This window comes from Asterias rubens, chromosome 6 (assembly GCF_902459465.1).
Source record: "Asterias rubens chromosome 6, eAstRub1.3, whole genome shotgun sequence".
Classification (NCBI taxonomy): domain Eukaryota; kingdom Metazoa; phylum Echinodermata; class Asteroidea; order Forcipulatida; family Asteriidae; genus Asterias; species Asterias rubens.
In genome coordinates this window covers 1,608,537-1,730,432 of record NC_047067.1, presented here as the reverse complement: position 1 = coordinate 1,730,432, position 121,896 = coordinate 1,608,537, and the positions used below count along the sequence as shown (strand labels likewise).

Genomic DNA, 121,896 nt, shown 5'->3' with positions numbered 1-121,896 from the left:
TATCGAAGATTCTTTGTGTATACTGTGGTCAACAAGAGGGTAAAATCTTCAACATTGATTAGCAGAAGTCATGATGATCAATGTTTAGTCACGCGCCATACCTGAGCTGTTGTTGCTAAGTGACGCCAGAGAGCAGACACACACCAGGAGGAGCAAACTTAAGGCTTTAATTTGAATATAGCGGGATTTACACCAAACTTAACGACCCCCTGCCTGTTTCTAAGTATAACCAGAATCCCAATCAATATCCACACACAAAACGAGAATTGAGTCTGCGGCTTAAGCTTCGGTCAATAACGCCCCCTAAAACCTAAAACCAATAACCGGCCAAATCTTCTTTTAGGATTATTAGCAATGTAGGCGTCGCGTGCCACTAGAGATTATGCATTCATTGGTATAAAGTCTAATCCCCTCCTTGGCACCAATATGAATTACCGAGACGATAATTATTGATCTGAGGGTCATTCTTGTAAGAGACGGTAAGAGTTTTGTTGTAGCTTTATGGTAAGAGGATGAGGGACTGGTGAGGACACCCCCCCCTCTATGAAATAATGGCCGACCATGAATACGCCCACTTGGCCTCGTGGCAGAAGTTCAGTGACCACTATTGCGTAATTTTACCGGTGTATGTTTCTGCAAGCCCACCCCCTCTGACCCGGTTGGATAGGCATGGAGCTTCAAATGTATCTGGTCATCAGTAAACAATACTTGACGTTTCGATCGGTGTGCTGTGAAGGTCTTCAAGTGACAGTGAAAGCAAACTGATCGCAGCATCATCCTTATCAATCCCAACCCCCTCCCTCTCCACCAAGCTTTTCCAATTTCCTTTCGAACCTCTTGACTTTATATGGCCCTTTTCGAAACGACGGCATCGGCTTTGGATTCGGCTCATAGGCTAGCTTGGCCCCGCAGGTTGTTTTGACAATTTTAACGTGCTCTGTATATTACGCGCTCGTGACTTCAGACTATAGAGAACGGAGACTCAAGCCTAATCCAAAGTCGAAGCCGTGGTTTAAAAAAGGGCCTATTATCGTGTCGAAAATGGCGGTCAGGCTACGGCTAGGGCAGTGTTGCCGCGTCATTATTCGTCGAAGCATGCCTACTTATATAAACGCCCTTAGCAACAGTCGTAGCCATAGCTGTATAGCTTCCAATTCGGATGCCGCCTCAGTTCTTTGTTATTTGTTTTCACTTATTGTATATTGCTATTTTATTGTCATAAGCCAAATACATAAATATAAAACTATTGATCATCATTGATCGACTACAATTTGAGCTTGCGTGCGACACAAAGACGGATGCGCCAAGTCCCCGTTCCGTCGTGGCTGCATGGTGTTAAGCAGCACTCACGGCGCCACTGTGATGTCCTCCATCGAAACGTCAAGTTTTTGTACTCCAACTGTTCTTTAGCAGAACAATCACATAATGTTAATCATCTGCAAACACTAGATTCGTTTTTGTTTTTCTTACTGTAGGCATGCAAAAGTTCCAATCCTAGTTTTAAAAGAGCGCATGCTGCAGTCATCCACAATAAAGGTATTTTCTAATAGTTTTGCTTTCAAGAATATAATTTGTGTTTACCCTAAATACTCAGTACTTTCCTGGGTTATATTCCTGCGATGGACACAGGATATAACTGACACAACATTACTATGAGTACGTTCGTTTAGCCCTGGGTCTGCCCCGCGGTGCTCACCCGGGTGAGCCACTGACAAGAGCTAATCGAACGATCACACTCGCCCTCTCGTGGTGACGGCATGCACCTCAGGTCACCCCCAAGTGACCCACTCCACAAGCAGGGCACTGGGGGCTGACCCAGGTGAGCCCCGTCAAAGCTTTTCGAACGTACCGAGGCAGACCGGGGTCGACCCAGGGAAGCTATAAGAACGCACCCTAAGTTGGTTTGATATCTGCAAAAGTGACCCGAACTGACCTGCGGCGGAAGTATCTACAAACGTGTGAATTTAACTCGATTTTTTTTTGTAAGGATGCATGCAGCAGTTTCTGGTCGATCAGCCTGTAGCTAAACTATCGCATCTACAAAATAACTTATTATATAACAAGGTAAAGAGTTTGAAATAAGATTATATCACTAGTTTTCTAGACGTTCATTGACACACCCTTTTGAATAATTTTCATATCAAGTGAACAATACAATTTCGTGAAAGATGACAGATTTTCAGGCCGAAACAAAAAAACAAATGCTTTTGGCATTTATTTTTCAAGTAATCAAGAAATACTTTTTGTCGTAAGATGGGGTATAATTTCGTAAAGCTGATTATACCGGACAACACGTGCATTTTGAAAAAAAAACAGGAAATTAGTGGCAAGTATTTTTCTGATGAGCATTGTTTGTGCTTTGCTATTGTGCTTGAGTAGCTGTGTGAAATTGGATATACAGCACACACGTCATCGGTAACGGGTGAGCCAACTCGACATTTTAGTCATGACAGTAGTATCAAAATAACGCGAGCTTTGAAAACTTGGAAAGCTTCTAAAAGTGTTACGCTTCCAGCAAGCATGGCAATGGAAAGATAAAAATAGAGTCTTGCAAACATGCCCATCCGGACCTAAAAACTCTTTTTATACGGATCTACCTCAAGAGGGCGCACTGCATCGAAAGCAATCTCTATTACGATTCCCTATTACACTAGCACTGCATCCACCACAAGGCAATTTAGTGCTGTGTCCTCATGCACAACTTTTTATGATAAAAAAAAGCATTCTCGGTCAAGTTATCAAGTTATGCAGGGGCAGAATGCACCACATAATGGGCAAACATTCATGCGCCAAAAATTGTGTAAACACACACACACAGTTACTTTTAACGTTTTGGGTCTTTGCAATTAATAATATTTATTGCGGATGACAATCTGTGGTCTCTGTGCTTTAACTGTTGAGGAGATTTGATAAATTGAAGCGTGAAAGTTGGTCTTAGTTGGCTTGGGAATTAGGGTGGAGTGGCGCCTCATCCATAAAAACTGGCAGCAAGTAGTAGGCCTACAAGTTGGCTTGGGGAAAAGCACATTGTTTTGGGGAGGTGTTTTTTCTTTGGCATAAAGCAACACTTCTGAGCGGATGACCTCGCAAAAGTTAAAAGGAAATCTAAAGTTCAGTTGTCTGAAAATATGTTTGATTGGTCTTCAAAGGCTGAAAGACTTTTAACTAGTTTTGTGACTATTTTTAAATAATTTGTTAAACATTGGTTCCTTTGGGAGTTTATTAAAAGTGGCACCCTCAGTCTGCAACCCAACAATTGGTGGCGCTGTTTAAATGTAGCAAAAAATCAGAGGTATTTAGCGCCTAACCGGGCGATAAATATTTGCTGCGTAGTTATTGACGTATTCTCCTTTTCTGCTAGCCCAATATTGTGTACAAAAACGCGCACAATAAGGGCTACGTCAGCACCATTGCAATATACGCGTGTACTTGGATTTGTATGGAAAAGTCATGTCATCAAATGAAAAAATGGCCGATGCTAGCAAAAACGACATTCATGCAATCTTTAAACGTCTTCGATCAATCCCAACAAATAAGGTAAGTAATACAATTATGATTTTTCTTTCTCTGTGATGCCATGAACTGATATTAACACGATTTGACCAATTGGTTGTCATTTAAAGACCGACAATATCCTATATGGACAATATGGCAACGTAAAATAGCATGCAAAATATTTGAAACTGGTCAGTCAGAAACTCGATCAATGATGATCATTGCAAAGCCTTATTAGATTAAAAAGGGAGATCAGAAAATTTTCTTAAATTTAAGTTACATACACAGTACAGACTTTGTAATATGTGAAAGTCAAAAATCGAGAAGAACATAATTTGTGGTTTTATATAGTTCATAAGTCTGACTGAAGACTACCGAAAGTTGGCAATTTAAGGTTTGTATTTGTAAAGCAAGATTGTTATTAAATTTATGGATAACTTTCCGTATGGCGCCACCACTATTTCACTCATTTTTACAAAAAGGGATGGAAAAGCTTCCGTATGGCGCCACCACTTTTTCATTCGATATGAAATAATATAGTATCTTATTTACCTCAATTAGATAACCTTTTTGTAAAAATTTGTGAAAAAGTGGTGGCGCCATACGGAAAGTTATCCAAAGGGATATCTCATTGAGGTAAATTAGATACTATATTATTTCATATCGAATGAAAAAGTGGTGGCGCCATACGGAAACGTTTCCAAATTTATTAACAAATGTTAACATGTAAAAAAGTGGAAGGCTACATACATAGGTTCAGTGAGAGAACATGACCATGGCCAGAAAGTCACTGAATCATGTGAAAGTATTTTTACAAACTGGGGGTTGGATAATACCTTCCTGTAACTTGTGTAAGTTACTCAGCGACTGTTTTAATAACAATTCTCCCACATTCTTGCTTTTCTTTCCAGAGTTGCTTTGATTGTAACAGCAAGAACTCAACATGGGCAAGCGTGACATACGGTGTATTTCTGTGCATTGACTGTTCAGCTGTTCACCGTTCTCTCGGTGTTCATGTAACTTTTATCCGGTGAGAATTTAAGGATTTGACCCAATTCTCTGCGTTGCCCCCTCCAAAACAATAAATAAATGACAATCTTTTTGAGTGTGAGAAAACAAGATTCATGTCTATCACTAAGTATCAGTGGTTTAGTGCTTGTTTATATGTGTGCTTATTTTTATACTTAAATATTTAAAAATAGTGAATGGCTAGACCTTTCGACTCTATAGAGTCTTTCTCAGCCTTCGAGAAAGACTCTGCTAGGGTCGAAATGGCTGGACCATTAACAATTTTGTTTGCATTTAATACCACAGGCCCTTTTGGTTGGTAAGCACTTTGCTATAGTTTATTCTATTTTCTTACTTTTATTTAGCAACTTTACAACTTGGAACATCAAAACATTCCAACAGTCTTTTAAAATTAAGAGCACTCCACTGTAATGGCGTAATTTTTGCCCAAAATACTTGCCCGTCTGACAAATATTTCATTACTTTTATGATCTTAGCATCATCTAGGCGCCAAACTGCACTAGCGGTACAGTCAATACATAAAAGTAAACATAAAACTTGGACAGTAGAGGCTTGCACATGTAGTCTCGGTACTTGGCTTCTTTATATTTGGAGCATTAAGTGCCGAGTGCTTATGGAAAAAAACTTCAGTACCATATGCTTTTTTACTCTTTTGTGTTTATGCCATACGATGTTGTTTTTCATTTCTAGGTCAACACAACTAGATTCATGGGCTTGGCCACAGCTGCGTGCTATGCAAGTGGGAGGCAATGCCAATGCAGTAAGTTTGAGAAAGAGGGGTTCAGTTTTGTGATCCACTCATCTTCCAAAGGATAGTTTATAGTTCATTCCTACATTCATAAAGGCCGGTTTATAGTCGGTCGGGGGATGGAAATCTTGTGCGCGATCTTAAGACTGAGGCCTAAAAACTCTGTCTTTTTATGATTGCGCGTCAAGATTTTCGCGCGACTGACTACAACTCGGCCTTAAGAGTTCTATCTTTTGGAAAAAGAGTGCTCAACAACACTGAATTTGACCTTGGAGACCCCTCACTAGGAGAACATTTCTTGCCCAGTATGTTTTTTGTTGTTGTCCTTGACAAAGTAAATCAACACTTTAAGAACCTAATTGGTTAGGTGGAACAGAAAAGGGTCAGAAACCTTTTGTATTATGCAAACAAAACTGATGTCATAACTCCTATGGTATACGGGGGACATGGCAAAAATGGTAGCAGCATGATTGACCAATCTGTCCAGAGTGAATTACTTACAAATCCAGCAACATTTGGTAACTGAACACCCAAGCTGTTGAGCTCTGATTATGGTGGTATGCCTGATCCAATATAACAAATAATCAGTCAAATAGAACAGTCCTCAGTTTAACAGAATCAAAAAGAACATGCAATTGGATGTTGATGGCTTGTTGGTGGTTGGGGTCGAATATCAAATTATCTGTTTTTGAACCTTTGATCTCTCGTTCATTATATTCAGACGGTGTTCTTCAGACAGCATGGCACTTCAACCGCAGATGCCAACAAGAAATATCACAGCAGGGCAGCTCAACTTTATAAAGAAAAAATCAAGACACTCGCTGCAGCGGCTATGAGGAAGTATGGCACGGACGTGAGTATTCTTGATTAACTTATTCATTCAAATATAGGATTGTTCTAAACAAATCATTCTCCAGGTTGTTCATTAAAAATTTGCAAAGCAGCATGGCAGAGTGATTACGGGCACCAGGCTCGACTCTGGTGTTTATTATCAGCAGAGTGTGGGTTTCGTGACACTTGTGTCTTTTAGCAAGATACTTCGCCATAGTTGATTTGTCCTTCGGATAAGACATTAAGCCATAGGTCCTGTGTTTCAGGATTGGCATTGCACTTAAAAGAAACCTGGGTGTGTTTCACAAAGAGTAAAGACTAATCTTATCTCAAGTTAGGACGATTTGCTCCTTTTAAAGGAACATGTTGCCTTGGATCGGACGAGTTGGTCTATGAAAAGCATTTGAAACCGTTTGTTATGAAATGCATATGGTTAGAAAGATGTTTTAAAAGTAGAATATAATGATCCACACAAGTATCACTCAAAATTGCACGGTTTTCATTTTACATCGCGAACTAACACGGTCGGCCATTTATGGGAGTCAAAGTTTTGACTCCCATAGATGGCCGACCGTGTTTGTCGACGAGGTAAAACGAAAACCACGCAATTTCGAGGCATATTTGTGTAGATCATTGTATTCTACTTTTACAACATCTTTCTAACCATATCGATTTTATAACAAACGGTTACAGGACGCTTTTCAAAGACCAACTCGACAGATCCAAGGTAACGTGTTCCTTTAACTTAGGACAAGCCGTAAGTTTTTATTAAAGCAGAAATAGTCCTAGGACTAGTCCTAAGTTAGGACTATCTTTGTGAAATCAACCCCAGGAAGAGCAGGGGTTCACCCCAGTACGGTTAACCCTGTTGTTCCTTTTTCACTTAGCAAGCACCTTAGCTTATAGGTTTCCTCAGGCTTGAGAGCTACAGATATAGAGTTCATTTATCAGGTAAGTATAATAATATAATATTATACTTGATCCAAGGTATCTTGTGACTTAACCTTGTGACTTGTCTGTTCACAGAGTGTTCACATTGGAGATCATGCAGTCAGCTCACCTGAGACGAAAGAAGTTGATTTCTTCAAGGAGCATCATGATGATCTTGCCTTCAGCACACCTGCTGCGAACTACCCATCAGAGCAGAACATGAATCTTAGTTTCACGCCTCAAGAAGAAGAAGTCAAGGTTCAAGCTGTACCGATTAAGAACGGGCAGGAAGCAGAAGGCGAAGGTGGTTTTTAAGAGTTTGTTTATTTGATAATAATAATAATAATAATAATATGCATTTATAAAGCGCTTAATACCAGGGGTCTAAGCGCTGAAACAAGAAGTGTACCATAACAAAAAAATGACGTATAAAGTAGAATGAAATGGCAGAAACTCAACAGCTTAGATGGATTTAAATCAGTGTGTTTTGAGAGCGTTTTAAATGAGTCCAGTGTAGTGGAGGCACGAATGTGGATGGGCCCTTTTCGAATCCACGGCTTCGGCTCTAAATTGGGCTCAGGTTAGCTTAGCCCCGCCGTTGTTTTTGACAATTTGCGGTTCTTTGGGCTAAATTTTTTCGCAAATTTTGACTCAATTGGTCATCGAAGTTGCATGAGAATAATGAAAGAAAAAACACCCTGGTTTCTCAAAAGCTATGTTACTTCTCACAATGTTTTATACTATCGACAGCTCTCCATTGCTTGTGAAAAATTAGTTTGAATAATTACCAATAGTGTCCACCAGTGCCTTTAGGTGTATCGGAAGTTCATGGTTCTTACTTGTGGATTTTTGTCTCTTTTTTTTCTGTTGTAGTGGATACAAGAGAGCCCAGTGTGGATCATGTCTTGGGGACCTCTCCTTCGCAATTAATGGCAAAGGTTGAGCCTAGAAAGTCAACCATTGGGCAACGTAAACCAATGCAAAAGAAAGGGGTAAGAGAATAGGAGACTTTCCAACGCTAGGTGGCAGCAGACATACTGGGTAAATTTCCATTGTTTACGTAGTTCTGAACATGCGCATAATTCTGAGAACAATGGATTTACCCGGTAAGTCTGCTGCCCTCTATCGTCCCAGAAAGTCTCCCATTGTGATTTAGAGATACCTCAGAGTGGGCTGTGTTTTGTTTACCCTAGCGGTGCCCTTTATCAAACTGTGGCCCAGCAGACTCAATCTGTGGTCTTTCTTTTCAGCACAGTGTGTAGTGGGTTTGAGTTCTGGGCCCAATTTGATAGAGCTGCTTAAGCAGAATTTATTGCTGAAAAATTTTCTGCTTAGCAGAAATGGGCAGGTTACTAGTCACAAACTGTAAATGTGACATGGTGTTTTGGCTAGTGTCCTTATTCTGGTAAGCATCATTTGTTTGTGCTTTGCTACTTTTTGTGCTTAAGCAGCTTTATGAAATTAGGCCCTGGTCTTGATACTTGTGCTCTTAAGCAAGACATTCAACCATTATTGCTGTGTCCTAAGAATGGGACGTAAAGCAGTTGGGCCCGTGTGTTGTGTAATGCATGTAAAAGAACCCATTGCACTTATCGAAAAAGAGAAGGGGTTCGCCCTGGTGTTCCTGGTTTGATTGGCTGCATATTGCGCCACAACACCTTGTAAACCACTACATGGTGCTATGTAAGAGTAGGTCTCATACTTCAAAATCGTAGCTCCACAATATCTTGCATGAAATCACTGAATGTTGAAGTGTCTTGAGCACCACTGAGTGACGGATATGATTGCTACATAAACAACTATGATTGTTATTGTTATTATGCAGGATTTAAACCTCATTATTTATATTTAATCTGAAAGCATACCGATTTTAGAGTTCATACTGGGACCAAACTAATTCTTTTCTTTCTACTTTTTCCTAATTCAACCAAAGCTTGGAGCTAAAAAGAAGCTGGGTGCCCAAAAGGTCACAACAAACTTTGCAGACATCGAGTCGGCGGCTCATCAGGCAGACTTAATGAAGAAGGAGACGGTGATAAAAACTAAGAAGACCAAGGAGGAGGAAGAGTCAAGCATGTATGTTGTCATCATTTATATTTAACCACTAATCATTTATATTATCACTCGCTAATCAGACATCTGATTTGTCTGGATTTTCCTGATTTCAGGATTTTTTTGGGGGGTGCTGTACACCTCCTAAATTGTAACATCTGGGATGTTCAGGGTCTAAAATAAGTAGGAACCCACTACACCTTTCGTTATTGAACAAAAGATATTGACAAAATAGGGAAACCGCCAACATAGGGCTAGAAAGCTCAGTTGGTAGAGCGCCTGCACGTTAATTCGTTAAATCATGAACTCATTCACCTGTTACTTTCTTGTTTATATAACATGTATTGCCTTGTCCCCTTCATTGCATGATTTGACAAAGTAGTTTTTGCTACGAAAGCTTAAGCAGTTCTTATGTAGGTTTTAAGTGCTACTACCACCTTCCTTGAAACCAATGTTGTGATTCCATTTCAGGGCATCGATGCGTCTAGCCTATCAAGACATGTCTGTTGAAAGGAAGAGACAAGAGGACAGAATGAAGACGGCAAATCCACAAAAAGCAGAACAGATGGAAAGACTTGGCATGGGATTTGGTGGTAGAAGGTGAGAATCAATGTATGCCGTAAAAATCACTCAGTAGGAAAACATGCCTGGAATTACACAGCAACAAACACACAACCGTGTACTAGAAAAGAAGTCAAGTTGTAATCATTCCCAAGGCATTTGTGTTACTTTCCTGAGTCCTGCGAATAAAAATCCACAGTCATATTACTTGTGTGAGATTCAAACCCACTATCTTTGACAATTTTAGAGCAGATGCTTTGCCAACTAGACCACTGCCTGGTAGCTACAGGCAGGTTAAATCCTGTAATTTTAGCAGTGGTTACAGCAACGATTTAATAGATGTTTGCATTGGAGATAAAGAATACTATTTTGTTTTACAGATGCCTTGCCAACTAGACCACTGCCTGGTAGCTAGAGGCAGGTCAAATCCTTTAATTTTAGCTGTTGGTACAGCAACAATTTAATTGATGTTTGCATCGGAGATAAAGAATACTGATATTTGTAAAGCCCTGTATACTTAGTACTCCTTTTCAAGGCTCCTGTGTACCTCTCTCTTTGCCCCAAACAGTGTCGTATCCCACTCAGCCATGAGTGACATGCAGACAATTAAGACATATCTCTTAATCGTTATACCTCTTCCTTTACCCCTAACAGTGCCGTATCACACTCTGCTTTAAGTGACATGCAGACAATTAAGACATGAGATATATCAACTTTTTTCAATATTCCATATCGTCCTACCCCTTGTCTTTGCCTCATACAGTGCGGTATCCCACTCTGCCATGAGCGACATGCAGACCATTAAGCAGGATACGCCCTCAAGCAGCACCAAGACACAACGCTCCTCCAGCAGAGACTTCTTTGATGATTTCGCTACGGGATCATCGGGATTCTCATCCAGGTAAGGCCAAAGAAAAAAAGGTTCTGTTTCTGGTTACTTGTTAAAAATTAAAAAATATTTGGTAGGTCAAAAAGTGCACTTTTTGACCTACCAAATATTTTTTAATTTTTAAAAGTGGTTTTTTAAAAATACTTTTTAAGTAATAATTCTGAAACATTTGGCGAGTGTGAAAAAAATGACCTACTTACCCAATAATATATATTTTTTTTTTAAAGTCGGTGTCAAAGACTTCTTCAATATACTTTATAATAATAATAAGACTTGTAATGCGCACATATCAACCCTGCTGGGTGTTAAAAGGCGCGGAACTTTAAACTCAAATGAGGTACACATGAGATTTTGCTGGTTAATATGGAAGTCTGATTGCGTCAGATGGGATCAGGGGATCAGTATATCAACTTTATTCAACGTGCTGAAAAATTGATGGTTTACTTTTGGTGTGGGTTGTCCAGGCTGGTTATGTGATTAGGAGTGTCACGTGCTTTTTATTTAGAGTGTTAATTTACAACGCTTTATTTTTTGACAGGAGTAAAGATACTTCGTACGGTAGCCGCAAAGACAGGGATGATGAGAATGAGAGAGATGATTGGGATACGGTGGATAAACCCAAGCAATCTGAAGGATATGATAGTATTAAACCTCTGGAAGACCGGTATGTACAAACTTTATTTTTAAGCATTTGATTATTCAAGATTTTTCCTGATTTCAGGATTTTTTCAAGATCTCCTGCAATTTTCATTTAAAGACAAAGTATTCCTATGGATTTTTTAACTGTTTGATTGTTTTTATCCTCAATAACTGGAAATGTACCAAATAAAACTAATAGCTGCAGAAATTGTTTGATAATATCTGTTTACTCTTTAATTTGTATATGTATAGAGACATTTTGTTTTATGCGCCAAGTGTAAGTGATATTTTTTTTAATATTAGTCAAAGTTACACATTTTTTAAGTATTTTATCTGAGAAGGACAAATTTATTTTTATTATAAGTTCTCATGATAAAACTTATGAATTGTGTTGCAAAGTACACATTATTTGCTTTTATTGAAAAGTGTGTTCATGCTAACCTCTCCATGTTTTGCTGTAAAATTGTAAGTTTTAAATTTTGTTATTGTTTATTATTTGAGTTTGTTCCCGTTTTTGGAATGAAATTAATACAATACTTACGATTATTCTTTTCTGACAGTATGTCAGCCAGTAAGAAGAAGCCGTATGAAACAACCTCCACATCCACTGAGGCCCAGAAACGCTTCTCCAACGCAAAGTCTATCTCGTCTGACGCCTACTTTGGGAAATCAGAAATGGATGTGAGTAGAACAAAACCAAGTCTTGAACCCTTAGAGACCATAACGGCCAGAAACTGCTTGTATTAACGACTTCAAGATTGAACCCAATTGGTCATCTAAGTTGCAAGAGAATGATGAAAGAAAAAACACTCTTGTTGCAGTACTGTGTTTGCTTTCAGATGCCCAAAAAAGGCTTCAGCTGAAGTCTTATAAAATTTGAGTGAGAAATTACCTCTTTCTCAAAAAACTACTTCAGAGGGAGCCGTTTCTCACAATGTTTTATACTATCAACGGCTCTCTATTGCTCATTACCAAGCCAATAGTGTCCAGTGCCTTCACAAAAACTGAACAATATTCACCATGTCTGGTCGTATGGTAATGATTAGATTGGTAGGAATGGTCTCTGAAGGGTTATTTACACTGTCCGTCTGTCCAGTAAAGCCCCTATTTAAGGGAAGATACAACATTGGTGAAGATGTTTGGTCCAACTCTTGTTTACTCTTTTGTTGTGTTTTGCTGTGTGGTTCATTCGAAGGGTCAAAGTAATGTTTGTAGTGAATATAAATGAGTCTTCTTTAAGAAACTTCAGCTAGATGTAGTGTTTTCTGATAGTTTGTGGGACCTGTCAAATTTTAAATTTATTATCCTTGTGATACCAATATTTGATTGTTTCTCTTTATTTTTTTAAATTGGGTTTGCTCGAAATGAATACGGTGATCAATGTTTCTTTGCTAGATGGATGATGAAACTTATCGTCATAGAAGGAACAAGTTCTTGAAAGAAACATCTGTTAACAAAAAACTCTGTTTCTATTTTCTTGAAACATAATTGCATGTGTACTGGTGAAAGTTTTAAACTAATTTGGCCGTATATGGAAAAAGCAAATAAGTTTTTCGCAAACTGCTTACCAACCTATACTATAAATGCAAAACTTGTTGATGGCTTGAAGTTTCGTAGTCTTAAAGGCCTAACACATCAAACACAATCAAGAGTATAAACAAAGCCCTCAGGTGGAGAGATATGTAGAAGTTAATAAACAAAAATACGTTCTTACATTAACTCTTTCAATGCCAAGGTCGTACGATATTTGTTACTCCAAAACTGTCATCAATTGTACGTTTATTACCGATTAAGGGCATAATCACTCAAGAAATACTTAATTTTGGAATGTACCAAGGCAACACAAATCAGGAAGATACATGGGTTTTTTTTGTATGCAGAATTCTTTTAGCTGGGTATTTAAAGTTCAAATGCAACCCCCCCCCCCCTTCTAAAAAAAAAAGGCACTGAAATAGTTGAAGAATGCTAGCTGAGAAAGAGAGACCAATGTTGTATCTTCTCCTTGATATTGGTTCAATTAGGACACGACACGAGCAAACCTGGACCGGATGTCAGGCAAGTCTAGTATATCCAGCTCTGAGCTGTATGGTGACCAAACGACTGCAGGGGCTTCGTATAATGCCGGTCCAGATATGTCGGCCATTAAAGATGGCATGAAGGATAGCGTGACGCAGGTTGCTGGTCGGCTATCACGAATGGCCAATGGCATCGTTAACACAATACAGGTACCTGGAGTTTTTAATCTTGTCTACCTGTTGCAATGTTCCTGTTTCCTAACCCTCCTACTGTCTGACCATTTAATATGCTTTGAGTGGTAGATTAACTATACTAGAGCTTTCAGTATGATATCATGTGGTGATTGCATGTAATTAGCAAAACCTCCTATTGTCTGACCATTCAACATGTTTTGAGTGGTAGAGACTGTTATGTGATAACATGTGGTGATTTCATCTACATAGTACGTAGTCAACCCTCCTACATGTACTCTCTGACCATTCCGTATCATACACTGTCGTTTTGAATGATTGGTACACTATGCAAGCCTGTAATATGATTACATGTGGTAAATGTACACAGTACACAGTCAACCCTCCTACTGTCTGACCATTCAATAACATCCACTGTGGTTTTGAATGATTGATAAGCTATGCCAGCCTGCAGTATGATTTTATTTGGTGACAAACACATAGTACGGAGTCAACCCTCATACTGTTTCAACACCATCCACTGTGGTTTTGATGATTGAATGCATACTACACATCATTAACACAAATCAGTTCTGTGTCACCTTGCACAACTTTTTTAACTGAGTAGTTCTTAATGGTTGATCAACTTCCTGACAGATAATTCTGAGAGTAGGGAGGTTATAAATAGAGCTTTATCGGCCATCTTGTCTTGTTCACATTCAAATCAATGCAACCTAACTGAGGCTGGTATGAATCTTTAGTCTGGTTCCTTTTCAGTATGTATCCATGGTTGTAGTTGAACATGCGGAACTTGACAGCAATGGTAGCAGCATGGATTAAGCTCTATTTGTTTATTGCATGTTGCCCTTACACTACTCTCATTTCCTATTAATTTTACCTACAAAACACACCAAAAGGCAACCCATGCATTGTTGTGGAGATCCTAAACTCTTGTGAATTCTATCTTTTTATATCCATCAGAATCCTTCACCATGTGATACTCTTTGGGACTTTTGACTTTGAACCTTAATCTATCCATCAAAATCTTTTGACCTGTTGTACTCTCTAGCTATTTTGACTTGAAACCTTACTGTTCTTCAGCTGAATACATTGTAGTACCCTCTAGGCATTTTGACTTGGAACATTATGCTAGGAGTCCACTGGACCAGCGCCAGTTGGTGCCAGTTCGTGCCAAAGATTATGTGATTGGCGCGTAGTGGCTCTCTGTGGCGCCGAAATAATGTCCGCTCGGCATGTGTCGTCAAGTGGAATAACTGGGTGCCATATGGCGTGCGCCAAATGCCACCCGGCTTGCTCCAAAATATTGTGCCAGTTCGCGCCATTACACGGCCATTTGATTCCAATATTACCCTGTTGGCGCCATATGCGCCAATAGACGGCTACTTTGCGCCACTTGGTGATTAGTTTGTGCCAAGGGTCGCCTAATTGGTTTGAACTTGCCGCCGCTTAGCGCTACTTGCCGACTATATAAATACCGGTTCAGACTCTCCTCAGCTGCATCTTCGTTGACAATTGTGTGAAATCTTGTAGAAATTGTGAAGGAAAAACTGCGTGGAGGTGTTGTCGAGTCGCATCTCGAAAGTTGTGTGAGAAAGTCCTGCGATGCCGCCCTGCTTTTATAGGCGGCAAGTGGCGTCGAATGGGGGGCACCCAGGTGGCATTTGGCGCGAAGTAGTCACCAATCGGGTGCCATTTTGGCGTGCTTTGGCGGGCTATCCGCCTCTGTTGGAATTATTTGGCGGTAGTGGCGCAAACAAGTTGCTACTTGGTGCTACTTGGCGCCAAGTGGCGCCATGTGGCGCGATATCTCATTGGCGCAACATTCCAGTGGATTCCAAAAGGCGGATTGTTTGCGCCAAAGGGCGATATGTTCACGCCATTTGGTGCCAATGGCGGACACTTGGCGCTGATTGCTCGATGCAAGTGGCGCGACGAAAATTTCAAACATTTTGAAATTTTCTTGCCGCCACATTCAAATTTGGTGCCGTTACGGGCCACCACCAGCCAGTTGGTAGGCAGTTTGAGCCACTACACGCCACTAGGCACCTTATTGGCGACATTAGGCGCCACAGTAAATTGCACTGGCACAAACTGGCGCTGGCCCAGTGGACTGTCCTTCGACTTATGGTATTCTTTGGGTATTTTGAACTTGGAACGTTCTGTAATCCATCGGAATCCTTCAGCTTACGGTACATTGTTCTTTCTGGGCATATTGTCTTGTACCCTACTATAACTTATAAAATCCTTTGGTACCTACAGTCATTTCATCATGAAGAATACATCAGCCTGTGCAAACTTAAAAACAACAAATTTGGACTCTGATTGATGCTTAATTTTGACAATGCAGAACTATCAAGGCTTTGGTCAATTTTTCAGGCAACTTGGAGGCAACCAACTGCACTGCATGTACAAGGAATATTTTATCTTCTAACTAGCTCACTATCACCATAAAAATAATGAGATCACTGAAATGAGAATGAATTCTCTTATCGTATGTTGCGTGGAGCTGATTGCCTGTAAATTGTGTGACATGACCTTTAGTAAGGTGGCTGTATGGTAACAAAGGTCAAATTGGAAAAGAGGATTACCCCCCACCCCAGGTCAATGTTATAATGAGTTGTGAACTCACTTGACCTTGCAGGGAACTCACTTGACCTTGCAGGGAACTCACTTGACCTTGCAGGGAACCCAACTAACAATCTAATTCTCTTTATTAAAGTCCAGTCAAGTTATTTAAATTTTCTTTCCTTCTGAAATTTACTTATCAGAACAATAACTATTACTTTGTTTTCTTTTTGTCATTGCAGGATCGCTATGGTTACTAAAACAGAGTGTGTCGTTTTCATTAATTGTGGCGATTAACTGGTAAGATTAAACAAAGAAATATATGATATAAACAAGGAACTGGATTCTCAAAATCATGAAAAATTCCACAAGATTAATAAATTTAAAAACAATATAAAGGATTTCCAAGGTGTGCCCAGCAAGCCTGTGCAGAGTTTTGTGACATGCTCGTTGTGTTTCATAAAGAGGGATTCCAAGGTCAAAATCAGTTTTGTGATGCACTCATTTTCCAATAGATAAACTCTTTGTGAAAATGGGATAAAATTACATGTTCCTAGCCTCACTCTAAAATGATGTAAAATGCCACTGTGTTTGTGAACATTTAAGTGAAATTTTTGTCAACATCTAAAGATATTCGATGACGTAACATTTCAAATAAATGGTCTATACATTTGGAATTCCAGCTAATTCCAGAGTTCTGATGATATTCAATCAAAGCGGCATTGAGTTTGACCTTATGACCGGCACAGAAATTCCTCTTCAGAATGAACAGACCCATTTATTTTGTTGTCCAATGACGTCACGCTTCAAATTGCGTTCCCAAAGAGTATGAAATAAAATTACATTTTACACCATCAACGCATAGTTGGCGAATTCTAGCCCCCCCCCACCCACTTTATTAGGACTCTATCTATTGAAAAATTAATGGATCATCAAAGACCTAATTTTGACATTGTAACACCTCTTTAAGTTGTTTTAGTTTTTTAAATCAACACTTATAACATTGAGCCTAAGATACTACTCTCTAGAGATTTCCAATGCAGTCTGTTTGTAAACTTATTATTAATATTAATAAATGTCTGTTTCGTTAATTTGGGGGATTAGTAAACACAATGCTTCGGCAGCAAAACATTGGCAACGTAATATGTAATGTAAACTAAGTAAGGAATATTATTTTATTTAAAATACAAATATTTTTCTTTATTCAAAGATACAGGTTTTAAGAAGAAACATGACATAGCAATTTATTTAGCTCAATTTTCCTTTGGTACTCATTTTTATCCAGCAGGAAACATTTATTGCTTTGTAAAATATCGCATAGATTCCAGAATATTTTTGATTTTGTAGAGGTAGACGTTTCAAATCGTTAATTGTTCTTTCCCCTAAGTGATTTATGAGGTTTTTTTTCTTTCTTTTTTTCTTTAACTTATGTTGAACCAACCACTTCCGGATTAACATACTGGTGCTCTACCAACTGAGCTATCTCTAGCTCTATGTTGGCGGTCTCCCTACTTTGTCAATATCTTTGTTCGGGGTGAACAATAAGCTTTAAGAGATTACATAAGACTGTCGGACTTGTCTGGTCATAAGTTTACTGGCCCTGACACTAAGACCACTGGCCTCGGGCCTGCATTCGAGTGTTAAATTTGAGCCCTGTAAAGATAAGGTGCACATCTAACTAATTGCACACGTTAAGCATAAAATATAAACTGCACAGTAACATACAGGAAATGGCACTATCAAGATTTATGATTTATACTGAGTGATGACATCGGGTGCATTGGGGCCAATATTGACATAATGTGTAGACATTATTACATGTTGCCAAAATTAAGCCTGGTTCATGCGAATGATTCAGGTAAAGTAAATTTGACATCAAAGATCATTTTTTCATGGTAAAGTTTCACAGGAGTAGAGCACAGGGTAACGGTTTTGAATTGTTTGTTGCGAATTTGTGATGTCAAAATTCGCATTCCCAGGAAGTATGAACTGGGATTTACACTGAAATTTTCTCTGCTTTTACTTTGGTTATGATGCTTTATGATTGGACTGTTGGTTATGACGCTTTATGATTGGACTGTTGGTTAAAACGAAGTCAGTATTATTATGTCATCATGCTTGACTAGACCAAGGTTAAGGGTTCTAAAGATTTCAAGGCAATTAACGGTGCTGGAAAAACAACCCTCTAAATAATATGAATTGAAATGAATAAATAAACTTGATTACCCTATCATGGTAATGTAGAGAAAATATTACATTGGTTAAGGTTAAAAAAACGAGTTATGGTTTTCATTTAATTGGTTAATATTATCTGTTTTAATTAGACCTTAAGAAACTGAATTCTCTTTTGTTCTTCTAATGACTTAATTATTATCTGAACATTATGCTCTATTTCACTTAACATTCTTGAATAAATGATACAAAATTCAAAGTGGTATGTCATCAGTGTCATAATCAGTGGTTTGTCATGTGTAGTGTGCACCTTATGATTTTTATTTAATTATGGACCCAAATTTGATGAAAATATTGGACTACCCCTTGCGAACTTTTCAATATTTGACTGAAATTAAATGAAAATGCTGTACTTACCCATTGTGATTTTTCCAATTTTTTAGTTTTTGACCGAAATTCGATTAAAATGCTGAACTTATCCTAGTGATTTTTTCAATTTTTGACTGAAATTTGATGAAAATACTGGACTTACCCCTTGTGATTTTTCCAATTTTGGACCCAAATTTTATGAAAATGCTGGACTTACCCTTGTGATTTTTTCAATTTTGAACCGAAAAGCAATGGAAATGCTGAACTTACCCCTGGTTCTTCTTTAATTTTGGACTGAAATTTGATGAAAATGCTGGACTTACCCCTTGTGATTTTTTCAAGTATGGACCCAAATTTGATGAAAATATTGGACTACCTCTTGTGAACTTTTCAATTTTGGACTGGAATTAAATGAAAATGCTGTACTAACCCCTTCGGAATTTTTCAATTTTAGACTCAAATTCGATTTAAGTGCTGAACTTGCCTCTTGTTTTTAAATTTTTATTTTGGACTGAAATTTGATGAAAATGCTGGACTTAATCCTTGTGATTTTTTTCAGTTTGGACAAAAAATGTGATGAAAATGCTGGACTTACCCCTAGTGATTTTTTTCAATTTTTAACTGAAATTCGATGAAAATGCTGGACTCACCCCTTGTGATTTTTCCAATTTTGGACCCAAATTTGATGAAAATGCTGGACTTACCCCTTGTGACTTTTTTAGTTTTTGACCCAAATTCGATTAAACTACTGGACTTACCCCTTGTGATTATCTAAATTTTTAACTGAAATTTGATGAAAATGTTGGACTTACCCCTTGTGATTTTTCCAATTTTGGACCCAAATTTTATGAAAATGCTGGACTTACCCTTGTGATTATTTCAATTTTGAACCGAAAATCAATGGAAATGCTGAACTTACCCCTGGTTCTTCTTTAATTTTGGACTGAAATTTGATGAAAATGCTGAACTTACCCCTTGTGTTTTTTTCAATTTTGAACCGAAAATCAATGAAAATGCTGTACTTACCCCTTGTGTTTTCTTCAATTTTGGACTGAAATTTGATGAAAATGCTGGACTACCTCTTGTGAACTTTTCAATTTTGGACTGGAATTAAATGAAAATGCTGTACTAACCCCTTGGGAATTTTTCAATTTTAGACTCAAATTCGATTTAAGTGCTGAACTTGCCTCTTGTTTTTAAATTTTTATTTTGGACTGAAATTTGATGAAAATGCTGGACTTAATCCTTGTGATTTTTTTCAGTTTGGACAAAAAATGTGATGAAAATGCTGGACTTACCCCTAGTGATTTTTTTCAATTTTGAACTGAAATTCGATGAAAATGCTGGACTCACCCCTTGTGATTTTTCCAATTTTGGACCCAAATTTGATGAAAATGCTGGACTTACCCCTTGTGACTTGTTTAGTTTTTGACCCAAATTCGATTAAACTACTGGACTTACCCCTTGTGATTATCTAAATTTTTAACTGAAATTTGATGAAAATGCTGGACTTACCCCTTGTGATTTTTCCAATTTTGGACCCAAATTTTATGAAAATGCTGGACTTACCCTTGTGATTATTTCAATTTTGAACCGAAAATCAATGGAAATGCTGAACTTACCCCTGGTTCTTCTTTAATTTTGGACTGAAATTTGATGAAAATGCTGAACTTACCCCTTGTGTTTTCTTCAATTTTGGACTGAAATTTGATAAAAATGCTGGACTTACCCCTTGTGATTTTTTCAAGTATGGACCCAAATTTGATGAAAATATTGGACTACCTCTTGTGAACTTTTCAATTTTGGACTGGAATTAAATGAAAATGCTGTACTAACCCCTTGGGAATTTTTCAATTTTAGACTCAAATTCGATTTAAGTGCTGAACTTGCCTCTTGTTTTTAAATTTTTATTTTGGACTGAAATTTGATGAAAATGCTAGACTTAATCCTTGTGATTTTTTTCAGTTTGGACAAAAAATGTGATGAAAATGCTGGACTTACCCCTAGTGATTTTTTTCAATTTTGAACTGAAATTCGATGAAAATGCTGGACTCACCCCTTGTGATTTTTCCAATTTTGGACCCAAATTTGATGAAAATGCTGGACTTACCCCTTGTGACTTGTTTAGTTTTTGACCCAAATTCGATTAAACTACTGGACTTACCCCTTGTGATTATCTAAATTTTTAACTGAAATTTGATGAAAATGCTGGACTTACCCCTTGTGATTTTTCCAATTTTGGACCCAAATTTTATGAAAATGCTGGACTTACCCTTGTGATTATTTCAATTTTGAACCGAAAATCAATGGAAATGCTGAACTTACCCCTGGTTCTTCTTTAATTTTGGACTGAAATTTGATGAAAATGCTGAACTTACCCCTTGTGTTTTCTTCAATTTTGGACTGAAATTTGATAAAAATGCTGGACTTACCCCCTTGTGATTTTTTCAAGTATGGACCCAAATTTGATGAAAATATTGGACTACCTCTTGTGAACTTTTCAAATTTGGACTGGAATTAAATGAAAATGCTGTACTAACCCCTAGTGATTTTTTTCAATTTTTAACTGAAATTTGATGAAAATGCTGGACATTACCCATTGTGATTTTTCCAATTTTGGACCCAAATTTGATGAAAATGCTGGAATTGCCCTTGTGATTATTTAAATTTTGGATCAAAATTTGATGAAAATGCTGGACTGTTTTTATATTTTTTTCAGTTTTGAACCTAATTATTTACCATGTTTGAAACAAGAAGTGTTTTTTTGTGTGTAGTGATCAGTAACTTTTCGGATGCAGAGACAATGAGTTGGACTCATATAATGCATAATGTTCTCAGATCATGATTTATTCTCATCCAAGATATATTTCAAGATATTAATAAACATCCTTCTTAGATGCATAGTCCAGAGATCTTACCCTCCTTTTCTAATAAGCATTTTTAAACGAATTGGATGTCCCCAAACAATTGGAGTTCCCTCCACAATTAAATTCCAGATTCAAGTCACCCACTAGAGACCTATCGATGCTATATGGGGTCAGACATATCAGGATCAGTTAGTGTCAATATCAATACAAAAATACATAGAATAAATACACTTTGATTCTGTAAAGGCATTCAGAGCACATGCAGGTACTGTTTTTAGACAATTACAAAAATGCATACATTGTTATCCAATCAAAATGTTGCATCGCTGCTTACTGGTTACTGTAAGCACCAGAAAAGGCACGCTAACCTTCTGGGCTGAATTTCATAAAGCTGCTTTAAGTACAAAAAGTAGCTAAGCACAAAAAAGCTTTCCAGAATAAGGTTACCAGCCAACCATTCCACATGTATCATCTGTGACTGGTATCCTGTTCACTTTCTAAGCAGAAAATTTGTATGCACAGATTGCTGCTTAAGCAGCTCTATGAAATTGGGATCAGGGCCCAACTTCAAAAAGCTGCTTAAAAGGAAGGTACACGTTTGGCAATTGTCAAATACCAGTGTTCTCACTTGGTGTACCCATCAGAACCATAAAATAACAAGCCTGTGAAAATCTGGGCTCAATCGGTCATCAAAGTTGCGAGAAAATGATGAAAGAAAAAACACCTTTGTTGGACGAATTTGTGTGCTTTCAGATAGGAATAAAAGACTTCTAGCTAGAAGTCTTTTATTATTTGAGTGAGAAATTACCTCTTTCTCAAAAACTACATTACTTCAGAGGGAGTCGTTTCCCACAATGTTTTATACTATCAACAGCTCTCCAGTGCTCGTTACCAAGTCAGTTTTTAAGTTAATATTTGTTTTGAGTAATTACCAAACATGTACCTTCCCTTTAAGCACAAATACAGCTAACCACAGCACAAGTATGCTTACCAGAACAGTGTTACCAGCCAAAACACGTCACATGTATAATTTGTGAATGGTATCCTGCTTGTTTCTGCTAAGCAGAAAACTGTTAAGCAATATTTTCTGCTTAAGCAGCTCTATGAAATTGGGCCCAGGTGCTTACTGTAGGCAATTATTTGGCGTATTTGTTTCTATCCTTACACCCACGGGTAAAAAGCACTGTATTCTCAATGTTTTCCTGAGTTCTGGGAAAAATATCCACAGTCAATGCAAATCCTGGCTGCCTACTTAGCTAACCTGTGAAATACACTTAGGCTTTGAAAAGCAAATTCATTTGCCAAATAGAAAACTCACCGAGACCAATGAGTTTACCTGGTTAGTCCACTTTCATCCAGAGGAACTCTTCTTCCCCAAAATACTAGTGTCTATATCAAATATACAAAAATATGTAGATTAAATACACTTTGATACAGTAAAGGTTTTAAGAGCACATGTAGATACTGTATTTAGACACATAACGCAGGGTGAAGAGGAAAGAGTACTGCCAATCAAACTTAGTTAATCCTTATCGTTGTCTTCACAAACGGCCACGATCTACTCAGTCTGTCATTTCAGAAATCAAACTGCATGTGAAAAAGATACAGTGCACTTGTAAACGCGCGCACTCCACCTAAAATACAGTGCACTTGTAAACGCGCGCACTCCACCTAAAATGCACACTACTTATTTGTACTACACAGGGAAACTGATTTCCAAAATCAAAATATTATTGTGGTGATGATATCAGGTGAATAGTTACATCTTGCCTATAGACCGTATTGAATAACCCCTTTGATGCTATGAAAGGCGCCATCTTGTAGGTCAAACCGTATGCGTACATCAAAGAAACACGCAGCACTCCTGGTTTGATTTCTACGGCACAAGCACGCACACGCAAACGCTCGCATACGCCATCTTGTAGGGCAGATATTTGAACGATGACGTCATATTCAATATGGTTTACTTCAAAGCAGAGTTCATGAGAACCCAAGATTCTCCCAAAACAGTTGAGTACATTGTGCTGTCTCTTGTAAAGATTTAAGGAATCATGGCACTTACAAATAAACCCTTGTTGTGTTGAAATAAACAGCAAGTAAATCAAACCAATGCCTGTCATAACTTTAACAATTAGATCTTGCTGGTCACTCATACCCGCAATATTTCTCAAACCTGGGCTTCGTCTTCGGCTCTGCACGCTGTGCTACACAGTGGAAATGTATATTTTAAGAGCGACGTGTATTATGCACACTTACATGGTTTGAACATCAGACAGCTCATGGAGCCGGAGCAGCGCCCAAGCCTAGGTTTGAGAAAGTCCCCAGATGAGTTTTACTGGGTCAGAGTTCATAATTACTGATCATGACATCATCACCCTTTACAGGGGCTGTGTCGTCGTGATCACTGTCTGCTTGTGCCTGCACATGGAAACATTTAACTCTCAACCAGTTAGTGCGTGCTGACCGTCACATCAGAATCTTTAAAGTGGCTGTCATTGTAGACTTGCTGTGATCGTGATGACATAGCCCCTTTAAGCATAGCTATACATTGTTATTTTATTTTGTATGCCAACTAGAATAATACAAATAATGTTTATTAATTACAATTCAAATACTATTATGTTCCGTTTGTTTTTTGCCCATTATACACCGATGTCTGTTAGCACTGTATACTCGGTACTTACCCGAGTTCTGTGAAAAAAATTACAGGCATATTACTCGGGTGGGATTCGAACCCACGACTTTTGCCTCTAGCCACTGGCTATAATTACTACACAACTTGCTACACAGACCTTTGTGCACTGAACAAAATTAGAATAAAACAAATCAGAGAAATAAATTTTACAACTGAATCTGGAAATCAAACTCAGAATGGAAGCTCAATGTATTCAAATACAATAAATATAACTCAACCAAAATATAAATCTACAAAGATAATTAAATAAAATACAATAATTATACTTTTGTTTTTTTTAGGTTTTTTTTACAACTACTTTACATCCAAAATGTGTTCATACAACAAGATCTGTTTATGTGGATAGATTGCAGAGCTAGCTAGCTGTGTAAGCAAAGTAGGCATAGTAGCTTTGAGTACCCACACGCACAAGCAAAATTCCCTGCTGACCTGTGTAATACGCTTGATGTAAGTGTGGAATTCCCTGCTTCTATAAGCGCTGATTCTTTGCTAACAGTACGCACAGCAATAAAATTGGGCCCAAACGGTTTCCTTTTTTTGTGGCCACTAGAAAAATTAAAAGCACTAGAAATCTTAATTTCTAGGTAGACTCTTTTGTTTCAATATCAAGATGCATGTATGAGGGGTGCAACGACACATAAACCAACCTGGCCAACTGATTTCAAGACCGTTGTGTACTCACAATAACTAGTGTTGAGCTTTTTACAGTGCTACATGTATGTACCGAGTGCAACACCAGTGAAGTGCGTTTAAGGCAGGCTCGTGTTTAGTGTATGCTGTCAAGTTTACTAATCTGTGAGAGTAACAGACTCTGCGCTTATATCGAGTCATAGCTCATGTTGAGGAACGTCATGGCCTAGGGATTAAGAACAACGGAATTAAGCTCTTGTGGTTCTAATCAGCACAGTGTTTCTGTACGCATACCCTTTGTACGTCCTAAACAACCACTCGTGGGGTCTATCTTACCAGTCATTCCCAACAACCGACATAATATGTACATATAATTCTGTAAATGGCATTAGTGCAGTACCCTGTGGGTTATTTCATAGTGACTTTTTACAACCTGTGAACCGTCGAACGGAGCTCACCCCATGTCTTTCAGAACGTGCCACTGGGCAACTGGAACTCTTGGTTTGTTCATCATTTCATTCCAATGATTAGCCTCCGAGGGACTCGCCTTGGGTCCGAGTATAATCCCGCCGATGGTGTCGTTTTTGGAGAGTCGGTCGTGGTCGATGACCGAGATGATGAAGCTGGTATCACGAATCTTAGCGAGACTGACGTGGAAGAGGAAGGACACATTGTAGACCGGGTTCAGGGTGTTGTATTTTACTATCGTCTTCCTCTTCTCAATTTTCTTTTCTTGGAAGACGTGCCAGATCTTGACATAAGGATCTTTAAAGAGGAAAACAAACAACACAAACCTCTTTGATAATGTGTATCCTGTCTTGATTCTAAATTTGATGGCATTTGTCATCGAGTTGAACAAACACAAACTTTCAAAACTGACTACATTGATTATAAATGTTATGCCCTTTGTCATCAAGTTCAGAGAACGCAAACACTTTCAAAACCAATTCCTTCCCTGTAAATTTCTACTGGAACATTTCAAAGGGTACCAAGACAATGACAAGGGGCAGGGAAGCAATTGCCACTGCTGCCTCCGTTTCAGGCCTGAAACTGAAACATTTCAAGGAGCACCAAGGCTTTTGCCTACATTGGTTGCATATAGTACCAGGCCAGTGACTCTCCACTTATTATTTTTCTCAAAGCTCTACTCCCAAATTAGTATTGCAACACTTGAGACCGATCTAAAGACCCAATTTGTTGAGGTCTTAGTTGTTTTCTGGTCTCAACTTTGACGACTTGGTCTCAGTCTTGGAGCAAAGGTCTCAAGGTCTCTTGTCTTGACCTTTTACAATCACAAATAAACATTTGAAAAAGGAATGGAAACGAATAAACACAATTTACAAACTTGCTCTTGGGAAGTGTTTTTTCTTGGAGGGCGTCGCATCACCGTCGAACCTAGTGCACTTATCGTGAAGAGAAGGGGTTTCTTCCTGGTTTGATCGGCTGCATATTGCGCCACAGCACCTTGTAAACCATTACATGGTGCTATGTAAAGGAATATTTCTCATACTTAAAAAATTACCTCCAAGGAAAATACTGAATGTTAAGCGTCGCGGATATGAGCGCTATTGTAAGATGCCACTGTTAACGTCAACATTGCTATTATTATTAATTATTGTTATTGAGACTCACCAGATTTTCCTGTGATATCCTTAGCAGCTAGGGTGTCACACTTCATGACAACTATGGTGATTCTACCAGCAGTTGGAGCAAAACACAACGACACTAAAATCTTACCTAGCTTCCCCTTCAAAGAAATCAAACAAATCATAAAAATTTTCATTTACAAGCTAGAGTATTATTAGGATGGGAAACTTTGTACGGCGGGAACACAATCACATGCCTTGAAATAACTCACTGCACCCACAGCAATTGCTATGGTGCTCTGTGCTTTTACTTTGGTACCCTCTGCAGGGTGGCAATACAAACTTACATTTTCCCCGTAGAAGTGCCCCTGTGTCCCTTAGGAGAGGTTTGCGATGACACCATGGGTATGAATCTCTTTTGAGAAGTGGTTCTGAGAAGTACCGGTGGTTTGACAACTCTGGTCTGAGATGTCAAACCACAGATTCTTCTCAAAAGCACCTCTTCTCAGATAAGATTTTACACAAAGTGTCGCTGCCAACCACACCTGACCCCACAGATAACTAAAACGAGGAAAAATGGGCGTATAGTAGTCATGGCTACATAAAACATTGTGTAGTCAAATTATGCATTTCCTTAACAGCACAGGATACCTTTTTTAATGAGTGGATTTTGCAAAATACCACCTTATTTTCAACTACAGTCACAGCATTTGTGCATGACACAACAGTACCCGCTGCTAACACATAGGATTCAAACTGCCTCTAATTACCGCCAGGCTAGTTCAGCAGGATAGTGGTAATACATCTGCTCCAGCAATGCCGAGTGATTTGGCTGTGGATTTTTTTCACAGAACTCGAGAAAATACCGAGTATACAGTGCTTTAAACATATTGGTGTAAAGGAAAAAACAATATTCTTTATATCTGTACAAAACTTACATCCAATAGATTCTTAAACAGCCAATAAAGGATGATCTCAATATTTCACTTATTACCTTTTTATGGCCAAATAGACATCGTACATGTAGATACCGGTTAATAACCATTTTACTCTCAAAATTTGCATTTAATAATAAATAACTCGAGTCAAAAATGCACCCGGCCGCGTGGCTTTTTCAGCTGAGAGTCAAAAACGGCTTATCTATAATAATGACCCCTTGACGCCAGTGACGATTTTCCCCTAATTGGATTTGAACACAGTTCTCCAGCTTTGGCAAACTAGGGGCACTATTTTCCACATCAAATAGTTGCCACTGACGTCACGATTCCTTTGTCGCGCGGGTTTGTTTGACCCCGCGTTTTTCAGAAATTTGGCTTTGAGTGTTCTGGAAGAAAACCCATTTTTACCATGTTTAAGCATGAGGTAAGAAACTTGTTATATTTTGTTAATGTTTGCTATGGACTCCAGCTATTAGAAACCAGTAATATCTATATATTTGAGATCATCCTTTATTGACTGTTTAACAACGTAACACAAAATGCCGCCAACACTTGACTGTTGAATTCTTTTCTGAAGACTGAAAGTATGTCAATATTCTTACTGCTGATTTGGTGCTTGGTGACAGTGCCTTGAAGAACTGTTGCTCTTGTGTTAGATCAATCTCAGACAGCGGAATGTTGAGTTCACCGATGGGATCATTTCTACTGAAGCGATCGTAGTCAAGAACCTCCAAGTGTAGAATTCTTTCTTGAAGCTTATTATATGGAAATCCTAAAAAAATTGCAAACAAATATAAAATAAATACAAAATCAAACAAACATTTAAAGGTAAAGTAATAATAATAATTAATAATTTAGGATGGTAATTATCTTAACTTGCAGCTGAGAAGCTGATTTGCAAAGATGCGGCTACAATGTCTTTAAAGACACTGGACACAATTGGTAGTTGTCAAAGACCAGTCTTCTCACTTGATGTATCTCAACATATGCATAAAATAACAAACCTGTGAAAATTTGAGCTCGTTTGGTCGTCAGAATTGCGAGATAACTATGAAAGAAAAAAACACCCTTGTCACACGAAGGTGTGTGCTTTCAGATGCTTGATTTTGAGACCTCACATTCTAAACTTGAGGTCTTGAAATCAAATTCGTGGAAAATATATTCTTTCTCGAAAACTACGTCACTTCAGAGGGAGCCATTTCTCACAATGTTTTGTGCATGCTTTTTAACCCCATTCATGTATTTCCACTTCACTGCTTATGTTTCACTTAGTTACCTGTTCATGTTTGTAGTGTTGTCATTTAGCCTTCGAGAAAGACTCTGCTAGGGTTGTAACGTCAGACCATTAACTATTTTTTGCAATGTCTTATACTATCAACTTCTCCCCATTACTCGTTACCAAGTGAGGTTTTATGCTGATAGTTATTTTGAGTAATTACCAATAGTGACCACTGCCTTTAAACTGCTGGCATGCAAGGGAGCCTTAGACAGCCAGCCACATCGACCCAAGTGAACATGGAGCACTGACAGAGATTCAAAGTGTTTAAGGTGGACAATCAGAGGGCCCGTCGAAAATCCATTGTGGCAAAAGAGAGATTGAATGCACAACTCTACTCACATAATGGCCTTAGCCGGGAATCAAACCAGGGCCACATCTGTGAGAAGCGAGCATTTTACTCCTTTGTTAAGGGCACCTCTGGGAGGAAATGCTACATTTCTGCTTGAATGTTAAAGAGGGCACCAGGGGAATGGATGCAATTGCCTCTATCAACTGTGTAAAGTATCAGACCCGTATATGTCATATTTTATCATATTTCAAAATATATTTCAGTATTACCAACAGTAAAAGAAAAACACACATAATACCCAAAAACTTAATTTACACCAAGATAAAGACAAACACCTGATGATCTTACCTTCAAAGAGAAATGTCTCATTCCAGACGGGGTTCAGCTTCTTACGTTTCACTTTGGTTTCCATTTTATGTTTCTTGTTGGGTAGCAGCAGAACCTTAACAAACGGATCACTTGTACCACTGGAGAAGAGAGAAAAACACATAATTATGGCTGTGAAATTAATAACTTCTTTGGAATTGAGCATGGTTCTCCCAACGCCGATCTAGCGTATTGGGCCGATACACAAGAATTTTTTAACTTTTTTTTTTACAAAAATGTCAGTTTTACAAAAATCATCAAGATAAAACTGTTTATAATGCTCCAGAATGCACATTGGGGCATTTAAAACCAAGATATTATTACACACAGAGTAGACAACATTCTTAAGACCTCATTCCAATTCAGTGTGCTTTGGCCCAAACTCCCAAAACTTGGGTCCAGAATGCCTCCCAGTTTTGAAAAATCCTGGGGAGAAACCTTGGTTAAAGACACTTGCTTCGAATTTTAAAGACAAATCAACAACAGGGTAATGGTGCAATCTTGAAAAGTGTTTATACAAATATTTACAAATATTCAATATCGCACCGTACCTAAAATCTTTGGCGAGTAGCTCAATTGCCTTAAATATTTTGACAATAAGCGTTTCATCTGTGAACTCGTACTTGATGCTGAACTGGAGTTTGCCGACATACTCCTCTTCTTCCATCTCTGCACTCTGGGGGAATAAAGATGGAGAAATAGTTCAAAATAAATAGTCCAAATGTAAGCCTGGCTCATACTACCAGCGAATGCGATGCAAATTTTGACATCACAAATTAAGAAGAGTTGAACTGTGCTCAACTCTTGCTCGAAACATTCGCAGCAAAAACAGAGCTGTGACCTCAAATGCGCTTTGTACAAAGCATGTGCAGGAAGTATGAACCATGCTTTACAAGGGGTAAACTATAATTTAAGGGGTCAACCAGGGCAAATTACATGGTCAATAAAATGAACAAAGTTAACAAATTTGAATAAGGCAACAAATGTACAAAACAAAAAAGGTTTATTAACCCAAATATCTATATATAGTTTTGGTTCCTTTTTAAGAAATATTTATTCACGTCTTTATTTAGTATCGATGAAAGACTTGAGAAACAAACCCTCGTAAGAAAGAACACCTATTCCAAAAAGATATTTTTGCAAGATAGGTGGTGTATACTTTTGAGGGGAAATCCACGAGAATTACAGGGCTTGCTGCCCATAATATTTTTCATAAGACCAGATTCAAAATGAGAAAAGACATGAAACGATCAAAATCAAAATGATAAAGCTCATGTTCATGTTTTTGTTTTATTGGTAAGTTGACTTCAATAGGCCTACTTAAAGGGAAGGTACACGTTTGGTAATTACTCAAAACAAATATTAACTTACAAACTGATTTGGTAACGAGCATTGGAGAGCTGTTGATAGTATAAAACATTGTGGGAAACGACTCCCTCTGAAGCAACGTAGTTTTTGAGAAAGAGGTAATTTTTCACTAAAATAATAAAAGACTTCTAGCTAGAAGTCTTTAACTCCTATCTGAAAGCATACAAATTCGTACAACAAGGGTGTTTTTTCTTTCATCATTTTCTCGCAACTTTGATGACCATTGAGCCCAAATTTTCACAGGCTTGTTATTTTATGCTTATGATGAGATACACCAAGTGAGAACACTGGTCTTTGACAATTACCAAACATGTACAGTGCCTTTAAAGAATTGATATTATCAGACTCAAAGTCAACGTTTTTACATCATCTTTTTTCTTCAAATAAAGGTATTGATTTGAAAAACACAGGACCGCTAGTCGTGCCAGTTGTGAATTTACCAGCCTGACCCTACAATTAATTACCTTGAGCCTGCAGTCAAGTGCAAAGTTTGCACCACAAAGAATGAACTAAAAGCTTGTAGTATCAATATTACAGTATAATAAATTATTTACAAAGAGATACATGGATGGAGGAAAGGTGGTAAAGTGACAATGACTTCCCAGTGAGGAGAAAAAGAAACCTAAACTTTCATGCAGGAAATCGTTAAAACCAAACAGAGCCCAATCTCATAGAACTGCTTAACAGCAAACATCTGTGCTAACTTTACAACTTCTATTTCCTAGTGCTGCAAACAATGAGCACCTAAAAGGGCATGATAAACTTTTAGCGCTTACTGCAAGCAACGGACTAACTTATCAATGACGCAAATCCATGGTGAATACGCAAGACTGATGGTCTAACTTTCTTGATAAGCTGTGAAACACATTTGCGCAAGTTGAAACAAGTTCCATTCCACTAAAAGTGAGCAGAAAGTTTGCTTGTAGCTCTATGAATCTGGGTTCAGAAGTAAGCTAAGCTAAATAACACCACCCTGGGATCAATCTACAGAGAAATGCTTAGCTTAGCAGATATACAAGTGTATTCCACAGGTTGTACATTTGTTTAAGGAATGAATTAAGGCCCAGTGACATGGGGTAATAATTTGGGAGTGCTTCGAGACGCCCTTCGGGTGTGAAAAGCGCTGCATCAAAACCAATTACTATTATTCAGTAGTCTACATTACTCACATGCATAACTTGAATGTCAACTAGGTTCAAGGTTCAAGGGTCGTGCAGTAATAAATGGATTTATGTACACTTATACAGGATTTATGATCTAAAGTAATCCTGGTGACCATGGTAACTATATGATCATAAGCCCTGCATTAAAGACTACATGAATACAATAAGTCATGCTTGGGTTATTGTTTAGTCCACAAACATGCTGGTACTGTGTTACTTCACTTTCCTTATTTGCATTTCATTTAATGAGATCCAATACAATGGTGACTATTTGAATACTGGTTTAGATTCCATTTGTGTACAGTCATCAGTAGCTGTTGTACAGTAGTTCTACAATTGAACAGAGCGCAGGGTAAACATGTCTAGTGCAACCTTTTAGGAGAGTCGATTCCTCGGAGCTGGTTATGACACCAGTCGAGAAAATTTTGGCTTTGTAGAAGCAGCATCTTTCTAATTGTATGTCTATTTAAATGATGACTGTCATCAAAGGCTCTTCATGGTGTAGACCCTAAAGGCAGAAGGGCAATGCATGCCAGACACACCAGGGTGAACCCCTTCCCTACTTGCGACAAGTGTACTGGGGTATTTTACGTGCATTGATAGTTTTGAAATACATCGCCCAACTTGCGGCCCAACATGTGCTTATTAATTAACATTAAAAAAAAGAAGGAACTTTCATATTTTCAGATTTGAAGGAAGATAACAAAACCAATAGTTCCTCAGGGTGTGGCCATTATTTCAACATTTTACCATAGTACAGGGAATACTACCAAGGGGAGGAGAGTTGTGGGATTGTTGTTAATTTTGAACATTCAGGCAAAAAGCTGGCATTGTTAAAAAGTATTAATTTAGGGGGGGGGGGGGGGGTCAGTGGTAGAATCTACTCTCTGGTACTATGTGTACAATGTTGAAAATGTTGGCAGACCCGTAAGGTTTTCACCAAGTGTCGTTGCTCCCTTTAAAGTTTATGCATGCAATGGTGCCACTATCCCATTGCCACAAAGTTCAAGTGGTTGATAATTACCGGTTCAGGTGGCAAGGATTGCCTTCTGTCAACTAATTCTGTACCCAGCTCTGGGGATTTGCTTAGTCTTCGAGAAAATCGCTAATGACAAAAAATTGGAAGTCAACTGTTAAAGAGTCCGAGCCGGGGTCCTCTAACTTGAAGTTGTTAGAACTGCAACCCCCATGCGGGAGGATTAGGTTGGTTCAGTGGTTTCTTTCCCTGCCTTTCACCTCTGTGGACCCTGGTTCTAATCCCACCTCACTCATACCATTTGGAGGTAGCAGGTTTTTCCCCACATCTAAAACTGAACATTTCTTCTTGGTACTATTAATCCTACATTACGTTTCATTTATTTCACGACTGCCGGTAGTTTGATGAGGAATTGCAAAAATCTTTCATTGGGAATTTTTCATTTGAACCTCAAAAACCAGAACTTAAGACTTTGGCAAAATGTGCATGCCTGCTAGCTATGAGCATAATTGGTCAGATGTTGCGAGATAACTAAAATAAGATCAGGCAAAACCAGGTGAAGGGTTGATGAGAGTTCTGGGTAGCGAGGAATTTTAGGGTTTTGGGGGGCTAGGAATTTGGAGGGTTCTAGGTGGTTAGGAATTGAGAGGATTATGGGCATTGAGAGGATTCTGGGTAGCTAGGGTTAAAGCAAACAAAAACAAAATTGTCATGTGAATATTTAAAAACAAAAAAACAATGCGTATTAAAGAAGGAAAGTGGGGAGGGAGGGGGTTGTCTAACATAACGAATGGGTGATCAGCCAAATATTGTAAACCTCTACTCACATCGCTGAGACCGAAAGCTCCTGATGCAAAAGAGAATGCAGAATTTGCAGATGTTACTGAGGTTTGTTTACCAAGCTTCTTAGCGTCTGGTTGCACTTGACCAACAACCATCTGACGATCTGGTTGCTCAAATCTAAAACCAAAAAAACAACAAAAATGTTTAAACTATCACTCTTGAAGATTTTCTAACCTTAAACATTTCTTCTTCATCTTAAATGTCATGTTCAACTATTTTGCAATAACTGATAATAAGTCGTAACTTAAAGGTATCGCTTTAAAAATCTTAACTTTTTAGCAATATCAGTTTTCCGCCACATGAGTGTATTTGTTAAGTTAAATTCCTTCAAATCACACCACTTACTACGGCTACAGGAGTAAACTAAGCGTGTTAAAAAAGCCACCATAATTCTCCCAATGTTACTTCTATCACTACATACCATTCCCTTAAAACCCAACAAGAATGTAATTGCTGTTCTTGTGATAACAGTTAATCCTGGTTCACCAAAACAAAATTTCATAGAGTTTGGGGGGGGGGGGCAGGGAGTGAAAAGACGGTGTCCTACAGGCCTATACATGCTATTTAACAGTTGAAACACTTGTTGGCCTTTGCATGAACAGTAATAGGCCTATCGTTAGTCCCAATTTATTCTTGACATAGCGTCTAACATTAAAAATCTCAAAATGCTGCACAAGTACAGTAGCATGTATTTGTGGACTTTTTTTAATTAATAGTCCATTGTATATTGGCAACAGCTTGATGCTAAATTTAAATTGAATCGACCTCAGTCATTTATTTAAAGGGGAATATACTATAAGTAAGCACTCTTAAAATTAATGGCAATAAAAACTTTTGGTAAGAAGCCCACAGCAGCTTTTGATGGTATAAAGCATTTTGAGAAAGATTTCACTTCAAAGTAACTTGGTCATATGAAAAGGTATTTGATCAGTTTATCCAAAATAATTTGAATATTAAGGATCATTTTTCCTGTAAATTTTTGCTCTGATTTTTCTGCGATATCTCAAAATTTGTTAATGTAATTTTCATATCAAACAGTCAAATACCTTTGAAAACCAATGGTTTATTTTGCCTTTAATGCATAGAGCTATATATATTGACTAGAGCGCTAACGTGCTCTGCGTTTTGAAGCCACCCTGGGCGCAGACATGTTTGATGTGTTGCGTGAATTCGGAATTTTAAGAGAACACACATTGCCGCGATTATTTTACATTCTGCGTGTGCGTATACGTACGCAACTGTCCACTCGCGTACGTCCGCGCTACGAAAACAGTAACTTTGACTTGGTTGCCGTACTAAAAAAAGGTAAACGCGCCTTTTAATCATGACGCACATGACGCTCGCAGTTTGTGCGCTTATCAGCAGATTGTGCGTTCACATTTACTGCATTTTTTGCTTCGATGGCACATAACAAAGAACAGACGCACGATCATGCAAATAGCCGTACAATTGCCGTACAAAATTTCAAGCTATTGTAATGGTTTGTACATAAACATGGATGCGCCCACACGGCTTCAAAACCTTAGTGCGTGTATAACGGGGTGTTAGCGCTCTAGTCAATATATATAGCTCTATGCTTTAATGTAATACCAGGATTTTGATGATGATATTCATTTTTTAAAGTACTGCTAAACTACCCAGCTTCCAAATACTAAGGGATCCAACATTTTATGAATAATCAGACTGGGCTGTCGGGTGAAACAGCATCCATAAACAACACCTGTGGTCCGCTCAATGATGTGACTTATATAACGTCTGTTTCTGAGGTAATGATTGTGGATTATTTACTGAGAAGAAGAATACATACTATAAATTATAAAATGTAATTCATTTTTACAATAAAGTATTCTGATAAAAATATTGTTCTTACATCAACTAAGGGTTTGTTTGACAATCTGTAATTTGATATAAAAACTGTACCATATTGTATGCTGCACATAATGTCTTTTAAATTTGGACACCCTGTTTCAGGCCTTGAATTAACGCACGGACCCCCACAACAGTTGCCATGGTGCCCGGTGCTTTTGCTATGGTGCTCTTTGCAAAGCTCCAACACAAATTTAAATCCTCCTCCTATATTGCCCCTTACTGGACGGAAATTTGCTGTGCCCCTCCAAGAGGGAAATTAAAAGCCTTCTGTTTTATCTGTCATATGTAAATGTTTTTTTAAGTGAACAATTTAGACATCCTGTTTGTAAATTGGCGACCAATTTTGACCCCTTTTTAACCAAATCCTGGCTAAAAACTTGTCACTGCATCAATATCACCACTTTTTGTTTTACAAGGCGAGCCCCCTGTGGCTTTATGCTTCAAATGGATGGTAATTATTCAACGCTGTTTCCATTTGTCTACAACAACGTTATTATAGCCTTGAATTAAAAATACTGGTATGGGGGCCATTTATTATGACGTTAATATGTTTCCAAATGGCAAGTCGGTTTCATTATAGATAGTTATATATGCATACCCCATGTTGACTTTATCCTAGATGACAATCATACATGATCCAATAGTAAACACATACAGGCAAAGTATATCTTCGATTTTTTGAACCGTTTAATTTTTTAAATTCTATAATGTAATTATGCAAAAAATCTAACATGTGAAAAATTTATTTCATAAGATTGTCCTATTTTTGAGATATATCGTCGAAAATCCAGAGCAAATATATGCATGTCCACAAATGATGAGTAATCCCTAATAGAAATACACGATTTGAGAGGCGTATCCGACAGTTACTCAGATTCCAATTCTAAAGTGGAATGTTTCTGAAAATGCTTTAAAAAATATTGAATGCTGCTAACTAATAAGTTTTGATTGCCATTAATTTTTAAAGTGGTTACCAAACAGATACCTTCCCTCAAAAGGATAAAACCAAGCTAAGGCTTGCCCTGAGATTCATTTTGTCTTAAATTGTGACTGTGGCTGGATTGCCGCCTTGTCATGCATTACAACGTACACGTGCATACTACTGTAGCAGCAATTATGAAGACAGTTTACCCAAACAATTTAAACAAAATTACAAGTCTATTTTGCTTGGAAATTAACTCGATGAAATAAATTGACTTAATTTTGATTAATGGACATCACTTGAAGTTTTTTGAGTAGTGATGATTATTATTGTTACCTTGAAGGAAAGTAATATAGGCCTTCGAGCTTTACTCACAAAATAAAGACCATAAACAAAATTCTTTGGTAAGAAGCACTGCAGAGCATTGGCAATGTATAACATTTTAAGAAACGATTCCCTTCCAAGGAAAGTATCTTTAGAGAAAGGGTTTCTAAACAATTTTTATCCGAGAAACTCTTTTGCATAAAACATTTCACAGATTGTGTATATTTCAACTACGGATTATTCTTCACCAGGAACATCACCACTACATACTTTCAGCATGGTGTAAAAAAACTTGTGTGGTCTAGGAGTAAGACATCAGCTCTAGCAATGCAAAGGTTGTGGGTTCGTATCCCACCAGAGTGATTTGCATGTGGATTTTGTTCACCACAGAGATTTGGAAAGTACTGAATAAACGGTGTTGAATACACATTAGTGTATGGAGAAAGAACCCAACTATCGTCATCCCCATAGACGCACTCATTACTCAAGCAATCTTAGCGTTCTCAGATGTTGTCTGACAATCCGTCACTGTGGAGAATGTTTTCCCCTTTAATAATTTACTTTAGTTTTAAATCTACGCCTCGTTGCAGAGTGGTCATTACACCAGAACTTTGCTTAATCATGCCTGCTATAATTTCCCATTATCAATCTCATGTGAAGTAAACCGTGCAGCTGTCTTAGAGGAGTAAATACATCAAGGTTCAACCGACAAGCATGAACTGCAGATTTCACAAGAATAGACCCATTGCATATGACGTCACACTCTCAAAGAGGCAGATCATTGGACAATAGCTATTCTCTGTGCGTAAAAACGTGCGCATGGCCTCAGCGTACCTGTAGCGCATCGAATTATGTAAGGGGGAGCTTTTGATTTCTTACACAATACAGAACGCCCCTCCTGATTTCTTACACAATACAGAACGCCCCTCTGAACAATGCGCGTAATTTTGGGTGTCAACTCTTTTTTGTGCATGTTTGCATAAGATTTTGACACCCAAAATGACACCCAGGCATTCCAGGATAGGCATTATGTCACATGTGTGTCACTGCGCGTTTCGCAAGGGGTCTATAGGGCCAAATTTCATTGCACTGCTTATCGCAGAACCCTGTACTTATAGCACCATCTAAACACATGATGCTATGGTGTGTTGTGGCCAAGCGCTCTAGACTCGAGCTCTGGTGTTTTTGACCAGTAGTGTGGGTTCAAGTTCTGATCCTGATACAAAGCAAAACACCCATCCCTTCGTCATTCAGATCATACGTTTTCCATGTGTTATGTAACGCACATAAAAAAACTGTACACTTATCGGAAAGAGAATAGTATGGTTGGCTGCATATATTGCACCACACCGTTACATGGTGGTTTGTAAATAAATGGGTCCTATTTTTTTAACATCCTTCTAGAAAAAATGCTGAGCGTTTGAGATGCACACAGGTGTGATAAAGCGCTATGTTGCCACTGCGTATTGCCATTATTGGGCAGTAAGTGCAGAAACACAAAATAAACCAGCTTTAATTACATTCAACTTTAAACTGACAAGGCTTTAAAACAAAATTTCCACAAATATTTTGCATGATTGGTTTTCTCCATGTATGTTATTCATAACAGGGAGGTGTACCACTGAGTGGGTTGGGAAATTGTGAACACTACTTCGTGAAAACTAAGTCCTGATTTCTGTAAAATTACAGACAGTATCACAAACATCCACACACGAAACTAAGAATTGTTTTACTGTTGAAAATATTATGGCACATTGAAGTCAGCCAGCCAGAGTGACAACAAAAAGCAATTCTTTTTATCCTTCGAGACAGACTCTACTAGAGTTGAAACGTCCGACCATTAACCATTTTTGAAAACAAAGATGAAGAAAACTTACAATGAATCACTTAAGTCCTGAATCCATCCTCCGAATGCCTCCATAGCGAAAGTTATTCCGTGACTGAACCCTACAAAATATCCTCTTCGTGTTTTATTGAAACAGGCATTCAGCTCCAAGGGTACATGTAAAGGTATCCATTTATTTCTTTTGTGTATTGTGTACTTGTCACTTGATGAATGAAAACAAACAATGCCAATGTTTGGAAAGACAAGAAAGGTCGTTCAGTGGTACGTGCCATACTCGGCCGTTAATTAATACCCCTCACGGACGCCTTGTACGTGAGGAACATGTGACCTATTTTTAATTAATTGGGGTCTCCGTTTATAAAAATTAAATAGGTATTGATTTTAACTTGAGACAAAGCCAAGTGGAAATCATACCATGTCAATACAGATGGTAACGCCTTTCGTATTTACGCTGAATATTTCCCTGGTAATTAAAGATTAGATTAGAATTATTTATTCAGCCAACGTTAAAAAGTTAAAAACCTAAAACATCGGAAATTGTAGTGTACCTCGAGCTCTCTAGATTAACAATCACAAAATACATTTAAAAACATTACGAAGAAAATACAACAATAGTATTACTTGTGAATTGATAAAGTGTAAACGTATCGTAGGAAACATTTTTGTGTGTGAAGTTGTGCAGCTGTGGTTTTTCATGTGACATAAATAAGAAGTCTAACAATGTCCAAATGTGACACCATCCAAAAGGCGTGCAAGAATGGGGTGGGGGGGGGGACTGTGTAAGGCGTAGTTCTGTGGATGCTGCAACAACCGAACGATTTGGTATGGGTGCTGGAATGTAGTAACAGCACCTTACTTTCAAGCAATGTTATACTTTTCCTAAAGAAAAAGTGGCTTAGATTGCACCATAGAGTATGACCAAATAGCTTCCAAGGCTCTGAAGCCAACCACAGACCCAACCCTGCATTGGCAAGCTTTTCACACTCGAAAACAGACTTTTAAAAAACACGTACCCCCAGACAAATAAATGTGTCCTTCCAGACCAGTGTATTTTGTTGTGATTTCCAGTATCCAGCGTTTTGACATTTTTATGTAAAACGCTATGAAGAATATTAAATTATTATTATTTAACTTCTATTAACAATATTCCTTTATGTAGCTTGTGATTTAAATGCGCATACTCTTCTGAGAGGAATAATAATGTTTCTACCATTTAATTTGTATGGTCATATGAACACTGTAAACAGCACAGACATCTGTCGTTTAAACAAACAAAAAACTGAGTCACAGCTACTGAAAAATACTCTCGTAGGCTTCAACCCGGTCAAAAACAAGTCGTTAACAATATTTTATGACCAGTGATCCACGACAAAATGGCGTGTTAATTTTGATGCTGCAGACAAAGATCCCGAGTGTCATTTCATTGGTGAAACAAGCATCACGTCATCATTTATTTTGGCGTCTACTGTAACACTCTAAAGCTGGATGTAGGAGTCCTATAATAATAATTATAGGAGGCTTCAAATACTTTGCAGCGTCATTTAGAAAACAATTATCCCCCGCCCTTTTATCCAAACGAGACAAGATCATGTTAGTGTCTACATGGAGTTGTTATAGAACTTTCAGCATATATGGAATGTATGAGATTCCATGTCTATCTTTGTTTTATTTGTTCAAATGACACGGATCTGTACGGAGCCAGTAAATGTCCCTTTAGGGGCTCCGTAGATCTGTCTGAGTTATAAAACAATTCTTTCCCATGGGATTGTCCCCATTTCACCCCGTGATTATGTTAAGCAACATTGCACTCAAGTAACCCTACCTACATGTACATCCAATATTTGTATTTTATGGTAACCTGTTTCCACTAAGCAAGATTTTAAATGCTAAGCAAATTTGTGTGCTTAACAGCTTTATGAAATGGGGCACTGGAATTGATTCTTGAACAGATTAGGAAGTTGTTTTCTTCAGAACATGATTCAAGTACGCCGGTGATAACTAACTTTCCTTAAATCATAGTCTACAAAATCGAAGGACAGGGTTCAATTTGCTAAGCCAAATTTTGTAAGTGCTAAGCAAATTTGTGTGTTTAATAGCTGTGTTGGAACATGCACCAAATAGTGTTGCAACAAATTTTCCTTTAACCATAGTCTATAAAATATCAGGAATAGATTAAATTTCATTGAGCAATTTGGAGCGGTTTCACGGTTACTCACATTACAGTGAACACAGGAATCTGAGAACTTTAGTTTCAGATTGATTATCATGGCTTGATACTAATTTTTTATTATCAGAGGTGAGAGACACTAATGGCAAATGCTCTGAAACGGGGACTCACATTTACAAAGATAAATTGAAATGATTTGTTCATCTTTTAGTATTTCCAGGTCTTGATTTCCTAAAGCACAAAGGTACATCTTTTTAAAGATGTATTGTCATCATTACCAGAGTGATTTGTAAATGTGACATCACACTTTGCTTAGCAATTATTAATAATAACAATATTTATAGTAGTGGCTCCGAAACAAGTCACAGTAATCATCAGTAACCATGGTAAAAACCATACTTCATAATCAGTTTAGCAGATTTGAGCAAGGAGCCAGTCAAAATACACTGGACAAAACTCTAGTTAGTATTCTGCATTTTCCAACCAACTGCTTTAATAGTGAACAGGTTGCTGTGCCAGTAGAGTTAACATAAAATGCCCTATGCAATAAAGAAATTATAATAAAACAAGCAAGATACCAGCTATAAATGCAGGAACACTGTACCATTAGCATGATTAATGTTAACTGGCACCCCGCTTCCCGCTTGAAACTTTTCCTGAGGTTAGCAAATCTATCTATAAACCCTTCCTATGAAATCATGTGAATTGCACATCGCCAGAGGTGGGCAAAACACCACTGGCGGGCAAAATGAGGGAACGTCACAACTTTTTGCATGGAACTGCCTGGCATGACCCATACGCGTTTGGGCATCTGCCTAGTGCAGAACTCGATTTGCCTACCAATATAATCTGTCCGCATGCGGAATAGTGCGATTACATTTTTTACGGTGAGAAATGATCATTAGTAGTTTTTTAAAACCACACCCTTTCCATGTAGGATTACCACGCCTGGATTTTCATCTTCGGGGAGAGGGTATGTCCATTTTGCACCCGTCCCGCATCAGAAAATTCTTAAGTCTATGGGAACATGTATAAGGGGCACCAAGGCAGAGGTAACCTTTAGAAAGTTAAGTGATCGTTATGAGTGAATTAGTAGTAGTTATATGTAATATTAGTCATCCAGTTGAAAATGCTTTGCATCGGCGATGCATCGCTTTAGTAAAACTGTGTTTTGAACAGGACTGCAATATTAAACCACACATATTAGTATTATTAGTATTAATAGTATTTTTTTAATTTTATTTTTTAAGATATCTTTAAGACTGTTCAAGCCATTGGACACTTTCGGTAAACATTATTGTCCAAGTCCCACACTTCGTGTATCACAACTTAAATATTAAATAACAAACCTGTGAAAATTTAGGCTCAATCGGTCATGGGAGTCGTGAGAAAATAATGGGAAAACCCACCCTTGTTTCCGCACGTTTCGCCGTGTCATGACATGTGTTTAAAATAAATCAGTAAATCTAGACATCGAGAATTGATATTGTTTTAATGTTTTCTCAAAAAGTAAAGCATTTCATGGAATAATATTTCAAGAGAAGTCTTTCACCACCTTATGTAAACCCTGTAAGTTATTTGTAAATCTGTGAAATTTAAAAAGAAATTCTGTTCCGAAAGTGTCCAATGGCTTTAAAAAAAAAAAACGGATTAAAAAACGATTTTTCAAAGTTAACAAAATGACATACACTGTTGAAAGTGACGCTGGCATCGTCAGAGGCGTCGACTGTGACCGCCGCATTGGGGGCTGGACACGTTGAATGTTGGTTTGACCCGGCACCAGTCTAGATGATAGAAGCCCAACACACACCACAGTAAATAATTGACAGTCCACGAGAGTAGAGGCAGTGATCAGGTGCAAGTAAAACAAACCATACATATTGTGAAGGGTGTGGGTGCTTGGGGTGGGTGGGTGGTGCCAAGGAAGGGATGCTATTGGTTGAAAGTTGAAAAAGGGGAGGTAACAAATTGGGAGTGAGATTTGAATAATGTTTTGTACAATGATTTGTTTTGTCACACATTACCACTTGAAATAATAGACCATGTGAACTTTGTTTACAATAGGTGTGACCTTGTACATTCTTTGAGTATTCTGGCAGGCTGAGTATGAGTATTAGGTTGAGTAAATACTGTACAGGTCAAATGGAAAAGTTTACATTTTGTGTCATAATTTCCACATAAGTCCAAGAATTATGAAAGTAAAAGCTGGACAAATTTTAAGATGTGCCTCCTTTCATCAAAACAAAAGTTTAGAGAGTGCAATCTCCATAACATATAAGATTTTATATTTTCTTCCATTAGTCAAGGCTCTGTGGCTCTTTTGAAAACATGTGATGTCACAGGTCACATCGTCTAAAATTAAGACTAAACAAATCATTTTGTACCACACATTATCCAAATCTCACTCACAAGCAGCTTATTCGAAGGAGGTAAAAACATGTTTTTAAAATAGTTTTTCCAATCAGGAAGAAAACTCAAAAGAGCAGAGATGACGTTAAAAAGAAAAAGGAGAAAGTAAACAAGTAAGAAAGAAAACATAATTTTTGAAACAACGCAAAATGGGTCAAGAGATGGATTGGCGGTTGAAATGTGCCTTTAAAATAATTTAAGCTGGTATTGGCCACTGCAAAAGTTTGAAAATGTGCTATGTGCAATCACACTATGGACATGTGCAATAAATGTAGGTTTGGCAAACAAAAAACAAGCACACTAGTTACTTTTTTTGAAAATGAAATCATTTAGAACAAAGGCGTCCAAAACTTTCCAGTATTTGAATTTGAATGGATAGCATAGTAAATGATAACTGCTGGAAATGTGAATAAAATTAGGGCTGGCTTTAATTTCAACAGCTTGTACATCAAAGCAAAATGCAAATTGAAAATTGTTCATGTTGCAGGTAGGTGTATAAACAATGAAAACTAATCAATGATTTGTTAAATGGATGTCAGCTTTTTGTCGGTGAATGAATGATAGACTAAACAGAGGATGTTTTTCTAGTGCACAATATGTACATATTTTGCCCAAAGTTGTTAACATATGTATTTGATGAAATAGAATTTCTTCCATATGGAAAATTTGCACAAGATAAAATAAACAACATATGTTTGGCAATGATGTTGTCAGCTTGAATGTTAGGGTGGGAAAGTGGTAGATCTTTTTCATTGAAATATTTGAATCTTCATTTAATTTTGTTTTCTTTTCTGGGTGGGGAGGGGTGGGAGAAAGATGAGGGAGGTTTTGGTTGTGGAAATGTAGATGCGCTTATGCGGGATGATGTAGATGCGCCTTATGCGGGATGATGTGAGGGATGGCGATAGGTACAGTAAGGTTGTGTGGATGAGATCTGACAATTACCAGCAAAATGTGCATACTGCATTATTTCAATCCGTAAGAAATTTTGTTATCCATTGACAGGGACAGCCAGTTTGGAAAACGTCAAAACGTTAACAGATATATGCCAAGGTTTTTAACGGAAATTGGTTTGCAAAACAGAAGTTGAAATGTTGAATAGTTTTTACATGTAGCATGGAACGTGAATAATATTGTGCGCTGATGATTCAATTTGAGCGATTGAATTTTTAAAAAGCCAAAATTTAACAAATTAAACACCTACGATGGACTCCCGTCGGGTGAGATTAAATATCTTTTGGTGAATGACCTAAGAGACTTCGCTCTTTGTGGCTCCCTCCTCTGGGGTGTGTCTTGGTGCATGTGACTAATAAAGTATAAGATTGGTTTAATAAGGGTGTGGTCAACAAGAGTGTGGCCATGCAAGGGCGTGGCAGGTCAAGAATGAAGATATGGTACAGCATTGGCAACAACTTTAGTAAAAGATTCAAGGTACAGTTTAGGACCTTCAAAGTTAGGTCTAGTTGCTTGCACTTTAATCCAAAGGTCCCAGGTGCAAGTCCAACTCAAGTCAATTTTTCTTTGATCAACCCCAATTTTTTAAATTGACCGAGTCAGTTTCTCTTTAAATTGTTTATTTTGAGAATACAAGTTGTGGTAAAAACCTTTAAATTATAAGAGCATTCATTTCTGTTGAATAAGAATAACATTTACAATGACTTTTTGAGGTACGTTTTATGAAACTGATTTAAGATGCTGTACCATTCCCCGAATCACATATTTATTTGATACTTTCTTTTCATAAAGGGCGAGGCAGCTAAGCTTTTCCTTATTACTTTGAAGAGGAAAGTGTACATTTCTGCTGGAATCTTTCAAGGGGCACCAAGGCAATGTCCAGGACCATGAGGGCAATTGCCCCAGTTGTCTCCATGAAGTATCGGGCCTTCATTTTGTCATTCTGTGAACAATGTTATTGTGCACTGTGTTTATCAGGAGAACAATACACAAAGAAAGAAACTGAACATATCAAAACCTGAGACTGGAACTGGAAGAAAAACAAAGAGAAGATGGAGTGACAAAACTAAGGGGGAAAAAAAGAAGAGTGACAACTAGGAAGCAAATGAAATTGGATATAATTCAAAATCAACTGGATTTGTAAAGGTGGGAAACCACAACTCTCTACAAAATAGACTCATGCTGGATTTCAAATAAGAAAAAAGAAAAAGATTTGTTAGTTCAGTGTTAAAATTTACATTTCATGCAATGTGTTCATGCAATGAATAATCACGTGTGATTGTAACATGCTAGGGCCCAAATCACCAGAGGTCAGTCTTATGGCTCTGCTCACCGCAGAATTCTGCGCTTACTTCCTGTATACTACCATGCTTTACAGGGAGCTGTATAAGCACATAATTTCGCGGTTAGCAGAAATTGAACATCTAGTTGTCACAGCCTGATACATGTACATCAAATGTTGGAAGGGCAAGGCAGTTTTTACTTCAAGTTAAAAGGAACCTCTAAAAAGGAAAAGTTAGATTTATACTGGAACATTGTTTGTTTGTACAGTGAACATTGTTTTCTCTGTTTTGATTGTTTTAAAACCTTTGCTCTGACCTAAGTTCTGTGAATTCTGTTTAAACCAGTAGGCCTATTCCATTGAATATTTTGAATACAATTACCTCAACAATTTCAATAACAATAATCTCAGAAATAACAAAATAATTTCTCTGGTTGTTTTGGTATTCGTACACATCAACAACTACCTACACCAGCTTGACACAAATGGACAGTGAGACTTCTATTTCTAATTATTTTTTAAAGAGTGTACTTTTTACCCAGCTGGCATTTCATGTTCTTTCCAGTTAAAGACACTGGACACCTTTGGTAATTGTCAAAGACCAGTTTTCTAATTTAGTGTATCTCAGCAAATGCACAAAATAACAAACCTGTGAAAATTTGAACTCAATTGGTCGTTGAAGTTGCAAGATAGTAATGGAAGAAAAAACACCCTTGTCACACGAAGTTGTGTGCTTTCAGATGCTTGATTTTGGGACCTCAAAATCCAATTCTAAGGTCTCAAAATCAAATTCAAATATTTTAGGGGAAAATTACTTCTTTCTTGGAAACTACGTTACTTTAGAGGGAGCCGTTTCTCACAATGTTTTATACTATCAACCTCTCCCCATTACTCGTTACGACGTATTATGCTAACAATTATTTTGAGTAATACACCGGTCCATTAGGCTCCGCCCACAGCCCAGGTGTGAGCAAGAACGCATAAGCATCTCCAAATTATAGTGTCAGGCTTTTGGTTGTGCAATGGGTTGTGACTGGTCAATACGCAATGGGGAGGAGCTTAATGGATCGGACTATTACCAATAGTGGCCAGTGCCTTTAAAGGGGCACAGTCGTCTTGATCACACAGGAGTCTGTGAACAGACATAATATTTTGAACACTTAACCAGTTACTGCCCACATGCGGGCGATAAAAAAGACGGTGGCCTTTTCGACTTTTGTTTGTGTCGTGAAGGTCAGTAACTGGGTGAGTGAGATCTCACGTATCCATGTCCAGCCAAAAGCAGACTATGATCACCATGACTGTTCCCCTTTAAAAGGGGCTCTAAGGACCTCTTTAAAAGCCACTCTTTAAATGCATTTATTTTTGAACTGGATACAAAATACACAAAGTTGTCTCTGTAACAATTTTGCAACGTGCACTTCAGTTACACTTGAAACCCACGCATGCTTGAATTTGGTATAACCAACTGTACCAACGTGTAAAATTAAACAAATCAGCCATCCCGCAACCATACAGGGAAAAGCCAATTCCACAGATGGTCTGTTGTCATTCTCTGATGATTCATGATTATAAACATTACCGCAGAGTTTAATTAGCATCTATTTTTTTTTCTCTCATTATAACACATATTTATCAGACTGCAACCTTTCCCCCACACTTGCTAAAACAGAGGCCATCCATACATCATTGACAGTATGGGGGTCGAGTGGATCTCTTATACTGGGATTTTATTAATATAAATATAAATCTAAGTAATAAATAAGGATCACTCACCCGGTATTTATAACAGGTGACGATTTCCTTGCATTGGAGTTGTAACTACCGCTCATTGTACCCTGTTTCTTAAAGCCCTGTCCATTCTCATCCATTCCAAGGATGGGTTGCTTCTGTTCCAAGTCACTAGACTTCTTGAAGAGGTTGCAGAAGCCACATAAGAAGACCGTCATTGCAGCCACCATTAGGAAGGCTGCAGACACCATGGCCAGGATGACCTGGTGCAACACTGTCAAACGAAAAAAACAAAACAATTGTAACCGAAAAGACAACAGATTTGGAGATGGATCCCTTTAGTGTGTACGTTTTAAACCAAACTTTCACGCAACATTCAAACTAGCTAAGTGTATATTTTCATTCCATTTCAGGCCTGAATTTTCACCTTTGAGAGGGCAAGGCAATTTTTATTTTGTATGGACATGGAGGTCCATGGCATAGGGTACTTCCATTTGAAAATCTTGAATAGAGTCTTTGGGAAAGTTCTAACAACAGACGCCATGGCCTCAATGGCCTAATGTGTAATTCGAGGCCTGTAATAATGACTGCTCCAGGTACCTTTTGACCCCAGCATACCCTCATTTTACAGATACTGCAATGTTCAAGTTTCCAACCTAATTAATGTTAACCCATGGAGGTACCTCCATGGTTAAAGAAAGGGTCTATAGGCCTACATGTAGATTCTAAAACCTCCTTGTTATAAGGCTGGTAATGAAAGCAAATAATACCCTGTGAAACTATTTCGTCTGAAGTGCCCCAGTTTATTAGAAATAAACAAACAAGGTCGAAAGTCTGAATATCCAAAGATTGACTTTAGGCGATTTTTGGAAATTTCTGCAGTGTTCGTTTGAATGCCCTCAATACAAACTCATACATGTAGTTGAGGTTGGTGCCCTCTGTCATTGTCAACTTGCTGAATGTGGATGGATTTGACATTTTTGGGAACAATACCAAACAATTTTTGCTGTTTTCTTAACAGGCATTGGACACTGAATTCAGCTGAAACTTTTTCTGGTGATTTTATTTTGTATGATTGATAATTCAGCCAATAAACCTCGAATATGCTGACAAAAACAATCTATGATCCTACATTTAAACCTGGATCAGCTACTATGCCTTTCCTCAAAGCAATTACTTTCCCAGTATTTTCCCAGGGCTAGCGACTCAAGTGTGGAAAGGTCAACCAAAATGTTAAAGGAACATCAAAAGAAATTTTCCTTGGGTTGTTTAGGGGTTTATCCATCGTGGTATGTGTTCCTGTCTGGAATATGGGTTATGTCTTTATGATAAATCTACTCTGTTTACACAACGTTTTACAGCAAGTTGTTAGAATACATTCAAGGACGTAACGTTCTGAATTATGGAACCATTGTACACTGTAGTACATAAACACTGTACAAAAATCTGTACAAAAATGACACTGTGCCTTGTTTATTCCTGTGGTTACACCCCTATAACACCCCTATGTTCCGACAGGACACCCATGTTCCGACAGGACACCCATGTTCCGACAGGACACCCATGTTCCGACAGGACACCCATGTTCCGACAGGGCACCCCTACATGTCTGTTTCGACACGACACCCCTATAGATGTTCCAACATGACACCATGTTCCGACAAGACACCAATTTGTTCCTACACGAGAACCATTTGTTCCGACACGACATGCTATGTTCGACAACCTTGGTGGTACAATGTATTGGTGGTACTACATATTATTTTGTTTTTTCTCTGTAGCAATTCCAGCTTTTAAACTTGGGTTTATTCTAAGTGTTTTTAACTATTGATTGGTGTGTGCAAATTCTGCATTTATTACATGTTTACTGTATTTTCTCTTGGGTACTGTATGGATTTTAATAGGTTTTCTTTTAATTGTTCAGCACCCAGGAGCATATTTACAATGGATAGGCACTATATAAATTTCCATTATTATTATAACTACTATTATTTCCAAGGCCAAACCCTAACCCTACCCTAAGGAATACATCACATGATGTTGTCCAAACAATAGGGATGTTGGAATACCTACATGTAAAGCAGTCACCCGTTCCTGCATGTAAACGACAGGAATACAGGAATGTACAGCAATGATCATCCCCCTACACCATTGTACACATTGGTTCTCCCCAGAATTGTTCACTAGCGTGGGTATTCTGGACCCAAGTTTTGAAAGTTTGGCCAAAAGCGTGTTGAATTGAAACAAGGTCCTACTGAATGTTTTTTTTTGTAGTTAATTGCTTTTACATGTGCAATCAACAATTGGTTGATGAGCTCTGTGAATTTGATCTATTACAAAAAGTATTTAAAAAAAAAATTATTTTTTAGTTTGTTCATTAAACTCTGGTACAGGTGGTTGAAAAACAGTAAAGCTGTATGATTTCAATTTGAGGGTGAATAGAAAAGAGATTATAACAAATTTAAGTAAATGAAAAACACCATCACCAGATAATCATTTTAATTCACATCATGCCAAAAACAATGTGCACACAGGCCTTTAACAAGAGGTTGTGTCTCTGGTTGACTTACAAACAAACGAAAGACTAGTGCCTGACCATTCCTTTTATTTTAATAGTGACCTCCATGTTAAAACTAACATGTCTAGTTAACACGAAGTAGACAACCTTTACACTTTTGTTTGAACTGAGGTGGCAAAGGAAGTGTCAAAACGAAAGCAGTGAGCTGGGTACATTACACAAAATGAAAGTTGACTTTAACAAGAAAGCCACAAACATTTAGTTTGTTTTAAAGTAATTTGAGTAGATGGATACTTTGTGTGTGGACCGTATTGTTGCTAAGTGTGACATTCGTGTGAAGTTTCAGTTTACAATAAAATATTTTTAAAATAAAACTCTTTTGAGGGGTTACCTCCCCCACCCCCCAAAAATAGTAATATTAACAAAATAAAATAAAACATAAATCATCTTTCTTTCCAAACTTCATTAAGACTTAGTTCCGATTGTCCCTGTGGCCCAACGAAACATGTATCACTTTCATACCCAAGGTAACATGTCTAGTTAACACGAAGTAGACAACCTTTACGCTTTTGTTTGAACTGAGGTGGCAAAGGAAGTGTCAAAACGAAAGCAGTGAGCTGGGTACATTACACAAAATGAAAGATGACTTTAACAAGAAAGCCACGAATATTTAGTTTGTGTTAAAGTAATTTGAGTAGATGGATACTTTGTGTGTGGACCGTATTGTTGCTATGTGTGACATTCGTGTGAAGTTTCAGTTTACAATAAAATATTTTTAAAATAAAACTCTTTTGAGGGGTTACCTCCCCCACCCCCAAAAAATAGTAATATTAATAAAATAAAATAAAACATAAATCATCTTTCTTTCCAAACTTCATTAAGACTTAGTTCCGATTGTCCCTGTGGCCCAACGAAACATGTATCTCTTTCATACCCAAGGTACGTGTACATGTATATAAGTATTACTGAATACAAAAGGTACGCCACAAATGTCTTCTCAAAGTTGACTTTTTACCCAATGTTGTTGTTTCTTTCTTACCACCAACAGCAATATCTATTTGTTTTCTTACTATTTTTAAGGCTTAAGAATGCTACTGGCACAACATTTTGACATTTTTAACAATTCTTTCTTCCCTTTCCAGCCGGCCTGGAGTAAGCCTCTAAACCTAAGCAAATTTCACAAGTTTACATACAATATTTTTCAAGCATTTTTTTTATTTTGCAATCCAAATCGTACGGACTGCTATGCAAAAGAATGATTTTCGTCCCCTGAGGCCTTTGTCTACGTGAACGCAATTTTTAAAGGTCACAGATGTAACATCATAAACAGATTGGGAATGTACAAGAAAATAGACTGCCACGAATTAGTTACTTTTGTCTCACTCAGTTTTAAGGCACTGGCAGATATGTTTAGTTATTGTCAAAGACCAGTATTCCCCCTTGGTATATCCCAACATCATAATATGATGCATAAAATGACAAACCTTTGAAAATTTGGGCTCAATTGGTCATCTAATTTGCAAGAGAATCGAAAGAAAAAACATCATTGTTGCATTTCTTTGTGTGCTTTCAAATGCATACATATAAGGCTTTGTTTGAAGCAAAGTTTGAGTGAGTCTTACTCAAAAACTATGTTACTTCAGAGGGAGCCGTTTCTGACAGTGTTTTATAATATCAACAGCTCTGCATTGCTTGTTACCAAGTAATTTTTTATGCTAACAATTATTTTGAGTAATTACCAATAGTGTCCAGTGCCTTTAAGTCCATCGTGCGATGCTTACCTTCATTTTCTGCTGGTAGTTCTTGCATCTTGTCGCTGTTCTAACCGCGTCAATCAAACCTCCATGATATAAAATCCACCCCCTTCCTCTACACAAAACAGCATGTGGTAAAAACAACAGAATTCAATTCCGTTCTCTTTCACTCCTGTGGTGTTGAAAAAATCCCTGGTGTAGGAAATCGAAGCACCGTACTGCAGTTGGTAAACTCACTGAGCGTATGTGACAATCATTGCCCACTGGGTAGCAAATCAACTCATGGTAGAGAACAAAAATACTGGCGGTGTTGATACCGTAAAAGTTAAGCCCTTACAACGAAAAGCATAAAAGACAGTACTGTATCTAAATTCTCCAGATCAGGAACACAAGAGAATTTATAAATACCCACACAATTTTTCTGTGCATGCCTGCAGGGTTTATTAGTTTAGGAATTCTAGTCCTCACTGCCTTTACATTAAGTAGTTACTCATGCAGAACTCCCTGGTGGGAAATGATGAGTGAGTGCGCCCAACTGTGACCATTGAACAGAGCGTTGAGGATTGCTTCATTCAAAGCTGCAATTGGGGAAACAAAAAGGAATTATATGAATATTTTCAGTTCGTCAAATCCATGATTACTGAAGGTCACAGAGATGAACAGATTCAATTGTGGGTCAAATCCCGAACAAAGCTACTTTAGATTGCTATATAAGCTGTAATGTTTTATACAATACAAATACCATGAAGGCTACAGCTACACAATGTGTAAAAAATGCACGCGTCTGAAGCCTAGCCTTTTAAAATCTTACCATTCATAAATAAATCAACAAGTTATATATTGACTCCTGAGCAAGTTTGCATTCAACTTTGGGTCCAAAGTACAAAACAAACTGCAAAGCAATGCTATAGTCTTGTTTTCATACTATACAAAGTAGACATCGTACAGAAAGGACCGAAAAATGAACATCGTGGTAGTTCAGAAGACCTTCGTTTTCTCACAGAGAAAGGGTGGTGGGCCTGTCCTTGCACACACACTTGATGCACAATACTCAGCGCAATCAGAGAATGGTTCAAGGCACAATAAATCTAGTCAATGTTGATTTAAGAATTAGACTTACAGAGCATTAAATGATCACTATAGCAGAGAGTAATTCCTTTACACTACGGCAAGGGGCATTAATGCTTTACCGTGAGATAATGCGAAAAGCAGTCCAGTCATGGGGGCATGTTATTGTTAGAGAGTCTACTTTTAAATTAATCTTCAAAATATTCAGAGATAAATAAAAAAAATCAGCCGAGAGGATTATGGGTCTGGTGAAGGCCTAAATGAATAACAGAAGGGTGTGTCCTGTTAATACTACAGTCAGGCTCGACCACTAAGAGGATGTTTGTTATCTGGAAGTACACGACAATCATACATATTAAATCCTAATTAATTTGGTAAAGTCGATGGTTGGGTTCCAAGTTGACCACTGGTCAGAGTCTATAGGCCAAAGTCTAACACTTTCAGAATTCGGTCACTCCTGAACAAGTATTGCAGACTATTGAGTGTACAATATACAAAGTGAAGTGGACCACTGACTAGAGTAAATAAATTTTAGTATATTGGGACATCACTCACAAAGTAAACCCCACAACTAAACAAGTCTTGCAGTCTGGTATTTTATCTACTAGTACCTATTGTCCTATGGCTAGAGTCTAGTAAATTTACTTTTAGAATTTTAGTACTGGACTGCAGCAAGTAACTCCCACCATGGAGGAAGATGCTCCCACCTAAACAAGTCTTGCAGTCTATGGGTTTTTTCCCCTCTAAATACCCACAGGGCCACTGGCCACGGAGTCTCGTAAATTTAGCATTGGACCAGTAACCCCTTTTTTAACAAAGTAGTTACTGCAGTCTAGTGGGATAACTGTATGTATGGCGCCACCACTTTTTCATTCATTTCAACAAAAAGGGATAGGCCAATCTCATTGAGGTAAATAAATAAGATACCGTTACTATATTATTTCATTTCGAAGGTCAAAGTGGTGGCGCCATACAGAAACTTTTCCGTCTAGTGTTTTTTTCACACTACTGTTAAAACAAGCTTCCTACAAGTTTACCACAAAAAAAACCAAAAAGAAATTTATCATAGTTGTTTTTATTATTATTACTATTTATTTTGCAATTTCACATAAATATAAAATTTAAAAAATGTAGTACCCAAAGTCAATTTATAATTTTTTAATCAAGTGATTAATTTTTATACAAAAACAAACATCAAATCAAAACGATCAACATTTTTTTTTTTATTTTTTTTTTTTAAAAAGCAATCGCACAACATCGGTAAACAGTATTGTTCAACAAAGGCCCACACTTCGTATATGGGCAGTTCCATGGGGTCGGACGTACATTTCGGACACTTTAACAGAGTGTATTATTACAGTGGTATAAATAAAAGGAATTTTTATTCTGGATAGAGGTATAAGGCAGTCACTAAAGTTATTTTATCAAAAAATTATTCATCCATGTCTTTGGATATAGACGCCATTCGCCCAAAACACCATGGTGTCGGACGTACTCAGAGAAACGCCTTTTTATGAAAACCAATATTTGTAGTTCAAACTCTGTGATGTGTTTGAACTTTAATGCAATTTTTTCTTATTTATGGTTTCATCAGACCTCTGTCATTACACTTTACCATAAGACATTTGGTTCTTAAATTTGAATTTTAAGGAACGGCATTTAATATATTGGTGTCGCACGTACTTGTCCGAAATTGCATTCAAAAATAGGTAACAATCAGTTCAACTTTTCACTTTTGTTATAAAATAATGATTTAATCTACCAATTTGGTGTTGTAATATCAGATTAAATCATTATTTGTTAAAAAAAGTGGTTTAATTGTCAAATTATACAACTTTTTGAGATCAATAGAAACAATGTGCATGTGTAATGCAACTTGTACATGATGTACATGCGTATCCTTATGCATTGCTGTGGCAACCCAAACTTGCAAAACACCCAAGTTTCAAAATGTTGCCTAACAATGAAAGATATGAGTCTGCAAAATAACATTTGGTCCAAATATATTGAAGATTGGACTTGTGTTTAAAAAAAATTAAAGTTTAAAGTTCTTGGTGGGTAACTGTTGCCAAGGTCAAAGGTCACCAAGAATTTTGGTGTTAAATGTTTTGATATTTTCTCTTAAGAACCAACTTTATAGCATTGTCAACAGTTTACTAAATGAATAAGCGCTCTATCCTTGGTTGGGGGTAACCACATGTACCTGAATTTAACAAATATACTGCAAAAACCAAGCTTTTCTTATATTAATTATAAGTACCAGTGGGTTTTAGAAATAGAAATTAAAATTTTCTGCGGATTAAAATTATTGTGTTTTTAGCAGCCAGTAGAAAAAAAGGGGAATGAAATACACTTGTTTTGAGGCAAGATTTGAGTGATTTGGGTGAGAGTTACCCTAGGTACCAATTTATAGCTTTGTATGATATTTTAAAGGCATTCAAAAAGGCTTTCACATAATTATTTTGGAGGTGTCGAACGTACTGGTGTCGGACGTACGAACAAAATGCACGTCCGACACCAGGATTTTGTACGATTAAGAAGATTTTTTAAAAAAAATAATTCCATGTTTAGATAGAGGGCATTAATTGTGCTTTGTAGTGTTAATTTGAAAATTTTCTGCCCACGGTTGAAAAAGGGAGATTAAAATATTCACTATTTTGGTGTCGGACGTACATCGGAAAAGTAAGTTTCCTAAAATATTGAATATCATAAAATTTTGAAAGATTTTATTTTTTTTTTCCATCATTGTGTTGTTACCATAGCAAACTTCAAACAGGTGCAAAACCAAAACAAACACTATTTAACCACAGTAAAAATTTTGATTAATTTGGCAAAACATTATTTTTTAGCAAATTTCACTATTTTTAAAGTATTTTTTCAGTCGAAAATAGCACTTAAGCCGCTGAATATTTTCAGTAACAAATTATATTTTATTAAAATTCATACAATGAGCTACAAAATGATGCCTCATTTGCCACATTAGTGCCATTTTGAAATTTTGGCACTGAGGTTTACATTTCTATGGAACTGCCCATATCACAACTTATATAAAATAACAAACCTGTGAAAATTTAGGCTCAATCGGTCATCGGGGTCGGGAGAAAATAACGGGAAAACCCACCCTTGTTTCTTCATGTTTCGCCGTGTCATGACATGTGTTCAAAATAAATCTCTGTTATTCTCGATTTCGAGAATTGATAACTGTTTTAATGTTTTCTCAAAAAGTAAAGCATTTCATGGAATAATATTTCAAGGGAAGTCTTTCACCATTACCTTCTGTAAACTCTGTAAGTTATTTGTAAATCTGTGAATTTTTATTTTTTGTTCTGTTCAGAAAGTGTCCAATTGCTTTAAAGGCAGTGGACACTTTTGGTAATTGTCAAAGACTTGCCTTCACAGTTGGTGTATCTCAACATATGCATATAATAACAAACCTGTGAAAATATGAGCTCAATCGGTCATCGAACATGCGAGATAACAATGAAAGAAAAAAACACCCTTGTCACACGAAGTTGTATGCGTTTAGGTGGTTGATTTTGAGACCTCAAGTTCTAAATCTGAGGTCTCAAACAAAATAATTGGTGGAAAATTACTTCTTTCTCAAAAACTTTGGCACTTCAGAGGGTGCCGGTTCTCACAATGTTTTATTAATTATACCATCAACCTCTCCCCATTATAACTCGTCACCAAGAAAGGTTTTATGCTAATTAATATAATCATTTTGAGTAATTACCAATAGTGTCCACTGCCTTTAATGTTAATGTTGAGAAGACAACAGCATTGTATGATTGTTTTGGCAGTGACACTCCCCCCTGTGTAAAGAAAATGTTGACTACAATAGAATTACCACACATAGCATGCAGTGTTGTTGCACACGGACAAAACACTGTGTATATCACCATTCACACAGTACACACAGACTTGTTGCATGCAAAGTTTACGCAGTGTGCGTCGGCGCGCGGAGCGAGTTCGGTTCAGATTTGAGATTGCAACCAAAAGTTTTCGTCCTTTTCTCCATCGTGTGCTGTTGTAGGTTTCAATATTGTCATTAATAATAATTAACAGCAAAGCAAAAGCAAGAAACCTATCCAAGCTTTTCAATACAGTAAATTATAAAAATGCATACATTTAATTACTTACTCTTTGGTGTGGGTTATGCAACTTTCATTGCCGACTTTGACCATGGGGAGCTATAATGAAAAGGACTCGACTCTGCTGATATATGAGCCCTGCAACTTTGTTTTCCAATAATTGATTGATTGATTTGGTGCTGGGTGCATGGCGCCCTCTCTCGGTGAGTGGGTGAGAATTGGCATACTCCATTTTAGTTTTAAAATCAACATCAGAAAATGTTCAAAGTACATACAAATATCGAAACTATTTTAAAATGTGAAGCAATTCTTTGAATGTCAAAGGTTTGAAACCCAAAATTTTGCAGTTTTTTTCTAGTTACCTTTTGTCCGTTTCGTTTTTAAATTGGGCGTTTCGACTCAAACACCCCCTTTGTCAAAATGTAGTAATCCAAAATAAAACCGAGGTAAATTCAATTTCAAAATGGCGACCTTGTTGAAGATTCACCCTCTGCGAGAAACACAAAACTTTTGTTCAAAACCGATGACAGACTCAATGGATGACGCAGGTTAGTAAGTTATTCTGGAATCGAAACATATCGGATCGGAGTGGTGTCAAAATCAAAACAATAATATTGCTGCGGTATGATAAATGACCGCGAATAATTATAACGTTGTTTTCAACACAATTTTTTAAATTAAAAAATCATCATGTTTTGTCGAGTCCAACCTTGCTCTCTGCGCCTCTGCCTCTGGCTGGCTCTGCATCTGTATTAGCCCCACTTGTTGGCCACACAAGTGGGGCTACATCTGTATCTGTTGTGCCATAAGCGGAAATAATTTGTTTACTTAACCTTTTTTTTCCAGGGGGATTTAAAAAAATTAAACGTTTAAAACAAAAGTATAAAAAAAAACAGTAAACAATTAACATTTTAAAAAAAAGCAGGAAGTGAAAAAACAGCTCAGCCTCAGCTCAGGCAGGGTGGGCGCAGAAAAAAAATGCAAATATCAAAATTTAATAAAATTAGTACAGAGACCCAGTTACTGGGTCTGGATTTCACTAAATCAAAAAGCCTTTTTATATATTTTTTTGTTAGATTATAAATTTAGACTATATGAGTAAAAATATAAATTTTGTTTAAAAAAGAAGACAATTTGCTGTGTAACTGTAACTTGTTCATTGCGATAATCGTAACTCGGCTAACCGTTGGGAGGATATGGGTCACGATTATCGCAACCAAAAGTTGCGTTGCCCTGGTTCTAAGTATCACTCAATATTATCACATCACTGATTTCAGAAATCCCACTTCCACTTATGTGGCCAACTTTAGTCTTATTAACAAAAGTGGGGCTAGCTGTTTCAGTATTTTTCAAAATCATAATCATTTTCACAATCATAAACCCTCAATCTTCCCAACCCAGCGGTCTGCGACCATTGTAACATCCATCCTCCCAATGGTCTGCGATTACCGGGAGGATGGAGGGTTACAATATCGCAACTATACTCACTGTAAACAGGCCTGTTGTGTTGCTGCACATTTTATTTTTCAAATTAACTGCAGCAATTATTAACACTCAATCTGCCGCAGGTACGATGAATGGACCATTTCGAGCCACACAGCGATGGAACAGCATTATCAAACATCTACAAGACAGCGTAGACACAAAACCCCACAAGAACAAGGCAAAGCGTTACGAAGGATGCTTCACTGGAGCCAATGCTGTAGATGTCCTACTGCCATATTTACAGCAGAGTGGATTTGAGCGAGACATTTCCAGAGAAAATGCAGTCAAATTGTGTCAGGTATGTGCAGTTGAATCGCTGCAAAGAGCATGTTCCAGTCACTCAAGACTAAGTCTTACTTTGGATAATAATCTTTTGATTTGAAAATTTTACCCATACAAAATAACAGTGGATATGGTTGAGTGGAGACCAGACAACTCGTCTGTCGGACTTGGCCATCCGTCGAGTTGTCTCAAAGTCGAGTTGTCTGAACCGTTGAGTTGTCCTTTTTGTGAAACTTTCTTTCAACCATTTTCCTTTTTGTTTTTTGGAGGGAAATAAAGGGATGTTAAAGTGCACTGTGTTCAGTGACATAAGTTTTGTAGTTTAACCCTCCCGTCGAAATGTCTGAACTGTCGATTTGTCCGAACGGACGAGCTGTCCGACGGACGAGTTGTATGACATTCGGTTGAGTAATATACAAATAGTCAAACAGTATAGGAGGGTTAAACTACAAAACTTACGTCACTGAACACAGTGCACTTTATTTAAAACATCCCTTTATTTCCCCTAAAAAAACAAAAAGGAAAATGGTTGAAAGAAAGTTTCACAAAAAGGTACAAATTTACACTATAAATTTTTCTTTATAACATTTTCAATGAAAACATTCTTCAATTCAATATTGATGCTGCTAACATTGAGTTGTTTAAAAAAAAAAAAAAATAATGTATTTTAGGTTTCCCATTGATTGACTGATCATATCTTCAGTTTCCGTAACTGCACACAATTTTAACTTGTCCATAAATTTCATAACAAATTCCCAACAACAACTAATTTCTTTCAGTTACTACTGGAGCAGAGTATATTTGACGATGTTTTGTCTCAGTCTCAGCAATCCATAAACACTAAACCAGTCTTCCAGGACAACAATGCAAGCTACTACAGGTAATAACAGCAGGCCTGCAATTTGATATATGAGAGGACTAGGCCATTTTGGTTTTGCAAAGGGCCCTTCCATTCTATGAGAAAGTTTTGGAAGGGGCACCAAGACCAGGGTTACAGGCAGTGGCCTGTGTTTAATTCCAGGCCTGTCACAGGTCGACTTTAACAGTAATCCTAACCCTAGGACTTTAAGACTTTCACTGACTGTATATTAAAGGGCTGTGTCGACATGCTCAAAGCAGACCTGCGGCGTACATGGAATTATATTATGATTTCTCACCTAGTTAGCAGACTGCAAGTGCAGGCCCTCTCCTCTGTATCAAATCTGTGGAGAGCGCGCCTGTGATGTAACTGGGTGAGAGTTCACAATTCAATGTACAGCCACAGGCCTGCTGTGATAATGTATCAATGTGGTTGGAGGGCTTGGTTTTACCGTCTTCTATCGATAAACCTTTAATTCTTTGACTAAATTTAACTTCTGTACTGTTTTAAATAAGCTGGCACAAAAATGTTTAAAAGACACATCACATCAGCTTGCAAAATGTATGGATGGGATGGGAGGGTAAAGGGAGGGAGTAACTTTGTTTTTTAGTGAGGTCTTTAAAGGTGTCCATTGATTTACTAGAGATGACATAAATTCAGGGCAAGGTGTTGCAGTCCTTAATGGTGGATTGGGGGAAACTTGATTCACCAAATTTGATGACCCAGTAAAATGATTTAAAAAAACAATCTAAGTGAATGCTGATCAAGCAAGCCATGAATCCATCAACAAGGATTTGAGCGGATTCAGTGTGTCAGCTTTAATAATTTCAATAAAGAATTACATGTAGAGACTAAAACAAGATTTCAGACCAGGGACTGTATAGTTATTGTGAATTCTAAGACTCTTTCTTTAAAAACTCATGAACAGAATTGGGAGTGAACAGAGAGCTCGTAGCAATAGTCATTTCGACCATCAATTGTCACAGATGTCAAGAAGTCAAACAGAGAAAAGGTAACAAGTTTCACCCTACACTATAAGATTGCTTGCCCTTAAAGGCAGTGGACACTATTGGTAATTGTCAAAGAATAGCCTTCACAGTTGGTGTATCTCAACATATGCATAAAATAACTAACCTGTGAAAATTTGAGCTCAATCGGTCATCAAAATTGCGAGATAATAATGAAAGAAGAAAACACCCTTGTCACACGAAGTTGGGTGCGTTTAGATGGTTGATTTCGAGACCTCAAATTCTAAACTTGGGGTCGAGACCTCAAATTCGTTGAAAACTACTTCTTTCTCGAAAACTATGGCACTTCAGACGGAGCTGTTTCTCACAATGTTTTATACCAACAACCTATCCCCATTACTTGTCACCAAGAAAGGTTTTATGCTAATAATTATTTTAAGTAATTACCAATAGTGTCCACTGCCTTTAAGACACTAAGAAGCTTAACAAACTAAAACAATAGAATGCATAAATGATCACTGTGGAATATACCTAAAACTTTAAATCCCCATCTGGAACCAATTATGCAGAGCTCACTCTGCTGCATAACAAGAATTCCCCTCAATTCACTAGGCAAAAATAGTAGTCCCAGTCGATTACCTATCTCCCCTCACCAGGCAGTAGTTATTAAGCGCAATAGTTCTTTTCAGAACTAAGTAGTATTTTTAATTCCAAAATCTACTCCTAACTGAGGCTGTAGGAGCAAAAAATAGTCGGGCACTTTTTGGTATAAACAGGAGTTTGTATTTCTGAGTATTCTTAAATTGTTACGAGATGTTGGGATTGATTATGTTATGCAGATCGATTGACCATGACATCTTGAAAAGTTCTCCATTCGACAGAAGGAAGAAACTGAGGAGCAGTTTTGGTGTTGGCAAGTCAAAAATGGAACATCGGTAAGAATAAATTTCCGCCTTGGCTTTTCAGTTTCAGTAACATCGAAACCAGTGCAAGTTTTGTGCGAAAGTCAAGGTGGTTACACTGGCAATTCAGAAATAATAAAATTCATATGAATATGAATTCTGATGGATACTTATAAAGTAAAAATTATCTGAATATATTTTGTTTGTTAGTCTGAAGTAAAGATTTACACGTCTTTGACGTAACTTGTTTTTGTATTTAGATGTGATGAAAATGATGGTGCAACTGGTTTTGCCGGTTTGTTTGACCGCAAGAAAAGGAAGAGGGCAAGCTTCGGCCTTGGAAAACTCAAAACAGATGGATTACCTAGGTATGACCTTTTATTTTACAGTTTTGCTTTGATTAAAAAATGTTCTTGTTGAAAGATGCTATCCTACCATTTGAGTACAAAAACTCATAATTTTGAAACCAAAGTGCATAATTAATTTGTTTTGCTGACTACAACGACAACCCTATCACCAAGTAGTGTATCATTCTTTATCTGACGTCAATCTTACTTTTAACAGCAGACAATCTTCAGTACATATAACAACAATCCTTTGTCTATATTTTTTCCTTGTTCTCTTTCCTCGTCCCTATTGCAACAGAATGACTGAAGGAAACCCATCAGATACACCCCTTGAGAAAAAGAAGAGAAAACGAAACAGCTTTGGACTCGGAAAACTAAAACCAGAGGGGAGGTGAGCTAATTGATGTCATGCAAGACGTGGCAACACGAATAGTAATATCTTAAATGTTTGTGAGATATAACTAAATTTCCTTTCATGGGATGCATGTAAATAATCCAGTCCTCGGAACCGTAATAAATGGCAACTGGTCATCGAAAGATTTCCCTTTTATAGCAAACTGCAATGCAAAATGTATAAATTACTTCTAAAAAAATCATCTTTTGCTACTCAATGTTTACCATTATTGTACACAAAATTTAACCAGTCTTAATATTTACCTATGCAATAACTGCTGGACGAAATTGTTCCCTGCTGGGTATATTTGAATTGTTACAAATTTTGTTGTTTTACAATCTTCAGTTACAATATCAGTGGATCTCTTGAAAACATCCCTCGATCCGGAGACAAGCTAAGAGCAAGTTTCAGACTCTCAAGACAAAAATTTGAACCGAAGTAAGTTGAGTTCTGTTTGACTCTGATCCATTTAGCCATTAGGGAGTCGCAATCTCCCAAACCCTTTCCTGTTTCTTCATCTCCAAGTCACAGGGGCTCAGATTTTACCTCCGGGTGATTTTACTGTTGGGCCAGTAAGCGAAAGGCAGGACAAGTCTGGTGGTCTTGTAATTTTAAATTCAAAATTTTGTCTTAAAAGAATGAAGTTCAAGTGTTGAGCTCGAGTATCACAAACATCTTTCAATCCTGTAGAGTACCACCCTTAAAACAGAAGACATACAAAATTATCTTGGTGTAAACAGTTCAGATCATACAACTGGTTCTCGTTTTGATTTTAGTCTCTTTTCATTGTCTTGTAAATAAAATCCCAGTCAAGTAAAGATTCTAAGCTACAAATCCTGCAGTCTTCTGAATTTTGCCCACAAGTTCGAGCCCTGAAGTCAACTCTGTCCCTCATTGTTTTATATCATGCCTTCTTTTCCACAAAACATCAAACATCTTTTTATTTTCACTTAAGATGCGGAGATCTTGATTCTCAAGGATCCCTGCCAGAGCGTAAAAAGAGTCGTCGGAGTATCGGAAGTTTTCGACTTGGGAAGCGAACAGAAGTCAAGTCAGTAGTCACAAGAATTACTTTCATAAAAGAAAACCTGAGTCATATTTACAAAACTGGTTTAAATGCACAAGAGAGTTAATGGCCTGATGTTTCTAGTAGAGTCTTTCTCAAGGTTAAATGACAACACACATAAAAAGGTGTACTGGTGTAAAAGGAGCAATCAAATGGACAAAAATGAGAGGGAGGTAGAAAGCACACCAAAAAAGCAAGGAATGAACAATGAAGGAGATAAGGGGGTCCAGGGAAAGGGCTGGTTTAACAACAAGAGGTTGGAAACACAAAAGACAAAGTCAAAGGTGGGAAAAGGAAGAGAAAGTAATTAATTATTGAATGAGGCAGACTAAAAAGGGGATATCTCTTGGAAAAGGTGAAGGCAAAGACAAGTTGCTAGTCATTTCCTTCTTGGATGTTCAGACAATGGGGTTGAATGGTCTGGAGGCACCTTATCCACGGTTTCTCCTGCTTCAAAATACAGTTGATTTCATCAACATAACAAACAGCACTTGCCACAAAAAGAACCCTGAAAACCCTTTTTATGTTGAAATTAATTTTTGTTTTTAAAATCAGAAATAAGGACGTAGAGACGGCGAGTGTAACATCAGAATCCTCCCAAGTTGACACTAAATCAACAAGTAGCAGGAGCAGCGATGTGAATATTTACTGTGATAGGGCATCAGTTCGGTTGACTAGATCAAAGACGAGCAGTAGAGATGATATCGGTGAGTTTTGTTAGGAAATTGCAGGAACGGTAAAGTGTGGGGAAAACAAGTCAGATAGCAACGGAATCAAGTTAGAGATGAAAATTTGTGAACAGAATTCATTTAAAGAGCAATTATTTCAAAGGATATTTGAAAAATAAAACATCTCATTATAAGAGTAATTCATAATAATCAGGTGAGGTTTGTGGTAGCACCATGTGAAAAATCTTATTTGAGTTGGGTTGTACTGAAGCCAGAGATGTGACTAGTATCCGCTGTCAACAAGGATGAATTCAACATAAAATAATTGTTTGCTTTTTCTCAACAAGTAGACAACTGAATCCAACTGAAACTTTCATATGTGATTTTTATTATATCTTTCTTAATAAATCGGCATGTGGCTTGTAGTAGCACCACCTATGGGGAGGGTTGTTGAATGTTTTTAAATTTTATTATTTGTTTTTTGATGGTTTTTTATAATTGTTGTTTATTCAAAGATTTGAATCAGATCTGGAAGGAGTCTACAGTACAGAGGCTGTTGCAATTAGTGGACTTACCCCTTCTAGAGGACATTTTAAGCTGCACAGAAAAGTTTGAAGCTAGAAACGATATCGGAGAGAGTTTAGCGAATGGAAACACAATCAAAGATGACACCACGGGGTAAGTTACCAATCAAATTCTCTTTAATACTGCAGTCTTGTCATCAACTTGACAAAGTTCACTTCCCGAGAGCGACTTATTGCCCCCCACAGTATTAAGAAAAGTCACATTTCCTTAAGGTGATCCCTTGGCTGCCACTTCCGAGGTTGTATAAAAAACTTGGTGATCCCTGGCTAGCCTATGTGGCAGTTAACTGTTGTATGGCTTCTGACTGGCACCCCAAACAAAGATATTGACTAATAGGGAGACTGCCAACATAGGGCTGGATAGCTTAGTTGGTAGAGCTTTGATACAGTAATATGGAGTTCATTGGTTCAAGTCCTGCTCCAGTCAATTTGTCTAACCCAAATCATAACTGCTATGCGGCAGTTAACTGTTGTATTGCTTCTGACTGGCACCCCCGAACAAAGATATTGACTAATAGGGAGACTGCCAACATAGGGCTGGATAGCTTAGTTGGTAGTCAATTTGTTTAACCCAAATCATTATTCAAGAAACATAATAGATGTGTTTTATTTGATAATTTCCAGCAGTGATCCTTGGTTCTCGTCCGCCATTGCTTGTCTTCACTCACACCCAGAGGGCGCTTCAATAGCAGCCAGCTTCCTTAGTAGCACCAACAGCCAATCACAGTCCTCGGTTCATGCACGCAAATTACTCCTCTTCCAGACTCTGACCAATCACTACGCTGGGAGGAAACATCACTTGATCCCAGCTGATCTCCATGAGGTCTTGTCGGCCATCTTGGGTTCTCTCGCTCGAGGGAAGACAACGAGAGCCATTGAGTTGACACAGGTGATGATGTTGATTGTTGGGAAGAAGGAACGAGATGAACTGAAGAGGTTGCTGGGATTCATGAGTGCGGCAAGCACTAAGAATGCTGTGAAACTGAGCTATGAGGTATGCAGTCATGAAGATTACAAACCCTTTTATTTGATTACACATCCAACAGCAAAATTAGCGCCAAGAACATGATGAACAGGAAACCCCAAGGGGGAAAATCACGTAGAGACCGAAAACCAAATCCACATGCAAGGCTTCGGTCTGAGGTGGGATTGGAACCGGGGTCCACAGAGGTGAAAGACAGGGAAAGAATTCACTGAGCCAATCTGATCCCTAAAGATGATGACGTTTCACAAATTACGATATCATATGCATGCTGACACCACAGTGGATGATATCGACTGTTTTGACTGTAGGAGGGTTGGTTGTGTTCTGCGTAGATGCATTTACCATGTGGTATCATACTGCAGGCTGGCATAGTTTAAAAATTCAAAACCACAGTGGATGATATTGAATGGTCAAACAGTAGGATGGTTAATCTAAACTAAACTTAAAATTACAAATCTGTAACCTAAAATCAAAATATTTTATATTAAAACATATGCTTGATCCACGAGAAAGACAATCAAACAACAAAACCGATGTCAGATTATTCATTTTCAAAATCATTCAACCTTCCCCCATTCTTAATAGACGGACAACCGAATCACACTCATTACAACTTTTACATCGCTGATCATTCCAAGTCAAGTAGTGACCCCAGTCCAAGAGAAGAACTTGGTCTCCTTCATGGTGGATTGTAACGATAGAATCTTCAAGATTCCACAACTTGTTGAGGAGGCAGCAAAGATCAGAATAGCACGATTGAAGGCAGGACTCAAAGACATCAGTTTAGGTTGGTATTCCGACTCGTAGTGCCACAACAAATTCACAAAATATTTACATATTTTGTTAAACTATATATATATTTTTTTTTTTAAGTCGCCCAACACAAAGGCTACAAGAAAACAAGACAATTTAAAGAGAGAGAGAAGGTACTTTGTTCACATACCTCTTGAACTGGGATAGATTTGAAGATGATGTAATTACAGGGAAGTAGTTCCAAAGTGCAGCAGTACAAGGGAAAAAGCTAGCGGTTAGATCGCAGAACTTGCAATCACAAGGTTTAGGGTTTGAACTGATTTCACGACTAGAATAAGTATTGTCGTCTAGTTACTCAATCACAATTTCTTGATGTGTGCAATTCGTAATCATAGGCATTAAACCAATATTTGTATAATGAGAGAGATTGGCTGTTGCCAGCTTGGTGTTTATATCCCTTTGTGGGAGTTTGCCGAGTTCACTTGACGGGAAGATCATCTAATGCAGCAAACCAAAGTATATTTCCTCAAAACTTGATTTCGTCTTATTACAGAAACCTACTGCCAGAGGGTCACACCCCAGCAATACCAATTGCAGTGTACAACGGGTACAAATATAGCCCTACATGATCTGACCAATTCCATCATCGATGACATCAAGACATCCCTCAAGGATAAAAAACAACATCTTCAAGACATGAGGAAACATCATTTCACAGTGTACGATAAACACTTCTCTCATATGTTGTAGTCGCTTAGATTGGAGTCAGTGGTGTAACCAAAGGCCCCCTGCCCAACTTGAGATCGATTAAAACAAAATTACAAAAGAAGGGTTTGATAACAAGGCAAAGTATACCTTTGGTTTTTGGAATTATTCAATTATTTTAATCCCATGTAGATCTAGATATGTACAATAAAACTAACCCTTGAACAATTCATGTCAATAGAGTTTTTGAGGTATCGGGGGAAGAATAATCCAAAATTATGTTTTGCCACCACTTGCCCCTCCCCCCAAAAAAAAATAAAAATAAATGTCTGGTTACGCCACTGATTGGGAGTATAGTTTGACTATTGCTTGCCTTTGTAATTAATGACCCCATTCACTGTATTGGCCCACTTGCCCATAGGCAACCTCGATCCTCCACTATCCTCCTTTCTATGGTCACTCAACATGGAAATGTTTGCCCAAGTCAAGCAGGGCAATTTTTACAGGCACTGGGAGGCAACCAATTGCACTGCATGCGAACAGAACATGTTAGCAGCAATATAAGAGACATTCTTCTTGCTGTACCTCACTTCCCCAAATAAAATAATGAAAAAACTTATTGTGAATCAAGTTTCTCATCAGAGATTACCTAGAGCTGGTTGATTATGAATTTGTTGCGTGTAGAACACCAGACTCGAGCTTTGGTGTTTCTGATCAGCAGAGTGGGTTCGAGACCCGGTCTTGACACTTGTGTCCTTGACCAAGATTTAGAGCAATTTTCATTTTGGTCTATAGCCCTCAATCCCTGCAATCCGACAACATCCTTAAGAAGATTTGAGAGGGTAACAAACAATACACCCACACAGCTTCAGTCAAACCACATGCGATGATTAATTTCCGACCCAGTTCCGGCAATACAGGTAGTCCCATCATATACGCCATCATTACAGGCAACTATTACTGGGTTTTGACTTTGAGCTGCATCAAGTGTTCTCAATTTTCTACGCAGCAAAGTATTTCACACAGACCAATCAAGCAAGGACTTTGATCAAACTTCTGCATTTTGCACCAGGCATCATGTTGTTGTACATTCAAAACAAATTGATATTTGCCAGCAAAGATAACCGACTGCAAACTGTGGGATGTCACGTGTGAACAATCTATCATTACGATTTTTGCAACAACCACAGCGCGGTAAATCGATGACAAGCCTAAATAACTGTAATCGGCGGAAGTGCAGCCTCGTTAAACTGACGTGAATTATTGCTAGAAACCATTTTGGCTTCATCTATCACCAATGGACTTTGGTTGCACCTTTCCACTTGGCTAGACATGCATTCAACTGATTCATGATCCTCAAGGGTCATTTAAATCTAAGTCAAATGTCTTAAAGATGTTGTCAAACTAGAAAACAAAATAAAAAATTTCACTGTACCAAGCATTTTTATTAATGAAAAGTTGGTGGGCAAACCGTTTGAGTAGAAGTGACAAAAAATGCAAATACAAATTTGTAACTCTTAAAGGGCCCAATTTAATCAAGCTATTTGCAGAAAAGGGTGCTAAGTAGCAAGTACAGTTCCTGCTATATAGCAAACTCTAGTCAAAAACTTTTCTTTTTACTAGTGCAGACTTGTGTAATAGTTAGAAACAGTATAAAGGTAAATGTAAAGCTATGTAAACGTTTCTCAAACCACAGGAAACAATTTGATATTATGCGTTTATCAATTGATCAATTTGTAAAAAATATTCCCTAGACAATCTTTAGTCAAAGTTCAGCTGTTTATATATAGAATAAAAAAATTAAAAATGTAAATAATATTTTATCAATGCAGATTATTATTGAGCAAAGTAGCAATCAAAAGTCCCTGGTACACTAGCCTTAACTCAAGGCCTTTGAGGCTCTGGAAGGAATGTAGCCACAAAGTGCCTGGAACCAGAGACTACATGCCTGAGTGACAAAGCCCCGAGAGTCTTTTCCTACGTGTCAGGATTTTTTCTTTATGTTTTTCTTTATGTCCACTTTTTTGCTACCCTTCTGGTGTCGAAAATTTTGCAAACCAAGTATGCAATGTTGTCAGCCTTTATTTACCTCTTCAGCATTGTGATTGGTTAACCTTTCAACATTTTACATATTTGTATCAAAATTATGAATAAGTTACATTTGAATCTTTACAAGTCATGCAACCACGAAAACACGCACAATCAAGTTGGAAAAGGCTATGTGGCTTCACCAGTGGCGCGTGCACATATGTAGTCTCCGCTACACAGGTTTGGAGCCATGAAAGCCTTCATATAAGAGGACAATGTAGTAGATGCATGAACTGAATTTTGTAAAGTGTGTAATTAATATCTATTTACTAATTTGTGAATTCAAATAAATTGAATTGTAAATAGTAATTATGATAAAAGACTTAAGTGGGAGACTGTAGACTTGTTCTTTTTTATAACCCCCCCCCCCCCAAATAAGTGTATGTGTAAAAATTAAAAAATGCAAAACAACTGTAAGTTATATCTTTATAAAAATGAGAGTTGAGAGCCGATCCTAATTTCATAGGATGATAGCTCTGGTTATAAACGAATTTTGCGCTTCCGATCTCCATTCCCGCTTACATTTTGAAAAAATGTTCACATTTGTACATCTACATTTATATAGGATTAAAACAATCAGACAGTTCAAAGAAAAAAAAGAGTAAACTTTGCCTTAAAGCAGTCAGTTCATCTATGCTAAGCATATAAGCATTAAGTACATTTTTGCTTAGCGCAACACCATTACAAACTGTCTTGAGGTGAAGGAGTTAAAGACAGAGTAAAGAAAATGCTCTGTACAAAAACCATTCCACCTGTTATCAGATGAGCTGAATGTACTCGGTTTTGAAAATTAAATAAATAAACATACACAGTTCAATTTACCAAATGAATACTTTTTAATGCCAGAAAAAATGTACATACTGTTTGTCATGAATCACTTAATAAAAATACAAATTAGGATTATGAAGTACCTTGCATAGACGTCGCGATAGTTACAACCAAATGTTTTCCTTTACACAAAGTTTAGTCTTAAAAATAGCTGGCCATGTTGGACTGCAACAATGGTAATGGTACCGTATTGTGTACTAAGTGGACCAGCCTTCGTGTCTGCTTCCAAACTTTGACTTTTTCCAAACTTTGCCTTAGTCTCCGGGCTCCATTTGGTGTTATAAAGACACTGTACACTATTGGTAACTGTCAAAGACCAGTCTTCTCACTTGGTGTATCTCAACATAAAGCATAAAATAACAAACCTGTGAAAATCTGAGCTCAATTGGTCGTCAAGTTGCGAGATAATAATAAAAGAAAAAAACACCTTGTCACCCGAAGTTGTGTGCTTTCAGATGCTTGATTTCAAGACATCAAATTCTAAATCTGGGGTCTCGAAATCAAATTCGCAGAAAATTACTTCTTTCTCGAAAACTACGTCACTTCAGAGGGAGCTGTTTCTCACAATGTTTTATACTATCAACCTCTCCCCATTACTCATTACCAAGTAAGGTTTTATGCTAATAATTATTTTGAGTAATTACCAATAGTGTCCACTGCCTTTAAACACTGCACTAAATGTACACACCTCCAAAATGATGACGGAGCTCAAACCGAGGTTTTGGAAAAGACCCTTTATTTTTTTATAGTTAGTGAATATGTTGATGGGTTAAAACAATATCTTCATGTTGGTGCCAGGCATCGTACTGCCGCTGTTCACAACTCGCTGGATCCTTCCAACAGATGGTGATGTACTCTTTAGTGATTTGTTTTCATTACTGACCAACTAATATTTTATTAAAAATTGTTCTGTATAAAAATTGTATAAAAGTTTGGCTCAAATTGAAAGCCATGGCAAAATGATCCCCAACACTAGCCACATACTTTCCAAGTTGGCAACCATCGACCTAGGCAGCACCTTATTTCAGACAGTGCAATGTCGAATTATACTCCGTGGACAAACCCAAGCCCATCTGGCTTGGAAACTTGGGACCAAGCTGAGGCCTAGCCTGAATGAACATCTGATGCCTCACTTCAAAGCTCATGAATTACGCCAGATACCAGCCAGACCAGATCCTGACAAGTTAATCTTTGCCCTCACATTATTAAGTTTACTCAGGGATTTGCAGTCAATTCACATGCCCATGTACACAAACATGTATTACATAGTGAGTAAAACAACACTACATGATGTACACAACATTATGCACACAAACGCTGCATGCAGACGGTTGAAAGTGCAGCTGACACACTGCATCACCTCGAACAAATCATAACACAGATATGGAATGGTTACGTCACTGCACGTCTATCCAATGAAATCATTGTACCCAATGAAATCATTGGGCCGGTAAGATCAGGGGCTATCTTTCTTCTTGTGGATAAAGAGAGGGAACCAGTCTAGTAGCGACCAACCTGAGGCCTTACAACCATCATGGCCATATTTTACCTCCGGAGGGCTCTTCACATACAGGAACGCTTACAGTCAGGATCTTCTGAATGACAGTCACAACTCTTAAACTCCCTCAGACGTCAAATCTTTCCCAGCAGACACTGTGACCGTGTTCATTGTACTCCTCTCTTGTCACCATAAGTTTAGAGAAGTTTTTAGATTTGCTGAGTAATTTGCCGCCCTCCCATGCATCTGTGATTGGACTGGAATGAGATGATCAAACAATCGTTAGAAAGCTGTTTCAAAACTTTACTAGAAAGTTCTTTAATGTAAACAAATTATATGAATGGGGGCAACTTTATGGTTACAAACACAACATTGAATATGTGTATTAAAACCCTGGTTTTTCTAACCATAACTACAATATTAGTTTAATAAGTCACGAATTACATTCAGAAAACGATTTTGATCTCTTGGGTGTGTTAAACTCTAGTGAACAATGCAAAAATAAAGCAGCATAAACCTGGTAAAAACATACCAGGTTAAACCTGGGCAACATAATTAAGCCTGGTTAAAACAAAATGCTGCGAGGAAACTTTTAGTGATGTACACACAGTTGGCACCGTACTCCCACTGTGACACATCAGGAAATAAATACCATGTTCCACCAGCCCTCACTTATAGTTTGAAGAGACTTACTGATCTGGTTTAGTGACGCTGACTTCGTACTGAGCGGGTGCCATTGATCGTACATCACTTTCTACTCTCTCCTTAAAACCAGGGAACATTGCATTGCCGCCGGTTAGTAAGATGTTCTTAAACAGGTGCGGCCTCATGTCTGAAAAGCATTGTCAACAAAAGATAAATTATTATAAAAAATGAAAGTATATGTTCTTCTCCATATTGCCTGATTGGGTAAGACTTGAAGTTTGCACGGTGTTGAAAGTGGTAAATCATTTTTTTTAAATAATTTTGTTTCACGATTAATAATGCTCAACTTGACAAAATAATTAAAATGCAAAATTCAATAAGCCTATATACAAATATTCTAAAATTTAACAACATTTCTCAAAAACAGAAATAAAATGGCATAGAAAAATACAGTGTCAATACAATACACTAAGATTAAAAGAAGAAGAAAAAATCAATCAATCAAAAAAAAAGGAAAAGAAAACAGAAATTAACCATATTAGACTAAAAATTTCCCCTATCCCTTAAAAACAGAAACTAATACTATTATTATTATTATTGATATTATTTATTCGGCCATTTTACAAAGTACAATAACAATACATGTATTTTTTATCAAATTTTATTTATAGGAAGAAAAACAAATCAACATATTGAACAGAACTACATGTAGGCATACAGGCTACATAGCAACTAAACTAAAGCACTGGTCCTGAATGAAGATGACTGACATAAGGTTTGGATACAACAAGAAACATGTGAAGAATAATTGAGAGATGATGGTAGATTGGATAAGGCTAGTAATAGGGTGGGAGAGGGAACAGCAGGGAATTAGGGACAGAGACAACCCATTTCAAGCTGTCCAGGATTAACAAAAGAGTACTTAAACACTGTGACCCGAATGTCTGTCAAGCCAAAAATTACCATTCCCTTTGTACAAGACATTATTCAACTGAAATCCCCGAAAAGGATACTGTTTGGACAGTACCCGGAACATGGATAAGAAAGCGCCCTCTATGGACAGCCTACCTGCTGGGCAGTTATTAATGACGTGAACGATAGCCTCCGACAAGCCCTGTTCCTGTATACTGATATCAGACGGATGAAACAGGATTTCTGGAACGGCAAATCTTTCATTGTTCATTCGGACGGTCTGAAAAAGACAACAACAAATAACTCAATTAATTTGAGAACTTGATTCTCTACAGTTATGCAGAAGATGATAAAATAATGACAATATTTAAAGTAAACTGATCACAAAATGTCTCTGTCTGATCGAGTAAGGAATTCGCAGGAAACAGGTTGCAACAATGTCAACTTTGTGGCAATCTGTTTTAGGAATACCGTAGAGATACGCTAAGCAAATAGGCCTAGATGGGTACAGGAATCCTGATCAATATTCACTATTCTGACCCCTAGTGGGATTTGAACCAGGATTCACATAAATTAAACCAAAGGTAAAGAACAACCATGCAACCTGCAGGGCCAAATGACTTGGATTTATTATTATCATTAATCTGGTTTATGTATTAACTGCACTGGCAGCCAAGCAGGCAGAAAAGAACATTTACAAGTAAAAATAGTTCATATATGTAATTAAACAAATATTGTTTTTCGTTCAGTAAAAGAGTATTGCTTATCAACATTCTGCTATAAAGCACAAATGAGCAAGACACCAGTCACAGATGTTCATGTGACATTGTACTTTGTTTGGTCAACACACTCTGGTAAGAATAATTTAGATGTGCTTAGCTACTCTTTGTGCTTAAGCAGCTCTATGAATTTGGGCCCTTGTCCCAAGCAGTTAATTGTTAGAACGCAAAATCCTCATAGCGCTTTACAAACATAGACTAATAAAAATGGCAATAAGACATATAATTCAAAACAAGCCAGATAAACCATTGAAAAGACAGTAATAACAATTATAACTAATGAATAAAGATTTTAACGAGACAAGAATTAAAAAGTTAATACAAGACACAAACATATAACTGAACACTAGGGATAAACAATAAAACCACCTGCAGCCAAAACTGGCCAAGCAAATCATATGAAAATAGAGCAGTCAATCAAATATAAAACATTGGAGGTACACAATAAAAAGGAACAAGAAATGAGGGAGGGAGGGGTTATCAGCACATCATGTACTCAAGGATACTCAATATCTGGCAAACAAAGTAATCAATATTACAAACATAAAAATGGTAGGTACACAATAAACAGGCCTGTAGGTACATGAAAGCCACGAGGGTTATCAATTCTGTTGGTGCCCTTTTCACGTAGACTTCAAGACTAACAAATAAAAGTGCCCTTTGCAAAAGAAAAATGGCCATCTCCAGATGAAAATCCAGACCTGATTAAAAGAACATTAAAAGAAGGAGGGGAAAAGTTACCAGCATATGCACTCTCAGCCGAAGATCCTCAACATTTGGCCAATATAATAATCAGTATTTAAGATAAAAGTTGTCAATGTACAAAAAAGGAATAGTACAGCGATTAACTCTCACCTGTTCATGTGTCTTGACTTTGGTATTACTGTCTTTCAGGTAGCCTCTCTTGGTATGGGAGAAATCCGGCAAGATGTAATCCCTGACGATTGAGTTATCTCCGCCTCTCAATCTAAAACCAGTTAAACAATTTCATGTTTATAAACCAAAAGCTATTTAGTTTCAACTCTCAGTTAACAGACATTTATATTGTGCCCATTTACACAAACGAGTAACAAAATAATTAGACAATTAGATTATTTGTATTTTTATGTGAATTGCCAAATAAATAATAATAATAATAACAATGATTAAAAGCTAAACCTTGGTAAAAGCAAGGAAATACCACAATCCCCACACAAGACCCTTACAAGACTTTCCAGACAGTAGAAAGGCATTAGCATAAAGACAGCAGATACAACAGTAAAAATGCATTGACATAAAGACAGTAGATACAACAGTAAAAATGCATTGACATAAAGACAGTAGATACAACAGTAAAAATGCATTGACATAAAGACAGTAGATACAACAGTAAAAATGCATTGACATAAAGACAGTATATACATCAGTAAAAATGCATTGACATAAAGACAGTAGATACAACAGTAAAAATGCATTGATTTAAAGACAGTAGATACAACAGTAAAAATGCATTGACATAAAGACAGTAGATACAACAGTAAAAATGCATTGACATAAAGACAGTAGATACAACAGTAAAAATGCATTGACATAAAGACAGTAGATACAACAGTAAAAGTGCATTGACATAAAAATTTACATCAAGACAGTAGATACAAAAATGTACTTAGAAGAGGAACAATAAAAGCACACTTAGTAAAAAGTTTGTGGTTCAACATTTTAAGTACGAGATCTGTGAAAAATCCTCAACGAACACAATCAGAAAGAAAGTAATTTTTGTTCGCCACAACTCACTTTGCAGTCTTCATATCTCCATAAAAGTTCTGCGACACAAAGCATACGTCCTCCTTGACTTGATTCATAACATAAGTTTCATCCATAACGTGTAGTTGACGATATGAAATGATTTCCTTCAAGTGGTTGGTCAGAACCTTTCCACCGATGTTCATCCTTTGGAGAAAAAAATAATGCGTAAATAAACAGAATTAGCACAGACCTTTAACACAGCCTGCCACAAAACTATAGACGATCCAAAAGTGGTTAGGAAAAAAATTCAGATGGACTGCCGAATCTTTGCGTGAAAAGTTTGATTAACACTTATACATTTTGCCCACAACAAGATTGCCTCACACTATATCGAAGTTGGCTGCAGTCAAATTTGGCCCTAGCTTGTTTTTTGACACTACCTCTACAGCAGGTGATTCAATCCGCCAGAAATCGGCGGCTGGGTCTGGGTCCAGTGCCTTATTTTTTAATTTGGACCCTGCAATCCTGTTGAAACCTGTTAACAAGGGTGCTTGCAATGTGAGCAGAAACACTGGGGTTAACCCCTACACTTTCACTGTAGCTTGCAATCATGTTGAAACCTTTAAACAAGGGTGCTTGTATGGGAACCAGAAACACTGGGGTTAACCCCTACCCTTACACTGTAGCTTGCAAGCCTGAGGAAACCTGTTAACAATGGTGCTTGTATGGGAACCAGAAACACTGGGGTTAACCCCTACCCTTACACTGTAGCTTGCAAGCCTGAGGAAACCTGTTAACAAGGGTGCTTGTATGGGAACCAAAAACACTGGGGTTAACCCCTACCCTTACACTGTAGCTTGCAAGCCTGAGGAAACCTGTAAACAAGGGTGCTTGTATGGGAACCAGAAACACTGGGGTTAACCCCTACTCTTTCACTGTAGCTTGCAAGCCTGAGGAAACCTGTTAACAAGGGTGCTTGCTATGGGAACCAGAAACACTGGGGTTAACCCCTACCCTTACACTGTAGCTTGCAAGCCTGAGGAAACCTGTAAACAAGGGTGCTTGCAATGTGAGCAGAAACACTCGGGTTAACCCCTACACTTTCACAGAAAGTGTTCTAGGTTGTTTTACTTGCACTATAACCGTTTGTTATAAAATGCATATGGTTAGAAAGATGTTGTAAAAGTAGAACACAATGATCTACACAAATATGCCTCGAAATTGCGTGGTTTTCTTTTTACCTCGTCCAATAATACGGTCAGCCATTTATGGGAGTCAAAATTGTGACTCCCATAAATGGCCGACCGTGACGTAAAAAGAAAACCGTGCAATTTTGAGTGATACTTGTGTGGATCATTATATTCTACTTTTAAAACATTTTTCTAACCATATGCATTTCATAACAAACGGTTTCAAACGCTTTTTATAGACCAACTCGTCCGATCCAAGGCAACGTGTTCCTTAAATGTCCCAACCGAGGGACAAAGCAATTGTGGTTAAGTATCTTAAGGGCATTACCACCACGACAGAGACTTGAACCCACACTCTGCTGATCAGAAACACTACACCTTGAGTCCGTGCTCTGAACTGCTTAGCCGCAACATATCACAGGGAAATCAATCTTAGTGGGGTATCAAGCAGCAATTTACCTTCTTATTGCACTGCCAACTTTCTTGCCGTTGTAGTATGGGGCTAAGTGAGTGAAGGAGTAGCCACTGTCAACAAGAAGACAACACAGTTCTTCAGGTTTATCCTGCCGGTTCTTATAAGCGCTTAGAGTACCAGCTGTGAAAGGAAAAAAGGTGCTTTGTTAGACTCGTAAGTTATATTATTTGGTATTACCATTACATTGATGTGTGTAAGCACTGTATTCTCAGTATTTTGACATGATGGTGATGATTTTCTTTATATTATCATTTAATTTTGTTATTACGATTTGAACCATCGACTAAGCTTGGGCGATACCACGATATAATTGAATATCGCGATACTAATTTGGTAACGATTTCGATATCGGATCGCTTTGGTTTAAATCGAAATATCGATATATCACGAAATATCGATATATCGCGATATATCGATCGCGATATCGATTAAGTATCGCAATATGGCGATGTATTTCCTAGCTGAGACATCTTGCCCCCCATAGGTTTGGAGTAAAACCAGAAGAATAGGTCATTAGAACACCCAAGTTTACAATACAACAAGGAAAGTGCCAGTCAGGGGAGTATATTTCGGGGTTTTTGTGGGGGGAAGGGAGGGCAAGGAGAGGTTGAGATTTACCATTTGTTCTGAGAATAGCTTTAAAGTTATACTCTTCAAAGAAGATCTCATTCAGGGCTTCTTGGATGGATGAGAAATCAAAGTACGGCTCGGCAAACACCACATTGGTTTCCTCACACTCCAGGTTCAAAGCATCTTTGCCGAATGTGTGCTCCCAAACTTGACGCTGAACGTCCCAGTTGACTAAATAGCCCTGAAAAAAATATATCAAAATCAGTTCACTTTAGGGTTAAATTTATAAGTGTACATGTATATAAACTAGTTACAACAAAAGTAGACATTATATATGGTCAAAAAAGTGTTGTAGTTGGTACACCGGCCTACAACAAAAATTACGCTGGTGGAATTTTTCGCAAGGAACATTGTGAAACGATCTGTTGTTTATTGTCCGACGTTCCTTGCTAATAAAGGAGTGTCACCATGCAAATGTTTGCGATACTGTTTAAAAAAGTGTGTCACGCGAACAATCTGAACTGGAACGCACTGTGTTTAAAAAATGTAAGCGAAACATCATTATTTTTCTGGTAGTAGTAATGATTAAAAAAGAAAATTTGATTGTTCAGTGGTAAGCAGCCAGTTTCCTAAATGTTGTTCAGTGGTAAGCAGCCAGTTTCCTAAATGTGATGATCTTGGTACTCTAGGTCAGCTGCTCAAATTGTTCTGACAATCCTTTTGTTAAATACTTTGATAAGATGGTCTTGGGTCGTCCATGAGTGTCAGGGTAATCATGTCTCCTTGAGTTTGTGTTTATGTACCTTTTATTGTCAATATAATGTATTTTTATCTTCTCCACTTTTAGAGGTTTTGTTGTTACAAAAAAAAAAAAAAAAAAAAAAGTAAATATATTTGTACTCTTGTCGCATGGGGTAATGGTAAAACCAATAACTGGTGTTGTGTGAAAACTCTGCAGAGTGACATAAGAAGTAAAGATCCGCGCTTGTAAAACTTATTATAACAAGGAATCTTGGTTTTGGGGGATCAAGTAAAAAGGGCTCCAGTGGGGCTTGGTGTGAACTTCATTCCAGAGTGATATTCCGGAGCCCAGACCTTATATGGTTTTTAATTTTACCTTCTGGAAGGGTAAGACGTAAAATATACCAGACAGATCTTTGCAGTCATCAATTTGTGATCCAATGTACTGCTTCCGCCTTTCATTCTTAGCTTTCATGATGCAATTTGGAACCAACCTGTCCAAGGGAAAAACAAATTGTGTAATGTAAAATAAACATTTTTATTTATTCTAGATGGGGTTGTTAATTTTTACCTAAATATGAAATTGAACATGTGACTGCTTTTCAACTGCTTTAGGCCCGGTTCATAGGACTACTTCGAGTGAATGTTGTTTAGAAATTTGACGCCACAAATTTGCACTGAATAATTTGCAACAGTTGACTTGTGCTCACTTCCTGCGAAACATTCGCTGCAAAAACAGCCCTGTGACATTCAAATTCGCTTCGGAAGTAAGAACCGGCTCAACTGTTTCCATCGATTCCACCTTGAACTATGAGTAGACCTGTAAAGGAGAAGATATCCCAACACACTTTCCATGGTCGAATAGGATATAAAATAGAAAACCAGTCTTGAAAGTGAGTCTAGGCCTGAAATTACACGCAGGTCTGGTTGCCCCTGGTCTTGGCCTTGGTGCCCCTTCAAAAGTTTCCAACTGATTTTTCCAATGGAAGACAGCTCAATTAGGAAATTTTATAACTGATGAATGCACACACGCAACACTGAAGATTGAAAACATGTTATTGCTAAGAAGCTCAACAACAAAAAACATTTAAAACTAAGTTGGTTGAAAAGAGTTTAAATATTTGTTGGTACATTTCACTTAAGACTTCCTTGCGGTTTACTTTAATATTGGCACACCACTACAAAAGGAAAAATACTAAAAAATATGTTTAATTTAAACACATTTATCTTAACTTTGTAATATTTAGTAAAACACATTACTGCCAATCGATTGGAATCGCACGGAACATATTTCACATGATTTGTCAAATTGCTGCTGCTGGCATATGTATGATGGAAATCTGTCCCTGGAGATAGCTCTCAGATATTTATGCACCCTGCCTCCAATTTTGCATGTTTGACCTTGCCTGCAAGCCTACACCGGGCAGACTGACTCTTCCACCCCATCGCCAGCGGACTCCCCCATCCCACTCCCCAGCAGGCATGCCAGTAGACGCCCTTTATGCGTGCCATTGATAACTTTCCGTATGGCTGGCGCCACCACTTTTTCACTAATTTTTACAAAAAGGGATATCTCATTGAGGTAAATTAGATATTATATTATTTCATATCGAATGAAAAAGTGGTGGCGTCATACGGAAACTATTCCCGTGCCATTGCCAACAAGTCAGTAAAGTCTGTACGCCATTGATGGTCCCCGGCCTGTGCTGAGGCCCCTGGCCTGACAATCATCTAAGTTCTGTAATAAACTCCTATGGTGTGGCTATCCCGTCTCAACTCTCAGCTGAGTTGTCCAACTCCAAACCGTTGAGTTTTCTCAACCGTCGAGTTATCCGAAATGGTCCGACGGATGAGTTGACATGACATGCATGATCCCTGTGTTCTTGCTTTATGATGGTTTTATGTTATAATAGCAGTGAATAGTACACGAACGATGAGGGCAGCATGATCGAACCACATGCCTTCTTGCACCACTCTTACTTAGGAATGTCAGACAACTCGTCCGTCGGACAACTCGTCCGTTCGGACAACTCGACGGTTCAGACAACTCGACTTTGAGACAACTCGACGGATGGCCAAGACAAGTCGACGGTTGAGCGGCCGACCTCCGTTACTGTCATGTTTACACAAACTTTTCTGTATAATTCCTGCGATTCTATTATTTATCAGTTATTATTTATCACAAGAAAGTGTGGTGTCCCAGTGAAGCCATACTTGCATATAAATATATATTAGTGACTATCTCGAGACTTTGTGAAAAAACAGACTATGATCTCTAGTGTATAGCCAGCCAGTTAGCAGTTGTCTTCAATTTATTTAATATAACAGGTTTTTAAAAAAACAATTTAAACATTAAATAATTAAAACATTATAATACAGCTCTATTTAGAAGATTTACTGTTATTTACTTTATTACCAACGACAATAACAACTCGATCAGACATGTATGGTACAAAAATAATGAAAATGCGGGGTCATGGTAAAAAAACATCAACAAAAAACGCATCAATAATCTGTTTGCCCGGATATTAAACCCACCCACTATAACCCCACCCCCGGGGCCGGAACGCCCGTGCATCATTGCCAAGTCACTAGTCAGTACATCCCTCCACCCCAGGCCGCTATTTACCCCTCCCGCGCCCCGCGCTGAGCCCCCGTCACGGCCATCCGTCAACTTGTCTTGACCCCAAAGTCGAGTTGTCTGACGGTTGAATAAATCATCCGTCGAGTTGTCCCAACCGTCGAGTTGTCTGAACCGTCGAGTTGTCCGAACGGACGAGCTGTCCGACGGACGAGTTGTCTGGTCTCCTTACTAAGTTAGAGTAGACCCAATGAATTTCAAGGACTGTTTTTAAGCTCGGGTGAACAAATTTGCCAAAAATAAGTCATTCAAATGATTCTTTATTACAACACAAACAAGTTCAATGCAAAAACGAAATAATTTACCTTGGCTTTTCGTCAGAATTCAGGCCAATCTTGACCTGATAAGCGCCATTGTCGATGACTATGGTCGTCGCCATTTTGGCTTTAATGACAGTGCCGTAGAGGGCGCTCTTTGTCTTGCGCGGCATGCAAACTAAATTCTCCCCGCCGAAAAATGATAAACACACACTTAGACAACTATCTCGTAACACTCAGGCAAAATATCGTTGCAAACCTGGGAAGATTTCCATAAAAACATGATTTTCACAAGAAACCTTTACTATGTTGTTTTTTATTTTAATTGAAATTATGTTTTTTTCGGGCCTGAATGGGGAAAGCACGTTTAGCAAAGATCCTCACTAGGGTATTTTCAAAACGGCAAACTGAATGCCAGGCATTTCGGGAGCCCGAATTGGGGAAATCATGCGTTTTACAAAGATCCTATTGTGTGTACTTTCAAAACGGATTTCTGTTTTTGGGGGGGCGGGGGGGGGGGATGGATGGTGCCTGAATAGGACAGCGTGCATTTCACAAAGATCCCCATCCAGTCATTTTCGTTACAACACACTGGAGTTAATACTCAACAATGTCCTCCACTACAAATTGAAAATTGATTTTTGTGCAGGTTTTTCCTACATTTTAACACTTGGTTAACTGGTTTAAAACAATTTTGAAATCTCTATTTCAACCTCACTTCAGACTGTACCAAAAGAATCCTTCGCTCTGACTATAATGCCTGGAACGCTTTGTTGAGTTAGCCTGTAATCCATTTTCCCTATCTAAGTTACAAAAACACCCTTTCATCATTTTTTGGCTGAAACAAATAATATTAATGAGAAGCTTTGTCTCTCGCTACAATAAACCAAACTCTATGTGTGTACTTCTCTGACCATCAATCAACCTGTTATGAATTATTTTCATAAAACATGACAATAAAAAAATAAAGAAATTGTCTACAAAGCAATTAATAGTTTGACATTGAGTCAAAATGAGGCATTTATTTCTTTCTCTATTCAATAAGATCATGCATTGCCAAACATGACTCAGTTAAACAAACACATGCATGCAAAAATATCGACTCTGGACCGCTCCAATTTCAGAGGGTTTAAGGCGATATTGAACGATTACAAAAAAATCCCATACACTGATCGTTTTGACTACATGATTAAAACTTCTCAACTAAATTGAGACTTAGTGCTCAGAGTTTTTATGAGATGTTGGTAAAAATTACAGAGAAAAAGACAAGAGTTTATTTCAAGAAAGATTTGCCATAAAATAATAACTATAACATAAGTATTATGTGCAAAGTTATGCACTTATTTACAGTACACAAAAGATCACATCAACACAAGTAACAAAAGTACCAATAATCACCCTGAGAATAAGTCCATTTCCAACAAGAATTAACATACATTTGAATAATTCATGCAAATTAAATTGTTTTTGAGGTGTCTGCCAGGAGCCCATTGCAATAATTTCAAACATGCTACCAATGTTTTCTAAAAGATGTCCAATTTCACAAAGCAGTGAATTTTTTCTGCTAAGCAAACATTTCCATGGAACCAGTCACAAACAATATACATTATATGGTATTTTGTCTGGTAACCTGTTTCTGCTAAGCAAGATTTTTCTGTGCAAAGCACATTTCTGTTTGGCTACACAGCTCTATGAAATCGAGCCCTAGTGAAATCGTAGCTAAATCGTAGCTAAATCCACCAATTTAGATATGGCTAGAGTAATGTTTCTTATACAATATGGAAGAGGATTGAAGGAATTTTCCTCAGAATCATAATTTACTCGGGTCTCAGACAGAACTTCAGTGTACGTACAAATACTACTGGTAAATTAAATTAAAGTAGCTATTCTGATTATCTTATGAGATAAGTAGCATTTTCTATCATACATAAATTATGAGGTAATAGTATGAGGTAAAATTTCATTATTAATATTTTTTTACATAAATACAGGAGGCACATTTGATGTCAAAGAATTTAACAAATACTGACTTTAAAAAATGTGCTCGGGTGACATCAGGATTCTCATAAAACAATTGAACTTGGCAAGATGACAAAGTTTACTGTTCAACTTTCAATGAGATTATTAAGTAAGTTCATCTGGATTGTTGATAATAATGAATTGAGATTGTTTTGAAATCTCACACAAAAAAATGTTTAATCTGATTTGTAGATTATTTGGTGACTACTTTACTTTTCAAACTATATAAGCCGAATGCCGTGAAAATCAATTCGCAAAGCTTATGGTCCGAATGTTATGCTATCTGGATTAAGTGTTTCTGTGACCCTCTCATAAAGACAGATTTACATGCTATACTGCAGGGTCTAGAAAGAACCTAAGCATTACAGAATATTGCTTACCAAGAGAAGGTTACCAGCCAAAACACCATATCACATACACTATCTTTGACTGGTATCATGCTTAATTGTACTTAGCTGAAGCCTTTTTTAAGCAATATTATCTGGTTAAGCAGCTCTATGAAACTGGGTCATGTAAAAAACAAACTTTTTAGACAAGAGGTATATCAATAAATTGATGAATGAAATATACTATTGCTGGTATATTTGCAACAACAGGATTTTTTTGTGTCACATCTAGTTAATGTTTGAAGAAACAACTAGTTGTGAAATTCAACGATACTTGGAATATGTTTTGATGTTATCCTGACCAATGTATTGAGAAACTGACCCTGTAAACAATTCATTTTGAAAGCTGACCCTGTAAACAATTGATTTTGCAAAATATGAATTCATCTACAGAAATGTTTAACTTCATTTTTTACCATTTAAAGGCAGTGGACACTATTGGTAATTCCTTAAAATAATTATTAGCATAAAACCTCACTTGGTAATGAGTAATGGGGAGAGGTTGATAGTATAAAACATTGTGAGAAACAGCTCCCTCTGAAGTGATGTTGTTTTCGAGAAAGAAGTAATTTTCCACAAATTTGATTTCGAGACCTCAGATTTAGAACTGAGGTCACGAAATCAAGCATCCAAAAGCTCACAACTTAGTGTGACCAGGGTGTTTTTTGTATGTTGAGATACACCAAGTGAGAAGACTGTTCTTTAACAATTACCAGTAGTGTCCACTGTCTTTAACTTTTTTTTTTATTGTATGTTATTGACATCAGTGCGAGGATTTGAACAATGAAATGCCTGATCCTATGTTGCTATGGTTTCCGTTTACCTTTGCACAAGAAGTAAATGTCACGTTCGGATGACATTTAAAAAACAAATATCAAATGTGTGATATAGGAGATAGATTTTTCCTCCAGCTAAGCTTTCAACAAGAACAGGTCACCTCTTTGGTCCGATAAGAAGCAAATACTTGGGTTTAAATATTAACAATTATCAACCATAATGATATAAGTGATAAAAACAACAAATAATAAATAAAATAAAATAATTCTAAAAATTACAATAATTACAAAAAATGAAAAAAAATATATATAAAACTATTCAAATTTTGCTCATGAACATAAAATATGGACTAGGATCAATAATGTAGCAGGGTAAAGAATAAAGAAATGACTTCAAAAGAGAATCTTTCTAATAAGTCTTCAAACATGCGTACTGCATGCAAAAAAAAGGTTCCTCTGTAAACAAAAACGGACACTTATCATGGCGCAGCTTGACTTTGATTCCTCTAATTACAACATTGGAACCATAACGAGGCTTGAAGGTGGAAGAGTCTGGTACCATCTCACATAACAAAAGTTACCTATCAGTATTGTTATTGCACGACGGGAACATGACTTAAAGGTAGGGTCATAGATTGTCATATACTCAAAAATTGAATGACCATAAAAACTTACTTAGTGAGAAGCACTGCAGCTAGCTGTTGATAGTATGAATTTTTGTTGAGAAAGGATTCCCTTCCAAGTAATATGGTTTAGATAACTTTCCACTTATAATCATTTTAATCTGGGAAAGAATTTATCCATGAATAATTTCTCAGGTTTCTGAGCGTCGGTGTCTGGACGTGAACATTGCAGCCAGAGATGCGGTTTGTTCCCGCTAACACCTTGCCAAACGAGAATGGACAGAACTGATAAGTCTCCATAAAAATCTACTCTGTGGCTGTAGTAGAAAATAAAGTAAGACAGTTCTCTAAAGAACAAATTCTACCTGGCAAATAGACACACACATGGTGTAACCGCAAAACAAATACTTTTTTTTTTCTGATCTCTCAGCACTGTAATCAAAATGTGACTTTTTTGTATATTTCTTTATAATATTGACAATGAATCAGTATTGCATGGACAAAAAACAATCTATAACCCTACCTTTAAAAGCCTACTGCACGATAAAGAGCCATACTTTTGTTTCCGTACAATGCAGCATTTTCTCTTAATGAGACGCCCACCCATCTTCTTTGTACATAACATCTCTTTGCATGCTTAAATTTCATTCTTTTTAGGTATATACAGGTTTTAATATTAAGGCACTGAGTATAATGTGTAGTAATGTTTCTTTTAATAAACCCAAAAGGTAATGAACAAAACTTTCATTAGAACTTAAGCAAACGTAATGAGGTAGTTTGGAACGGTTATTTACAGGCAAAAGTCATCAGAAGGTTTACCCCTCATGAATAAAATAAAATACTAAATAAAAAAATAATAAAAAATGACATTGGGGTATAGTTCATGAGGAATTTGTTTTGTTTGTGTTTGAAATGAACTCTGGAAATAAAATATATATCAAAAAACATTTATTTAAAAAAATTCACAAATGTTCATATTTTTATGAATAATTAAAATGTATGTAATACTGTTTTTTCTTTGACTGATTAATTTTTCCCGACGACTGCTATATTTAAAAAAAAAACGCTCAAAAAAGGGCCTGGGGAAACAGAAGAATACCTCTCATTTCCTGAAGGGAATGCCCATTTTCTAGTAAGGGAGCTTCTCAAAAGTTTGAACGGTTGAAACATTCTTATCTGGTCTCTTGTAACCTTTCAATTACTAATGCGCATAATATTCTCTCGTGTAAGATTGTTCCTTAAGTTCGGCACATTGCACGGTACAGCCCAATGTTCTGGAGGTCCATTGGCTGATAGGGAAGGTGCCAACAGGAACGCTTTCTCTGCACCTAGAACATGCCCAAATTTTGAGACGCTTCCTAAGTTTAAACTCCCTGATGTGCCCCCTGACTTTGAGCGATTATTGATGCTATAGTTAAGGTTGATGCAAATGATCAATCTGATGAATGCTTAAACATTCCATCTTTGGGAACCCGTCTAGAAGGTCAACCTGAAACCGCGACATTCCGGTGTTAAAAGTGACTCGATTGGCCAAGTTCTGACCCTTGGGTATGAAGCAGTTTAGCTCGTCGATGAAATACTTCATCAGTTCTCGGATGAGCACGCCATGCGCGACCACCAAGACGTCCGCCGCCATGCCGTCCAAATCAATGTCGTCGTCAAAATCATCGGTTCCCTGACTTCCCAGGCTACTGTCGGAGTATGATATCTCAATAGCACCCTCAGACAACTCGCCCCCTCCTGCATGCATGGGAGAGTTTGATAGGGTCACGTTGGGGGCGTACTGATTACTGCCAGAGGACGAGTGTTTATGAAAATGAGGACCTTCCCCTCCTCCACTCTTTGCATGCTTCTTGGCTTGAGTTGTTTGTTCCTCCGTTGCCAAATCTTCGCTGCTAAGCTCGCAGCTTTTGATTGGCTCAGCACTTTCACTCAATACCTCTTCCTCATCGCCTACAGTAAATTCTACTGGCGGACTGTCCTTTTCAAAGGAAGCACTCAACTCTGATTGTGCAATGGAAGATCCCGGATTTGTGTGCACTTTATCTGGTGGGTTGGAGCCATCATCGGCCTGGCGGGGGTGTTTTGCTGGTATACATTTTTCTGGAGGGGTAAGAAGTGCATTGCCTTCTAAAAAGTCGTCACACAGGTCTTTGAAGAAATCAACGGCTCGTTTCTTAACCTAAGTAACAAAACACAAAAACACACAGCAGAATTAAATGCATACTATGCAATCAGACTACTCCAACATAATGATGGGGAAAAAAGCCTTTCTTAGTTTTCTAATTTCACTGATGTTACAAGATAAAGTTAAAAAAAACAATATTCTGGGGATTTTAACATAAAAAAGTTTCAACAGAAACACTGAGATTTTGACATCATGATCCATGTAGGACAAATATTGTTAATACTAAAAATGTTATATCTTTCTGGTATTAATGAAACCAAAACACCCTTAAAAATTTCGAACCCTAAGACATGAAGATATCTGTGTACAGAAGATTAAGAAATGTCAGTTTAAGATGTGGGAGGAAAAACCCCAAATAGGGAAACCCAGTAAACATGTAGGAACTGAAAACCAATCTCGGGCAGTTTCAGGCGGTACAGTGACTGAAGCAGGTATGATAATTGGCTCTTCAGGAAAAAGTAGAAACATTTCATTGAATACAAGGGCAGTCCCATGGCGTAAGCTATAGAAGACTTCCAGGCTATCTTTTTTGTTTTCTAAGGGCAAGCAAATTGTAAATCAGACTTAAGTAGAAAAAATATGTCTGCTGTGAATGCTCGTCAAAGAAGCCTCGCTGTTCCTGTTTGATTGGCTGCATTATGCACCACAGCACCTTGTTAACCACCACATTATAATGTTGTAGAAAAATACTGACGTCACACAGGGACCTCATCACGATGATATGCGCTATATAAGAAGGTTCATTAATATTATTATTTCCATGCATGGACTGAAGGGTTAACATGTATTTCACTAACTTGTTCAATAGTTTCTCCACCTTCCGGTGTAAACTCGATTCTCTTCTTCTGCCTCTTGGCGTGTCCCTGGTACTCTTTGACGGGTATTCCTTCCAATCGTCCATAACCCTGGAAGCGACAATAGAGAGAGAAGAAAAAAGTATCACAGATAAGACTTTGCCAAATAATCATAAAAAAGCGGCGGACATGCTGGGCCCAATTTCATAGAGCTGCTTTATTAAGCAGAAAATTATTGTGCTCAGCAAATATAAGCAGGATACCAGTCACAAATTGTTCAGGTGTGATAATGCTTTAACTGGTAAACTTATTTTGGTAAACGTAATGTTGTTGTGCTTATTAGCAACATTTTGTGCTTTTAAAGCAGCTCTATGAAATTGGGCCCAGATTTGATCAGGAGTGATTTCAGACTAGTTTTGAATGCAGTGGCGGGAGTGGCAGTTAGGCCAGTTTTCGAGGGATGTTGTCATGTGGGTTGGTTTGTTTGGATGGAGGAGACCAGACAACTAATGGTAACCAGTTATTAATAATTTTTTCAGAACAGGAGAAAATGAGTCCTATGATGGATTCGGGGCCAAAGAAACAATTTTAGCATTAGGGTGATGTCACGTGGTTGACTTTCTTGTCTTGAGTTCCAGCAAACAATTTAACAGCTTTGGCTCTGGCTCCATCATTACACTGCTATGCCATTAGCCACAGCCATATCTCAATTCAGATGTAGTGCCTTTATAAACAAACAAGTGCAATTGCAATTCAAACAAGAACAATGTAAAAAAGAAAAAAGAGAAAAAAAACAGTGAACCATAAACGATGGTGAATTCCTTACCCTTTCTCTTAACCTAGGATCTGTGATGACCTTTGGCCTTTCAACTGTTCCGAGGTCAACAACAGCTTGAGCGGTCTGGAAGAGAAAATATCTATAGAATTAGTAACTGTTTACTAAAATCCTCAATCTTGGCAGAGATCAAAGCAAACTAAACGAGTGAAAATTTCATTGAGCTGCTCTAATCCCAGTTTCACAATTTTTTTAAAAGCTTTTTTTTTTTAAAGCTACTACAGCCGTTTTTCCATAGAGCTGTTTCAGTTACTTATACAGTTACTGCGAATTTGTGCACGTTGGCCTTCCCATCATAACATAATGCACTATCTCATAAAATTTGTCTTAAGGTATGAAGTAAGCGTAAAGATTTAAAAGGTATTTACACAGTGAGGTTTCTTCAGTCAATTGAAAAACACAAGACCACCAGACTTATCCCATGCTGAGTTTACTGGCCTGAGGCTAAAATCACTGGCCAGCGTTTATGTCCAATCCCTGACTACAATTTGCATATTCACCTCTGAAGCTCTTTGCAGATCACTGGCGAAGATTTTTGAGAATCGATGATGTTGCAATGCCTTGCCTAGCAACCAGACCTGTTTCCTCCCCTCCTCAGATAATGGTACGTCCATTTGACCTTTTGGCATGCAAAAAAATTATTCATTGTAAGGAAATTACCAAAGTGACTTTTGACACAAATACAATTCGAAGTTACTTCTTATTTCAGATGTAGTTATTTCTTATTTACCCTCGCAGCCATAGGCCCTTTTTGAGAACCAATCAGGCAGACAGGGCCCGGGCCGGAGCCCCAGCTGAAGCGCAAGCCAGAGCCCAAGCTCTTGCCCAAGCTAGAGCACAGGCTGGAGCACAAGCCAAAGCCCAAGCCGGAGCTCAAACCAGAGCCAAAGCAGATGCCAGCAAGCCAGAGCCCAAGCTGGAGGCAAAGCTGAAGCCATGGTTTAAAAAAGGACCTCAGTTTGGGAAGTCAGGTTGGTTTTGCCTCGCCTTCCACCACAAAATCCCAGTTCAAAACATGCTGGGGGCACTATGTGGATTGGGTTTTTCAGTCGCTACTTGACTGTGTGGGTTTTCGCTAGAACAATTCTCTGGGGTTTTCCTAGCTCCCACTTCTAAAACTGGAACTTCTTCATTGTCTTCTCACCTTGTCCAGATGCTGACAAGAATTGTCTTTGACAAGAATAATCAGAGATGTGGATGTAGATATAGGTAAATGGGGGAAAAGAAAGATGACTGCATCTTGATTTCTGGGAATTGGTAAACCATGGGGTTTCACTATCAAGAAAGAATTATTCATCATGGTGGTTTTCTCAACTGTTTTTGTCTCTCCCATTGTCTCCAGAAGAAGACACGAGTTCGGCAGACTGTTCTTATAACTTAACCACATCCCATTAGTCAAGTGAGATTAGCCACATGGTTTGTGTCTAACAAAATTGTTTCACATTGCTTGCACTTCCTTATTCAGAAAAAAACAGAAACTTATTCAGACAATTCAAGACAAACAGTTATTCTGTAATAATACCTCTAAAGCTTCTCATTCAAGAACAAGGAACAAGTTGTTGAGAACAAAAAATATATTCATAAAGTACATTTTAACATGCGAGAAAGACTCTGTAAGGGTCTAAACATCAGGCCATTAACTCTTTTTTTTCTCCATTTATACCAGCGGTTGGTAAGTTGTTTGCAACAGCTAATTCTTTTTTTTTTCAGAAATATTTTGTCTAATTAAATCATTTCATCAGGTGCACCACCAACCAAAGTATCGTGCTCCACAGCCCACTTCTTTTTTTGTACAGAACTGTAAAAAGTGTTCAACAGTTCATGGTGGGACTGGCAAATTCCTTAAGCTAATATCAAATATACAAGATTGAATATTTAAGACACTGGACACTATTGGTAATTGTCAAAGACCAGTCTTCTCACTTGGTGTATCTCAACATATGCATAAAATAACAAACCTGTGAAAATTTGAGCTCAATCGGTTGTCAAAGTTGCGAGATAATAATGAAAGAAAAAAGACCCCTGTCACACGAAGTTGTGTGCTTTCATATGTGCTTGATTTCGAGACCTCAAATTCTTAATCTGAGGTCTCGAAATCAAATTTTAGGAAAATTGCTTCTTTCTCGAAAATTATACTACTTCAGAGGGAGCTGTTTCTCACAATGTTTTATACCATCAGCAGCTCCCCATTTCTCTTACCAAGAAAGGTTTTATGCTAATAATTATTTTGAGTAATTACCAATAGTGTCCACTGCCTTTAAATGGAATCTCTACATTATTCTTCCTGCTGTGGATTATGATATCTGTATACAAACACAACTACATCATAATGTTTGATAATTATTTTGCTGATGATAAACAAAATAAAAATTGTCTTTCACAAACATTAAGCTTACCTTGTATGATACCATCTTGGTTGTATATTGTCTGACCACTGAAATTTAAAAACAAACAAAAGAAAAAATTCAGAACAAAATCCAGACAGAAGGGTTTTAAAGCCATTGGACCCTTTCGGTAAACAGTATTGTCCAAGGCCCACACTTTGTGTATCACAACTTCTATATAAAATAACAAACCTGTGAAAATTTAGGCTCAATCGGACGTCGGAGTCGGGAGAAAATAACGGGAAAACCCACCCTTGTATCCGCACGTTTGGCAGTGTCATGACATGTGTTTTAAAATAAATCCGTAATTCTCAATCTAGAATTGATATTGTTTTACTGTTTTCTCAAAAGGAGAATAATATTTCAAGAGAAGTCTTTCACCACTACCTTCTGTATAGCCTGTAAGTTATTTGTATATCTGTGAACTTTTTTTTTTTCCTGTACCGAAAGGGTCCAATGGCTTTAATCTGACATCATATTTAATCACAAATTTTTGTCAAATTTAATCACACACATTTCTAAAGTTTACCGCTTCTGATAAACTCACTCACGTGAAACCTTCTTGAATTTTGTTTGCTGTTGGATAAGACTGTGCTTAACCCTTTATAGATAGCAGCCGTAAACAGTTGCAAAGGTTTGCCCTACTTTCTTGTTGTTTTAGTTTGTGCCTTTACTTACACAACCACAATACTTGTCTGAAAAACTTTCTAAAAAGTGTTAAACTGTCCCAAACCTGTTGAATCAAAGAGACATTCAACATGCACAGGAACATGCATGTCCTCAATCAAGCATGGTTGATTTGGTCATGATTAGACTTTGCCATACAGGGTTAGAATTTTATACTGGACCGCAGGCCCGAGGCCAGTAGTGTTGGTGTCACCAGTAAACTTTACCAGACAAGTCCACCAGTCTTGTCAATTTTTAAATGAATACTAACGTCACAGCCCAGATGTAAAAAAAAAAATGTAAAAAAAAAAGAATACAAATGACAAATACACCAATCTGTAAAAAATCTATAAACAAAATATTACAACAAAATTGTAAAAATGTTAACTTTGATTGGATGAAATACAATTCAATTGTATTGAGTAATGACATAATCAAGTAACCTTACTACCACTAAGTAAAAATGAGCTAAATCTTCTCTAATGTCTTGGAGCGCTTGTCACAATTAACCTTAATGTATATTAAACTGGGTTACGCAGCTTTCTTTTAATTTAATAATGGTATTGTACGAATAATTCTGGGCCACCAAGCTATGTGGTCGTGTGGAAGCCCCCCCACCCCAAATTCAAGCTCTGCTGTACCGACCGAGTCAATCTAGATCCATGCAGTGAATTAGCGAAGATTTTTGAAGGAAGTAAATTGAAAGGATGAACTTTTAATAGAGAAAGCGCTAGGGAATGGTAAAAGTGCTTTGAACCCTACGATAGCCTCTTCCCCCTCTTGCCTGATCCTAAGTCCTTGATTAAACCACGCACGCATTCCTCATCAACCCTCTATAAACCCCTTGAGACAAGCCTAGCCAGGGCTTGGTGCCCTTGAGCGTCTAGTGGCCTTATTTCATTCATCATTTTCTCCTCTTACTTATCTAATATTTACAGAATGTCTGGCTAATTTGCCAAGTCACACTCTTAATTTGTTTCCCTCTTATATGGACCTAATTAAAAGTGGCACGCACTTGTGCAAGTCATTTTAAATGCATGCGTCTCCCCCAAAAAAGAAACAACTTTTTGTCTAAATGTGTGCAGGGGTGTATATCCTAAACGTGAATGTTACTCGCAAAACATTCCTCAATTACATTAGATATAGAAAAGGTATAGACTTCAATAACAAGTACTGAACTACCAATTCGTCCAGCCGTGGTCCAGCAGTTAGACTGCAAGACTTTCAATAACAAGGTTGTGGGTTCAACCCCCCCCCCCCCCATGCTAACCACTGACTTCACAATGACTTGAATAAGTATGGTCGTCTAAAAACCAAGATGGTAATTCTTGCTAGCTCTACTTGTAGTGCCGGTGGCTAGACAAATCAGCTGACTATAAAAACGGAAAATCAGTTTTCATCATGTGAACACAATGTCTAAAAAAAGACATATTAGAAAACAGCTGCTGCACAACTCATTTAAAGTGTGCATTGAGGGCGTCTACTCATTGAAACTGAAGACATTAACAAAAAGGGATGAGAGTGTTTTTAACTAGTAAAGATGCCTCATTTCACTTTCGTGTACAAAACCAATGGGGACGTCCCTAAAACAAAATCCCAGATATCGGGTTTGTACTGGCTGGTCATAATATGGGAAACTTTGCATTTTGTGTTCCGTTGCTTCATATCAAAGTTACATAAAATCAAGCAGTGCAACCTCCCTTAATGCAATGTAATGTTTTCTTGCATTGTGCTGTGTACAAATAATGCCTGCCTGCTGGAAGTTCAGGATCTGTGGCTGTTTTGTAAACAAGTGATGTCACAGTGTCTAAACCTCACCTGATAGACCTAAAACCATAACAGTGTATACTCACTCTGTGGAGTTGAAAGAAGACAATGGGTCAACAAACACATTGCCAGGAAACAATTAGGGAAAATGATGCCAGAACTCCCTGACATATCAAAACAGAGTGGGCAAATTGTGACTAGGAAGGACTGAGTCTACTGTACATAGGAGAGAACACTCTGAGCTACATCATTACTTAGCGATAGTAGAATACAACAAGACAAGTTCTCAAAAGAACATTATCAACCCAAGTAGATGTGGTGTTACCGCAAACCAAATATACATTGATATCTCACCATGCAATGCCTCAAATCTCACATAGCATTACTTTAGTTAAAACTCCACAGAGATTGTCCATTATAGATAACACATGATGTATTTCACTCCCACGTGTGGACTTGAACTGAAGGTCTCCATAAAGCGGGGTGATGATGTAATACATGTTTTTTCAAATTCAAATGCATTGGTAGTCATAACAATTTATGGGGAGTGGCTGGTGGACATATCATGAATGGGCAGGGGAAGGAAAGCTGAAATTAGGAGTTCTTTTCCTGTTTTTTAATTCTGAAGAGGCACACACCCTACGATGCTTTTTCCCCCTCCCCCTCGTTCCGAATTAATTCAAGTGAAATTTAAAAACAGAATCAGTGGGGGTCGTCACTTGGCACAGGATGGCCAATCGCCTGTCTGACCTTGTAGGTACCTTGTAGACCTTCACTGTCTGCGTACTTGACCCCATTAAGCCTAAAAGGTGACCTTCGGATCGGAGCCCCTACCTGAATGGGTGGGGCTTCAGATACGTCGTCGGGATTAAAGTACTTGTACACATTGAATAGTCTCGACAGACCAACTACAGTATATCAACGTACTAAGTTCTTCAAATTAGAGGTTATTTTTGCATCGGGAACAAAGAATATAATATTTGTTTCCCCTCAAATGTCTTTACTGTACATGTACTCCGTACTTTCATGAGTTCTGTGAAATCTACCGAATAAGCCATTTGCGAGTAACTTGGATTTTGAATAATGTCTGGTACAATGACTTGATTAGTCCTAAGTGAATACTCCAATTGGACTGACCAGACTCGAGATAGTGTTACCACATTACACAGTGGTTCGGGCAAGCTTTTGTATAGCAACCGCCAGATGAGCAAAGCCGTACCATCGTGCCATACACATTGTGTGTGGGTGTTCACCCTCTACAGAATTACACAATTAATTACCCCGACCCATGTGACACAGCAACTGTCTCTCGACTGAGGAATTGAAATTTAAGTTGAAACACGAGTTTAAGCATCACTGTACCAGACATTATTGAAAACTTACATGCAAAATTTGCATGTTAGTTGCAGAGCTAGCATGGGTTGGTTATCAATGATTGATAGTCAATCCTACCAAAAAATGTACACTTCCTTATTTACAAATTATGTATCTTTTATAACTGTTTAAAGTACAGACAAAAACATACTATGTGTCAGTCCATCTCAGGCTTGTACTTACTCCTTCTGAGTGAAGACATTGCACTTTTTCTTTAGTCAGGAGCTTTATATTTTTCATTTTTGAGGGAAACAAAGAGTATTTAGCCATTTTGAGGTCTGGTAATAATAATTATAACAAAGCATTTGTAAGGCGCACTTTCTCTGTATAACATTAAAAGGCGCAGGTCAAAGTCAATCAAAGAATTCACAGATGTGTTCAAATGCCAATCTGAAAAGATGTGTTTTTAAGAGAGCTTTGGAAAATTGTCTGAAAACACCCAACAGAAACGGTGCACACCATAGTGTTCACCGTACCTCAAGAAGGCTATTGAAGAGGACCGTCTTTTCAGCCTTCTACCCCCCCCCCACCACCCACCCCAAAGGTTAGCAATTAAAGGAACAAGTTGCCTTGGATCGGTCGGATTGGTCTTTGAAAAGCGTTTGTAACCGTTTGTTATAAAATGCATATGATTAGAAAGATGTTTTAAAAGTATAGAATACAATTATCTACACAAATTTGCCTGGAAACTGCGGTAAAAGGTAATGAGGTAAAAGGAAAACCACGCAATTTTGAGGCATATTTGTGTGGATCATTGTACTCTACTATTCTTATGCATTTTATAACAAACTGTTACAGACGCTTTGTATAGACCAACTCGTCCGATCCAAGGCAAAGTGTTACAAAATACCATTTTCAGAACTGCTAGAAACCCAAAATAATAATCTCTGTAATGCAAGTCAAGTAAAGCCTGGTGATACATATTTCGAACTGGACTTCCCCTTCTAAATCTTTTGTATTTCTAATGTAAGTAGTACTTCCCTTTTCTGCCAATGTTTACCAACAGTCTACCGCCAGTCAATAAGCCCAATCGGGGCCTCAAGCCTTTCTGGCAGTCTGCCAATAAAACCAATCCCTATAAACCGAGGACGTTGGTCGCAAGATAAAAATAAACCCTCGCTCTAGTCTATGAAGTAACCCAACTCCTACTATATGTGTGATGCAATGTCAAAACATGCGAGTAGTCAAAACAATGAAAGCATTACAGCCATCCATCAGATTGCCTCCATTTAGGAAATTACCATACCCGTTAAAATGTCACTGTATTAATTACATGTTTGTAATATTGACTAGGTCTTCAGGGAGTACCGTGAGGCACTGACCTTCAACGGTTTCCCCTATGGCTGATCTTGGGGACTAAACACATTTGACCTTGACCATGGAAAGTACACACAGCTGTTATCACTTGGCTGCAGTTTAGGGGCCTATGTATTTTTTATGCTTTTTTTTGCTGGCAGGCTAGACATGGGAGCTGCTATAGGGTGTTAACATAAGATGATAAACATGAATTATGAATAGAATCACGCGAAATGTCAACATGACATAGGGCTCCAAATTAACACTGGACTGCAGGCCTGAGGCCAGTGTTTTTTCGTCGCAGGCCCGATACTTCACGGAGGCAACAAAGGCGATTGCCTCCATGCCCCAAGGTCATTGCCTTGGTGCCCTTGAAAAGCTCAGTAGAAATTTACAATTTTCCTCATACAGGGTGCCCTTCACCAAGGAGAAAATGCCCTGGTGCCCTTGCCCTTTCAAAAACGAAGCACACAGGCGTGCATTGGGCCTGTAAACTTATGACTGGACAAGTTCAGCCGTCTTGTGTGATTGAATAATAATACCTCACCTCATCTTAACAAACATACTATGTTCAAATGTTGACTTTAAGTCGGATTTAAATCTTTCAGTTCAGATGAGTATTTAAGAAAGTTGTACCCCATAAGTATTATAAAAACAGTTTAATTGTGGCACTTTTTTCTCCTTTTGGTTTTTATGTATATAACAGAAAGAAATGATGTTCAAATGTTAGTGATTTGTATTGTGACATCACACTTTACTAAGCAACTATGATTGATTTGCAGTTAAGATCAATCTTGGCTCTTTGAGAAATCGGCCCCTGGTCTTGTAAAATAAATACTGCTCCAGTGAACATTTTTAGCTACAAGCCCCCCTCCCCTGTCTCGTGGAATTTACCTCAAAATCGAGCACTCCAAAAAATACACAATTTTAGCAATAAATGTTGAGCTGTTTTAAAGCTCATCATTACTCAGTATTTTCCGAGCGTATTGACTCAGCCAGAGTAGAACCATGGTAGAACGAACCACAGTGACATTGTGGTTTATGCGGTTTACCTAAGGTTAATCCCGTGTGTCAGAAAGATGGAAAGGTTTGTGCTTCCATTGGCTCTGGGCTATTAAATGTGACAAGTAAACAACCCTCCACGAGCCATCTGGCACATTTGCAGGTTATAAGTTGAGACTGACAAAGTGAGGTTCAGACCGCAAGATACCTGGGGGATCCCAGTTAATATATCTCATGCATGTTTTTGATTGGTTTAAATCTTCAATTTCTTCCTCCATGCTTCAATAAACATTGCAAGGCAACCCTAATTTAGTTTAGTTATAAGGTTTATGTGGTCTAAGATTCAATTTGTCGTGGTTGGTTTAAAGATGCTAGGTCCGATTTTTGGGATTTTTTTTATAAAGATTTATACATTTTAAACAGAACTTTGTACACAAATAGTTAGTGGAAACTTGCACTCATATTGAAACCTGTGTACTACTATTTATACCCAGACATGTGGGTTTGCATTATTGAGCACAAAAGTAGAATTTCGTAAAATGGTAGTTTACATTCAATTTTGATAGATTCTATAATTCACACAAAAATCAATGTGATACAAATGCATGCAAATAGCTGTACTACGGCTGTACAAATTTCAAACTTTTACAGAGGTAAGAACAGAACCATGGATAAAGGCCTGTATGCTTCGACATGATCAAAGGAAAGGGCACCAAGGCTTTTTCTCCTTTGTAAAGGGGAACCTCTCTGAGGAAATTGTAACTTTCTATTGGAATGTTTCATGGGGCACCAAGGTAATGAGACCAAAGACGTGAATTGCCTCCATGAAGTATCAGGCCTGTTGTACACAAACAGCCTCAAAACGCAGGGCCAGTTAACGCTCCAATAACTCACTATGGCAGCTTACAAACGATAGGTAACATAAAAAGCAACACGCCAAAGCAGTATTATGGAGAAGTTTGACCAGAATGTACTTTGTACTAGTGTCGTATGCACAAAATGTATAATCAGTTGATTCTTGAAACTAAAAAAAAAACATTTTTACACAATATTACTTGGCAATTAGTGTGCACAAAACCATGTTTATCCAACCAACTCGTACGCTAATTCACTACTTTGGTATTAGGTGTGCAGTTTTTAAGAATTATATTCAAAAATAATCTTCCTGAAGTTGCTGTCTTTTAGTGCTGGGCAAATAGTGAAATTTTGCTTTTCGGATACCGCTGGCCAACTATTCGAAATTAACCGGATATTCAAATAGTTTTTTCGCCGCTAGAGAGCACATTTTTTTTGCTGCTAGAGGGCGCTGTTCGTTTGTGAATGAGATCTTATGGGCGGATTGATATTAGTTTTAGACAGTGTCACTCGGTTCATTCATAAAAATGACCGAATCTAATTTAAAGATGGTGATTTGCTTTTTCTTTTGATCTTGATTGACTCTGGGTGAAGGAAAACTTTTGTAATCTTTGAACAAAATACGTCGGAAATGTCATTGTTTTAACTCTTTACGGATGTGAGCATAGTTAAATACTTAATTTATGCTGTTTTATGCTGTCTTAATAGAGGTTTCATAAGGATTCAGACAAAACATTCATATCAGTTGTCGCCCGACGTCTGCGGATATTCGGATATTAAAGAATATCCGGTTACTTGGTTGTAATTACAGAACTATCCGGTTTATAAATAGGTATTAGCGCCCTATGCGGATATCCGGTTAAGAAAAAAAAGGCATTCGCGGTTACGGATAGGAAAACCTATTCGCCATTAACCGGATATTCAAATAATTCACCCAGGCCTACTGTCTTTAAGTATTTTTCGTCCGTTTCTGATGTCAAAGCTAATTGTTTGTCTTTTTAAGTTGTTTTCTTATTTGACTAGTTCTTTAGGGATCGGAAATTTTTGAATGGAACTTTTTGTTTTGTACAAAATAACCAACTATGTTGTAACGGTTGTAGGTTTAACAATGTTTACTGCAGTGGATGAACATTTTCCTGTAAAACATAAACAAATTAAAGAGGAAAAAGAGTAACTAATTTTCTGAACTCGCTCAGCTAATTATTCTTCCTTAATTAACTCCGCTCATCCTTTTTTTGGGAGAAACTCAAATAAAAGTGTGAGCGGAGTAAATAATAAAAGTAACCATGTCGCGACCATATTATACACACTGGCAACGAGGTAATTAGTATACGTCTATTCCCACGTGGGACTTTGAGTGACCAGAAGAGCGACCTATTTCCCGAGGCCGAAGGCCGAGGGAAATAGGCCCTTTTCTGGTCACTCACAGGACCGAGGGGGAATAGACGTACACTAGTTACCGAATTATGCCAGTCAATATGTGTTTTATAGCACAGCTCTGTCTTAAATGTAAAATAAGAACAGAAAAAAGAGTTTTGGAAATTTGTTTTGCACTATATTCAAAGACTATTGCTCGCTCTGGTACTATTCCCGCAAAACACGTGCCCGCGATCACTAGCCTATATTAGTTCATCCCATGTGACCATGTTTCAGCCAACCAGAATACAGAACGAGCAAGAGGTGTGTTATAAACCAATATAGTGTCCAGTGTCTTTAAAGTTTAAACGACCATCCAAGGTTGTAAATAATGTTTGCATCTGTTCGAAGTTTAAAGACACTTAAATAATAATATTAATGGTCTAAGATTAAAGCCATTGGACACTTTCGGTAAACAGTATTGTCCAAGGCCCACACTTCGTTTATCACAACTTCTATATAAAATAACAAACCTGGGCTCAATCCGTCATCGGAATCGGGAGAAAATAACGGGAAAACCCACCCTTGTTTCCGAACAATTCGCCGTGTCATGACATGTGTTTAAAATAAATCCGTAATTCTTGATATCGAGAATTGATATTGTTTTAATGTTTTCTCAAAAAGTAAAGCATTTCATGGAATAATATTTCAAGAGAAGTCTTTCACCGTTACCTTCTGTAAACCCTGCAAGTTATTTGTAAATCTGTGAACTTTTTTTTTTTTTCTGTACTGAAAGTGTCCAATGCTTTACTTTATGAGAAAACATTAAAACAATATCAATTCTCGATATCGAGAATTACGGATTTATTTTAAACACATGTCATGACACGGCGAAACGTGCGGATACAAGGGTGGGTTATTTTCTCCTGACACCGATGACCGATTGAGAGTAAATTTTCACAGGTTTTTTATTTTATATGTAAGTTGTGATACACGAAGAGTGGGACTTGGGCAATACTCTTTACCAAAAGGGTCCAATGGCTTTACACTTATTGGACACTTTCGGTACAGAAAAAAAAAAGAGACTTTAAAATAATGTAAGCAAACATTGAAACATTCAAGTTTAATTTACATCTTAAAAAAAAAAAAAAAGGTTTAACATTAATATATATTTTTTTTGCACATGATTGCTATTGAATAGGCCTAGGTCAGTGCAGCTAAGAATTTCCCACACCAGCTGATATACAACACATGCATGATCATGCATGGCATCTGCTCAGCTCAGTACTTGGATGATGAGAGTGCGAGCATGCAGACGCACACCAACCCAGCTAGCCGAGGCTTCAGCCTCTCACCCCCACCCCCAAAAAGAAGCTGATATACAACACATGCATGATCATGCATGGCATCTGCTCAGCTCAGTACTTGGATGATGAGAGTGCGAGCATGCAGACGCACACCAACCCAGCTGAGCTAGCCGAGGCTTCAGCCTCTCACCCCCACCCCAAAAAAGCCCTTCTCCGCTATATAAATAGGATAGGCCTCAGTCAAGCGGCACAAGGGCAGGGTTCATGCAAACATTAATTAATCAACTTACTGTCTCACGAGAGTTAATATAAATCGTGCCATCTCTGTGACGAGCCTTCTCCTCTTGAATGCATAGAGTGAAATGTCAAAGTCCTACAAAGTACTTCGGTTTTCACTCGTTTTTTTGACCGGCTATTTTTAGGGTGCATGTACACTTTTTCAACGTGCCTTGCAAGCCATCGTCAGGTGACCCACACTCGCTGCTGTGTTGTCCCCACTAGTAATCATGTGTGAATGATTTGCTTGAGTCGGGGTGCCATACTGAGTACGGCTGGATTCATTTTGACCTTGTGACCTGTCTGGGCGATCGTCTGGGGCATTAGACCGTGAGACCGCAGACCTCCGATTCCATGAATGGATTGCAGACGAGCTAATTGGCTGATAACATCACCCAGGCATAATCACTACAAATTATGCCAAAGTTTTCATGATGGAAATGCTCAGGGTATAATGATTATGACTTAACAAGGAAGGCCTTTTTGACAAATGGCTGAGGCCGAATTAGGTAGGAAACAAAAGTTGACGGTCCGGCTGGCTTTGGGAATGGTCGGTGAGGGGAGGCGGTGGGGGGCTTAGGGGCCATTCATAATTTTCAATGTTTTAAAATTTCGATTTCTTTTCCAAAGATTTTTGACCCACCCACCCACCCCTAATTTCGATTATAAAAACATTGATTTGTTATGTGCAGTATTAAAAATAAAGCTACATGTGGATTGCATTATGCATATTACTTGCATGGTACTTGTACCATTGTGCGCTGCATCATGGATGTTGCACATTCGGGCCTAGCACCGGACCGCAGGCCCAGTTATTTCAGCCCTGGGCTAAAACTTTTATCAACTTTCATTGTGACCGAAACCCGTGAAGATCGGTGCCAAGTTCAACAGTGGACAGCTATCCCTTAGATTTTTAAATTAACGGTGTCGCCGCCCGAAAAAAAAAAAACTTGCTCCCTGGGGAAGGAAAAAAATAGGCTAAATACAAAAATTGTGCAGAATTTTTGTGTGTGGAGGATTTCTTTTCTTCAAAATGCATGAAAAAACTTTTCAGTTTACTTCACATTCACATGAGGTATACAGGAGATGTTGCTGGTTAATGTGGAGGTACGATTGTTTCCGGCTAAAATGATGTGCAAAATCCTCCGCTCATGACTTCTACCTGATGTGTCGAGTCTATGCACGTGGGGCGCATTCAACAAAATTTGCTAAAAACGGATTGAGACAAACTTGTGCGCAATTCACGTTTTTCGCTCTGTCGAATTCAGAATTATCAGCTGAATCTGGTGAGAGAGCAAAAGACTGCGCAATATGCAAATTCGCGCTCTGTTTGTAAGCCAGCCCAAGTTGATAATTCTGAAAAACTGCGCGCAATCTGAAGATTGTGCATTATGAATTTTATTTTGTTTTCCCTGTCCGGCCCTAAGCGTGAGAAAATGGTTGCGTTGCGTGAAAGCGTGAGACTTGCTTGGTCTGCAGTTGCTACCTCCATGGAAGTTTTTTTTAATGTATTTTTCCCCCTTTTAATTTATTCGTCCTATTTAAAAACGTTTTTTGTAGTTTTCAAAATGTATGTATGCTTGGATCTAGTGCTTTTTTTAAATGAATGTGCAATGTTTTTCTGTGTAAATTTGTAATATTTTTATCTTAAGTTCACTTCTGTAGTTTGTTATTAGCTGGGATCCATGGGAGATCAGTGAGTTTTTCTTACTGAATGGATTTCCCAGGATAAACAAGAAATAAATAAATAAAGTGAATTTCGATTAATAAATATTTGAAAAAGAGGCTTTTGACCCACCCACCCACTAATTCGAAAAGAAATGTTAAAACATTGAAAATTATGAATGGCTCCTTAGTTGAGGCACGGTCGAAGATGCACGTAGGGCTTTAAAATAAAAATTACATATTGATACAGAGGCACCTGACTGTATCGATTGCTCGGAAAAGAGCTAGTTGTAATTATTTTCAGAAACACAAAAAAATAATAAACAAACAAATTATAATCTTCTCAAACTGAAATACAAAGCATCATTTAGACATCAACTTTTGCAACAGCTTTGGATAATTCACTTTGACAACCATTTCATGTTATAATGGTTATAGAAAAACACATCACTTTTATCCCCGCAAAATTTGAATTAGATTGTGTATTCCTATACGTGGATTATTATTTCCATGAAAATAATTAAATTCGCTCAGGAGCTTCAGCGATAGTTCAAAATAACGACCAATACGATACAAAATTCACACAGGTTAATTATTTTGTTGGTATAAGGCGTATACATTCATATGATTTATGATGAATCAAAGTTCCAAACACAAGACAGCCTAATAAGAGGTTTTTCTTATGTTTATTTTTTTTAAATCGATTCAGTAAAAACACAAATTCTAAAAAAAACAAACACGACAAAGGTAATTCGTAGTAGCAGAATATATGCACCCCCCCCCCTCCATCCATCCATCCATCTGAGTGATGCTCCGATTTCACAATGAGCTATGACTGGTCTTTCTAATACTGTATCGATTCAATTCATATCAATTATGGCAAAATTATTGACAACTCATACATTACGTCCATGTGGTACAAACCCGGTGAGCTCAAACCTTCGCAATTAGGGCGGGGCCGGGGTAGTGACCAGACTGAGGCCGTGTCCGAAACGGCGACTTCGGCTACAGCTACGGCTAGATCGCGCGCGTCTGCCTATTCTTTAACACTGGTAGACGCGCTGATCTAGACGTAGCTGTAGCCGAAGTCGTCGTTTCGGACACGGCCTTAGATTGCCATCATAATCGAATGCCCGATATAGGGTAAAGGGTATTTTCCTCTCGTACAGAAGTCATTATCCCCCATTGATCCTCAAATCAACTCTTGATATTCAAAACACATAATGAAGACACATTGGGTTACTTCATGCCTAGCCTGAACATGTGACGACACACTTCGAGGTTATCCTTGCGGATAATATCATGCCCAATATCAGGCACCCGAATGATGCAAAAAAGAAAGTTTCATCAATAGTTGTTTTTGATGATAGAGGGCGCTATTTCAAATTAACGGTCTGGGCAACAACTTGTCTGGTAACTAGACGCCACGCCACGAGAACGAGCGCTACTTGTGGATTTGCCACAGGGATACCATCGACGTGATCTCTGCTACACAAACGAAGTGTTTGCTAAAACAAGTCCCACTAAAAGTAGTTGGATTTTCATTTATTTTCATATTCAACAATGGCAGAAAACCCCAGATTCCCGAGTCGTGGTGTAGGCGCCCCAGATGAAGATCCATTTGACTCTATAGTTATGGCGGAAGAAAGGTAAATAAGAGTTCACATTGAACTTCATACTCATCATATAGTTCACTGTGGTTTTGTCGCCGCCGCAATCTGGCAAGTCAGTGTATGGCAATGCCTTTTGACTTTTGTTGATTAAATTTCTGAACAAATTTAGGTCTATGTTTACACATTCTTATATTTTTTTTATTATGGAGTCCGCTCAGAATTTCACACATGTAGGAACTGTGGCATGGCAACATTTTTTTTAATTCTTTAGTGTCATGAATGTGCAAGATAAAAAAGTAAATTAAATAAAATAGTTATTAATAAAAATAATGTTTTAAAATATATTTTTATTTTCATAATTTTTTTAATTTAGTTAATAATTGACCCTTTTCGAATTTCCACGTATGTACCACACTTAACATGCCTATTGTGTCAGATAGTCAATTTGAGAGTTAAAAATTATGCCGAAATAAAAGAAATATTATATTGACTCCCAAAATGGCAAGTGTAAATGTGTTCCATGCGACGTTATGCAAGAGGTCACTCATTAGGCCTAACAATTCATACATTTACAAATACAATTTGATTCAATGGATTTTAACATGTTCAACGTGATTATTGACTATTCACAGATTTAATGAGATGGGATTTGAAGAGGGATTCCAAGCCGGTAAAGTCACTGGAAAACAAGATGGATTCAAGCTAGGTCAAGACAAAGGACGACAGATTGGATCAGAGTATGGATTCTATCTCGGCTTTATATCAACATGGCGGCAGCTTCTCCAGAAAGACCCTGAGCTAGCCAAACCCAAGTAAGGCCATGATCGAATTGGGGGCTACATCTATGTCTATGGCTTGATCGCTGGGTCATCATGCATTGAAGTATAGTCCAATGTAGTCATTAGCAACACCCTTAGCAACAGTGGTAGCAATTAGCCACAGTTGCTATTCGGACATGGCTTAAGGCCATGACCAAATTGGAACCTGTGACTGTAGCTGTTGCTATGGGCATTCTATGCTTCAATGCTTTTTAACTTGGAGATTAAGCTGCCAATTTGACAGCTTAAGTCTATGCTAGAGCATGGAGCTATACATGAAGCTCCATTGCTTGAGAAGCACTTTTTTAATGTTGAGAAAAAGGGTTAGAAAAAGGGTGAATTTTACCTGATGCTTAGCGGGTGTACACGCTATGCAAACTAAATTTGGATGGTTCACTAACACTACAGGGCTACTGAAGTACATAGTAACTTAGCACAACAAAATAATGCTTACCAGAATAAGGTTTTATAACAACCAAAACCCCATTTCATATCTAGCTCATTTTTGTTCAGAAATTGGTAAGCAATACTTTACGCTTTTAGCAGTAATTTAAATTTGTGGGTGCCCACAAGCTCTTGTGTTAGAATCTTAATAATATAAAACACAAACATCAATCTTCCACTAAAGGTCTTTAATGGAGTTATTTTATGTGAAATCCATACTTGTTTCTACAGAGCAGTGAAAGCGCTGGGCGTTCTGCATACGTTGCTGGTATCCTTTCGCTTGGAGGATGTCACTCAGGAAAACTACTGGGAAGAATTTAAAAAGATCAGAGACAAATTCAAACAGGTGAGCAGCCGTGTATCTACTCTCAATTTAGACTGATAGTTGTTTTGCACTTGCGGTTTGTCAACTCCTTATGAGCAATGCTCATAAGGATACACACAGATACACACAGGGTGTTACCGCAAATTGAATTATACTACAATACCTTGTGTGCTAGGCATGTTCCTGATTGTGTACCATAAACAAAGTTCGGCTCATCTAGTTAATTTTGTTCCTCTATCCAGGTCGCGTCACTTCTGAATGTGTCACTAGATTTCAGTGACAAGGACACCCAGAAGCCACCACTATCATTCTGAGGTCAGTGACTTCTGCTGCTGAATGAGAGAGACACCCGAGTACGGCCAGAATTCCCCGATGATTCAAAGACAGAAAAGGTATTTAGTAGAAAGCAGTTAACAAAGAATCTGTAAATTCAAGAAGCACCCCGAACAAAGATATTGACTTATTAGAGAGACTGCCAACATATGGCTAGATAGCTCAGTTGGTAGAGCGCTGGCATGTTGATTTGGAGGTCGCTGGTTCACATCCCACTCTAGTAAATTTTTCTTTGTCAACCCAAATCATTTAAGTTCAAGGGGGCGAGTTAAATAACCATTCAGTTTTCTTTAATTACTCCCATACTGGTTTGCCTTGTTTCGTTGGATGGACGTTTCCAAACTTTAATAATATGCAGTTGGATTGGTTGTTCAAACCACAGTAGTAATTTACTTAAATATTTTTACTTGTTAAAGACACTGGACACTACTGGTAGTTGTCAAAGACCAGTCTTCTCACTTGGTGTATCTCAACATATGCATAAAATAACAAACCTGTGAAAATTTGAACTCAATTGGTCGTTGAAGTTGCGAGATGAAACTATGAAAGAAAAAACACCCTTGTCACACGAAGTTGTGTGCTTTCAGATGCTTGATCTCGAGACCTCAAATTCTAAACTTGAGGTCTCGAAATCAAATTGGTGGAAAATACTTCTTTCTCGTAAACTACTTCACTTCAGAGGGAGCTGTTTCTCACAATGTTTTATACCATCAACCTCTCCCCATTACTCGTTACCAAGTAAGGTTGTATGCTAAACATTATTTTTCATTAATTACCAATAGTGTCCACTGCCTTTAAAGGGAATAGTGGATTTGACCAGGGCTCAAATTTTACACTGGACCTGAGGCCAGACTACAGAGGCCAGTTAGTTAAACATCGGGCCAGTGAACTCATGGCCAGACTATTCCAGGGTCTTGTGATTTTCAATGAGACAATAATGCCTGAACAAAAACATATAATGTTCACATGGTGACTTTGAGTCTGATAAAATCTATTTCAATTTGTGTTTACAATTTTCATTGATATTTTGCTTTGAAGACGCATTCTTAAATGTGTGTGTCTTGTAACAATAGTGTTGTTTGTTTCTCATAGGTACTGAGGTTTCTCTCTGTGACGGGACTTCATTTCAAGAGGACCATGTTGGAACCCATGCAAGAAGTAGTCTGGCTCCTGTGATGTTGTGATTGGCAGGGTATTCTACCCTTATTTTTAGGGCACCAGGCCAAAGCAGTGTGGATATTATAGACTTAACGCATAGGCATTATCCTGTCGAAGCAGTAAACAGTGATGAAAAATGGAAATGCAAAGCTCAGTACCACATCGCACAGGATGGACCAATGAGCAACTTTCGTTTGACCTCTACATGAGGGCGCCCTACTGCAGTGATCTCATGTGCTTAGGGTCACTACCATCAGAGAACAGAGACATACCACACAGCTATTCTTGTTTGAAACTGCTTAAAGGCAGTGGACACTATTGGTAATTACTCAAAATAATTATTAGCATAAAACCTTACTTGGTAACAAGTAATGGGGAGAGGTTGATAGTGAGAAATGGCTCCCTCTGAAGTGACGCAGTTTTCAAGAAAGAAGTAATTTTCCACGAATTTGATTTTGAGACCTCGGATTTAGATTTTGAGGTCTCGAAATCAAGCGACTGAAAGCACACAACTTCGTGTGACAAGGATGTTTTTTCTTTCATTATTATCTTGCACATTCGACGACCGATTGAGCTCAAACTTATACAGGTTTGTTATTTTATGCATATGTTGAGATCCACAAAGTGAGAAGACTGGTCTTTGACAATTACCAATAGTGTCCAGTGTCTTTAAAGAACCACTTGACCTAGGTCAAGTTTTTTTTAATTGTAAAGTAGAAAATAATGCTTGACAAATATCTCTTATTGGCAGCCAAAACATGGTGGGAACCAAACACTGCTGCATATCGACTGGTAAACAGTAAATTGATGCAGTACCAGATTCTAATTGACAGGATTGGAGTGGCCTCTTGACACTGGGCTTGGTGGTCTAGAGGTTAATATATCTGCTTTAGATCAGAGGGGTTCAAATTCCAGCCAAGTTGTATACTGTAGATATGTTTGGCAGTCACAACCAGCATGTGTTAATAAACCTTAAGGCTGGTACTCGGATTTCACAAAGGGAAGTCTAAAGCCTGGTTCATACTTCATGTGAATGGATGCAAATTTCAACAAATAATTTGGAATAGCTCAACCCTCTGTAACATTCACAGATCAAACAGAGCTGTGACATCAAATTCGCTTTGCAAGAACCATTGACAGTAAGTATGAACTAGGCTTGTTTTTGTGTGCATGACGCCTTGCGTACAAGGAGGAAGCTTCAATCTTGACATTTCATTTCTGTTTCAGAATAATTTAAGATAATTTCAAAAATTTTATTTATTTGTTTACAAAATTATAATAAAAACATAAATGAAAACCACTGTTGTATCTTTTCTCAATTCAACACAATCAGTACAGTTTAATGCAAGTGTAACAGCCAAACTTAGCTGACATTTATAGATTAAAAGGCTGCTGGAGATGTCACTGCTATACCCTGGCACTTAATTCATCTAAATTAAGAATGATTTTTTAAGCTAAAATGCGATTTCAAAGTCAATGGCCTCTGTTACCCATGGTTCGTTGGCGTGCCCCCTATACAAGTTTTCCATAAAATACTTGTGAAGATTTTACGACGGATATTCCCATTGTAAAATGAAAATAGCCTCAAATCTCGAGATTTATTTATTTCCCTTATTTACCCAGGGCGAGCAAAATCAGCAAAAACATAACTGGTTTCCATTTGGGCCCTGCATAATTACATTGTTAAGAACAAACAAATTAACGTATTAAAAAGTAAACATACACAATCACATTATAAAACTTAACGAGATGAAATGTTAAGCCTGATTGAATTTTCATTTCCCAAAACTAAAGATGTAATGTTCTGACAGATCTTGTTTATGTACAAGGCCAATTTTCATGAAGCCTGCCAGCACATGAACTTGCTAAGCACATAACAATATTGCTTAACAGAAACAGGCTACCGGCCAATATATATAAATACATTATTGTGACTGGTGCCCCATAGAATTTTTGCTTAGCAAAGAAAATTATCAAGCAGTATTTTCTGCCTAACAGTTTTATGAAATTGGGCCCAGGGTAGTTATTTGCTTCCATATGAAAATGGTGAAACAATAAACAAACCAAACAGTTATTAGTACATTTATAACACTTCACACAATGTGTCTATGCCAAAATGATAGTTCGTTTACGGAGCTTGTCCAGGCCTGTATGCTTCGTTTTTTTTAAAGGGCAAGGGCACTTAGCCATTTTCTCCTTGGTAAAAGGCACCCTATCAGGAAATTGTAACGTTCTTTAGGAGGTTTTCAAGGGCACCAAGGTAATGACCAGAGGGCATGGGGAAACAATCACCTTCGTTGCCTCTGTGAAGTATCATGCCTGTGCTTCCTTATAGTAAAATTGTTAAAACGATAAACACAACAAACAGTTATTGGTACATTTATAACAATTTACACAATGTGACGACAGTTCGTCCACGCAGCTAGTCTATTTCTTTGAGTGTTTCCAATGTTTGTTTACGTCTACTCTCCATCGGAGTTGGTGGAGGCTGCCTCGGGATCATCGACCCCGAACACGGACGCATTTCCTCCATGGCCTCGCCGTCCCCAACACGCTCCTCTTCCATCGCGGCCGCTCCACTTTCCCCATCTTTGACTTTACTCCCATTCGTAGCTTCAGATTGATCGGTCACTGCAAAGCTGTCGCCCCTCACACCTACAGCCCTCCTTGGGCTCTTCCAGTCTCGCCAATTATGTCCTTTGTCCCGTAAATCTTTCCCTCCATCTTTGGGGAACATTTTCGGAAGCTGAAGCGTACAATTTGTCGCCAGAATGTCCTTTTTGTTTGGTGCAACTGTTTTAACGGGTGAGTGTTTCATTTTCACCAACCTTGCACCCTGCCCAACACGCCAGTCATACATTGGATACATCTGTCGAAGTTTGTCCCTGTCCTTTTGAAGGAAATTGTCGGGAAGCACTCCTCCAATGTCAAACTTAAGAATCTTCAGACGTCCCTTCGTGTACAGGTCTTCCAGTTGTGTTGGTAGGTGATGTTGGGCCGGTACTTGCTCACCAGTCTTGTCAAAGGCGTTTAAACTCGGGAGGTGCGTACCCCCACTCTTGAGTTCAGACACATCAGATGAAGGACTGTTATTATTCTGGTTTCGACTCTCAACCAACCCGTCTTCGTTATTGTCCCTGTTAGACAAGGCCGATGTCAGCTGAGATGCTCTTTTGAGGAAGTCCTCGTACGTAATTTGTCTCTTTCTCACTGCTGAATTTAACAGCGAGAGGATGAACTTTCGATCGGCTTCGCGAGGCGTGTTTCGGCTGGACAGAAAGCCGTCGGCAGGGGTTGATTCAAGGTCTATGACTGGTAGATCAGTGGGCGTTGGACCCGGAGATGGAGCATTTTGTATTTGTATGTGCTCTAAACTGTTGTTGTGAGTGATATCAGTTTCATTGGTGATGTGTTTGGGGAGGTGGATACCTCGATGTCTTGGGGAATTTCTTTCAGACGCGTCATGTTTGCTTCTTCCTACCTCCATCATAGCGAGACGAGATGTGTTTGGCGGTGTCTGCAACTCGAGCTCTTGCGAAGAGCACGATGGGTTTTGATGTGAAGATGACCTATTCACGTGCTTCGGGAAGTTCTGAACAACCTGCCAGTTCTGTCCATTCTTATCGGTCACGTTCATTTTCTCCGGTAAATTTGACTGCCGTTTCAATCTTTTCATCGGAGAGGCATCTCCTAGCATCTTGATCTTCATGCGGTGGGTTGGACTACCACGTGGAATAAACTCATACTCCAATTTCATATTCGGAGAAGAAGAAGAGTGTTTTGCCGTTGATGCATCTGTCTTGTGTTTAGCCATACAGCCGGATCTGGACACGAACGGTAACGAGTCGGCAGTGGATTGTCGACTGCACGACTCGGTGACATTCGTAGCAAAAATGGCGGGATTACTCCTCAGAAAGAGTTCGTCTGCCGAGTAGGATCGTCCGCTGCAGCTACACGTCTGCTTATGAAGGGCCCGGCTGACGCTGTTCGTAAACTGCTGAAGGAAAACACCAGTATCCAGCTTGTATGACGTCATCGTGACGGAGGCAGTAGCGTCTTTAGATGGCTCCTCAAGAATGGTGTGTCTGTAACGCAATAAAGTGGGATACAGTTGAAAATACATGCGATCGTGGAAACATACAGGCTGCAACCATGGATGCCCGCAACCAACTCGCACTTGTAAAAAAAAACCCTGTAGGCCCTATGCCTTTTGTTCTGCAGTTAAACCAACGAAGAGTGGTTCAACAATAAATTTGAGAGCTAAACAGTCGGACATTTTGAGCTGATAGTGTCAATTGACAAACTGGGTCATTCTAGTGTCAACACTGCTCAACCCGTGCTTATATTTATACTAGTCCAGAATGAAAAAAAAATCACAAAGCCCCAATACCCAAACAGTCCCACGACTAAACCAAACCCCTAAAGCCAAACCATCAAATTGTAAGACGACATTCTACACTCCTATTTTCTTACCAAATACTGCTATTTTCCCTCCATATCACACGTCTCTCCTTTACCAAAATAAGAGAAAACCTCTGCCGTCATGGAAACATAAACTCAGAAGTCCTTCTTGAACCCAACTTTTACCAGTATTTCCTCATGTATGTCGGTCAACTCGACATTCATTTCAGTATGCAGTCACGCAACATTACGCATGCATTTAGCCCCACTGTTAAAATCCTAGTTACGGTTTTCAATCGTGTGTTGTGAAAGTTCGCTGAAGCGATTCAAGCTCAGGATTGTGAGTAAGCTGGGGATTGTTTACCTAAGGGATTATTAAGTAACATCTACATTTTGCCATAGCCCTGCAAATGGTTCTTTATTTGTGTCCCTTGAAAGAATACGATTAGAAATGTAACTTTGTATTTACTGTAAAACAGTCCTTGAAAAATGAAGAAAAACCTGGCATTATGGGGAACAAACAATTTGAGAATTTTGTTTTTTATCCAATCCCAAACCTCCGGGAGGTGCATATAGACTGTAAAGGTGTTTAGAGGTCAACTCGGATTGTTCCCCGATAGTGATTTCTCATTTTGACAATAAGCTCCACTGACATCACTGGCACACATGCGAGATTGTTAACATCGGGCACTATAGTTGTATATACTCGTAACCAAGGCTACACGGCTTATAGTTTATGTTCAACAAATCACGATCACTTTCTAACGCGGACTACTACACAGCTACTTACTGTACCGTCAATTTCGATAACTTTGTGTTATGGATGTTTCTACCTCAATGGTTCACACAGAACCTCAGGCCAAGTAATGACAGAACCCAACTCAACAACAACAATGCATCAAAAATTGATCGACCGACCCTCATTCATTTCTTAAGCCGCATTGTCCCCCTTTTTTAAAAACATGTTATTTTGGTACCCGAAAGGACAACAAAATTTCGTGTATTTATTACTTCATAATTGGCACCAATGTTTCGTTGATTTATTTTACCCATAATTTTTTAATTCTAAATTCCACAAAGTCAGCACATTTTTAGTCTGGCTACACTTTTCCTTTGAAATATATAATATAATAATATACCCCCCCTCCCCCAGTTATGGTTTATTGTTAAAAACACATTGCAGCCAAAGGCTGCAATTTACAAAGAAGAAAAATACAATATTAAAACTCAGGCAGTCTGAGACAAAGTTTTACAAGAAATCACACTATATATAAGACTTAATAACAGTCCTTAAAAGAAGATAATGAAAAAATTATTAATTAAAGTTGGTATGTTTAGTTTTCTTGGCCTAAAAGTGGTGCACTAAGAAAGTAAACTGCAATATTAAAATCTGCACATCATTTTGTTTGTGATAATTTTTTCAGAACAAGGTTCTGTGCACTTTGGAACATCTTGTCTTTTCTATCTCTGCATGACATAATGCAAACCAATGTTCCAATCACCAAATTAATCAAGTAATTCATCAAATTTCATTGTCACATAAAAGCGAACATGGAAATGTAGGTCGGCAAGGAAAAGAAAGTATAATGTGCAACAATGTACACCCGATTGAAAGAGTATCACAGTTAGCCCCCCCCCCCCCGGCCCGGCCGCTCACACCTCGTTGTTAATGTCATATTAACAAACTTTTATGAACATCTTTCCTCAAGGTACGACCCACGAGGAGTCAAAAAGGTATTAAAAGCCCACACGTTCCTTATTTTTGACAGTAGGCCTACAACATCAAAGTTATTTAGATAGGAAATAAAATGGGAAAAACTTCCGTGTGCTGTCGTCACTTTTATGAAATAAATTAGTATATAATTTACTCAAAATGAGATATTCCCTTCTGGTAAAAATGAGTGAACAAGTGGTGGCAGGATATAACGGGAAATATTTCCAATGAACTATTCTTAACTCACCTGTGATTGTCTGGGTTGTAGGAATTGTGTTGGTTGTAGAACTGTATTACGCTCGTTGGTGTAGGAGATGGTATTTTGTGGACGAATGTAGCCACGTTCTGACATGTCGACCCACCCAATCCACCATAGTTTGTTTCACCGATTCCACTAGTTTTGAGATCGGAGGCCATGGCCAAATCGCACCAAAGACACGAAAAGCCGGAAGTGGTACAATCTCGATACGGATACGACACAAAGATTGCCAAGATAATTAATTCACCCCAAGTTTGCCAATTTCGAGCAAAGATTTGCTGCTTTGACTATTCTTCAGTCATGAAACAGGGGCAAGCACTTCACCAATATCAGTATCCAAGAAATGTGGGAGATCTAGGACAATCCCACAGGAGATAGATGATAGCATTCACCGTGGATTGGAACAAAACTTTAGCCTCATCAACATCGATTCCTGTACGAAGTCCACAACAGCAACCTCAACTGTCAAAACCTTGTGACACATTTCCAGTCACTATAAAAAAAAAATATCCATTCTTGATTTGAAAAGATACAGGCTACCCTCAAAATAAACGTCTTGTTTATTGTGCCCCAAACTGAGATATTTTTACTAGATATAATGATCTAGGAATATGAAGTTATGATCAAAATCTGATGATTCAACATTCAAGATACGTTAACAACATTTAAAACAAATCTTCGTGCTTTATAAGTTTATTGAAAAGTTTGCGGTAACACCATGTAATAACAATCTCTAAATGAGTTGGGGTGGTTCTGAAAAGAACCGTTCAGAACCACCCCAACTCATTTAGAGATTGTTATTACATGGTGTTACCGCAAACTTTTCTATATCTTACTTCTACCATGCAAAGTTTCAAATCCTACTTATAAGTTTATTGTCAAAAGGCACTCACAAAAAAAGACGCCAAGGAAAGTTTGTAAGTTTTGAGTAACACAATTTATTTCTCAACTGGCTACATTATTAGCAGGATTCCGTCTAGCAAATCCTAAAGTCTTCACTTCATAGAAAGGGATTACGGATGTTTGTCAAGATGAGAGTGGTTGTTAGGGATGTGTACAATGCTTGACCACTCATTGCAGGTATGTATTGACAATTAAATGGATAAAGGCAGTCTAGAGACGGTGGATAAGATGGTGGTCCATTCAAGAGGCCCGGTACAAGTATTTTCAAAGTAAAAAGGCGAGTGTCACCCCTCCCACAATTCAATTCAATTAAACTCAGTTCCGACCCCATGAATGCACGCAATGCTCCCACTTATGATCCCCACACAACCTTATGAATGATTAAGGTGTACATTTCCCCATCTCGAGTTGGAGGACTAGCCTTTAGTTTTTAATAACTCAGAGGTCGATTTCACAAAGAGTTAGGACTAGTCCTAGGAGATATTAAAAACGTATGGCTAGTCCTAAGTTCTCGTCCTATAGAGATAAGACTAGTCCGAACTCTTTGTGAAATCGACCCCAGGACTACTATAAGGTTAGGACTGTGAAATCGAACCTAGAGCATCAATAAAGTTACCCATGTTTAAGTGACACCCCCCCCCCCCCCATTGACGCCCATGCCCCCCCATCCCCCATTATTGGGCTATTGGTTATAAAATATACCCAAGTGACTCCAAAGGTCTTTAAAGGAATGGAGCAGAAACAATCAGATTTTGCTGTTTTCGACCATTTAAAAAAACCCTAAGGTATACGTGGATTATCCGAACCACATGGTTCGAATAACCCATGTGATCTTCGGACTGAGTTAAGTTTTTCTGTGGTTTTTCTTACTTCGTGAACTAACACGGTCCGTAATTGGTTCTATTATACAAATAGCGGACCGTGTTAGTTCACGAAGTTGAGGGAAAACCACACAATTACAAGGCATAATATTCCACTTTTAAAACATCGTTCCAATATAAACGTTCATTTCAAAGAAATAGACCAAAGCGCCCAAATCTAAGGCAAAAGGGCGCTGAAGGAAGTTTATTCAAAAGAGGGCGCTATCAGACAAAATTTCTGCACAATTCACTGTATATGGGGGGGGGGGGAGGCGGGGCACACAGAAAATCTCCGGGGGACATAATCTCCTGCCACAACGGTCCAACAATTGCATTACACGATTGTTGAACGTTATCGGAACTTGGCTTGATTTTACAAAGCACCAAGATTCCTATTTAAAAATGAGCAACACTGCCTGGTGCAACTCCGACTGGAAAGGACAAATCAACGCAAAGGGCCCATGCAAGTGAAGCAACAAAACAGAGTTTATATGTGATTTCACTATAATTGTGTTTCAATGGTGTCATACATGTTTGAATGATAGACAGTAATCAGTCAATTTTAGTTAGAAGTTCATTGTGGTCCGTTCCCATCCATTATTATTAAGTTGAAAACCCTGTAGTTTGTTTTAATTGAACAATGGCTTTCTTGCTCGATAGTTAGAATATCAATGTTTTTTTTTCTTTGTAAGACAAACTACAAATTCATTCAAAAAGCGAAAACAAATTATGGATAAAAGAAAAGTTTGAAACTGATAAAACATTTTTGTAAAATAAACATTGTGCATTACAACCAAACAATAAAGTTGTTCGTTTTTTTTTAGACTGACACTGACTTGTAACTCTGAAACAAAGCATTGGCTGTGTTGGTGAGAGTTTCAAATTTGAAAAAATCGCACTCATTTAATCTCAAAATCTTCTTGGTGTCCGCCATGCAATACTGTCTGCTCTGGACACTTTTGCATATGCAATCGTGTCCGGGGCTATGCAAAAACCGTCAGGTGGACATGTACATGACTGTACATGTATGTGCACGCGTAAGCAAGCGTGCATGCACTGAACCCGACGTATTTTATGCAGCATGAATATTCACGTATTTTATTATTATTATTTCTTTTTTTTTATATTATTGATGGTTTATTAAAATTGAACTTGTAGCCAATGGCTAAATTGCGTCAATATATATATATATGTTAAACAGTAAAATATTTTACAAATAAACATTAGGGAATGCACAAAAGACGAATTGCAACATGCGTCATCGGCCGCCATCCTTGATGAAAGTGAACGCGTGAAAAAGCCATTACTGGCTCAGAGTTGTGCGTAGTACGGGCACACTTTGAAATCCATTGTTACATCAAAGATGGCTGCCAACGACGCGCATCGCAATCCGTCTATATATTAAAAAGGAAATGTTTAACCGACCGCAACAACACACAAGAACAACAAAAATCATTAAAATACCGGAGAACTCTACATACAGGCAAGGAATTAAAATAACATTAGTAAATCAAAACATATTAAAACATTAAGGACTACACAAACTATACCCAAACCCTTTAAAGCATTGAACAAAAAGGGGTGATCAATTTAACAAATTAGACAAACTATACAGACAACAGGCAAAAAACAATTTACAATACAGGTGGAAAACCCTACAAGGAAAAAAAAAAACCAAAATCAAGCAAAAGCTGAAAACAGCATATATTTACATGTAAAAAAGAACTAACTATCGTTTAAGAGGCCTATATTATTTAGGATTGCAGCGAATACCCAACGGCGGAACATTTCCCATTTCATTCTTGATATTTACCTAGCTTGTAAAAAGATGGCGAACGTGTTCCGTCGACCAAGGGCGTTTAGTTGATTGCAAGACGGTTTTGCACGGGGGCGGACACAATTGCATTATGCAGTAGCGTCCAGGCGGACACGATTGCATATGCAAAACCGTCCGGCGGACATTGTTGCATATGCAATAATGTCCTCCGGATAGTATTGCATAGAGGACATAATTGCATGCGACACCGGTCCGGTGTCAGCTTAATGTATTGGTTGATAAACTCGTCTTAACTATCGGTAAAACTAGAGTTGTTTGATTCAGTTGATTCCAACATCTCCACATCAAACTCTCCTTTTTCCAGGGACGTTTCATTTTTCGCTGTTTGTTTCCTAGGACTCGGTGTCAGCGAACACGTTCTCAATAACATCTTTAATTCCTCCTCCTTCTGTGAATTTCTTATTCCTTTGGGAGAGGGAATATTTACCCTCTCAGCGATCTCCCCAGATGTATCCACATTGTCAAGTGATTCAACCAGTAAATCTGAAGTCGTTGCAAAACTCCCGTTCTCTCGAGCAGTCTCGTGAGAGTTCCATCGCTGGTTTGTTTGAGGACGGACTAGTTTAACGGGGTGAATGAGGGCGCTCTTTGCGAAGGTGACATGACGTTGATAACGCGAGTGTTGGGATGTTACGTTCAGCATGTCTGGTGTGACCATGGAGGAATCTAATTTATTCCTCCATGGTGTGACGTAGCTTTTCATGTTCACAGTTTTTACGTCAGAGTTGTGCTGTTTCAATGGTTTACTGACGGTGTACCATTCAGACGGGGTTACTGTACCGACGTCTACAGATTTGATTTGAGTGGTTTTACTGTAACCCCCGTCTTCCCCGGGTAGATTGTCCGCTGCATCTGCCCGCTGAGATGTTAAACTATCCCGTACGACTTGGGCATTGGTTGACGCTGATTTGTGAATAATCCCACTTTCAACACACAATCCATGAAGCTGCCTTTCGATTTCCGTCAAACGCTTCTTGGCGTTATCGAGGAGAGATTTGAAATTGGTATCATTGCGCGGGCTTCGAGCTCGGCCAAATATGGCGAAATCTCTCGACCCCTGGGATGACTTGAGATTGAGGGCAGATGTGTGAGGCCTTTTACGGCCATGTAATTCCGAGTTCGGGGACAGTTTGAGAGGAATGGAGAAGAGTTTGACTTTCCCGCCACCGTTCTCACCGTCAGTTTGTGTTGACTTAGAGTTTGTGGGAGTTTGGAGAATGATTGATTTTTCCCGCCCAGTGCACCGGTCGTTTTTCTTGAGAATCCCGTAGGTCGTCTCAGGCAGAGATTTGTCGCCTGCGATGTGTTGTATCCACCGGTCATAAACGACTACTTCACTGTCGTGATGTGAGCCTTTCTCCTGCGATTCAGGCGGGAAAACGAATTTTCGAATTTTCGCCTGCTTTGCTGGTGCACGTGTCTCGCTGTGTCGAGGTGGGGTCAGATCTGGGGAGTGTTCCTGCGCTGCGGTACTGGGTAGTACAGTTAATTCGTTTAGACCAGTTGGCTGTTTTTCGGCAACCTTTGGGGGTCTATGGTGTATCGGCAAAAAACGCCTCCCTGTGTTTTCGGCAAAAGTCTCACTTCCAAACTGTTGGTAATGTTTACTAGCACCATGCGCGTTCTTAGAATTTCTGGCAAGTGCTTTCTGCCTCCTGTATCGTATCATTGCGTCTGTTCCGTCAAAACATGGTTCTTCAGATGCCTTAGGCCTAGTCGTGTCTCGCTTGTGATGTACGTGCATGTTTCTCTCAACTTTGGAATAGTTGACATTATGACCTTTGACCTTTGGCTTGTTACTGTCCGTATGATCAACGCTAGAAATTTTAGGGTTGGTCTGGAACCTAATGCCTTTTCGTTGTGAACCACCATAGTTTATATGGAGTAAATCGATCAGGTACCTATGAGCATCCGAGTAATACCACTCCCTTGGATCGGTCAAATCGGCAACCATTTGCGCATGCGTCTTTGATAAGATGTCACTTACTTTCACCGTGTTGTCGTTGAGGGCATGCTCCATTCTCTGATTGAGAGACGCCCTCAAGCCCTCGGTATAGTCTTCCATAGACGCCATGGTTTATTTGAGTGATATTTTATGAGGTCATTGCCGTTGTTAGTGGGTCAGATCTGGAAAAAAATCAAACGAAAATAACACATAACAATTATTATTAAAAGTAGTAGCGAATGTGTTTGTTTTTAGGGTGGTATACTTATTATTTTGAACATTTCTAGGCACGAGCACAGGGCGCAAAAGCTATTTGCAGTAGGTCTACTTGCATTAGTTCTGGTAATGAAATCAATGATTCATCATAAAGTGAACTTCATCACTGTAGCTCGCTAGCCCGAAGAAACCTGTAAACAAGGGTGCTTGCTATAGTAAGAACCAGCGACCAATTTCATAGCGCTGCTTAACGGTAACCAAATTTGCGTGCTTACTGTAGCAGATTTTTTTTTTAAGCCTTAGCGTATTTCACAGGTTAGCAGAAAAATTGGGCGGCAATATTTCGTGTTTACCGTGGATTTGCATTGTGACGTCATTTATTTTCGTGCGGTAAGCACCGGAAGGTTAGCGATGCCTTTTCGTGCGCTTACGGTTAGCAGCGCAATGAAATAGAAATTGCTAAGTAAGCACAAAATCGTCGGCTAAGCAGCGCTATAAAATTGGGCCCATAACCTTGCTAGTAAGAACCAGAACCTTGCTAGTATGAACCAGAAACAACGGGGTTAAACCGTCTTCCACATTTGTGTTCTTTTAAGTGTACTATCCTTTCACGGCCCATCTTAGGACAAAGCAATTAACGTAGCTTGCTCAAGGACACAAATGCCACGAGCAGGACTGGAACCCATACTCTCCTGATCAGAACGATCAGAGCTTGAGTCTGGTGCTCTTACCCGGTCAGACACAAGATTACCGTAGCTCCGGATTAAACATTAACAGTTTCCTCAAAAGTCAGCAGTTCTAATCAAAATACACAGTCACCTTAATGATTTCAATCTATTTGCATTTATAGTTTGCTGGCAATTAATCCAGCACTCCTTGACAATTCAAATGATCAAAGTACCAGTATGATAAGCTTTAATAACCCCAATCTGTCCTTGGAACAGTTGTTTAAACTTTTTGGCGATCCTCGAAAATGATAAAAAATGCAACTATTGTCTCGTTATGCTTTAAAGGGGGGACAACAGTCAATTTTATCGATAGCTGTAACACAGTTTTATATGCAAAGTCTATCAATTAAAGAGATTCATGTTTTTCGTAATTTGATTTATTCAAAATTAATCGCTCGTTTGTTGCGATTGTATTCGATTTGAAGGATACAACACAATGTCGACTAAAAATCCAACGACACACAATTTGTGTGGCACTTTGTTACACCATACTCTTATGAAAAATACTCAAGTGTGTTACCATGGTCCGACTTTGTAGCTACCTAAATTTAAGGCACTGGACACCTTTGGTAATTCTCAAAGACCAGTAATCTCGCTTGGTGTGTATCAAAACATATACATAACAATCTGTGAAAATTTGTACTCAAATTGGTCATCGAAGTTGCAAGAGAATAATAAAAGGAAAACACCATTGTTGCACAAATTTGTGTGCTTTCAGATGCCGAATAAGGGCTTCGGGAGAACTCTACATAAGATAGTACAACCAGTCTTATATAATAGTTTTTAAAATCTCACTCACTAGCCAAGAATGCAAAGTAGAAATGAAGCCTGTCGTTCGAGTCACCATTTCCGATGGAAATAGTAAACCAAACACAATACAACATAAAATATTAATACCCTAAAACTAATATACCCTACCATTATACTAAAGCTCCTTCCGGTTATGATGTCAAAACACTCTAGTTATTATACATCAGAATTCCCCGTCAATTCAGAATGTTAAAAGTTTCACCCTTCTCCAGAAAACATAAAACATGCACGGCAAGAAAACCTCCCGATAGTCATGGCTACAACAGATACATCCTCCGTATGTAATGAGCTTAGTTTAGAACTGCAGATGCATTATAGTTCCTTGACCAAATACCCCCTCTTTGTCTGACTTCTGACCTTCTATCTTGCATGATGGGAGGTGATGACACCCAAACTAAACATGACATAAAGATAATTGATGTTTGATCACTTTGGAGGTAAGAGCCAGTGTGGATTAGAGGGTAGACATTAGTGGTGATGTTGTTTGATTAAGAACAAGGGAGATTCTGAGCTTGCTAATATACACACAGAAGTTTTGAAGGTACCAATGATTATACTGCCATTTAGCCCCCCTGTTTCTATAATGGGAACAATTAGTTTGTAAGGGTGTTGAAGTATCCTTATCCCTTACCCTTGTTTACCACCCCCCCCCCCCCCCCATCTCAAAAACTCCAACCCACCAACCCAACCGTCCATTACTTACGCGTTTGCTCTTGTTGGTATTACTCTCTGTTAGAGTACAACACAAACGTATTGTAAGTATGTAGTTCTTGTCATGGTCACCAGACTAAATATTTTATGTACGCTTGAAGTGTTGCCATGCCGATATGGGGGCAGAGGGTAACCCCTGATGCTTTAACAATTTCTTCTTGTACAGAGGTACCCCTCTAAAATTCCCTGAAGAATTCCTGAGATTTCAAGAACGGAGACACACCAAATATAAATGGAAACCTCTCTTTCAAAATGTCAGTTTTTGCGGTGAATTAAACAAAAGAGCGGCATCTACTTCTTTGTTTTGAGTCAGGCATGAAATAGCCGTTTAACCTATATTGTTTTGTGTTGGTCGATTGGGAAAATGGATGACTGAAAAGATTTCAAAATTTAGTCTCAGATCTGCTGTATGAAATGTCAAAGGTCGTAGGTTCGAATCCCGTACGAGTACCGTACTTGTCCATATGATTTAGGAAAGACATG

At 38.1% G+C, this 121,896-nt stretch overlaps 7 protein-coding genes across 14 annotated transcripts; 3 read left to right on the top strand and 4 right to left on the bottom strand.

The window, feature by feature from the left end:
- Positions 1–3,397: 3,397 nt before the first annotated feature.
- Positions 3,398–18,383, top strand: LOC117291575 (ADP-ribosylation factor GTPase-activating protein 2-like). 2 transcript variants are annotated; one of them, XM_033773380.1, is made up of 13 exons: positions 3,399–3,537; positions 4,407–4,525; positions 5,215–5,284; positions 5,994–6,125; positions 7,130–7,337; positions 7,907–8,025; positions 8,967–9,109; positions 9,557–9,685; positions 10,410–10,547; positions 11,074–11,199; positions 11,735–11,855; positions 13,196–13,399; positions 16,189–18,383. In XM_033773380.1, the coding sequence occupies exons 1-13, from the start codon at positions 3,451–3,453 to the stop codon at positions 16,204–16,206; spliced, it is 1,614 nt and encodes a 537-aa protein (XP_033629271.1). In that variant the 5' UTR covers positions 3,399–3,450; the 3' UTR covers positions 16,207–18,383. The 2 variants fall into 2 exon arrangements, with proteins under 2 accessions (XP_033629272.1, XP_033629271.1); XM_033773381.1 differs by lacking the exon at positions 13,196–13,399 and having other exon boundaries at positions 3,398–3,537.
- A 4,019-nt stretch (positions 18,384–22,402) lies between these two features.
- On the bottom strand, positions 22,403–56,558 carry LOC117291537 (synaptotagmin-7-like). 4 transcript variants are annotated; one of them, XM_033773322.1, is made up of 12 exons: positions 56,472–56,558; positions 51,291–51,841; positions 47,037–47,265; positions 44,229–44,330; positions 42,304–42,399; positions 33,472–33,604; positions 32,693–32,773; positions 29,689–29,813; positions 29,120–29,238; positions 27,806–27,975; positions 26,312–26,426; positions 22,403–25,444 (listed from the first exon to the last, which is right to left on the bottom strand). In XM_033773322.1, exons 2-12 carry the CDS (start codon positions 51,316–51,318, stop codon positions 25,134–25,136), a joined length of 1,509 nt encoding a protein of 502 aa, XP_033629213.1. In that variant the 5' UTR covers positions 51,319–51,841; positions 56,472–56,558; the 3' UTR covers positions 22,403–25,133. The 4 variants fall into 4 exon arrangements, with proteins under 4 accessions (XP_033629213.1, XP_033629214.1, XP_033629216.1 ...); XM_033773323.1 differs by lacking the exon at positions 32,693–32,773; XM_033773325.1 differs by lacking the exon at positions 44,229–44,330.
- A 327-nt stretch (positions 56,559–56,885) lies between these two features.
- LOC117291094 (DEP domain-containing protein 7-like) lies at positions 56,886–68,858 on the top strand. 2 transcript variants are annotated; one of them, XM_033772623.1, is made up of 14 exons: positions 56,886–56,970; positions 57,991–58,205; positions 58,969–59,069; positions 59,977–60,060; positions 60,856–60,951; positions 61,179–61,286; positions 61,564–61,656; positions 62,005–62,097; positions 62,615–62,710; positions 63,281–63,432; positions 63,909–64,071; positions 64,605–64,971; positions 65,548–65,749; positions 66,269–68,858. In XM_033772623.1, exons 1-14 carry the CDS (start codon positions 56,886–56,888, stop codon positions 66,463–66,465), a joined length of 2,052 nt encoding a protein of 683 aa, XP_033628514.1. In that variant the 3' UTR covers positions 66,466–68,858. The 2 variants fall into 2 exon arrangements, with proteins under 2 accessions (XP_033628514.1, XP_033628513.1); XM_033772622.1 differs by having other exon boundaries at positions 64,602–64,971.
- A 1,074-nt stretch (positions 68,859–69,932) lies between these two features.
- Positions 69,933–80,891, bottom strand: LOC117291952 (actin-related protein 6-like). The gene is made up of 9 exons (XM_033773973.1): positions 80,818–80,891; positions 78,248–78,365; positions 77,179–77,371; positions 76,545–76,680; positions 74,944–75,099; positions 74,026–74,137; positions 72,548–72,671; positions 71,528–71,666; positions 69,933–71,091 (listed from the first exon to the last, which is right to left on the bottom strand). Exons 1-9 carry the CDS (start codon positions 80,889–80,891, stop codon positions 70,962–70,964), a joined length of 1,182 nt encoding a protein of 393 aa, XP_033629864.1. The 3' UTR covers positions 69,933–70,961.
- Positions 80,892–85,560: 4,669 nt separating this feature from the next.
- On the bottom strand, positions 85,561–100,832 carry LOC117291135 (fructose-2,6-bisphosphatase TIGAR-like). 2 transcript variants are annotated; one of them, XM_033772678.1, is made up of 6 exons: positions 100,688–100,832; positions 90,787–90,824; positions 88,891–89,009; positions 88,382–88,456; positions 87,559–87,666; positions 85,561–86,755 (listed from the first exon to the last, which is right to left on the bottom strand). In XM_033772678.1, the coding sequence occupies exons 1-6, from the start codon at positions 100,717–100,719 to the stop codon at positions 85,988–85,990; spliced, it is 1,140 nt and encodes a 379-aa protein (XP_033628569.1). In that variant the 5' UTR covers positions 100,720–100,832; the 3' UTR covers positions 85,561–85,987. The 2 variants fall into 2 exon arrangements, with proteins under 2 accessions (XP_033628569.1, XP_033628570.1); XM_033772679.1 differs by lacking the exon at positions 88,382–88,456.
- A 2,997-nt stretch (positions 100,833–103,829) lies between these two features.
- On the top strand, positions 103,830–107,396 carry LOC117291810 (protein LTO1 homolog). The gene is made up of 5 exons (XM_033773724.1): positions 103,830–103,987; positions 104,584–104,763; positions 105,445–105,559; positions 105,781–105,930; positions 106,964–107,396. Exons 1-4 carry the CDS (start codon positions 103,902–103,904, stop codon positions 105,850–105,852), a joined length of 453 nt encoding a protein of 150 aa, XP_033629615.1. The 5' UTR covers positions 103,830–103,901; the 3' UTR covers positions 105,853–105,930; positions 106,964–107,396.
- Positions 107,397–108,975: 1,579 nt separating this feature from the next.
- On the bottom strand, positions 108,976–113,852 carry LOC117291828. Of its 2 annotated transcripts, none has more exons than XM_033773756.1 (2): positions 113,392–113,852; positions 108,976–111,114 (listed from the first exon to the last, which is right to left on the bottom strand). In XM_033773756.1, the coding sequence occupies exons 1-2, from the start codon at positions 113,559–113,561 to the stop codon at positions 109,452–109,454; spliced, it is 1,833 nt and encodes a 610-aa protein (XP_033629647.1). In that variant the 5' UTR covers positions 113,562–113,852; the 3' UTR covers positions 108,976–109,451. The 2 variants fall into 2 exon arrangements, with proteins under 2 accessions (XP_033629647.1, XP_033629649.1); XM_033773758.1 differs by lacking the exon at positions 113,392–113,852 and adding an exon at positions 111,503–111,648.
- Positions 113,853–121,896: the final 8,044 nt, after the last annotated feature.

Bases quoted from the DNA above. Each gene is read 5' to 3' on its own strand.
- LOC117291575 (XM_033773380.1), top strand. From the start codon at position 3,451: ATGTCATCAAATGAAAAAATGGCCGATGCTAGCAAAAACGACATTCAT. The intron at 7,338-7,906 runs GTGGTTTTTAAG...TTTCTGTTGTAG, and splicing joins GCAGGAAGCAGAAGGCGAAG to TGGATACAAGAGAGCCCAGT. The intron at 9,686-10,409 runs GTGAGAATCAAT...TGCCTCATACAG, and splicing joins ATGGGATTTGGTGGTAGAAG to TGCGGTATCCCACTCTGCCA.
- LOC117291537 (XM_033773322.1), bottom strand. From the start codon at position 51,318: ATGCAAGAACTACCAGCAGAAAATGAAG. The intron at 44,331-47,036 runs GTGAGTGATCCT...ATACTTTATTAG, and splicing joins TCACCTGTTATAAATACCGG to TCACATGCACCAAGACACAC. The intron at 29,814-32,692 runs GTAATTATCAAC...TTATTCCCCCAG, and splicing joins AATCCTTGCCACCTGAACCG to AGTGCAGAGATGGAAGAAGA.
- LOC117291094 (XM_033772622.1), top strand. From the start codon at position 56,886: ATGGCGACCTTGTTGAAGATTCACCCTCTGCGAGAAACACAAAACTTT. The intron at 60,061-60,855 runs GTAACAAGTTTC...TATGTTATGCAG, and splicing joins AGAAGTCAAACAGAGAAAAG to ATCGATTGACCATGACATCT. The intron at 64,072-64,601 runs GTAAGTTACCAA...GATAATTTCCAG, and splicing joins ATCAAAGATGACACCACGGG to CAGTGATCCTTGGTTCTCGT.
- LOC117291952 (XM_033773973.1), bottom strand. From the start codon at position 80,891: ATGGCGACGACCATAGTCATCGACAATGGCGCTTATCAGGTCAAGATT. The intron at 71,667-72,547 runs GTAGGCTGTCCA...AATGCTTTTCAG, and splicing joins CATTAATAACTGCCCAGCAG to ACATGAGGCCGCACCTGTTT. The intron at 71,092-71,527 runs GTAAGTCTCTTC...ATCTCATTCCAG, and splicing joins AGCGTCACTAAACCAGATCA to TCCAATCACAGATGCATGGG.
- LOC117291135 (XM_033772678.1), bottom strand. From the start codon at position 100,719: ATGGCACGATTTATATTAACTCTCGTGAGACA. The intron at 89,010-90,786 runs GTAAGCTTAATG...GCATGCCAAAAG, and splicing joins CCAAGATGGTATCATACAAG to GTCAAATGGACGTACCATTA. The intron at 87,667-88,381 runs GTAAGGAATTCA...TGTCGCTTCCAG, and splicing joins ATCCTAGGTTAAGAGAAAGG to GGTTATGGACGATTGGAAGG.
- LOC117291810 (XM_033773724.1), top strand. From the start codon at position 103,902: ATGGCAGAAAACCCCAGATTCCCGAGTCGTGGTGTAGGCGCCCCAGAT. The intron at 103,988-104,583 runs GTAAATAAGAGT...GACTATTCACAG, and splicing joins ATAGTTATGGCGGAAGAAAG to ATTTAATGAGATGGGATTTG. The intron at 104,764-105,444 runs GTAAGGCCATGA...TTGTTTCTACAG, and splicing joins CCTGAGCTAGCCAAACCCAA to AGCAGTGAAAGCGCTGGGCG.
- LOC117291828 (XM_033773756.1), bottom strand. From the start codon at position 113,561: ATGGCCTCCGATCTCAAAACTAGTGGAATCGGTGAAACAAACTATGGT. The intron at 111,115-113,391 runs GTGAGTTAAGAA...ATTGCGTTACAG, and splicing joins TACAACCCAGACAATCACAG to ACACACCATTCTTGAGGAGC.